A 124,834-nucleotide genomic window follows, 5' to 3' on the forward strand; every position below is an offset into this window, starting at 1 on the left:
CATGGGTTCAATGCAATAAAAGACAACTTACTATCAGCTGCTGCAGATGTATTGGGCTGGTATCAACATTGCAACGTTGGTCCTGTCATGCCTTCACTCTGAACCAAGCAGCCTTGGCACTGCACATCTCGTCATGACACACCCACCCAGACCACCCAAGTGATGAAGCACACATTGATTTTGCCAGGTCATTTCATATAGCTGTGTGTGGGGTGGTTATCATTGAAGTGCAGCTACTCACAGAGATCCAATGTGGGCTGTAATTATCATACGGCAGCAAAACTTGGTAAATATGCTAATGCATTAACATGGAATGGATTTTTGCTGAAAAAAAAAAAAAGAGTTCCAGTTTTGGCCACCAGGCAAATCTGGCACTGTACATGGTATGTGTGTTGTATGACATCCAAGCTGTCATTTGACAACCCATAATGTGAATGAATAGTATGGCTACCTAGAAGAGAGGCAGTGGACTGATAGGGAAACTTTTTTATGTCAACAGCAGCAATTACAGAGCTGCATTGAGAGAGCATCACTCTACTGAAAGGTCTGACTAGAGTCTGATGTCATTAAATGGTTTAAAGAAGATTTGAAAAGTTGCTGTTGCTCTGACTGAACATGCAGTATGTGCCACAGGTAGTGCTACTTCTATTTCTCATGCAGTGTCATGGGAACTGTCGATCCCATGGTCAACAGTAGGGAAAGTGTTGTGGTCTGTATTACAGTGGTACATGTACAAGAAATCAACGGTGCAGCTACTGAAACCCCATAATTTGCAGCAATGTTCTGAATTCGCTCTTTGGTTACTGGCACAGATCAAAGTTGATCACATGTGGCCCAGTGATTTGGGATAATGTTAAACCGTGTGTTGTGCGCAAATAACCATTTCAATCACCATCTGTGACTGTGTGGTGTGGATTCATAAGCACCTTTTTTCCTCAGTCCATTCTTCTTTGTAGAGAACACACCCAGAAGGTCTGTCAGGTATATTGTGATGTCTGCATGTTATCGAGTCTTCATTGTACAACATGTGATTCCTGCTTTGGAAGAGGGCTACGGTGTGTTTCATGCAAGACAAGGCAACACCTCATACTGCTCACCCAATGAAAGATCCTGCTTAATACAAGCTTCCACGAATGTATTGTCTCCAGAGGTTTTCCAGATGCATGTCTTGCAAGATCATCTGATCTGAATCCATATGACTTTTGACTCTGGGAATACCCTAAAGTTCACATTTACCAGGGACACATTTGGTCTCTACCTGATTTGAAGGACAGCCAGTATACAGGAACACATTGATCAGATTCCACTGAAACTGATAAGGGCAACTGTTGATCATGTTGTTTTGTGAATGTGTCGTTTATTGATGCCCCGGTTCTCATACCAAACAAATTGTGTAAGCAACAGTTAATAATAAAATTAACATTATACCCTTCTCATTTGTTTCATCTTTCCTGCTCACATTCCATTCCTAATCCATTACATATGGCAACATTTCTATACGTTTTCCGTGCATTCACAGCACCATGTTTGCACTTGCTGGCCAAGACTGAACTAACTTTTTTTGCAATATAAATCGGTTCTGCATTTAGGGGGGACAGGCATGAACACGACCAGAACTATGAAATTTTTTTTAGAAGCTGTTCATTTACTACGAGGCATTGAAATTTCACTCCTAAGTGTGATAAAAAGAATAACTGGCAAAAGATTGCATGGGACTGCACCCCTTTCTTGTTCTGTATTTCTTCATATTATTTATTGCTATGGTGTTTTCTTCCAATTTTATGCAATCACTATGTGAGGAATATTTAGATGTTTAGCAGATCCAGAATTTCTACAAAAGTGTGTGCATGGAAAAACTCAAAATCCTAACTAAAATTACAGATCTCTGACATGTAAACCATGCCAAAAAACATTTGTTTCCACAGCTGCTGTTGAAATTGCAGCATTTGATACTTGTTTAGTTTTTAACTGTGAACTCTGCAGTGGTTTGTATTTGATCCAGGAGCTTTCACACTGTCGATATTAAAGGAAATCAATAACAGGAGACTTGCTGCAGCTGACATTAATGCTACACAGTTTGTGCTGCAGCTGGCATTAATACTACCCAGTCTGAAAATCAGGTTAACCAAAGAAGACAAGCAAAGAAAAGACCACATGAGGATGAAGAGGATTACGCATACAATTTGCACCAGTTCACCCAGATAATGTAGGGCATATACAAATGCTGTCGAACATTTGATTTAGGTTTCCTGTAACTTACATGCTGGGAACTGTATGTGCCTTTATGTAAATGAACTACATTTATGCAACTGAAGTTAGGGTACTTAAATTTGACAGGCAACTAGTCAGTACTATAGTGAAATATGCTGTGAAAGAAATTTTCACTTAACACAATAATCAAGCATTTATGTAAGAGAAAAGCCCTAAAATTTGGTGATTTTTTCACAGATATTTGGGGAACTGTAAAAATTTAGCAAAAGAAGATATCAGAATTCTATTCTACACTATAAACGGTATATCAGACTCTGTTCAAAAATGCAATAATTTTGTTCTGAAAGATTTTTAAAAAAATGAGCATTTGTGCTCACCCCATAGAAAAAATTTCTATTGTTTGTAATTAAAAACATATAACGTTGATGAGTACAAAACTTTACATGTGTATGTCTATAACATTTCTTAACAACTAGCCTCAACAGTCAGAGACAGTGGTCATGTTTGTGTGAGTTGCATTCGTGTGAATGTGTGTGTATGTCGTCTAATTCAGGAGGAGGTATTTTGGCTGATGGATTTTTTTTGTTTAGCAGTTTTTTTGCTGTGACTATCTGCAACTCAGTATCTCCACTACATGGTGAGTAGCAATCTATCCTTCTCATAATAGTATCATTTCTTAACAACTGTGCCAAATTTAGTTACATTGTCTTGAAAATTTTGGCTTTTATAAGGTTTATTTCAAAGACCACAATTTCACATGCATTCTCTCCCTAATGCATTAGAATGTCTACCAAGTTTCACTGTCATATGATAATGACAGCCCACACTGGACCTCCGTGAGCAGCTGGGGGAAAAAAAAGAGCTGTATTGTATTATAGCTGCCCAATAGATGCTTGTGGTGGATGCTCTCTCCAACATCCCTTTTTTGCAATGAAGGGAGTGGAACACACAGTAGTGTCAGACAGTAGTCCTTAGTTTATGTCATCACAGTTCATGGCCTTCTGTTGCTGTGACAGCATTAACACCTGACCACCACCATTTTTAAACTAAGAAGTTGAGTGGATGGTCAGGACATTCAATACATAAATGCACAAAGCCTTGGTGATGACATCGATTGAGGAAGGACTACATAGTTACTTCACCATGTTAACAGAACAATTCTGGCTGAAATATTGCACTGGGGCTGGTATTGAACCCTGCTAGCTCTCCATGCAGCTTCTCCAGACCAAGGACAATTACACATATGCTAAGGTACCTGCATCTGGGTTCGTGCATTTGGCTGGTACCTAGGGTGGACCTAAGGGCACCATGGAAGGTGTCAGCTGTTTGACATTGTGAATGGCCACAAGACTATGACCCACCACTAAAACCAGCTCCAGCCACGACTGCATTCACTAACAGTTGCACCCCCCCCCCCCCCCCCCCCTTCCCACTTCTGACAAAGGGACATGACACCCACGTAACACCTATTGCGCTGCCAACTGCAGTCCTATGCTGCCTCCACCATCTACTCCCTTGTTCCCTTGTAAGCCCATAGATTAGTGGGCTAAGTTATTGGAAACCATAGGTAGAGAATCACTCCCACCACTCTGGATCATTCTAGCCCGTTGTACCATTCCAGCTGTTTGTGTCTGAGACATTGCCGCAACATCTGCAAATGCAAGATCATCTATCTCTAGTTTGCCTAATGGGACTGGTGGGTTAAGGTTGAGAAAGTATTAGGTAACAAATACTGGAGAAACTCTGTTTCTTGTCTTACTTTTAGAGTATCAAATTATGGTTTGTAATCAATGGAGTCATATGCCTTTCTAGTCCCAACAGATTCATTCTTTTTCCCCATTAATTGATGTGCCATTTTCTGTAGAACTCATCACAGAGGAGAATTATCAGTGATCTGGAATGTGTCAAGGTATACATCAATGAAAGACAAGTGAATCACAGGAGCCCAATCTTTATGTGGTGCTAACAATAAGCTGCAGTGTGTACCATGTCATAAGATGACTCCTCAGATAAAGAGATACCATTAGTGAAGCATGAGGTTGCAACTTCCCAATTTTACAACTATTCGACCAATAATCTAAAATTAGTGCATTATTCAAAACAGTAAAGCTATGTAAAAGAAATTAACTGAGACAAGTGGGAATACAGTCATATTTTAATTGTGTAGTCATCCAGAACAATCTTCATTGTTTGAATTCCATTATAATCCTTTATTGGATCAATGTCCCACAGTATTAAAATGATCCACTAGTCCTTGCTATTTAAAAGAATAATTTCCTCCTAACACATTTTTTGGCTTAAAGTCACTTTTTGTCAAATTTGATTGTTATATGTATGATTCGGTATACTGATGACCATTCTCCACATTACATCTGCTCTCCATGAACTCCTGCACACCTCCCTCTCGATTTGAGCAAATCTACTTTACAAAGCTCACATCAACCTCTTTGCAAAGTATGGATGTAAGCATACATGCAAATTGGTGGTAATGAACCACTTGTAGGGCTGTTCTGCTCTCACCTGAGTTGTGTCTAGCAAAGTTGAATTTGTACACTTTTTTAGTATGCTTGTGTCATCAGCAAACATTACAGTTTCTGAGCAGCTTTTGAACTTCTTGGAAAACCATTTATGTAGTTTAAGGACAAGGGTGTTTCCAATAACAATCACATATGTTATTTACCCCTATTCTGAGGTTAGGTTCATGCCTGTGACACTGTCTTGTCAACTGAAGTGTTGCTGCTTCTCTGTAATAATGAGCAACAGCTCTGTGGTGTTGACATAATTTCAAATTTTAGTTACAGGTTGGAAGCTCAGGTTTATGCTGAGTCGCAGATGGGCACAACAAGAAGACTGTCACAAAATAAGCTTTCAGCCAACAAGACCTTTGTCACACACACACACACACACACACACACACACGCACGCACGCACGCACGCACGCGTGACTGTAGTCTCTGGCAGCTGAAGCCGAACTGCAAACAGCAGCAGCAGCGCGTAATGGTAGAGGCAACTGGATAGGGGTAAGGGGGAGCTGGAGGAGGGGGGGGGGGGGGGGGCAGTAGCAGGGGTATGGGTAGGGGACAGTGAAGTGCTGCTGGGGAACATGCAGGGACCAGATGGAGAGAGGGTAGGGCAGCTATGTGCAGCCAAGAGGTTAGACAGGGGGCTGGGGAGAGGTGGTTGTGGAAAAGAGAGAAGTAAAAAGATTGTGTGCGTTGGTGGAATAGAGGGCTGCGTAGTGCTGGAATAGGAACATGGAATGAGGTGGATTGGCAATAACAATGACTAATGAAGGTTGAAGGTTGAGGCCGGGAGGGTAATGGGAACATAGGATATATTGCAAGGAGGGCTCCTACCTGGACAATTCAGAAAAGCTGGCATTGATGGGAAGGATCCAGATGGCACAGGCTGTGAAGCAGTCATTGAAATGAAGAATCTCATTTTTGGTAATATACTCAGCAAGTTTGTCGAATGCCATTCATGCGGACTGACAGCTTGTTGGTTGTCATGGCCACAAAGAATGCAGCACTGTTTTTGATGGGATACGTGATGTTTGTGACATGACTGGAGTGGGTGGTGGTGGTGGTAGGATGTATGGACAGGTCTTGCATCTAGGTCTATCACAGGTGTGTAACAATATTAGAGAAGGAAAGTTGCTACTCACCATTTAGCGGACATGCTGAATTGCGATAGACACAACAACAAGATTCACACAATTATAGCTTTTGGCCATTAAGTCCTTTGTCAGCAATACACACACACACACACACACACACACACACACACACACACACACACGTCTGCAGTGTCCAATAACTGAAACACTGCGAACAGCAGCACCAGTGCATGATGGGAGTGGTGACTGGTTGGGGGTAAGGAGGAGTGTGGTGCAGAGAGGGGGAGGGATAGTATGGTGGACTGCAGATTAGACGGAGGGCAGGGTAGAAGGTGGGGAGGGGAGGAGAAAGTAGCAGAAAGGAGAGAAATAAAAAGAAATTAAAAGACTGGGTGTGGCGGTGAAATGACGGCTGTGTAGTGCTGCAATGGGAAGAGGGATGGGGCTGGATGTCTGAGCACAGTGACTAACAAAGGTTGAGACCAGGAGAGTTACGGGAACGTATAATCTACTGCAGGGAAAGCTGGTGTTGGTGGGAAGGAACCACATGGCACAGGCTGTGAAGCAGTCATTGAGATGAGGGATATCATTTTTGACAGTGTGTTAAACAACAGGGTGTTCCACTTGCTTTTTGGCCACAGTTTGTCGGTGGCCATTCATGCGGACAGACAGCTTCTTGGTTCTGATGCCTACATAGAATGCAGCACAGTGCTTGCAGCTTAGCTTCTAAATCACATGACTGGTTTCCCACGTAGCCCTGCCTTTGATGGGATAGGTGATGTTAGTGACTGGACTGGAGTAGGTGGTGATAGGAGGATGTATGGGACAGGTCTTGCGTCTAGGCCTATTACAGGGGTATGAGCCATGAGGTACGGGATTGGGAGCAGGGGTTGTGTAAAGTTGTTGTTGTCTTCAGTCCTGAGACTGATTTGATGCACCTCTCCATGCTACTCTATCCTTTGCAAGCTTCATCTCCCAATACATACTGCAGCCTACATCCTTCTGAATCTGTTTAGTGTATTCATATCTTGGTCTCCCTCTACAATTTTTACCCTCCAATTCTAAATTGGTGATCCCTTGATGCCTCAGAACATGTCCTACCAACCTATCCCGTCTTCTTGTCAAGTTGTGCCACAAACTTCTCTTCTCCCCAATCCTATTCAATACTTCCTCATTAGTTACTTGATCTACCCACCTAATCTTCAGCATTCTTCTGTAGCACCACATTTCAAAGGCTTCTATTCTCTTTTTGTCTAAACTCTCTATGGTCCACATTTCACTTCCACACATGGCTACACTCCATACAAATACTTTCAGAAACGACTTCCTGACGCTTAAATCTATAATCGATGTTAACAAATTTCTCTTCTTCAGAAACACTTTCCTTGCCATTGCCAGTCTACATTTGATATCCTCTCTACTTCGAACATCATCAGTTACTTTGATCCCCAAATAGCAAAACTCCTTTACTACTTCACGTGTCACCTGACTTAATTTGACTACATTCCATTATTCTCACTTTGCTTTTGTTGATGTTAATCTTATATCCTCCTTTCAAGAAACTGTCCATACCGTTCAACTGCTCTTCTAAGTCCTTTGCTGTCTCTTACAGAATTACAATGCAATTGGCGAACCTTAAAGTTTTTATTTCTTTTCCATGGATTTTAATACCTACTCCGAATTTTTCTTTTGTTTCCTTTACTGCTTGCTCAGTATACAGATTGAATAACATCGGGGAGAGACACACGCGAGACAGATCTCCCTTCCCAACCACTGCTTCCCTTTCATGTCCCTCGACTCTTATAACTGCCATCTGGTTTCTATACAAATTGTAAATAGCCTTTTTCTCCTTGTATTTTACCCCTGCCACCTGCAGAATTTGAAAGAGATTATTCCAGTCAACATTGTCAAAAGCTTTCTCCAAGTGTGTAAGGACGGACGAGTATTTGTAAAGGTTCAGTGGACGGGGGAATACCACTGTAGGAGGGGTGGGAAGGATAGTGGGCTGGACATTTCTCATTTCAGGACATGACAAGAGGTATTCAAAACCCTGGCAGAGAATGTAATTCAGTTGCTCCAGTCCCGGATGGTACTGAGTTACGAGAGGAATGCTCCTCTGTGGCTGGATTGTGGTAGTTTGGGAGGTGGTGGGAGACTGGAAAGATAAGGCACAGGAGATTTGTTTTTGTACGAGTTTGGGAGGATAATTATGGTCAGTGAAGGCTTCAGTGAGACCCTTGGTATATTTTGAGAGCGACTGCTCGTCACTGGACATGCGATGACCACGGGTGGCTAGGCTGTACGGGACTTCTAGGTAGGAATGGGTGGCAGCTGTCGAAGTGGAGGTATTGCTGGTGGTTAGTAGATTTGATATGGACGGAGGTACGGATGTGGGCATCTGTGAGGTGGAGATCAACATCTAGGAAGGTGGCTTGTTGGGTTGAGTAGGACCAGGTGAAGAAAATGGGGGAGAAGTTGTTGAGGTTCTGGTGGAATGTGGATAGGTGTCCTCACCTTCAATCCATATAGCAAAGATGTCATCAATGAATCTGAACCAGGTGAGGGGTTTAGGATTATGGGTTTTTAGGAAGGATTCCTCTAGATGGCCCATGAATATGTTGGCACCATGTGGGTGCCCATAGCCTTACCCCGGATTTGTTTGTAGGTAATGCTTTCAAAGGAGAAGTAATTGTGGGTGAGGATATAGTTGGTCACGGAGACTAGGAAGGAGTTTGTTGGTTTGGAATCCATAGGGCATCTGGAAAGGTAGTGTTCGACAGCAGTAAGGCCATGGGCATTAGGAACATTGGTGTACAGGAAGGTGCCATCAAGAGTGATGAGCAGAGCACCATGTGGTAAAGGAACAGGAACTGTGGAGAGTTGGTGGAGGAAATGGTTATTATTTTTATATAGGAGGATAGGTTACGAGTAATAGTTTGAAGGAGTTGGTCTACGAGAGCAGAGATTCTCTCAGTTGGGGCACAGTAACTGGCCACAATGGGTCGTTCTGGGGGGTTGGGTTTATGGATTTTAGGAAGCATGTAGAAGGTGGGGGTGCGGGGAGTGGTAGGGGTACGTAGAGAGATGGACTCCCGGGAGAGGTTCCGGGATGGGCCTAAGGATTTGAGTAGTGGCTGGAGATCCTGCTGGATTACCGGAATGGGGTTACTGTGGCAAGTTTTGTAGGTGGAAGTATCTGACAGCTGACGGAGTCCTTCCGCCAGGTAATCCTTGCGGTTCAAACCATCAGTGGTGGAGCCTTTGTCTGCAGGTAGGATCATAAGGTCGGGATCAGGGTGTAGATGGTGGACTGCATTTCTTTCTGCAGATGTAAGGTTAGTTTGCATATTGAGGGATTTGGGGAATGATGGTGAGGCAAGGTTCGAGGTTAAACTCTGGAAAGTCTTGTAAATAATAGATTTCAGCTAGAAACTAGCCATCCTCAATGCACTATCATTTTTGATCAATGCATGTAATGCCTGTTGGTCGGGCTTCATCACAGTTTATTGAACTGACTGTGATGAAGCCCGACCAACAGGCATTACATGCATTGATCAAAAATGATAGTGCATTGAGGATGGCTAGTTTCTAGCTGAAATCTAGATCTGCCAATAAAATTTCAAAAGGACGACTGATAGCTGAAATCTATTATTTACAAGTCAATATAAAAGTCGCTGGGTGCAACAGCCTCTGAATGGAAGGTAACCTGATGAAACACTGGAAAGTTAACAGGGGGTGGTTTGGAGGTACTGGAGGTGGATCACAGTTAGATAGAGGAGTTAACTGAGTTAAGCAAAGGTCAATATTGGTCATTGGTTGAGTCTGGCTATTCTGGTTGGTGGCAAAAAAGTGTTTCCACTGTAGGGACCGGGAGAAGGTCTTTAACAAGTCCTGCATGATTAAATTTGGGAGTGGGACAAAAGGTGAGGCCTTTGGAAAGGACTGATATTTCTGTGGACTAAGGCTTCTGGAGAAAAGGTTCATGACTGTGTTGTGGGTCTGTTTAGGTTCTAGGTTCTGTGTAGTGGTGGGAGTGAGTTTTGGAGGGTGGGGTAAGTGTAGTAGGTATGCAAGACAGGGTTTTGTCAGCTATGGGGGATGTGGGGGAGGTTTGAGGGTTGTTGTAGAGGCGGTGGACAGTGGTACTCTGAGGCGGGAATAGGAAGAGAGCAGGATGGAGAGCTTTTTGTGGTGGCATTGTGCATGTTGCTCAAGTTCCTGCAGGGCAAGAGTTTCAATGTGTGTTACGCATTCCAGGAATTTGGGATTACACAGCAGGATAATTTTGCAGATGGAGAGAAGGTGCTGCAAGGTGGATTGGGCGTGGTTGATATGGTTTTGCAGGACTATGTTGGTGAGAGCTAAGGATTGGCGGAATCTGAACAAGTGGAGGTCATTGTGAAAGGAGGGGTGGCAACCAGAGATGGGTAACTTGGTGGTAAGGCCATTAGGGGGGATTTCATGAGCCAAGCAACAAAGCAGGAACATTATGTGGAACTGGGATCTGGCTATGGAAAGGAAACTTTTCTGTGTTGACGCAGATGGAAGGAGCAAGAATCCATGGTGGTGAAAAAAATGCGAAAAATTACGTAAAAAAGAAGAATTACGACCGAAAAATTACGCAAAAATACACCCAAATACATGTGAAAAATCACAGAAAAGACGAAATGGATGCACAAGGGGAAAAAATGAAATGAAATCTGATGAGGGCGACGATAGCGGAAGGTGACAACTCACTAAAATTGGCGAGAAGTCACAAGGATCAAAACAGAGAACAATTAATAAGTATATGAATATTACTGGGGGTAGCAGGTAAGGAGGGCTACAGATGTGACTGGATGAGGTGGATTTAGTGAGTGCAAACAGGGATAGAACGGAGAAAATGTGGGGGGTGAGGAGGGTTTCGTACGTAGAAATACAAGATCGTGTGGCACTGGAAAGTTTTGGAGATAACATGCAAAAATACTGCAACTGACGCAGGGAGAGTGATTAGTTTGAAAGTATAGGATTAATTATATCGGTGGGAGTAATGTGGGACAAAAGATGCTGTATGAGGCTATAAGTTACACGCGGCCGTGACGGTTGATACAGTGTGGTTCATAAGTAGAGCGTGCAGTGCGGTTTGGTCATTGGTTGAGTCTGGCTATTTGGGTTGCGGTATGAAATGGCAGTTGTCACTCACCATACAACGGAGACGCTGAATCGCAGATAGGCACAACAAGAAGACTGTCACAAATAAAGCTTTTGGCCCGTAAGGCCTTTGTCAAAAATAGATCCCCCCCCCACATGCACAATTGCAGTCTCCGGCAACTGTAGCCACACTACGAGCAGCAGCACCAATACATGATGGGCGTGGCAATTCAGTGGGGGTAAGGAGGAGGCTGGCACAGAAGGGGGAGGGATAGTATGGTGGGAATGGCAGACAGTGAAGTGCTGCAGTTTAGACGGAGGGCAGGAGAGAAGGTGCGGTGGGGAGGGGGGAGGAAGTAGCAGAAAGGAGAGAAATAAAAAGAAATTAAAAGACTCGGTGTGGCAATGAAACAACGTCTGTGTAGTGCTGTAATGGGAACAGGGATGGGGCTGGATGGGTGAGGATAGTGACTAACGAAGGTTGGAACCAGGAGGGTTATGGGAACATAGGATGTATTGCAGGGGAAGTTCCCACCGGGACAATTCAGAGAAGCTGGTGTTGATGGGAAGGATTCACACAGCACAGGCTGTGAAGCAGTCATTAAAATGAAGGATATCATTTTTGGCAGCATGTTAAGCAACTGGGTGGTCCACTTGCTCCTTGACCACAGTTTGTCTGTGGCCATTCATATGGACAGACAGCTTGTTGGTCGTGATGCCCACATAGAATGCACTTAGCTTGCAGACCATATGACTGGTTTCACAGGTAGCCCTGCCTTTGATGGGATAGGCGACGTTAATTGACTGGACTGGAGTAGGTGGTGGTGGGAGGATATGTGGGACAGGTCTTGCACTGAGGTCTACTAGAGGGGTACGGGCCATGAGGTAAGGGATTGGGAGCAGGGGTTGTGTAAGGATGGAGAAGTATATTGTGTAGGTTCAGTGGATGGCGGGATACTACTGCCCTCCATCTAACTTGCAGCACTTCACTGTTCGCCCCCCCCCCCCCTCCCCACACAAGCTTCCTCCTTACCCCCACCCAGTCACCACTCTCATCATGCACTGGTGCTGCTGCTCTCAGTGTGGTTTCAGTTGCGTGAATTTGCAGTTGTATGTGTGAGTTGCGTTTGTGTGTGTGTGTGTGTGTGTGTGTGTGTGTGTGTGTGTGTGTGTGTGTGTGCGTGTGTGTGTGTGTGTGCGCGCGCAACTTTCCTTCTTGTAATGTTGTTACTTAGGAAAAAGCAAGACTGAAAATGATATAAGAAAATGTTTAAGAAAGAGCTAAATTTTCATCTACAAAGTGTACTTTATAAGTTTCTCTATAAATACCATGTTTGAATAAATGTTTATATTCAGCGATACAAAACTTTTCCTTGATGATATGCCCTAACTGATAAATATATTTTATTAACATTGAATAAGTTATCGAATGTTGTTTCTACAACTAAAATGCTGCAGGTTGTTGAGTCTCAAAATATTGTCATTAGGAACTGTACTGTGGAAAAAAATCCGAAACTAGACATCAACTAAGTACTTGCAATCAGCACTTTGACAGAAAATCAACATTAAAGTATTCTCAGGCAATTATTTCCCAGTAAAATCTGCAGATCTTTATTGAAATTGTCTCTACCTGCTTTATGAAGTTAAAGAGACTTTCTGTTGGTGGCCTAGTTTTGAAGCATAGGTTCTTTGATCATCAAAAAGTAGTTTCGGTTTCTGAATTTGCTCTTGTAAATATCAGTTTGGTGAAAAATATATAGTCAAGTCATATTATAAGCATAAAGGTAATTCACTTCAGTCACGCCCCAACAGCAAATATTAGTGCAAGTATGTGGTGCTTGTTGCATCAGGCATGCTGTCTGATGAATTTACTCATTCCAAAAGTATACGTTTTGATGGTAGAGAAGTTCTAGAGGCATCAGTTTTTTCTACAGCGTGTTGAGATGTTTTGTGTGTAATTTTGGTATAGAACCTTTTTTTCACTTCTGACCGTTCAAACCAATTTCTAAGTCAACTGGAGCAATGATTAATACATTAAATAGTATTCAGGAAGAGTAGGATTTAAATTACTATTAAGCTGTTCTCAATTAGTTTTACCATTATTTCCATATATCAATACAGGAGAATACCAGAGGGATTTTTGAAACACTATTTTGTTTATCATCCACATTTAATTTAAATTTCTACTTCGATTCTATTGGCCTAATAGTATGTTTAGGAGTGCCTTGTCTTTCTCCTGAAAAGCATCACATGTTTTCATAATAGTTGATGTGTTTGATTTTGTTGGTTTATATATACCGTATTTACTTGAATCTAACCCACATTTTTTTTCCAGTTTTTGTAATCCAAAAAACTGCCTGCGGCTTAGAATCTAGTGCAAAGTAAGAGGAAGTTCTGTAAAATGTTGGTAGGTGCCACCACAATTAACTTCTGCCGTCTAATATATGTAGCGCTAAAGAGGCATGCTTTGCCGGCATTCAGATAAATACTGGCGCCGAAACCTCTGCGTCAGTAAATAAATTAAAAAAAGAAAATGGTGGAAGACGAGATTTTTTTTTCCGCCCCCAGTTTCGACCACTTTCATACATTATCCAATGAAGTAAATACAAATTCCGTATTGTTCATCTTCGAATGTAGCAGCCTTTCAATGTACTACGAAAATCCGACTGGCAGGACTGTTTGGGATGTTTGTCAATAATGCCAACTCTATGTTCTGAATTTTTTCCTACCTGTGACAAGAGACAATTGCTAATAGGAACTTTTATGAATTGTGAATCACATGCAGTATTCACTTCACCATAAGAATAACATGAATATAAACATTTTGCCATGTATTCTTTTGTGTTTGCTGCCATCTCATTTAAATCCTGTCTGCCTACTAAACTACGAAACTAGAGTGAGACAACAGCAAATGCGGAAGAATATACATATCATGCCATGTTTATATTCGCATTATTCTTACGCCAAATAGTGATACAGTCATGAATGAAGCACGACAACTGGCTAGATTTTTAAATCTCAGATGACTCTACTTTCTGTGCAGAATGTAATGTACTAAAGAGGCACCTGCAAAGATTTTCAAACGCAGAAAATTTTTCACTAAACTCTCCTTCACAACATCATCTATCACATGCAGTCTATTATCTGGTTCTTGTAGATTATGATCAAAGAAAGCAGCAGTGTAAGTAACAACAAATAGCAGTCTCTTGTCATTGTTCTGCCAATGAGACGATTCCCCCCCCCCCCCCCCCCCCCCCCTCCTTCTTATATATATTAAAAACAAAGATTCCAAGACTTACCAAGTGTGAAAGCGCCGGCAGACAGGCACAATGAACAAAACACACACACAGAATTACTAGCTTTCGCAACCGATGGTTGCTTCTTCAGGAAGCAACCTTCTTCCTGAAGAAGCAACCATCGGTTGCGAAAGCTAGTAATTCTGTGTGTGTGTGTTTGTGTGTTTTGTTCATTGTGCCTCTGTGCCGGCGCTTTCCCGCTTGCTAAGTCTTGGAATCTTTGTTTTTAATATATTTTTCCCATGTGAAAGTTTCTTTCTATTTTATTTAAAAATATGTCTGCTTGTGTCTGTGTATGTGCGGATGGATGTGTGTGTGTGTGTGTGTGTGTGTGTGTGTGTGTGTGTGTGAGTGTGTGCGCGCGAGTGTACACCTGTCCTTTTTTTCCCCCCTAAGGGATGTCTTTCCGCTCCCGGGATTGGAATGACTCCTTACCCTCTCCCTTAAAACCCACATCCTTTCGTCTTTCCCTCTCCTTCCTGAAGAAGTAACCATCGGTTGCAAAAGCTAGTAATTCTGTGTGTGTGTTTTGTTCATTGAGCCTGTCTGCCGGCGCTTTCCCGCTTGGTAAGTCTTGGAATCTTTGTTTTTAATATATATAAAATAATTGGAAGCGGCGGTAGCACGCACAAAAGCAAGCCATGTAGTGAGCGGCGACAGCATTTTCAGCTTGGAGTGACGTAAACATCTATAACAAAGAGAACGGCACTTATCAGATCAAAGAAAAGTAAGCAGTCAATTCAAACCAGATGAAGCACGTAAAAAAGGAAGGGTACCCGTATAAATACTGACAGAGCGCCCGATGCATAGCAATGGCTACCTGGTAAAGCTTAAGTGCTAAGCTTACGACTCGAACCAAACTACTGTAGCTGTATCGTCATTCATTCGGCCTAAATTGTGTCTCCTATTACAATGGACTAACTTTGTTTTGATTTGGAGGTGCAGCCTAAAACTTTTCTCTCCCCTTGAATTTCGAGTCTCCAATTTCAGGCATGGCTTAGATTCGGGAAAAATTTTTTTCCTTAGTTTCGAGTCCCATTTTTCAGGTGCGGCTTAGATTTTAGTGTGGCTTAGATTCAAGTAAATACGGTCAATGTAAAACATTTCTTAACAGAAATACAGTGTCATTTTAAGTACAGTGAAGCAACCAGCAATAATAATTTAATATTTAGTGAAGGGTTGTAAGTGTTAACTTGATAATGTTAGAAAAGTTTTGTGTATGCTAGCAAAATAGAGATTATTTGCATACGGAGACTAGGCTCTGTCTGCGGAATTGTTCGAGAAATTCAATGCACTTATTTTATTAACAATTCAACATTACACATTTTTCAAAAGAGAAACTATGTTTTAACCTTCTTATAACACATTTATAGTTCTTCAAATGACAAATTATATTTTAACCTTTTTATAATACATTTATATTGCACAATTACAGCAAATTAATGCCTTACACCATACAAATTCGAATTTGATTGTACTTTATACAAGAGCCACACACCAAGTTTACAATTATAAAACTAATTCAAACTTTTAGGCAAGCTGCCACTGGAATGTATTTTTAAGACTAAATCTTAAACTATACAAAAATATGTATTGCATGATAATAACAATAATGAGCAATAATGAGAGCCAAGTGATTGGAATAAGAGCCATAGATTTCATAATACGACAAACTGTTGAGGACTGATGACCTGAGAAACACTTCTGCAAAATATTAACCTTACATGTTTAAAACTCTGGAACACTTCATGTAATTCCTAAAACTAGATTCAATATGTCTGAAAAATGTGAATTCAGTAACAAAACCTGTACAATGCATATTTTCCATTATTATCAGTCAACTTGTATAAAGCAGTCTGTATATATTAGTTGTGGATTTAAAACAACAGAGTACCAAGATTGCAGAATTTGATAAAAATAGTACATCTAAAGTGAATCTCTGTAACTTCTGGTATATTTGAAAGTCTCCTTTTTGAAATAACAAAGGAATGCGGATTAAAATGATCAGTTCTACCTGTTTTTGTCAATAATATTATACATAGTTTGGAAGTGGTAAAATACTGTTTTCACGTATTTACACAGCAGTAGTTTACATTGAGATTCTGATGTCATTTTATTATGAGTGGATTTGTTGATCCATAATTTTATTGTATTATACCATTTTTGTTAAAAACCATTTTCAAAGATATGCTGTACTATGAATAGTGTTACATGCAGACATTACAACAGCGAGCTGAGACTTACATTTATTTACACACTCTGAAGACTCCATCTTAGACTGTGTAACATAAGATCTCTGATAAAACAATATAAACAGAATGAATTGTGGAATATGAACAAACCAGCTGTTTAGTTACACATACAAACAGTTTCTTTCTTTTGCCCATTCTTGATTCTGAAAGGTGATAACAAGCTGTTGGGTTAAGAAACGCAATATATGCTTACTTAAGGTACAAAACAGTATTCTGCAAAAAATGGGATGTACAAATAACATCTGAAATTCATCAGATGTAGTTGGATGAAGTTTTCCACTTTTAACTACCTAATTTTTGCAATATCTGCTACTGTCTTCTACGGCATGTATTGACAACTGACTTTGCTAGCTTGTAGGTTATTGCACATTCTGTTAAATAATATTGTGCATTTACATCTCACATTAGCATCTGTACAAAGCAAATACTGTTGTTTAGTACATAGAAATAAAAGTACCGTAACTAAATCAATTTAGAAAATTTTAGACACAAATTGGCTTATACTTTACATTACAGCTAGTAACAACCACTTAATGCAGCCCTAGACAGGCATTGTTGTGACATTACACATGTGCATTTTCATTAAGGACAAATCAGACTTTAAGATTTAATACAAGACAAAGATTCCCTGTGTGACTGTACAAAAACGACAATAATATTAAGGTTGTTACAATTCTTTCAAATGAAGAGAGGAAATGAAATTAAAGGCACAGATGACATTTAGAGCCTTGGAATGGATTGGCTGTATAGTAAACACCACCTATAATCAAAATATATGGTGGCTGACAATACTTAGTGCTCCTTATTTTGTTCGTTAGGAAGCTTTGTTTGCAAGACCTTTTTTTTTTTTTTAAGACTTGAATTTTTATGTTTTATCAAAGAAAATATGTTTTGGAATGTGCCAATTGCACTTGCACAGTGTGCTGTGCTTCATTTCCTCCGTATTATCACATATTAGGGATTTTTTGCTATTTTCCTTTTCCATCATTCTGCAATACTATTTACTATATAACAGCATATTTATCTTGTGAAGCAAATCAGTTAATCCTAGTACTGTATCATCATACTTGCAGAAAGGTTCTTTTAGGTTACTGTGCTTTTTTTTTTTTTTTTCATCAATAAACACTCACAGGAAACATCTTAACTGCACGTAAATTAAAAAAATGCAATATGATATGTCCAGTAGGAAGACTTAAATTTAGCATTTACAAAAATATTAAATCAGAGCTCCTGTATCATTTTGCTATGTGTGTGTGTGGTTTTTTTTATTTTTGTTTTTGATTTTAAAGAAAATGCCTTCCAATTACCAAGTCACAAATATTTTTTTTTTTTATTCTGGCTTCCAAAAAATATAGCAGTGTCTGCAATCTAAGCCAATGTGTTACAATTTAGAACTGGTGAGTGCAAACAGAGAATACGGAACTAAAATCGTACAGCAGAAAATTATGCTGTCCCGTAATTTTTAAAAATTGCATGAGTTTATATAACTAATCTGTTATCGTACTGTAAACTTGTTTTATGAGTAACTCTTCTGTCACATATAAAGGAACATCTTAGCAGTATTCTAGACTTATTCTTAATACACAACGACAGTCTCTTCAGGTTTGGTAGTTTTCTATGGTCATCTGTGACTCAATACATATCTACTAAATGCAGCTTATTCTTGTATTTATTTTCTGTTAGAAAACTTTTACATTACAACAAATCTTAAACACAAACACTGTTGGCCTCTAACAGCAATTATTCACTTTCTCTACTCTATAAGAAAATATTTTTAAAAAAATTGGGATGCATTGCAATTTAAACTCTTAACAACTAGTAACAGTATTACTATTTGCTGAAAAAATAAATTTTGCAAGCTCATTTTTCTGTAATGGGATAATGTTATTTAGAACCAGCAGTGTTCTCTTTTCCACAAGATTAAGAGGAAATAGCTGCTTGCAATCACTTTTTTATTGTTTGCAAAATGTATTCCATGATCTGAAATCCCCTTTCCTGCATACTATTTTACTATCAAAAGTAATAAGTTACTTCTAAAATGGACTATCATTTTTGCACACTATAATATTCCATAAGGCAATCTTTTAATGTTATGTAAATGGATCCTATAATAGAAAATTTCGCTCCAGTTCTAAATCAGATTTCAATTATGACTGGTTATGCTATTTAGGATCTGTGTCACTGTTACTGGAGACAGAGATCAGTAGGTGCATTTCGACTGCAAGGAACTCTACAGAAAAACTTGGTTGCATCTATATCACCTCCACCACTGACAAGACAAAGCTCACCCTTGTCCGAATGCTAAACTTCTCGATCATGACAAATGCAGCAGAAACTTGGATGATGATGATGGCAGATTGCTGCAAGACTGATACTCTGGAAATGTAGTGCTACAGAAGATTACTTCAAATAACATTGATAGCACATTGTATTAATGAATTGATCCTGAGGTAGTTCAGCATCAAAACAAGACTGTTGACCCTTGTCAACCAAAACAAACTGAAATATTTTGGTCAATCGCCAGAAGGGAACAGTCAATAGAATAATGATAGACGTAACAGTCGACAGCTGAAGACTCTGAGGAAGTGCACTATTAAGGTGGATAGGTCATATTAAAATCTTGACCAGGATGGGCTTGCAGCAAGCAGGTCACCTTGCCAAGACAGACCTTCATGTAGATGGGTCATCAGGTTGCTTACCATGTAATGGCACTACACCCTTCCACAGGGTTAGACCAGAGAGATTGAAAGACATGCTGTCATCTCAGATCTAATTTGTAACTAACCTCCATGATCTGCTCGCTTCTCTTGTTCTGCCTCAAATATTTAGTTTACAAGTGCAACAGAAGGTTTATACATTACATTGACTGATCATCTTTACATGTTAAGATACCACAAGTACTGACTGCATCTCATATGAAATGCTCCAACAGTAACAACAAAGCAGTAACATTTAAATAAGACAGTAATGGCTGAATATAAATCAGTATTTGAACATCTGGAATGAGAATGGTGAGGATTCAATATTGTATTACAAGTCTGGAATCTGCACAAGGAATGTACACTTGTCAGTGTGCTATTACAAGTGTTTACAATGCAGTTGGGGACACTTTCTGGAGGAAAACATATAGGTTGCATTAGTGCTGAGGCTTATCAGCTTAGTTTTGGGCAGTGCTCATCAAATAAGAAATGCCAATTTAGACTGGGACAATTTCTTGAAATACTTCACACAAAAATCTCTGATTGGGAGCAGCTTTTCTTTTGAAAAAACATACTACATTAAGTTTGCACTGTAATAGACCACTAGTGCAACTCCTATATTCCAATTGCACTTTTTTAATGTGAGAGTCATACATTCTTAAGAAAGTGTCCAAAATATTTTTCCGATGTCTTGAACAGGAACTGTATATATATTTTTTAAAATGTCTAGACTGAAGGATCTGAGTTTTTCTTTTTTGTTACAAATCCTACCACTGCTTTTCCTTTGCAGGTATCATCATCTGCAGAATATAAACTAAAACAGTGAAGTGAAATAACAACTACAAACAAGAAAACCAAATGACATACACATGTGTGTAGTGAAAAATCAAAAATCAATCATGTCCAAATCAACAGTAACAATGAGTACATTGCTTTCAAGCCTGCGTTTACTTTCTTAACGGGATCGGTGACTAACATGAAGCAGACAGACAATAAAAAAGGTACAAACAGGCAATAGATCTATGAAAAGAATGTAAATGTAAATCTGTATGTGTAAACATCCAACTTTCTTAGTTTAATATTAATTTCATTATTTAACCACAGCACTTACAACATTTGCTAAATGTGCCACAAAAACGAAATATTTTGTGTTTGATGTTCCAATTTTGACCAGGCATCAATGTTCTGTGAAATACAGCTGTGGCCAGCAGAACATAAATTATATGAGGAAAAAAGAAAAAAAAAGTTAGTGTATAATACAAGATATTTAAATTATTCAATAAAAATGCATGTTTTCTGTAATCACTGCCCAGGTCTTACACTGTATGTGCCATAATTTATCATTAAATACTGTTTTTCTTTAATAATACTGTATGCAGTACAAATAAAACATTTAAGTGGAATGTTTATATAAAATCACAGTTTGGACAGTGTTATTTTGTATTAGAAGAAATGAAACCCATTCCATACAAATAAAGGCAAATAATTAACACACATGCAGTCTTCCTGAAATATTATTTCATCTTCAGTTTAAAGTGTGTCAACACACCACACACACACACACACACACACACACACACACACACACACACACACACACACACACACTCCTCTCCCTTTTTGTTGTGTTGCTTCTATTCAAAGGAGTCAATTACTACGTATGATATACATATGATGTATGATATAATAAAAAAAAATTAAATTAGGCCTGTAACATTTATGCATCTTCTATATAGATCTCCGTTAACATCAGTTCTTTACTTAGGCCTTCAGACCTTGAAAAATATAAAAAATAAATAAGTAAAAATAGCCACAACTTTATCCAGTCACAGTAAGTACAATCCACAACCAATAGTACAAATTAGAAAACAATAGTAATAAGTACACAAAATCTTGTATAAAAATATTATCTAGCTGTTCCATGAATCTAACACTCAAAACTATAAGAGATAAACAGTCAACTTTATAACAAGCTATACATTCGTTTCAACTGTGACCAAGTCACAAACAATTCTCTCGGAACTGTAGCATGGACACATCAAAAGCATTTGCTCTGCAATGTTACAGCAATCAAATATTGTGGTTTTCAAGGAGGTAAACATCTTTTTGAAGTTCAGACTACAAACTGGTATTAAGGCAAAGAAGTCACACAGCACTGAGTCTCTAACAAACTACATGCTTCCACACAAACTGTCTAAACCTTTCAGAAGATTCAATTTTGTCATTATATTCTTCTCTCCCAAGCTAGATCTATACATTTCTCTTGTGAGTCATAAAATGAGTTAGCCTTACTTATTTCTGTATTCCTCCAATCACAGAAATTAATGGAGTACTTTGAAATTTCAAAGAAACATGTTTATCAACCTGATAATTATTTTAACTTTTCATTAACATGATGACATTTGTGTATAGTATTGATAACTGTGAGTTCTATGCCATAATTTTCTTCCATTTGCCCTCAATAAAATACGATCTATGCCTAAAAAGTACCCGACCTTCGATTTTCCCAAGCAAAATAGACGACAGCACAGCACCACTGTACACAGTAAAAGAAGATACCTTTATGCGAATGCGTGAATTTTGTCCTTGCCTTCCAGTGCATCAGTCGCTGCCTATCGGTCGCTGAGTGAGGTGCTACACAACATATTCGTCAGATTACCGATTCTCTCAAGATGACTGAATGTGTTGAGCAAAGATACTGCATCAAATTTTGTCAAAAGCTTGGTGATTCTCAAAGCAAAACTATTCGTAAGATTCAGCAGGTGTTTGGAGAAGATGCGATGGGTGTAACACAAATTAAGGAGTGGTTCAACCAATTCAAAAATTGCTGCACGTCAGCGGAAAGTGACCAGCATTCTGGCAGGCCCCAAACTGCTCGGAGTGCAGCTGTTGCTGAGGAAGTGCAAAATTTGGTGATGGTAGATCGTTGTTTGACTGTGTGGGAGGTTGCCCAATAGGTTGGAGTGAATAAAGATTCTGCATATGCAATTTTTTGTGACGATTTGAACTTGCTCCGACTGGCTGTGAAATTTGTGCCCAAGTTGGTGTTGCCAGAACAAAAATACCTCTGTTTTGACACTGCACAGGACCTCCTGGGCACCACCAACACTGATCCTTGGTTTCTGAACACTGATAACTGGAGATGAGTCATAGGTGTACGGGTACTACCCAGAAACAGAAAGATAGTCATCACAATGAAAGCATCCCGAGTCACCAAGCCCGAAAAAAGGGTGGCTGGTGCGAAGCAAAATCAAGGTGATGCTGACTGTCTTCTTATGTCCGTGGACTTGTGCGTTACGAATATGCACTGGAAGGACAAACAGTGACAAATGAGTATTATAAAGATGTTCTCTGTCGACTCCGTGACGCTGTTCAGCACAAAAGATCAGACACGTAGACAGTGAAAAACTGGCAACTGCATCAAAACAACGCCCCCGCACATTCATCCCACTTGATCCTAAATTTCTTGGCCAAACATGGAATTACAGCAATTTGCCAATCTCCCTACTCTTCAGACATGGCTCCTTGCAACTTCTGGTTGTTTCCAAAATTGAAGACGCCACTGAAAGGATCCCATTTTGAGAGCAGAGAAGAGATAATGCAGAACACGACGACAGAGCTGAACACCATTCCAAAGGAAGACTTCCAGAGGTGTATCAGGCAGTGGAAGGATTGCTGAGCTAAGTGTGTGCAAGCACAAGGGGCCTACTTTGAAGGCGATTAGGATCCCAACCACGTCATGTTCTCGAAATATTTTTTTAGCCAAAGGTCAGATACTTTTTAGACAGGCCTCATTTGTGCATATTTATAGACATGTTATTGCATAGTTATTAATACTTCTGAGAATGACTCATGTATTTTAAACAAAAAACCTCAAAATGATTAAAAATAAGAAAGAACAGGCAGGTCTGTCAACACACAACGAACAAAGGGCTCTTATTTTGACTATTAAGAATTTTGTTTGTAATTAATGATTTAATGATAAACTGTGCTTGCCCATGAAAACAATGATATTAGTTATGGGAGCGGAACATATGCATACACACGAATTTGGTTTTAATGTACTTACTGTACTTAATGATACGTAAGTCACGAATTTGGTTTTAATGTACTGTACTTAATGAAACGTAAGTCAGCTAATGAGAAATTTCTCTTAGGCGGATGAAACAACCAATGAAAGAGAATTTACATACCAGGGACTGCCGAAAATAAATTTCAACGCATCTCCACAACTTCCTACCTCATTATTTAAAAGTTCCATTACTTTATCTCCTCACTATAACACCAGTTTAGCTTCAATTAAATACAGAAAGAGAACATAACTGTTTAGAGTAGCAATAGAGAAACTGAGTGGTTCTTTTCCAGGGGGAGGAAGAAAGATTAGGGATCAACATCCATCAATGACAGTCGTCACAGATGAAGCATTAGGTCTGACTGGACAAGAATGAAGAAGGAAATCAACTAGGGCCTTTACAAAAGAACCATAATTGACTTCACCTTACATGATTTACAAAAACCAAAGAAAACCTAAATTTTGTGTGATCTGATTTCTGCTTCTCCCGAATGGGAATCAGGGCCTTATAACCACTGCACCACTTTCATTTGTGCTCAATTTGATTAAAAGAGAAAGGTTGCTATTTATGTCCAGTTTTTTTGACTGTAAATAATATTACCAAATGTCTGTATAATTTAATAGTTAAAGGTTCTATATCCAAATAAAACTGGATTGAATTTAACATACTAGGAACAAAACATAGTGCCAAAAATTGTGTTAAAACTTTGCATAAATGTGATATATTAGACAGATAGATATAATTAATATAACAGTTATACCTTATTATGCATTACAAAAATATGTTATTCTTCCTTCATAACTTCTTTCTATTAACATCTGACGTTCTATGGAATGTGAGCGTAGCTCAGCGAAAACCGTGCAAGGAAACACAGCTTGAAAAAAAATCTTATCTGCAACCATGTGTTAGACTTCTGCAGTAACATGTAACTGTTTATGAAGACTGTCTTGCAAATTTTTCTCTGTGGTTACAGATCTCGAAATTATAAAGTACCCTCACCAAGATAGATATCACATTCATTTCATTTCTCAGATTAGTACTAGAAATAGGCAATGGAACCTGCTTAAAATGTTAAAAACACTAACAGCTTAATGCCAATACCTTGAAATTAACCATGAAATTTCTTATGTAAAAAATTGTCTGATCTTTTTATGAAAGTTTGCGACAGATTATAATTGTGTGCCAGACTGAGTATGGAACTCAAATTTTTATTTTTTATAAGCCTAATGTACTTATGACACACCATACTCTACAATGCAGCTTTGATCTGCATTGTTCATGATGTTGACTTAAACGTGACAAAACAAGTATCCTTAGTTTAACCCCTATGCACTGAAAACCACTACACCACCTGTACAAAACAGTCTATGAGAACTAAATCTTTCATTCTACAGTAAGGAATGCTGTCATACTTATTCCTGATAGGTTAAAATTGTGTACTGCACTTTAACTTTAATCTGTTCCTCTTGCCCTTGACACAGCTCTTACTGAGTGAGCTATTTAGACATCTCTCATGGCCCACAACACAGGAAAAATGTTCAAATCTTGATTGTGATCTAGTTTTCACAACAGTGTACACAAAGTGAAAATTCACATGCCAGTAATATATTTCCTTAGTCTAATGACTATGCACTGAAAACGACTACACCCCATCATGAAATTACCAAGACAAAAGTTTCCACAAGATTGCAGAAAAAATGACTAACTTAAGCAGAAAGAAATAGAAAAATTTTTCTCTGAAAAATTCCTTATTTTAAATAGAGGAAACAGGCAGGCATATTTCTATTACGGTAAGTTGTTCAAAATATTTTGCCACCTAGAAATTATCTTAAGAAACTTTGGAATTATATGGGCATGAAGTTAAAAGTCATTTAATGGTGTGATATCCAGCTATTTCACTGTGAATTTAAAAGCCAGAAATAAATCAATGTAAAAGATAAGATATTTAGAATCCCTTCCTCTCATGTACATCATCATCTCTAGCTAAGGCAATGAACACGGTTGTATGTTTGTTCTCTATCTACATAAGTCATTAATTAAAGTGTGTGTGTGTGTGTGTGTGTGTGTGTGTGTGTGTGTGTGTGTGTGTGTGTGTGTGTGTGTTCACTAACACAATATTTACTCCCAGCCTCATTGTGACCCTTTGACATCCTGCATATAAGATCTCAGTATTTCCAACTGTATGTCTTAGAGAGGTCATACCACATTCACAAGGATGGCAACAAATTTCAGATTTTTGTAAACCCAAGTGAGTCTTCCTTCTCATTCTGTGTGGTACGTCTCCCCTGACCCATGGTTCTGGGTGACTTTTACCAAAATCTACCCCTTTTCCTAGACCTCTCCAGTCCTTTTCCTTCTCCCCTCTTCCTTCCCCTTCAACCCTTCTGCCTGAAGGCGGAGCCACCAGCTCCAAAAGCCTTCCAATCACAACTGTTTCTTATGTGTGTGTTCTGCCACCGCTTGGTGAGTAGATTTTTTATCTATCCAGTTAAATTATTTTGACAATAATTGATTGTTTTCGTTGTTATATTGGAATTTATTAAATTTTTTTGTGAATTTGGCATAATCTATGTCAAAGAGAAAACTAGGTGATGAAGAAGACAACAAAGACACATGAGCCTCATAGTGTCTAGCAAATAGGCTGTAGCACAGCACTGCCTTCAACTATAACATGAGATGAAGGAAGGAAAATTAGTCTTAATCTCCTATTAGCAGCAGTCATCAGAGACAGAACATGAGACAAGTTATAACGAGACTCAAATTTTGGCTCACATCTGACAGTTATAAGATAATGTAATAAGGGATACCATAGAATAAAAACTGATAGAAAAGCTTCTTAATAGAGCGGCTGGACACCAACTCTGTACAACCTGCCAGCAGACACATAGCCCAGTAGGATAGCAGTTGTGGCAGGTTTTAGGTTGAACAATAAGTCAATCAATGCAAAAGAGACCAGCTGTTTTAATTATAACAACAGAAGCATAAATTAAGATCAATATGGATAAGCATTTAATGCCAGTTCCAACACTCAGGAGCACACTGAGAATTTTAACATTCTCAACTCCTGGCACTTTGAATCAGACTAGACTATGCACAGACTGCCGTTATACTACCTACACTCCCTACATTTGCAGTGCGAGCAGTCTTCATATAGAAACAAGAAGATATCTAAATCAGACTGAAAAATGAATGCCTGGAATCTTACCACCAGCTATAGGAGTGAAATGTTTACTGAAGACCTGGATGAGAAGGTAGGAAACAAACAGTGCACACCATTGATTGATTGATTGATTGATTGATTGATTGATTCATTCATTCATTCATTCATTCATTCGTCATGTTCTGTCCATCTAATCAAGAAGGAAAACCTTCAGGAATGTAGAACGACTTGAGGTATACATTAAAAAAATATGTTAATGGACCATAAGAGGTGTATTTGCAGACAACAAGAATTGTACAGATTATCAAACGCAGTACAAGGGAGGGGCTAACTACACTGTGAATATATGGGGCACTTTCTTGTTATCTCGGTACTACTTGATGATGGCAACAAACTAAATAACACAAATATTGCCAATAAGATATTTGCACATGGCCCTGAGTCCAAGGCCTGGTTCTGCAGGAAAACTTGAAAATTAATATTTCTATCTGCAGATAATTACATCCATCATTTTTGGTACCTTAAACATACTGTTTACAAAGATCAAAAATAATTTTCTCCTACTAATGCATACAGTTATTTCTACTCTGAAAAGTATAGCTGAAAGTCACTTAAGATATTTTGCACTCTTGTATGTTCTAATTAATTAATTAATGGTCATCATTTACTCGATCATGATTTTGTTACTGAGAAAGGGCAAACGGGTTTCAAGAGATGAGATGACATAAAGTGAATGAAAGATGTGAATTCCTAAAGAACATACATCATGTGTTCTTGCATCCCTATTTCACATGTACAAAAATCAGTAACCTCTTATAACACATTCTTCTTCCATGTAAAAATTACTTCCTTAAACAGGTAAACATGAATGTGTTCAAGAACAACAGTAAATACACACGGAACAGCTAGATTAACATCATACCATGACAAGTATTCAACTTTTGTGTATAATTTCTTATAACAGTAATATAAATAACATTTAAAAAAATAGATGTTGGTTTTGAATTACATCAATACAGCTGCATATGAACACAACATTCAGATATTTCTGCATCACAATGCAATCACAATTTCACAATCTCTCTCTCTCTCTCTCTCTCTCTCTCTGCTGCCTAAACGCACAAGGTCATTCCTTACGAGATGATGCAGCAACGGCGGGTACGTGGATCACCAACAATTTCACTAGTGTTACCAGTGAAACGCCTCACAGGTGGTGAGGCAGAGCTGTCAGTCAGTAGCATGTCAGATCCTGTCACTGATGCAGGAGATAGTAACAGTGGTGCAGAACCACCAGTCACTTCTGTTGGACTGCTGTTTCTAATCTGTGCTCGTTGTTTCTTTAAGTCAGCCAATGTTCCTGCATTGATTGTCACTGTGACGTTTATGTTTATTTTACCATTTCCTTCAGTCACATAACTAGTTTCTGCAGGTATTTCTGAAAATAAATTGTAGCACACTTATGTAATTTATCCTTTGTAATAATAGTTTTATTTCTGTTTTCTCAAAGATAATGCAACAAATACAATACATTGCGATTATGAAATATTTTGGCACTTGCAGTTTATGCACTAGTAATAAAATGTATTCAAGTAATCCATACAAACAGAAGCAAACATAGAGGCATGAACTATATATTTTGAACATTCAGAAGCTCTAAATACAGCATGACCTACAGGAAACAGCCGGTTTTCAAATGAACTGCAGTATGCCAATTTTTAAGTAAAAAATTATTTACCCAAAATCATGGGTTAATATCTTCTATTTTGTTTACAGGGTCACTTACGAAAGATCATATCAACCAAGTGATGGCCATTCTCTTGAATGCAATTTGAGCTCTCTACTACAAGTTACTCACAATTCAGAGAAGCTTGCAATTGTCAATCAAACCTATCTATTCTGTGATGGCAGCTTTCAATTCTATTAAATTTTAGGCTTTGTCAACAAAGACAAACTCTTTCACCCTCACAACACAAATCTGATGACTTTGGTGACCAGGGCACATTACTGAAATGATGCATCCAGATAGTGTTCCACACAAGTGCCATGCATGTATTTTCAGTGTGAAATGTTGCATTACCCTGTTGAAAATAAACACTGCTCATGTTCATCCTTAGCTTTCACAAATCTGGCACAGGCCATGTGTACTGCATGCAACACAGTCACAAATGGAGAGAGATGAGGCTATTAAGTAGCCTGAAAATAGTAGTTCTTTTGTTAACAGATCCTTTTAAGTGAAAATGTGCTCTTAGAAGCAGTATTGCATTTGGACTGGCTTTAAAGATCAACTGCATATGCACAGAAAAGTCTTCGTATTGTTGGAAGTATTACTTCAATCTGCTGGAAATCCAGTATTTTATATGCACAGAGTTTCAAAACCAAACTTAACTTTCTTATCACTTATTCATGGCTCATCTGTAGACAGTGTGCATGATGATGGCAAATCATCTCTGGCCTCTTGACAGCTCTTTCACAGGGGCAACATTTTCATGTGCCCTCATTTTTTATCGGGTCCTGAGAACTGCTTCTTAAGAATGTTTCCTGTTGTTCTGAAAACTGTACCGATACGTGTAGTTGTGCAATTACATTAGTGATGAAATGCCTGCCCTGTTGTATACCACATTCAGCAATTACAATAAAGATATTGAACAAGAAAACACAATGCTCTGTTGTTCCATTGCTGCTGAAATGGTGGACAATCCTGCAGTGAATCACATATGTGACAGCTACCTTCCACCACCGACAGTGGTGTAGTAGCCAAACAAAAATGTTGTTTCCCACTGGTCCCACATTATCATTTATTATGGAAAAATGATTCTAGCACATCATAAATTTTTAATAGGTACAACAGCTGAACAGTGCACACACAATTTCAAAGAGACAGTATGGTTGGCTAGTGCAACTTTTGGAGTTGAAATCCCAATCTGCTGACAGCCAAGTTTAAAGGTATAAAAAAAACTATCCTATTTTTGGAAATCAATTCCTTCTCGGGGAGGTTATAAAAGATGGACAGATCACTCAGTCCCCATGATGAGAGAGGCCCACTTGCTGTGGGGACGAGGGAAGGCAAAGTGTCTGGCCAACTTCTCCTTTCTAGCCTTCCTCAATACACCTCTCTTCTCCTTCTAAGGAAGGAAATAATAGTTGGGAAAGCAAAGGTAGTTTTTGTACTTTTATGTGTGTTTATTGGGATCACTGAAGGTAGGTTCTGGCCAGGTATTCTGTCTATTTGTAATTATGACAGTAAAGCACAATATCAGAGCACTACCTACGTTACTGGATTCCATATAAACTGTCTTAATTTTCACCCAGCAAAGAATACACATTAAATACCTTTAATCTACAAAGGGCTTTCAATAAGTAATGCAATGCATTTTTTTCTGAAAGCAGGTTGATTTTATTCAAGATTCCAAAACATCATTCTCCACTCTTATGGCTACAAAACCCTATTTTTCAACAGAATATAGACAGATGTTTTCCCTCATTCTATTTGTGAGTGGAATAAGAAAGCATATGACTAGTAGTGGTATGGGACACCCTCCACGACATGCCATAAGGTGGAATGTGGTGTATCAATGTAGATGTAGATAATCTCTGTTCAATGTGATGCCTTGTATGCCCGCATGGTACCAGTCTACTGATTGACATCAGGTCCAACATCTTACTGCTTCAATAACTTCCCCATCATCCATGTACTTCTCCCCATTGAGTGCAGCCATCATTGGGCAAAACAGATGGAAGTCAGATGGTGCAAGATCCGGGCCGTAGGGCGAATGAGGAAGAATAGTCCAATGAAGTTTTGTGAGCTCCTCTCGGATGTGCTGTCTTCTGTGTGGACTGATGTTGTCATGGAGAAGGAGAAGCTCATTTACATTTTTGTGGTGACTAACATGTTGAAGTTGTTTCTTCAATTTCCTGAAGGTAGCACAATACACCTTAGAGTTTATTGTAGCACCATGAAGGAGAACATCAAATAGAATAGTCCCTTCAGAGTCCCAGAAGACCATGGGCAGGACTTTACCAGCTGATAATATGGCTTTGACCTCTTTCTGCAGAGGAGAGGTGGTGTGGCATCATACTATAGATTGTGATTTTGGTTCCAATTTGAAACTATGAAACCATGTTTCACCACCTGTGATGACGTTCAACAAAGAATTGTCCCGATCAGCCTTGTAACATGCAAGCAATTCTGCACAGATGGTCCTTCATTGCTCTTTATGATTTTCTGTTAGGAACCCAGTGGAACACACTTTTGAGGTCCACGACTGGTGGACAAGTTTGTCAGTACTACCAACAGGAACGTCCAGCAGTGCAGTAAGATGTTTGTGATCCACCAGTCATCTCAAATGAGTGTGTCTGTCTGCACATTCCAACATTGCAGGAGTTACAGCTGTTGTGACCAGCTGGCACACAGGAGACCGGACAGATTTGCACAACCTTGTTGCGATGATGATAGATGGCTCACATAGCAACTCACCACGCTTTTGTTCACTGCCAGGTCTCCACAGACAAACTGCAAATCCCTATGAATATCTGAGACGCTCTGGTTTTCTCCCAAAAGGAACTCAATGACGGCTCTCTGCTTGGAATACACCTCCATTACAGACACTATTTTGAAGGCTATGTGTAGTGCTGCCACCTATCAAAACTTCCTGAAACTATTGGGATTGAAGTGGGAATATTCCACTATGTCCCACAAAAAAATTCCACACTTTTTCGAAATTGGCTGGAAAAAAAAGTGTTGCATTACTTACTGAATGCCCCTCATAAATGACCCATGTTTATAGAATCTTGCTGAACGCCTACAAAGGACCACAGAGGACAAGCAATTGGCTACACCGATGGAAAGAACAGAAACAACAAATACAAAAAATTATTATATGTAGTTTACTCTCCTGCTAAAATTAGATTTCAGCACACTGCACAGCTGCTTGTGAAGACTGAGCCCTATGTAATCATAAAAAACATCCATGTGCATGTTATCTGCATTTGGAGGTGAAAATTGTGGTCTGATGACTTATAATTGACACTGTGAATCAGTATTCATACCAATTTCCTCTCATTAAGTAATTTTAACATGAAGTAACTGACAAAATATTAATGTACTGATTTGCATTTAACTACTAAAACTGATTTAGCCCAACGTAGTATTAAAAGAAGCCAATAAATGACATACAAGTCCACAGTAATTTAAAATTTTAATTGTTAATTCTTTAGTCCAAGGAACATGATGTACATAGAATTCTCTATTAATGGAAATTTTATAAACATTTCAAAACGCATAGGTAAACAGAGAAATTCAAACCTAGAGCTGATGGAGGACCTTTCACATCTTGGGCTTCTACAACAGCAGTCATTCCACTAGAATCATCCTTGCCATCAGGTGCATGTCGAGCAGCATTTGGCACAACTTCTTGTCCCGGGCGTGCTACATTGCCATTGACAAAGTTTTCTGTTGATACGTCAGAAGCTGCACGTGAGTCCCCATCATCCGGTTGAGGAGCAAACACCTATACAACCAGATCATTGCAGAAATAAGCTGAATTTTTTACCAAACAAAATCAACTGAAAAGTGAACTAGCAGATATTTTTTCCTCTCTACTCAATTGGATTAATAAGCAACAGTAATATGATCATTGTACTTACTTCCCGGGCTTGCAACCTCAACCTAGCTTCTTCAACAGCGTCTTTCTTTGTGGTAAGAACTTTATCACGGATGGATGTTCTTCTCACAGACTGTGTACGCGTATTTGACTGTGAACGTTTTACACGACCCTTCTTTGCTTCTTGCATTCGTTTTGTTTCTTGTTCAGTACGTAACTGAAGGATGCGTTCTCGGAGTTCTGGGTCTTCACAGATATCTAGAGAGACAATTAACTGTTTAGATTTGCAGTAATTCAGAATGATGTACGAGAGTAACTCAATTTTTAACTGAATTGTTTTTGAAATACTTATTGGTACAGATAAAATTACAAATGTAATATGTTATTTCTGTATGTAGTTTCCTTTGAGAAAAGTACATTTTTCCCTTATTGCAATGAAAGAAATAACAGCTGAAAGTTCAATGCACATTCAATACATAACAGACTACACAAGGGGTGGGGTGTGTGTGGAGGGGGGGGGGGGAGGGGGAGAGAGAAATACATTTCTCACATCAGACTGGTGATTTCCAGCTCTTTCTTTGGATGCAGAGGATTAAGAATATTTAAAATGGGTTCATATAATATATATTTATTTAGTGTTACACTATTGATAATATCTGCTGGAGAACTGATATTCCAATGAAAATCTAAGTTTGCTATAGTATTCTTATGAACAACTGGACAGGTTCATTGTTGCTGAAGTTAACTGAGCTAAAGATCAACAGTAATGGTAATTCTTGGGTGGAGTCATGAAGTCAAACCTTAATACATCGGATCTATAAGGAAGGCAGAATTCATTCTATATATCGAGAGTTCGACATAAAGAGGTTTCCAGGTGGAAGGGGAGGGGAGGAGGAGGGGGAGAGGGTGGTGGTGGAGAATTTGTTTACAACCCATGATTTTCTTTTATTACTGTGCTGCTGTACTGTGATCTGACTTTTTTTTTTTAATGTGTGATGCAAGCCTAGATTTAGTTCTGACAACACAAAGAAGAAATCGAGATATATTGTTATGCATTTTTTTTTCTTTTGAAACAGAAAACAATTTATAAGTTTTAAATAAAATATTTATCATAAATAAATTAAATTCAGTAGCAGAATACACTGTACATAAATAAAAATTTCCAGAAGTTAAAAGTAATCCATAATTTTGGCCTGCTTTAAGCTTTTGGTCACCTGTGAGCCAATTTCACTGTCTATGAATAAGACGGTTCAAAACACATTATCCTCTACCTCCTACTTCTCCACAAACACGTTGGTTGTGTTGAAGGCCAGTTTGATCTGCCTGGCCATCGTTGCCAGTGCTTTCTTCAACATCTCCCTCACTCTCTTCCCCTTCCTCTTCATGATCATAGCCACCTTCTTTTTCGTTCACTGTCTTCACAGAATCAACAATCTCAGCTTCTGTTAGTGACCCTGCTACTGTGACATCACTGTCCACATCCAAGAAATCTTCAAAACAAACATGAATGGTGTTAAAGTGAGTCACCACTTTCGCCCATTTGGACCCTAGGATACTGACAGGGTGTCTCCTGTAAATACTGTAAAAATAAAAGCTTTAATCAAAATCCCCATAAACCAGTGGCAGAATCAAACTAAGATTTTACATGCTCAAGTATTAAACCCACCAGCTACTAATTTTCATCTCTTGTCGAAAATCCACATGTTCAGAAACAACTGATGACTCTTTGCCCCTCCATCATGTTTCTCCACACTTTATATAGCTTTCTCACCGCATCTAAAATATTTATACTTTTAAGGTTGTCATCGTCAATATTGTGGATTGTCATTTGAGCTGCTTCATACCTGCAGTTTTCTCTGGCATTTTTGATTATTCCTTGATCCAAGGGCTACAATTTCTACATATGTGTCAAAAATTGTACTGCCAGAGATTTTAATGGAGAGATAGCATTGTGCACACTGCAATTGCCCACAAACAAGACAACTTGTTGATTTTCTTAAGCGATTTTCCTATTAAAAATATTTAACTAGTTGGAAAACACTTTCGAAGTCATCTAGGCTTTTTTGTTCACAGTGTACAGTACTCCACACGGAGAACAACTTACACCTGGAAAAACATTGTGGTTTCTTAGGTGGCTTGAGTTTTTATGTGCTGGTCACATTTTCTGTTAAAAGAATGGTGACATGGTCTTTGTTCAGCTTCTCCCATGACATTTTTCTCCTCGAAAGTCAAAGTTTTGTCTGGAAGGCATTTGTAAAAAAGTCCAAGTTTGTCTGCATTAAAATCATCATCCAGTTTGTAATCCTGAAGGATCCTCGGCAATTATAATTTTCACTCATCACGAATTTTGCTATATACACTGGCACTTTCCCCACTCGCTTTGTGGAAGACAGTACCATGTCTTTTCCTGAAATTTTCTAACTATGTGTTACTCTCACAAAATGTATTGTACCCAACACTGCTGCAAAATAATCTGACTTTTCTTTCAAAATAACTCCACCAATGTTCACATCATTGGTCCTCTGTTGTTGGGACCACTGTATTAAATACTCTTCTAAATCTGGAAATCACCCTTCTTTCATTGTTTCTGATCTGTCCCTTCATCTGTGGTAACCATGCAGTCTCCATTCTCGATTACTGTCGACAGTGTACTTGTCGGAATCCCAAACTCTGCAGCTGTGTCTTTTAATTGATTGCTTGATTGAGAGATTATGGGACCAAATGGCGAGGTCATCAGTCTTGCGATTCCAAAGGGGGTTACATAATAAAGAGTCTGCTAAAAGTGTACATATTCAGTCAGAGGAGTCACATTATAAAAGAATGAACATTAAACACACAAAGTGAAAGCATAAAAGGTGAGACAAAATAAAAAAAAATTGGAAATAGAGGGCGTGGTCATGGCGTCACAGACCGTGATGACTGCAAAAGGAGTCCTAATCACAACCAACCTGCCCCTGCTTCAAGACGAAAGGAGAACCTTATATCTGGAAATAAAAACCACTTTCACGGAGGAAACCAAGGACCAGGACCACCACTCGTGGACAGTACGCTACTATTAAATTTAAGGAAACAGGAAGACTACACTTTGCTTGAAGGGTCGAAAGAAGGGGACATGCCACCAATATGTGAGATATCGTCAGTCTGGCACCACAATCACATTGTCGGGAGGGGTCGTTACATAGGAGGAAACAATGGGTGAGCTGGGTATAGCCACTACATAAATGACATAAAACCGTGGACTCCTTCAAGGAGGGGCGGAAAGAAGTGCCCCAAACTCCAGTAGATTCCTCGACTGTGCGGAGTTTATTACTATGAGCAGTAGTGCTCCAGATGGCATTCGACTGCTGGGCAAGGAGAGATTTGACGTAAATCCGCATATCTGCAGCTGGAATCGTTAAAGGAAAAGGGGGTAAGTATCTGCTTCTCTAGCCAAACGGTCAGCCAATTCATTCCCTAGGATTCCCACAAGACTCGGGACCCCAGAGAAAGATGACTGAACAGGCGGCATGCTTGAGAGCAGAGAAAAGGACATGGATGGCAGAGACCAGAGGATGACGAGATTAGCATCCATCGATAGCCTGAAGGATGTTCTTGGAGTCAGAACAAATTAAAACACTATGGAGAGAGTCCTCTGAGAAACAAATAGGAGGGCCCTGTAATTGGCTAGAAGGCTCTGCTGTAAATACACTACATGATCCAGTCAACAAATGATACTCAAAGCTGGAAGGAGATGTGAAAGCGTATCCCACCTTATCAGTAGTCTTAGGACAATCAGTGTAAAGGATGGTGGCACCCTGGAACTCTGCAAGGATGGCACATACAAGATGCCAGTAAATCATAGGAGCAACAGAGACCTTAGGACCCTGGAAGAGAGCGATCCTAATCCGTGGTCTAGGCACCATCCGAGGAGGAGGGGGGGGGGGGGGGGTGTATGGGAGGAAAGACACAGGGTGCAGTCCAGTGAGTGCAGATGGAGATTCCGGCAGAGGGTAGTGAGACACATGCCAACCGGCAATCCCACCCATGGGTGGGTGTTAGGAGGGTGACATCCCTCATTGGCAAAGAGCACAGGGTATACAGGATGGTCAAGGAATTGGGAAATGGCTACTGCGTAAGAAACAAGGAGTTGGCTCCATCGGATGTGTAGAGGTGGAACCCTGCTTCTGTGAGGAGACTATCAACAGGACTAGTGCGAAAGGCACCAATAGCCAGATGCACCCCACAATGATGGACAGGGTCAAGGAGTTTTAAAGTGGTAGGAGCTGTTGAGCCATAAACGTGACTACCATAATCGAGTCTGTACAAAACCAGAGCATGGTAAAGATGGAGAAGAGTGGAACAGTGTGCACCCAAAGATGTGTGGGCTAGGAGACGGAGAGCATTAAGCTTCCGCATGCATGTAGTCTTTAAGTGATGAATGTAGGGCTGCCATGTCAACTTGTTATCAAAAATAAGGCCCAAGAAACATAACTCTGTTACAACATCAAGGAGCTGGTTGCCTAAATAAAGTTCTGGATCAGGATGTACTGTGGGTTGACAACAAAAAAGCAGAACCTGCGTTTTGGAGGAGGAAAACTGGAAGCCATGGGTGGTGGCCCACGTAGAGGCTCGTCGGGTGGCGCCTTGGAGCTGGCACTCAGCAGACGCCACCGACTGGGAGCTGCACCAGATGCAAAAACTGTCAACGTTCAATGCTAGGATAACCAGAGGTCGCAAGCCCATTTATGGCAATGAGGAAAAGTGTGACACATAGCACTGAACCCTGGGGGATTTCGTTCTCCTGAATCTGAGGGGTGCTGAGTGAAGTGCCAACTCGAACACGGAAGAGCTGATAAGATAAAAACTCGCAAATAAAAATCGGAGGCGGACCACAGAAGCCCCAGTCATGGAGGGCAACTAAAATGTGATGGTGCCAAGCCATGTCATGTCATACATCTTATGTAGATCAAAGAACACTGTGAAATGGTGGCGGCAGTGAGTGAAAGCCTGTCGGATGGCTGGTTCCAATCAGAGTAAAGGGGCAGTTGGAGATTGCCCTGCCCAGAAACCACACTGACATGGTGATAAAAGGACCCGAGATTCGAGTACCCAACAAAATCTCGAGTTGACCATCCTTTCAAGCAGTTTACAAAGCACATTTGTAAGGCTAACAGGGCGGTAGCTGTCAAGAGACGTTGGGATAATTATACTGTCTCGCCATTGTGACAAAAAACACCCGTGAGCCAGATGTGATTGAAGACCCAGAGGGGCTGTTGCCTCTGGGAAATGTTAAAGTGTTGAATCATCTGATTGTGAATGGAGTCTGCCCTGTGGCTGCGTCTCGTGAAGAGCTAAGTGCCTGCACCAATTTCCATTCAGTGAAAGGAGCATTGTAGGGCTCAACGTAGTGCAGGATGACATGGAGGGTGGCCTGTTCAACTCTGTGCTTCTGCTGGCAAAAAGCAGGATGATAGGAAGCAGACGACTATGCCATCACAAAGTGTGTCGCAAGGTGTTCTGCGAGGACCAATGGATCAGTGCACAGAGCTCCTTGGATGTTCAGAACCCGGACAATGGACTGTTGCTGGCGGCTCAAAACGCTACAGACCTTTGACCAAACCTGAGATAAAGAGGCATATGTCCCCAAAAGTTCTCCCAACATTCCTTTTTATTCTGCTTAATAATGTAATGAGCCTTAGCACAAGATGCTTAAAAATGAGGAGGTTGGTCTGGGAGGGGTGTGGCTTAAATCGTTGCAGCGCCCGTCAGTGGTCCTGGGCAGCTACTGCAACATCCTTGGTCCACCACGATACCGGACGATGACGAGGGGTATCTGTGGATAGGGAGACAGGGTTGCCAGCAGAATGAAGAAGAACAGCAGAGATGCCTTGCATGGCTACATCAATGGAATTCAAGAGGGAGGTGTCAAAGCGGACAGCAGACATGTATAGAGGCCAGCTGGCCCTGCAGAATGCCCAACATGGGGAGCTGTCTACTTGACGGCAGCAGGGGAACAATGGTGTCACTGGGAAGTGGTCACTGTTACGGTCATCTTGGGATGACCAATATAGGGAAGCTACGAGGGCAGGGGAGGGGATTGCGAGATCGATACCAGAGAAGGTGCCATGAGCAGCACTGAAGTGGGTAGGGGAACCATTGTTGAGGAGAGACAAATCGAAGTCTGTGATAAGTTGGTCGATTAGGATACCCCGAGCTGTTGATGTAACACCCCCCCACAGTGGATGGTGGGCATTGAAATACGCAAGGAGAGAAACGGGGTGAGGAGTTGCTGAAGTAAGGTAGATAGTGCAACATAAGCAAGTAGCCCATCTGGAGGGAGGTAGACATTGCAAATGGTGATTGCCGGAGTCGTTTGCATTCTAAACGCTATCACTTCCAAGGTGATACATAGGGGGATCCAGTCACTAAGGACATTGGATCGAACCAAAGAACAGATCCCACCAGATGCTATCCCAGGGTCAGCACGGTTCCGACAGAACGCTCGATAACCACGTAAAGTGGAAGAGTGGTCATCACGAAATGCATTTTTTGGAGAAGACAGAATGCAGATTAAGAGAGAGACAAGATGTTGCATTTCTGGTAGGTGACAATAGCAGCCGTTGTAGTTGCACTGGATGATCATGTGGCGTGAGTCCAAGGTACCAGCTGTGTATCTTTTTCTTCATCCCCCCTTTCACTTTGTCACTTAAGTTTTGCTTTTCGGCGATTGTCAGACATTTCCACTTAGAGCCCATGGCTGATACTCACAGCTCACTCTCAATCAAAATAAACACCACCTAAAATCGTACCTGCTTGGAGGGCATGGGAACTGCAATGCGACACAGATTTCATTGACGTATCGATGCAGCGAAGGGAGGGACTGGGATTCCCCTACTTGTGCACATTTCGGTATATAGGGGTACCATATGAAAGACTTCGATAAATATGGTGACTTCTATATAAAGAGTTTCTGTCCATTGAACTTCGAGGCACAGGGGTAAAATCAGTCCTTCTCAGGCATTCCAGAAACTTTGACATAATGACAGGTTTTCTTTGAAAAATCACGGTTCTGGGCTTCCAAGGGAAATGAAGAAAAAATTCAATACAGACATGTCTTCGATATATTTAGGGTCAATATATCAAAGTTTGACTGTACATAAAATAAGGGAAAGGCAACCACTCCCCTCTAGCAGATCGATGCGTGGAGCACAGACACACAAGTAATACAAAACAGCATTCACACTAGTTTTTGAGCTCTTGCTCTTTTTCTGTATAAAGTACAGACATTCACACACGTAACTACATAGACATCCAAACGCGCACTTGCTATGATCACGGCAAATAACTCCATTGAGGTCTATTTGACGTGACAATGGCGTGCTGCTCTCACTATCTGCCTCCAGTAGTTTTTGTCTTGCAGCACTTTCTTTATCACTTACTGCTTTTGTAAATTTCTGCTGATTATAACTGTCTGTTACACAGCGTTGTTTCATGGGCAACTAATGCTCCTGTAGTTTTAAATTAATTAGTCTCTAAACTTTAATTGTACCAAAGCACAGTGTTTTACTGGTCAATGGCCCTGGCTGTAAAATGGACAACTCCATATTTTAAAATAATCTTTCTTCTACTTTATCCATTTGAGAAGGATATATCACATGTCAGGAGCCTTGATTTCTAGGGCTCATTTGATTAAGAGATAGAAGATATTACGAAACTACTATATTGTTTTAGTGCTTTCGGTTAGTTTCAGACCTATTGCATATTGTTTACAACATAAGCCATTTTATCTACTACAGAAAGTATTCTCTTCCCCATGCACAAATATGAGAACATGAAGAGTATGCATAAGTAATCTTTTCATACCTGCAGGAGTTTCATCATGGTGTGTTTTCGCATTCAGATCAGCGCCATTCTGTACCAGCATTTCCAAAACCTCCAGCTGAAATTAAAAGCACATTCTAGCCATTTTCCTTTATTCATCATAACTTCTACACTTAACATATAACATGGCAGCTGAGGGACAGAGTTAAATACACCATTAACACTGAGATCGAGAAGTAATTCATTGAGATAAGGTGGGACAGTCATTTGACCATCATTTTATGGAAGGAGTTACAATGGTATTCACTTGATGTCATTTCGGGGTGCCTGATGGTTTGAATTTCATTTGTTCCAAATATGGTTCTGTGTTGTAACCACTGTGCTATTTCATATGATAGTACATATGATGAACTGAGGACATCTAAGACAGAGGGCTAGCAAATATCGTCCATTGCAGATGTACTGTAAGAACTGACAAACTGCCTATTGGCTTCTGTCAGCCAGACTGCAAGCAGCAGCATGTGAGTGGAGAAGCAATCTGGGTGGTGGTGGTGGTGGTGGTGGTGGTGGTGGTTGTGGTAAGAAAGAGACTGCAGCGGGGAGGGAGAGGAATAACAGGATAGGGGTGGGGGACAGCAAAGTGCTGCTTGTGGGAGCATACAGGGATGAGGTGGAGAAATGACAGGGTAGTTAAGTTCAATCAGGAAGTTAGACAGAGGGCAGAGGGATGGGAAGCGGACAAAGAGAAAAGTACTAAAACAGTGGGTGCATTGGTGGAACAGAGGGCTGCATAGTACTGGAATCGGAACAAGGAAGAGGGTAGGTGGTAATGGACAGTGACTAAGAAAGGTTGAGGCCAGGAGGGTTACGGGAATGTAGGATATACTGCAGGGAGAGTTCCCACCCGCACAATTCACAAAAGCTGGTGTTGGTAGGAAGGATTTAGATGGCACAGGATGTGAAGCAGTAATAAAAATGAAGAATGTGTTGGGGAGCATGCTCAGCAACTGAGTGGTCCAGCTGTTTCTTGACCACAACTTGTCAGTGGTCATTCATGCAGACAGCTTGTTGTTTATCATACGCTCATAGAACACAGCACAGTGGTTGCAGGTAAGCTTGTAGATCACATAACTGGTTTCATAGGTAGACCTGCCTCCAATGGGAGGAGGGAAGCTTGTGACTGGACTGGAGTATGTGGTGGTGGTAGGATGTACGGGATAGGTCTTGCATATAGTCTATTACACGGATATGAGCCGTGAAGCAAGGAGTTTGGAGAAGGAGTTGCGTAGAGATGAACGAGGATATTGTGTTGTGTAGGTTTGATAGGCAGCGGAATGTCACTGTGGGAGGGGTGGGAAGGATAGTGGTAGGACATTCCTCATTTCAGGGCACAATGAGAGGTAGTCAAAAGCCTGGCAGAGAATGTGATACATTTGCTACAAGTCCTGGTGGCACTAAGTCACAAGGGGAATGCTCCTCTGTGGCCGGACAGTGGGACTTTGGGAAGTGGCAAGTGACTGGAAAGATAAGCCAAGAGGGATCTGTTTCTGTACAAGGTTGAGAGAGTAATTACAGTCCATGAAGACCTCAACTCTTGGTATATTTCAAGAGGGACTGCTCATCACTACAGATGCACCAGCCATACATGGCTAGGTTGTATAGAATGGGGGACAGCTGTCAAAGAGGAGATATTATATGTTTGATACGGACAGAGGTACTGATGTAGTAACCATCTCTGAGCTGAAGGTCAACACGGAGAAAGCTGGCTAGTTGGGGTGAGGAGCACCAAGTCAAGCAAATGGGGGAGAAGGTGTTGAAGTTCTGGAGGAATGTGGATAGGTTGTCCTCACCCTTGATCTAGATCACGAAGATGTCATCAGTGAATCTGAAACAGGTGAGGGGTTTGGGATTCTGGGTGCTGCCCACTGCTACACCCCGGATTTGTTTGTAGGTGATGCCTTCAAAAGGGAAGTAATTGTGACTGAGGATATAGTTGGTCATGGTGACTAGGAGGGAATCTGTGGTGTGCGTACTGCAAGACCTTCGGTACACACACCAACAGATTATTTGACTTGTCGTTCAAATGAAGTAGGCGAGTGTCAGAAATATGTCTCGTGGTCTTATCGTGGCATGTTTATCTTCTGCCATTAGGTCAGATGATAGAAATGCCACTTGCACGCTTAGAATAGCAGATTGCCGGTGACCAACTTTAAACAGAACTTGATTAATTTTCACACATTTATTAAAATAATAAAAAGCATAGAAATTACTTAACTTTATTCTGGATGCTGTTTACAATTGACAATCTGAAGTTCCTTTGGTCTTGATACGTTAATCTTATTCTCACATATCTCTGATACTTGACAAAGTGCCTATACATTTATCTTCATGGGTATGTACAGGAATATGATAATCTTATTAGGCGCAGACTGAAACTTAACAATAGACTAATGCAGACTGACTAATCGGAGGTCTGTACACTTGTTATAACACCTCGTGCGTTCAGGTATCACTGTGCGAGTGTGATCCGCGAGGAGAAAAGGTTCTACGTTAGCAGCGGCTGCGTTACATATTAATAAGCGGATCAGCAGAAGCAGAAATTGGTCCGCCTCTAAGACAGAGCCATCTCGTAGTGCGGAGACGGACGAGCGCTGCGCCTGCGCTGTTGTACTTAGCAGGGCGCGTTCTAGTGGGAAAGTTGTGTATGCGCTGACTACACGGAACTATGTACACAACAAAATCGATAAGGCATTGGGAAAGGTAGTATTCAGAAGAAGCAAGGCCATGGGCATTAGGTAGGTTAGAGTAAACGGAGGTGCATCAGTAGTGACGAGCAGGGTACCACGTGGTAAATAAAGAGGAACAGTGGAGCGTCAATGGAGAAAATGGTTGATATCTTTTATACAGGAGTGTAGGTTGCGGGTAACAAGCTGAAGGTGTTGGTCTAAGAGAGCAGAGATTCTCTCATTGGGGGCACAGTACGGGGCATCCTGGGTAGTTAGGTTTATGCACTTTAGGAAGCATGTAGAAGGTGGGGAGAAGTAGGGTTGCGGAGAGAGATGGACACTGGGGAGAGGTTCTGGGATGGGCCTAATTGCTAGAGTCATTCTGCCAGGTAATACTTATGGTTCAAAACAACAGCGGCAGAGCATTTGCCAGCAAGTAGGATTATAAGGCCGAGATCAGTTTTTAGGTAGTGGATTGTAGTTCTTTCTGCGAATGTAAGGTCAGCTTGCATGTTCAGGGATTTGGAGGGTGTTGGTGAGGCAAGGTTCAACATCAAGAAATTCTGGAAAGTTAACAGGGGGTATTTTGGGGGCAGTGGGGATGGATATGGTTGGAAGGAGGAGTGAAGTGAGTCAGGCAGGATTCAACAATGGTCTTTAGTTGAGTCCGACTGGTAGGGTTGATGGTGAAAAAGTGTTTCCACTGTAGGGACCAGGAGAAGGAGAGGTGGTCTTGAATGAGTCCTGCATGACTGAATTTGGGAATGGGAAAGGACTGATACTTCTGTGGGGGCTAAGGCATTTGAAGGAAAAGTTCATAACTGTGTTGCATGTCTGTTTAGGTTCTGGATTCTGTATGGTAATGGGTGGGAGTGTATGAGAGTGGGGTAAATGTAGTAGGACTGCAAGGCAAGGTTTGTCAGCTATACTGGGGGAGATTTGCAGGTTGTTGTAGAGGTGGTGGATAGTGGTAGTTCAAGGCTGTAGTAGGAAGTGGACAGGTTGGAGAGTTTTTTTGAGGTGGCATTGTATACGCTGCTCTAGTTCCTGCAGGGCAAGAGTTTCAATCTGTGATATGGTATCCAGGACTGCATAGCAGGAGAATTTTACAGACAGAGGGGACATATTTTAAGGAGGTTTAGGCCTCACTGACATGGTTTTGCAGGACTATGTTGGTGAGGGTGAATGACTGGTGGAATCTGAACGGAACAGAAGTCATTGTGAAAGGAGGAATTGCAGGCTGTGATGGGTAATTTGATGGTAAGGCCATTGGGGAGCGGGGGGGAGGGGGGGGGGGGAGGGGGGGTCAAATGAGCCAAGCAACACTGCAGGAACAGTATGTGGGACTGGGTTCCAGTTATCGACAAGGAAACTTTTTCTGTATTGACGCAGATGGAAGGAGCAAAGATTCATGGTGGAGGACACAAACACGACAGCACCTAGCTGCCCTACCCTCTCTCCAACTTGAACCTGTATGCTCCCACAAGCAGTTACCATGCCCCACCCCTACCCTGCTACCCCTCCCCTCCTTGCTGAAGCCCCTTCCTTACGCCCACCACGCAGACTGCTTCTCCCATCACGTGCTGCAGCTCCTCGCAGTCTGGCCTCTGCAGCCAGAGATTGTGGTCATCTATATGTGAGTTGTATTTTGTGTGTGTGTGTGTGTGTGTGTGTGTGTGTGTGTGTGGAGGAGGGTGGAGGGGTCTAATTCCAATGAAGGCCTTCTTGTCCGAAAGCTTACTTGTTTGACAATCTTTTTGGTTGTGCCCATTGCAACTAAGCAACTCTGCTATATAGTGAGTAGCAATCTGTGCTTTTCCTAATACTGTCATTATTCCACCCTGGATTTTTCATTGGGAGAGGAAAATAGCAAATATGAATATGAAAAGTCTGATTATTTTGTGTGAACAGTGCTTTCCTAAGAAGTTCAGCAATATTGGATTATGGTATGTAACTCTGCGATGGAGAAGTGGGAGCTGTCTAGCTTTGTATTATAATAGAAAGCAGCAACAGTGGACATCACCACCTGAAGAGAAGAGGATCTAGTGCACTTATATTCTTTTTGTAACACATACTTCTTTCCCAGAGGCAGGCTATGACAATGAGGGCCGCTTTAGCATGGTAAGAGGTTCTAGCGTATGCACTTTTACATCTAGGCACTTCTTAGACTGGCTTGTCCAGGTTCAGCTATAAAATCAACATGGCCCGTGGCCTACTGTCACATTATGTAGGCTTTCAGCCTATACCTTCAGATGTGTACCACGTCTCTGGAGCTATGGCCTCTGTTGAGTGCAATACTGAGCCACCAAAAGCAGCCAACTGCAGCTCTCTAGTGTGGTAGGAGTTGGAATCTACCTCACCTTACTTGTGGCTGTTGTTGTTGTCTGCTAATTTTGTTTGATTTACAGAGTCTTATTTTGGTCAGATTTTTTATTTATTCTTTTTCTGTAGGGTCTACCAAGCAAATACGAAAGTCTATTTATACTACTTGCTACATTCTCAGTGAATTGTTAAAGTCTTGTGACATTGGGGAAGAGCTTACCATTCCTATTGAGTAGATTTTGAAATGAGATTAATATTGTATTCTAACAAGTTTATAGACCTAGGATACAGACAGCCATAAAAGTAGTTGTGGCTAGTCACTTTGGCATTTATTATGCGACAATGGAACTATGTTATGATTAGATACAAAATATGAACTGAATGAGGAAAAAAAATTTCAAATGAATGGTATGAGAGAAAATATCTATTTGTTAATAGACCACCTGAGCTAGTAGTCAGCTCATTGAAGATCTCTGAGTGGCCATCTCAATAAATTACTGAGCATGTACTATTGACCGCCAAAATAGCAAAAGAGACTCTTCACATCAAAATCAGTAACACTTTATTTAAATACAAAGAGAGTTGGTTATGACAAATGTCAGATTGATGAGTTTTAGATGGAAACTAGAACATGCAACAGTCAAAAACAATTATGTAACTAATAAACAATGGAATGCAACAACTACTCTAACTGTAAGCACACTAGCATCATAGAATCCAGTGCTTCTGGCAGCTGATGCAGATGCATTTTTACAGTGTTAAAAAATTACGCTTGAAAACCACATAAGCTGTAGTGCCACTTCCATCTGCTACATCAGCCCTCACAGGGAAAGAAGAGCAGTGTCCAAAAACCTTGTAGGGAAATGGAGTCATTGACCTGATTGTGTCGTGTGTCCAGGAGGTTTCTTTGTGTTGACGGTTGTCGGAACCGGCAGTGACGAGGCAGTGGGAACTGGGTCAGGACTGTACTGTGTTGTCCTCGTTGGAATTTCTTCTTCAAAGAGGTAGCAGGTTTCATGTGGTCCAATGTCACAGTAGTGGTTTTGCCATTAAATTTAACATCGAAGGTGTGATTTCCTTGTGCAAAACTTTATGCGCTCATGAGTAAGGCGATAGTAACGGGGGTTTGAAGCCATCAAAGCATGGCGTTATATGTGTGCACTTGTGAATGTCTTGATGTACATACATAGCCCCAGTCCTATAACTGGATGGTTGCCAGGGCTGGATGTGGGAGATATGTTCTCTCAACGGGCAAATAAAATGACAAGTGAAGTTGGGTAGCTGAAAGGACTGCGGATCCCCAAACTCCCCTGGTAGGCATAACTTTTCACAGCACACAAGTTCGGCAGCTGAAGCATCCAAATTCAGCATGTAAGTGTTCCTCAGATCAAGCAAACCAATTGGCAGGGCTGTTCTCCAACTTGCATCATGGTACATCAAGGACTGCTTTCAGTGATACATGCCAGCATTGTATCATCCCACTGCTGGTGGGGTGATAGCTTACCGTTCTATGATGCACAGTACCACAATACTTAGTCAGCTATGCAAACAGGTTGCACTGAATTTGATAGCACTCAGATTTTTGGGGAAAATTTAAGTGTATATTGAAAGGAGAGGGAAATCGGAAATGGGGTGGTGCATTTGTGGCAGTATACAAGAAACTCAAATCCACTGACACAGAAATTGAAGCTGCATGTGCGATTTGTTTGGTCAAGACTCAGTATCAGAGGTGGGCATAAAATGGCAATCAGATATTTCTATCGCCCACCAGACTAATCCCCTAATGTAATCAAAAATTTTACAGAGAGAACCTCAGTTCACTTGTATATAAGTTCCCCAATAACACTGTAATCATTGTTGGAACTTTAAGACTTTAATCATCCGGCAATCAACTGGGAAAATTACACTTTTGTTAGGCAGAATAAGACATCCTGTGAAACAGTAACAAATGTCTTCTCTGAAAACTACCTAGAACAGATAGATCAGAATCCCACTCATGACAGAAATATATTGGATCTAATGGCAACAAATAGACCTGACCTCTTTGAGGATGTCCATGTCGGAACAGATATCAGTGGCAAAACAAGCAGAAAGATAAGTACGTTCAGCAACTTTGATAAAAAAATCATTAGTGTCATCTCTCAATGAGGAACCTGAAACTTTCATCACAGGGCAGGAGCATGCAGAGCAGTGGTTCCAACCTTTCTGAGACCATTATCCCTTAGAGCAATCACATATTACCTAGTACCCCCTACTCATCCCCACTGCTCACCCACCTCCACCGCTATCAACAACCAACATAAGCACCTAACTAATCTTCCTTTAAACAGTTCCATATCTAAATGACGAAAGATAAATGATATTTAGTGTTTGTAGCTGTTTCATTAAACCATGAACTAATGAGTCAATAAGACAATTGGTACTTCTTATTTATAACACCGCTATTTTATAGAATACTGAAGGAATTTTCAGTGCATTGCAATTGCTACCTACAACTCCACCTCGGAAAAGAAAGCTACTAGTCCACATTGAGGGTAGACACTTGTTATAAAACTTGCTTGCTGTGCACTACATCTCTCTCTAGCAACACTTGCTTCACCCACAACATGCTGCAACCCCATATAAAGCCAAACAAATTAAAATTCATGTGCTAAATTTATTGCTTGAAAATCACTTGATTGCTAAACCCCCTACTTCTGAATTGGCAGAAAATGGACAACTTCAGGCTGTGAGTGCTTTGTGACTGAAGATCGCCACTAATAATAATAATAATAATAATAATAATAATACTGTGTAAGCACTACAGCAGTGAAGTGCATAGTGCTTCCTTTTCAGTCTGGCTTTATCTGGCCTGATCTTCATCTATTTAAGCCTTGGAAGCAGAGGCGGTGGTTTTTTCTGCTCCATCTGAATACTTGAGACACAATACCATATGAAGGTGCAATTCCATATGAAGATGCAGTAATTTAGTTTCCTCGGTAAATTTTTTCTTGGGCTTAAAAAATGCCACTCTTGTTGCTTGGTCTCTGTATACTGTCTTCTTTTCGTTTTGAGTTGATTCAACAGTCCGAAAATTACAACAAATCCTTTGATGAATTTGTTGTTGTAATTTACTTGTCCAATGGAAGATTCATGTTCCTGAATATTCTTTGGATGAGGCAGCTTTTTCACTGCTTTCACACTTGCTTCAGATGGTTGGATTCCACGTGCAACAATGATGTGACCTAGGTATTCTACTTTGTTTTTAAAGAATTCACATTTCTTTCTATTACATCTGAGTCAATTTCCTTCCATTTGCATGAAAAGCATGGCCAAATTCTTCACAAGCTCATCCACATTTGTGGCTTTGACAATTATATTGTTCAAGTAATTGGCAAATCCAGGTTTGGTACTTGTGATTTGTTCCACAAACTGAGGGTACACTGCAAGAACACTTGCTATACCAAGTGGTAACCTCTGGTATTCCAACAGTCCAATTGGAGAATAGACAGCTGTCATTATCTTGGATTCTTTGACCAGTTCCAACTGGATATATGCATCTGATAAGTGATTTCTGTGAACAACTTTCAATCTGATCATCTGAAAGAGCTCCTCAATGCCTTGGAATTGGGTACTGATGTATTTTCAGCTGTAGATTTACAGTCAATATGAAATCTCCGCATTTCCTTACCAATTCATTTGGTTCTGATGCAGTCACAACTCGTGCAGTCCATTCGCTGGGCTTCCAGATTGTGTCTTTGGTCAATTCTTCAATTTCTTATTTAATGGTATCCATCACAGCAAAATGTAATTGTCTGGACCTGAAAAAATTTTGATTTGTCTCTCGACTTTAATTTCAGGACTGCTTTGTAGCTATTTCCCTTGCCTAAGCCAGGCTAGAAAAGAGATTCATGATCCTGCCATAGTTGCTTCTTGGCTTTTATTTTGATCCACCATGTTTGCAATCATTGACTTATTTTCACTAATATTGAAACTGAAGGTACAAAACCAGTTCATGTCAAAGAGACTGGCTGTTTTTTATGAGCTGACCGTCTTCAATGGATGCATTTTGGTTGTTCCATTGTAATTTACCACTTCCATAATTTTTCCCTTTAAGTTAATCTGGGCTCGAATGAATGTTTTCAGTGTTGAACTTGAACTGAAGTATCTGCTGATCCCAACTATTCACAAGCATCCACGTTTAGTGAGCAAACTGTACGATTATCCAAAAGGTTTTTCACTTCCAGCAATATATAAATTTTTCTTGCATCTTCACTACTGCTGTTTCATTACAGCTAATTTCTTCAGCTGATACAGCTTCATTCTGTGTTTCACTGGTCCATTAGTTTTAATGTTGATGCTTCTTGTCAGTGGAAGAATTCCCTGCACGGAGATGGTGGATATGTGGTCTGTCTTCTAGCACATATTGCACACCACATTTCTGAATATGCTACCATACTTCGGCCAAGACTTATGTTTATCCTGATTAGGGTTCATTTCTTTTGAAGAGTTTCCTGATTATGTCCTCCTCTATTCATAGTGGCAGGTCATTTGAAAAACTTCCAGTGACACTCCAGTATTTTCACACTTGTTTGTTTTCACAGTACAATGAACAGATTCGTATGCTTCATCAATTTTCGAAACATCAAGTGAAGAACTGGTGTATTGCAGAGCTGCATTCCACGTGGTATTATGAGGGGTATGCAGTATAATGACAACTGTGACTGATCTGCCAGTATAAGTAATCTCTTGGCAGTCATGTTCAAATATGCCCCCACGCAAACCAGTCGTCCACTCTGAATATGTCTGCATAGGTTTCTTTTTTGTTTTAAAATGGGCTGATGATTCTTTAACGAGCTTGGTATATTTTTCCTTACTGACATCATTTTCTCAAAAGAGTTTTGTCAGCAGGCCGAACATATCATTGACGGCCCATGGCAGGACGTACACCTGTTTCTGGCCGTGATTAGTTAATAGGTGTGCCTCAAAATGTTGATCTAGATGGCCCATATGTGGGTCCCTTCGTTCCTTTCTTCTTTCTAATGTGGGAAATGCTGGTGCACTTTATTTTTGATCTAACGATGTAATGCTGCATTTTTTCAGCAGTTTTTACAAACCATGTCATTATTTTGATGTTTCCTGTCATTGTTCCAGAAACTACTGCTCTTGGAGCATCAACACCTTAATCAGTTCCGTGAGTTTTGCCGTTGCTCTTCTGGATCATCATAATGATTCTTTGAATTCTCGTTGCCAGGTAATATGTTATTTGGTTAGTAATTCTTAAAATAGCTGGTATATAAAAATACACAACACAAAGCAGAAATCTTGTACAATAATAGTTTAACATACATGAATGTAACACATAAACAACTGAGCACAGAACTGAATTATGGCACTTCTATATACACATGAAAATTCTATTAAAATGTAGAAATGTTCAAACATAAAAGTCAGTAAAGTTAATACGAATCTTTCACAGTGTCAGGGCAAGAAGTAGATGGGTTGGATAAACTTTTTTGGGCCTCATGGAGAAAAGCTAATGTTAACCTTAATAAAGAATGATGACACCACTCCTTTTGGCCCTCAATCAAGCCTTTCTGCAGGTGGTGTCCTGGGATGGGTGGTGGGGTGGGGACTACTTTCTATCTTTATTTGGTTTTAACTCCCTCAATTTCTAATTTTCTTTTCCTTGTATCATAGGTATTATGCTAGTTTATTAACTTTCTCTCCCTTTCACAAATCTCTTACACTACTGGCCATTAAAATTGCTACACCAGGAAGATGACGTGCTACAGACGCGAAATTTAACTGAGAGGAAGAAGATGCTGTGATATGCAAATGATTAGCTTTTCAGAGCATTCACACAAGGTTGGCGCTAGTGGTGACACCTACAACGTGCTGACAGTAGGAAAGTTTCCAACCGATTTCTCATACACAAACAGCAGTTGACCGGCGTTGCCTGGTGAAACATTGTTGTGATGCCTTGTGTAAGGAGAAGAAATGCGAACCATCACTTTCCGACTTTGATAAAGGTCGGATTGTAGCCTATCGTGATTGCGGTGTATCTTTTCGCGACATTGATGCTCGCGTTGGTCGAGATCCAATGACTGCTAGTAGAATATGGAATCAGTGGGTTCAGGAGGGTAACATGGAACGCCGTGCTGGATCCCAATGGCCTCGTATCATTAGCAGTTGAGATGACAGGCATCTTATCTGCATGGCTGTAAAGGATAGTGCAGCCACGTCTTGATCCCTGAGTCAACAGATGGGGACCTATGCAGGACAGCAACCATCTGCACTAACAGTTCGACGACGTTTGCAGCAGCCTGGACTATCATGAAACTGGGTGCACGAATGGCAAAACATTATCTTTTTGGATGAATCCAGGTTCTGTTTACAGCATCATCATGGTCACATCCGTGTTTGGCGACATTGCGGTGAACGCCATACTGGCGTGTCACCCGGCGTGATGGTATGGGGTGCCACTGGTTACACGTCTCAGTCACCTCTTGTTCACCTTGATGGCACTTTGAACAGTAGACGTTACATTTCAGATGTGGTACAACCTGTGGCTCTACCCTTCATTCGATCCCTGCAAAACCTTAAATTTCAGCAGGATAATGCATGACCGTATGTCGCAGGTCCTGTACGGGTCCGAATTTCGGAAAAATTTCGAAAAACTATGTGTAAATGTATTACATTACATAAATGTATTACATTTCAAATTTCTCCATCCTTTAACGTATTTTGGCAGCAACACAACCACCTAACCTTTATGCACATCGTTGTGTACCAACCCAAGTTCACCAGAGGATCAACATAGCCCAGCTTTAACAAACACTTTTTTGCCTTTTTTCACACCAGACCACCAGTTGCTTTCTAGTTCACCTTTATCTCTCCCCATATATTTCTATTTTCATTTTAGCCTCATTTTACACAACGATCCCATTAAGTTTTATTTACATTCCCTCCGCAAACATGCCTTCGCTCAAGCCAGATTACGCTCTCATATTTCATTTTCTCAGGCTTGTCTGACATTTGGTATTGCCCCCAAAGGCCTCACACTTAAAGTTCCCATCTCTGGTTACAACCCTTCTTTCCATCAGTCCCTATACCAGTTCCAAACTGAACAATCCATTGCCATCATCCACCTAATCCTTCACCTACACATCAACTCAGCCAATGAACACAGCCGTCAACTCCTATCCTTAATAAAAGTCCTCAATCTTTCCTCTCCCACATCCACACCGGCTGTTCAGAGCATTCTCCTACAGGCCAACAGCAAATTAGAACAGCATGCCACCCTCCACCTCAAAAAACTATCCAATCTCCTGGTTTCCCACCTCCGGAAAGGCAACTCACTCACCCTTCACAACCTTTCCAGCAACCCTCAACCTCCTCTCATTGCACACAAACCCAGTCTCTCCCATCTACTCAATGTCCCACTTCCAGCTCCACTCCCTCAATAACCTCAAAATTCCAATCAACACAATCTGGAACCACAAAACCCTAATGCAGTAGTTAACCTTTCCTCCAAACCTCTCTCCCAATCCGAAACCTCTGTCCTATCCAAAGGCCTCACCTTCAGCCCCACTCCCAAATTCAACCAAACCGCCCTCGTCAAAGATTTACTGTCCTACACTCGTACTCTCTGCTGGAAATATCACTTTGCCAAGAAGAGAAATGATCCTAATCCTATTCCTAATGATCCAACTTCCCAAGACACTATCCAAATTGAACCCTACCTGGTACAGTTCCATCCCCCGTCACAGTGGGACCCACCTCCTCTTCCTCAAAATCACTCTCTCCAAACCTTCTGGGAATTTCTGACTTCCAGCCTTGCCTCTCAATCCTTCTTAAAAAACCTTAATCCTACTCCCAACATCACCTATGCTGAAGCCCAAACTATCCATGATCTGAAGGCTGACCGATCCATCGTCATTCTTCCAGCGGACAACGGTTCCACGACCGTGGTACTTGATCGTCGGGAGTATGTGGCTGAGGGACTGTGCCAGCTTTCAGACAACACCACATACAAAGTTTGCCAAGGTAATCCCATTCCTAATGTCCAGGCAGAGCTTCAAGGAATCCTCACAACCTTAGGCCCCCTAAAAAACCTTTCACCTGACTCCATCAACCTCCTGACCCCACCGACACCCCGTACCCCTACCTTCTTCCTAAAATTCACAAACCCAATCATCCCGGCCGCCCCACTGTAGCTGGTTACCAAGCCTCCACAGAACATATCTCTGCCTACCTAGATCAACACCTTCAACCCATTACATGCAGTCTCCCATCCTTCATCAAAGTCACCAACCACTTCCTCGAACGCCTGGAATCCTTACCCAATCTGTTACCCCCGGAAACCATCCTTGTTACCATTGATGCTATTTCCTTATACACAAATATCCCACACGTCCAAGGCCTCGCTGCGATGGAGCACTTCCTTTCACGCCGATCACCTGCCACCCTACCTAAAACCTCTTTCCTCATTACCTTAGCCAGCTTCATCCTGACCCACAACTTCTTCACTTTTGAAGGCCAGACATACCAACAATTAAAGGGAACAGCCATGGGTACCAGGATGGCCCCCTCGTACGCCAACCTATTCATGGGTCGCTTAGAGGAAGCCTTCTTGGTTACCCAGGCCTGCCAACCCAAAGATTGGTACAGATTTATTGATGACATCTTCATGATCTGGACTCACAGTGAAGAACAACTCCAGAATTTCCTCTCCAACCTCAACTCCTTTGGTTCCATAAGATTCACCTGGTCCTACTCCAAAACCCATGCCACTTACCTTTACGTCGACCTCCATCAGTCCAATGGCCAGCTTCACACGTCCGTCCACATCAAACCCACCAACAAGCAACAGTACCTCCATTATGACAGCTGTAACCCATTCCACATCAAACGGTCCCTTCCCTTCAGCCTAGGTCTTCATGGCAAACGAATCTGCTCCAGTCCGGAATCCTTGAACCATTACACCAACAACCTGAAAACAGCTTTCGCATCCCGCAACTACCCTCCCGACCTGGTACAGAAGCAAATAACCAGAGCCACTTCCTCATCCCCTCAAACCCAGAACCTCCCAAAGTCCCCACTTGTGACAGGATACTTTCCGGGACTGGATCAGACTCTGAATGTGGCTCTCCAGCAGGGACACAACTTCCTCAAATCCTGCCCTGAAATGACATCCATCCTTCATGAAATCCTCCCCCCCCCCCCCCCCAACAGTGTCTTTCTGCCATCCAATTACCTTCGTAACCTCTTGGTTCATCCCTATGAAATCCCCCAAACCACCTTCCCAACCCTCTGGCTCCTAACCTTGTAACTGCCCCCGATGTAAAACCTGTCCCATGCACCGTCCCACCACCACCTACTCCAGTCCTGTAACCCGGAAGGTGTACACGATCAAAGGCAGAGCCATGTGTGAAAGCACTCACGTGATTTACCAACTGACCTGCCTACACTGTGACGATTTCTATGTGGGAATGACCAGCAACAAACTGTCCATCCACATGAAAGGACACAGGCAGACAGTGTTTGTTGGTAATGAGGATCACCCTGTGGCTAAACATGCCTTTGTGCACAGCCAGCACATCTGGATACTTCCCACTAACACCAACCTGTCAGAGCTCCGGAGATGGTAACTTGCCCTTCAGTACATCCTCTGTTCTCAATATCCACCAGGCCTCAACCTCCGCTAATTTCAAGTTGCCGCTGCTCATACCTCACCTGTCTTTCAACTACTTCTTTGCCTCTGTACTTCCGCCTCGACTGACATCTCTGCCCAAACTCTTTGCCTTTACAAATGTCTGCTTGTTTCTGTGTATGTGCGGATATATATATATATATATATATATATATATATATATATATATATATATATATATATATATATATATATATGTGTGTGTGTGTGTGTGTGTACGCGAGTATATACCTATCCTTTTTCCCCCTAAGTAAGTCTTTCCGCTCCCGGGATTGGAATGACTCCTTACCCTCTCCCTTAAAACCCACATCCTTTCATATTTCCCTCTCCTTCCCTCTTTCCTGACGAAGCAACCGCCGGTTGCGAAAGTTCGAAATTTTTTGTGTGTGTTTGTGTGTTTTTTTATTGTGCCTATCTACCGGCGCTTCCCACTTGGTAAGTCATGGAATAAGAGACATGCATTCAGAATCAACAGGAATTAGTAAATTAGTATAGAGTGAAATTCAACAATGTACACACAACATATAATGTTCTACTTAAGTACCCAACACCACTTGTCAGGAGGAACTTACATGACCCCAGCAGGCTGCTGCATGGACAGGCTGCCACCCATCATTGTCTCTGACTTCTGTTGAAACGTGTTGATCTAGGAGATATTCCACCACTCTTAGATATCCATTGGCCGCAGCAATGTGTAGCTGTAACAAAAGTTTCTATGTCTATAAAACAAAAATCTCTGTAAAGTAGTAATATATTAAACATTTATTTGAAAGGCAATGCCAATAAAGATTAAAAACAGACATGCAAAATTTAGTATCTGAAAGTAACGTAGACAACCTGCCAAGCCTTACCAGGGTGTATACGTGAACAAGGAAAAAAAAATTCCCGGATTTCTTCTGGATTTCCCGGTTAAAAATACACTTTCTCCCGGATGAAAACACACTTTTTCCGTGTTAAGTGATAGTACACTTTTCCTCGGAACTGTAAAATTTATCAATTTATAGAGATTGCAACGCGCTTTTGTAAGCCAGTGGTAGTTCATGTCATGTGATCTCACCAGCCGTGAAAGCAAAGGACACGTCATGTCGTCAGCCAATAGCATTATCACTGTTAAGTAGCGCGTACACACAAACAGGAAAAGTAAATGGTTTAAATTAATATACGTAGTGCTACTACAAGAAAAGCAAAGCTTTCACATACAATATTGGTATCAACGATTAATAAGCAGCAACAGAAGCTTAACTTTCACGTATAACGTTGATCTTCTTTGCGCGTGTTACACTTTAAGATACATCACACAAATGTGCCAGTAAAATTTTTAATAACGGGCTCATAATTTTTCTAAATGGTCATCCTCAAAGAGTTGATTTTTAAATGAGAGTCAAATGCTCTGTTATTAAAGAAATTCACCACATAGTTCATCTTGGGTAAAAGGAAGTTTACTTTGAAAGTAACGCTTTTCAGTCAATCATTCGCAATATTTTCCCGCGATCTGTTAGAAAGAGGTTCGTTTCAGCAGTTGCCAGAGAGTGCCAATTACAGACGTCACACTGCTTGCGCAGCTACGATGATGCAGGAAGCCCGTATGTTCGTACATGTAAAACATTAAAAGATCTTACGTTATGTCATAAAAGAAACAAGACATCGGAATTTCGTGAACCATAATAACATGCATAATTCGGTTTGAAATGCACATTCGTACGTCCAGATTCGGTTGAAAATTTTCTTGGAATACCAGTACTGTATTATTTCATTTTTGGTTCTTTATTATGGCATAATGCCATACTTACAAGAAGACGAAAACATGCTCTTTTGAAATGCAGAGAACAGTTGAAACTAGCCAATATTGTGGAATTAAGCATTTCGTTACAAATAAATTGACTGCTTCAGCAGAAAAGATCAATAAAAAACAATTTTCTTTAGCAAACAGGCAAAAATAACGTCATTGTCGTGCAAGGCGATTAATGCCTGACTGAAGTTGCCGTCCGGGTCAGATACCCTGATTCGCTCCTAGTGAATATGGCAGCTTGCGCGAGACAGTAAAATTTTTCCCAATAGCATCTTGATCTTGCTGCTACTGCTTATATAGCTAACAGACACACTTTAGTAGCCAGAAGTGGGAGTAGGTACTACACACACGCGACGCAACTGCGCATGCGCATGGGGCTGCACGCAACTGCTCACACGAATCTAATGTAAACAGTTGCGACGTCACGCTCATTGGAGGCAATTTATTGTTATGAAGCATTGCATAGTCTTCCCAAAGCCTTTGACATTTTGCTGCTGGCAGATGCTTGTATCAGCACTGTGTTTTGCTGTTGTACATGGCACATTTCCTTTGGAACTTAAGTTTTATTTTAGTTTTTTTTTTCTCTCGTTCATGTTTTATTGCTGCAGTATTATTCTGCAGTAGCGGGATACAGTAATATCCTTTGTATGAATATTATTTCTTACCAGTCAAAATGACAAATTTAACTTAAAACTAAAACAAAATAAATCCTGGAATTCTAAAAAATTCCCGGGTTTTTCCTGTTTTTTTTTCCCCAGATGAAAAAATTTCCGGGTTTTTCCCAGATCTCCCGGGTTGTATACACCATGCTTACGATTTAGAGGAAAAGTCAAAAGATACCCATGCTTTGTAACTTGGTCGCAGCTCACTCCCACTGGGGACGCTGTCACTACGGGCATGTCATGTGCGCCCACCCACTGACATGAGTACCAGAATACACTGTGGCCCCGCACTTGTCTTTAAATTCCTCATTATTCCCTGAAGCCTTTGGTACATGTCATTGATAGTAGAGGGAGTGACCTTGCTTGTGTTTATGTTTTTGATTTGGATTGCTCCCTGAACTGTCTGTGCATGCTTACAATTGCTTTTGCTATTCTATGAACTTTGCTTCTAGCTAGTAATTTGCTTTGAAAACTCCATCGTCATCAACAACAGGAACCACCTTTTGTTTCACAACTCCATGTCACTGCCGTTGTTTCTAGCTAGTCATTTGCTTCATAAACTCCATTGTCATTGACGACAGGAACCACCTTTTGCTCCAAGTCCCCATGTCACTGCCAGTGCGAATGCTCATAAATTGTGTTTCACATATGCTGAGTAGCATGGAAAAGTTATGACTATTCACTGTGAAGGATGGATTCCGATTTCCTAAAGTTGTGGCAGCAGCTGCCACAGAAGCGGTGAGATTGCCTACAGCAATAGCAGAAACTGCCATTATAACTACCGCAAAATGACACTCAGTCTGCAGAAGCAGTATGATCAAGTGCGCGGGGTACAGCCAGCTGCAGATTGTTGCACATGTCGGCACCAACGATGCCTGTCGTCGGGGTTCTGAGGAAATCCTTGGGTCTTTTCGATGGCTGGCTACATTGGCAAAGGCGGGCTCCATCTCTCGAGGAGTGGAAGCCAAGCTGACGATCTTCAGCATTGTACCCAGGGTGGACCGGGGTCCTCTCGTTTGTAGTCGAGCGGGAAATCTAAACCAGAGGCTACATTGACTCTGTGATGAAAATGATTGTAGATTCCTCGACATACGCCATGGGGTGGAAGGTTACAGGACACCCCTCGATGGATCAGGAGTGCACTACACACAGGAAGCAGATACATAGGTAGCACAGTACTTGTGGCATGCACATGTTTTTTATATATTAGGTTCCTCCCCACACGAAACAAACCATTGTCCTGAAAAATTACCAGTTCATGTCACTGATGTGGGTGTGTCAACAGTAAAAATTGTTAGTTTTCCTAAACAGGTCATTCCAAAGGATTTAAATATGCGCAATCTCATGTTAGTAAATTGTCGAAGTGGCTGTAGCAAGATCCCTGAGTTACTCTCCAAAATAAACAGTAGCAATGCCAATATTGTATTAGGTACTGAAAGCTGGTTGAAACCAGACATAAAAAGCAGTGAAATTTTAAACTCGGATTGGACAATGTTTAGGAAGGATAGGACTGATACTATGGGAGGTGGTGTGTTCATTGCAGTTAAGCGCTGTTTAAACGCAGTTGTAATCGATACTGGGTCGAACTGTGAAACAGTCTGGATAAAGCTGTCAATCAGACAAGGATTGACCATTGCATTAGGATGTTTTTATAGACCACCAACGTCCGCAACAAACATCACAGGACATTTCAGGGATGGTCTTCAGTACATAGGAAGTAAATATCCAAATTATCCATTAGTTATAGGTGGAGACTTTAACCTGGCATCCATTGACTGGGAAAATTACATGTTTCTCACAAGGGGCAGAAGCAAAGATTCGTATGAAGTTATTTTAGGAATGCTCTCAACATACAACCTTGAGCAATTGGTTAGAAAACCAACTTGAGATGGGAACATATTAGAAATCTTGGCAACAAACAGAACTGATCTTTTTGAGAAAGTTAATCTAGAAGAAGGTATTAGCGACCATAATGTCTTTGTGGCTTCTATGTCAGTGGAAGTTGCAAAAAAAAAACCAAAGAAACAGCGTAGAGTTTTCTTGTTTGGGAAAGCAAATAAAAGTGTAATTAATGAATATCTTCATAGTCAGCTCCAAGCATTCACCACACGACACAAATATACTGAGAATCTTTGGTCGGAATTTAAAGGTATTGTCTACCATTTGCTAGAGAAGTATGTGCCTAGCTAAAATGTAGGGGAGGGAAAGGATCCACCTTGGTACAACAAACATATTAGGAAGTTGCTGAGAAAGTAGAGAATTTTGCACAGTCATTTTAAACATAGTCACTGCCCCACTGGCAAACAGATTCTTTTAACGAATTTGAAAGCAATATTTTATCTGCAGATTCTAAAAATAACCCCAAAAAAATTTGGCTGTACGTAAAATCTATGAACACTACAAATAATTCAATACCTTTTCTTGCTTACAGTATGGGTAATGTAACTGACAAACAGAAGGCCGAAATTCTAAAACTAGCTTTCAAAAACTTGTTTACGGTAGAGGACTGCAGCACCATTCCCCCTTTCAATTATCGAGCAAACGCATGGGCGGCTGACATAGTGTTTGGTGTATCTGGGATTGTAAAAAAGTTAAGATCTTTAGATGCTAAGAAGGCATCTTGCCCAGACGGTTTCCCAGTAAGATTTTCTGTTGACTATGCTACAAATATAGCACCACTCTTATCCATAATCTATTAGAGATCATTGGAACAGCAGAAAGTTCCATGGGATTGGAAGAAGGCCCAGTTCATAGCAATCTATAAAAATGGTAGAAAATCGGATGCACATAATTACTGGCCAATTTCACTGACATCAATTTGTTGTACAATCATGGAACATATTTTGTGTTCAGACATAATGACCTTCATAGACACTGAGAAGCTCATCTGCAGAAACCAGCAAGGTTTTGGGAAACAGTGGCCATGCAAGACACAGCCGGCCCTCTTTGTGCATGATATACAACACGCTCTAGGTACCGGCTCCCATGTTGATGCCATATTTCTCGACTTTCGAAAGGCGCTAGACTCAGTTCTGCACTGCCGCTTGCTCCAAAAAGTGCACACTTATAGTCTATCTGATGACATATGTGGTTGGATACAAAGTTTTCTAACAGACAAGGAGCAGTATGTTATCCTGAAAGGGGTGACTTGAACAGAAACAAGTGTAACTTCAGGTGTGTCTTAGGGCAGCATAATGGGTCCACTGCTTTTTACGATTTACATGAACAATCTGGTTGATGGTATTGACAGCGGCATTAGATTGTTTGCCGATAATGCTGTAGTCTACAGGAAAGTAGTAGCACACAGAAGTTGTGAACAAATCAATGCGGGTTGTAATGACTGTCAGTTATCTTTCAATATCAGTAAGTGTAACCTACTGCGTATAACAAGGCAAAAATCCCCATTAATGTACAAGCACAAAATAAATGACCAGTCTTTGGAAGCGGTAACATCTATCAAGTATCTGGGTGTGACTATTCGAAATTATCTCAAATAGAATGATCAGATTGCACAAGTAACAGGTAAGGCGATCTCTAGATTGTGGTCTATTGGTAGAATCCTGAAGCGATTCAGTCCTTCAACAAAGGAAATAGCTTACAATAAGTTAGTTCGTCCATTCTTAGAGTACTGTTTGTCTGTATGGGACCTTTACCAGTTGAGTCTGATTCAAGAGATTGAGAAAGTCCAAAGAAGAGCGGCAAGATTCATGACTGGTACGTTTAGCCATCGCGAGAGCGTTACAAATCTCATACAAAGTTTGAAGCAGGATGGATTGTAGATAGACGGCGCGCTAAAGGGAAGGGGCTGCTCACTAAATTCCATAATCCGATCCTCACTGAGGATTTAGATGCACATATTATTACCTCCAACTTTCAAAACGTGCAATGATCACCATTCAAAGATAAGGGAAATTAGAGCTGATACTGAGGCGTTCAGACAGTCGTTTTTCCCTCGCGCGATCTGCGAGTGGAACAGAGGGGGAGAAATATGACTTTGGCACGAATTGTGCCCTTCGCCACACACCGCTTGGTGGCTAGCAGAGTATATATGTAGATGTAGATCACTTTGCCCTCAGTCAATCACCTGCTTTGACAAGACAAACAAGAGTTGGGAAGTACATTTACATTGTTTTGTTCTTCACTACAAGGTGAATCAAATAACAAAGCTTTAACATCAACGTGCACTTTTACTGTCTTCTGGTGATAAATTGTATGAAGTGATGCAAAAGCTACATGTATTCTTCCACTCTTGGACCCCAGTAGTTTGAGCTTTCTTGACGTTTGTATTTTGCTGACTGACTATTGCAGTCACCAAACTCTAAGCTTAAATTTAACCGATGTGTTAAGCAATGTAAGCAAACATGTGCAGCAAGCACTGCTGAATTTGCAGGGCTTAACAAACAAGTGAGATTTTACTGTAAACAGTATGACACATTGTAAATGGACTCATTAATTTGTTACGTTATTATACATCTAGCTCCCGATAGATAACTTAGTGAGATTGTATCATGTGATACAATCCTTAGCTATGTGCTAAACCTGCCAAAGCTCTTGAAGTAACAGCATTAATGCAAGCTATGTTTAATGATATTACTGGTGTTGACTTCCTTCTTAGCAGTAATCACCACTGTGATATACAATATCAAGCACTCAATCGTCTATTAGTCTGACGAGATGGGATTCAGTAATTAGAGCACCAGTTAAGCAGTAAGCAACCTATACCCCTTATCGTTGGTAGATGCACACATACAGATGCACTTTGTTTGCTGTTAGCATGTTCCAAAGGGTGTAGAAGGTCATATTTAAGTTCCCTCCATATCACTTTCTAAGAGTCTCAGAAAAGTTAGTGAAACAAATCATGTACAGATTGTGGTCCAATGCATCAACAATGTCACTGCCTTTTCCATGACATTACCTCTTTTTCATGCCACAAACTGGAGCATATAGCAAGTGTCTGCCTTGGCCAGTGAGCAACAACAACAGCCACCAGCTTGCTGCACTCTTATCTTGCCGATACCAACAGCAGCAGAAGACATGCTGGAGAAACTATCTGCAACTGGAAATTAGGGGAGAAATGGCACAATTCCAGTTTGATACTGCAATCACATCTGATTAATGTAGACATTTACCAAAGCATCAGCTCATCACAGCTGTGGTATCCTCAGTACAGAGTGGGGACGTACAACAAACAGTCAGTCTATCCCACTGTGGAGTTGGCCCATAGTCCAAGTTCAGTATAAAGATTTAACTAGGCAACTAAACCTGTTAGAAATAATCTTGGACAAGAACTAAAATTTTTGGCTCGGATATTTTGGGGCATTTTCGTTTCCAAATTCAAGCACAAATGGGTCTAGCTTCAACCAGGATTCCATTGAAAGAACTTGATAGTTATATGCACAGCACAATCAACTGTTTGAACCTACATTAGGTTCTGAAACGGTTTCAAACCCACATATTTTTAAATAAATCAGCAGTACCTAAATTTTGTAGAGTACACCCAGTGTCTTTCACTGTGCATGATTAAGCAAAAGGAGAAATGGATAGCTCAGAACGTGTGGGAGTAAAATCCCCAGTACCATCTAGCCAGTGAGGACTAGATGCATTGTTAGCTACAACAGTAGGGTGTATATGCAAAAAAAAAAAAAAAAGTCCTGGATTTTTCCCAGATCTCCCAGTTAAAAATACCCTTTCTCCCGGGTGAAAACACACTTTTTCCAGTATATTTTCCCTAAGTGCAAAACTTATCAATCTTTTGAATGGTTATGGTTTTATACACGGGCGTAGAATTTCCCGGCACTTAGAAACATAGGGAAAAAAGACATGTTTAGGAAATATCTTTGATGTGCAGCAACATGCACGCTGTGTATTTTCGTATTACGAAAGTATACATTGGAATTCCACCAAACACAGTATGTTACTTTCCGAATCATTGAAATCAAGATTGTGATGCACTGTTGTAAGCCAGTCATAGCTCATGTCGCGTGATCTTGCCAGTTGATGACAGCGGATATTCAGAGCATAGGACAAGTGATGTAGTCAGCTAACAGCAACATCACTGTTAAGTAGCACAAACACACAAACAGGGAAAGTTAATAGTTTAAATTAATATACATAGTGTTGTTACAAGAAAAGTAAAGCTTTCACATTTAAAATTGGTCTCTAAGGTTAATAAGCTGCAAGAGAAGCTAAGCTTTTACATATAATGTTAATTTTTTTTGCGTGTGTTACACTTTAAGATATATCACACAAATGTGCCAGTAAAATTTTTAATAATGACATAAATGTCTGATCTCCAGGGTTCAAAATTCTTCTAAATGGCTCGTCATCAAAGAGTTGATTTTTTAAATGAGAGTCAAACGCTCTTTGATTTAAGAAATTCATGGTACAATCTCACACAAAGTTCAACTTACGTAAAAGGATATTAACTTTGGAAGTAACACTTTTCAAACTACCATTCGCAGTATTTTCCCGCGACCTGTTAGGAATACGTTCGTTTCAGCAGTTGCTAGAAAGTGCAGATAACAGGTGACACTGTGCTTGCGCAGCTACCATGACGTAGGAAGCCCGTATGTACGTACATGTAAAACAATGAAAGATCATACATTATGTCATAAAAGAAAGAAGACATCAGAGGATACTGCAAGAGCATCGGAATTTCGTGAACAATACCAAAATGTGCACATTTAAAGTGCATACTTAAAGTGCATATTCATATGTCCAGGTTCCCAATGAAGTAGACCTCAACCTGATATTAAGCTTTTCAGTGCGGTTTTCAGGATGTAAATTTTCTTGGAGCACCAGTACTGTATTCTATCATGTTTGGTTCTTTATTGTGGCATAATGCCATATGTGCTAGAAGATGAAAACATGCACTTGAAATGCAACAAACAGTTGAAACTAGCCAGTACTGTGGAACTGAACATTTTGTTTCAAATACATTGACTGCCTCTGTGGAAAAGGTTAATTAAAGTCAAATTTCTTTAGCAAACAGACAAACATAGCTTCATTGTTGTACAAGGCAGTTAATGCTTGACTGTCAGAAAGGTGGAAATAAAATAAAATCAGGAACTAACATATTTTAGACTTCTGTAATTATGTGAATGTATTTTAATTCACTTGATAGCTCCTGGCCACAGATATCAATTTTGTTTTCATTTGACGCAAGAGTAAACGAAGAGGAAACAGCAGAATCACGAAATGTAAACACGGGTCTCGTGGAGACTACCCACTATAACTTAGACTGCTCTGTGCATCAGCCCCATATCTACAATATTTGCGAACCGGGTCAAAACTAAAAAAAGAATTTTCAAAAATATGTTCATCTTGTAGCGCAAATCTTTCTGAAAATTCTAAAACATATGTGTTCGAGGAAATGTAAGAAATGTTATTTGGTCTTAAGCGTGCCAAAGTGCAGTGCCACACCTCTTCATACGGTGTTGTTCTATAGCACATCACTGTATTTCACTCTGTGGAATTGAAACATGTATATTTTGTCATGGAGGCCATCAAACCTACACAGGACAGTGGAAATTGAAATGTCCTGTGGTGCCTACCCTGCTCTCAGTCAGCCCGTTTGACAGCCTGCCCCTCTCCTCTCTCTCTCTATTTTTTTTATTTTATTTTAAAGACCCTTGCAATTAATAGCGAATGGGATTATTTGTAATCAGGAGAACAAGAACTCTTCAGAAAATTTGCACTCTTTATTGTCTATTAGCTAATAACTTGCTGTTTTGTGTGACAAAATTAAATATAGGATACGTAAAACCAATAAAGACAAGAGGCAAGCAAGAAAGTACTCATTTGTTCAATCCTTAGCTCCTAGATTTTTTTCTATCTAATCTTGCTACAGCTTTACATGGTGTGCTTTCCTTTCTGCAAAAGAATCTATTACCTCATCAAAGTTCATCAAACGTTTTGCTACATGAAAAATCGAAATGTCGTTATTCAAGACTGAAAAAGCTGTTAATACATAATATACCCAAGACTGGTGTGGTTTCTCATTTTGATTACATCTATTTTGTCACTGTCTGCTAGATAAAACAAAATAGGCCTTTCTAATATTGCAGCAATTTTGTAACACACACCAAATAAACGAGACTGTTTTGGCACAAATGGTCATTTTTATAAAACGACAGAATATAATTCACGGAGTACCAATATCAAATGCCTATACGGCCTACTACAAGCAAAAAGCTTTATGTTAGGAAGTACTGTCACATTTCATTCATACACATCAGTTTCTTAAGCACGAGACCGAAAAGTAGTGTTTCGAAATTTTTATCTGAATTTGTAATCGTCTTATTCTTCCATAATTTGTGTGATGTTGTCATTTCCTCTTCGTCCTAGTTCTAACAATCTTGCCATCAAGAATTCTGTAGCTGTTTCCTGCCATTGTCAAAGTTTATTCGCCGATTAACTTCACAAACCCTGTCAGAATCATAGGTTTAGTTACCCAGCGATTATCCTCCGATTAGGTGTTGTTACATATTCATACCAAACGTTTTGCGCATTACTTCCAGAATAGAACTTAAGTGGCTGCTAGCCGGGGAGTGTACAACTGGTCCTTACTAGTGTAGCGATATGGCCAAAAAATTTGTCAAAATTTCAATTTCTTGGATACACCGAGAAGATAATACATAATCTTTCTCACCTGTTATTTCTGTTACTCATTTAATTCCACTCTGGTAGTCTGAATCTATGGATTTCACTAGTAATTATAACAACGCTGAACATTTGCAAACCCAATCAACCAGATAATCAGACAGCGATTGGCGTTCATCCGCTCAGCTCGTATGGCCCCGCCCCTTTTTTATGCAAAAAGTTTATTTCTAGATGTGACGTGGACTCTCCTGACAGAGAGATCACGTACACTATGCATGCATTCAAAAATCAACTTAAAATGTGTTCAAAAACCTACAGGGATGCATTTCAAAATCATATGAATAATCTGAATAATCAATAGACCAACGTGCGCTGGATGCTAGGTGCTTTGTGAAACAAGGTATTTCCCCCCCCACAAGAATATGAATTTGGCGCCCTCTTTTTCCCTGCAGCATCTAGCTGCTTGCTGTGACTGCTTGCACAGCCAAGAACCACATTCCTGTAGCCAGAAGCAGGAGAATATACTGCTCAAATGCAACTCAACTGCGCATGTGCATGAGCCCGTTTGAACTGCTAAAACGAATCTAATGTAAACAGTTGTCACTTCACATTCATCGGAGGCAGTTTGTTACTATGAAGCACTGCATAGTCTTCCTAAAGCCTTTGACACATTTTGCTGTTGGCACACACTTGCATGAACACTGTGTCTTTGTTGTATATGGCACATTTCCTTTGCAATTTAAGTTATTTTTGTTTTTTTCTCTCGTTTACGTTTTATTGTTGAAGTGTTATTCTGCAGAAGCAGGATACAGTAATATCCTTTGTTAGAGTATCTGTTTTTACAAGTCGAAGTTACAAAAATTTAACAGAAAACTAAAACACTGAAAAATTCCCAGAATTCTAAATATTCCCGGGTTTTTCCCAGTTTTCTCCCAGATGAAAAAATTCCCGGGTTTTCCCCGGATCTCCTGGGATCGTATACACTCTGTATATTTTACTGCATACTCTAAGCCAAAATCACAAAAAACAGCTGGTGATCATGTATGCATCTCTGCTTGATCATCATCAGGTGGCATGTAAACAACACTGACCATTCCTATCCTGTATTGTTACTGGTAATGAAAAATGGTGTCTTTATGCTAGCATACCAAAAATAATGGAATGATTGAGCCCAAACAAAGCAGCAACACCCCATACTATGACCTGTGTGCATCCACAGAAGATAATGCTATGCATCTAGTGGAACAGCAGTGGTGTTGTGTACAACGAATTGCTTCCTGAGATGTAACCATCACTGTTGACATTTATTGTCAACAACTGAGACATCTTGCAGATGCAGTCCAAGAACAATGACCAGGAAGACAGCATGAAGTGATGCTACTCCACGATAACGACTGCCCGCTTTCTGCAAAACTGACAAAAAACACAATACAGAAGATGGTACGGAAAGTCACTCTGCACCTATATTATTCACCTGATCTTGTGCTCTCCGATTTTCATCTTTTCTACTCTCTTCTGAATGACCTTCAACAGGCTTGCTTTCTAGATGAAAACATGCTCTGAACAGGACTCTAGTTCTTCACCTCAAAATCACACAATTTCTACAGTAAATTGAAAAATTACCCCAGCATTGGCAGATTGATGTAAATAGTGAAGGGGAATATATTATTGATGACTGAAGTCTCTGTTATACGTATCTGTTGTGTTTATTAAATGTATGGAAAAATGCTACGAACTTATGCACCAACATAATACATGGTTGTTGATAAGCAGTTTGATTTTGTTAATTCAGAACATATATTGGCGTTTGTAGATATTTTTTTATTAAACAAACACAACACATGTTTCTTTTCAAATTGATAAAGAAAATTAGTAACTTTCTGGTCAGCCCAATCTTCTTCTTTTCCCTCATTATGCTCAATATCATTTCATCCATATTAATCAATATTTTATAAAGCAAGTAGCAATTCAAGAACCTTATCATGAAGCAAATGTGGTACAGAATTTACATAGACAGAAAACTGGGAGCTGAAATTCAGCAACCAAATCTACATTTCCACAATTTTAATTGGTGTCTTTACTTGACCAACACAGAAAACAAGGTTTAGTAGCCAATGTAACAATGTAATCATAGTCTCTCTCTCTCTCTCTCTCTCTCTCTCTCTCTCTCTCTCTCTCTCTCTCTCTCTCTCTGTCCGTCCGTCTGTCAGCAGCATTCAATATTGATTTACAAATGAGAGGTTGAGTTCCATCACTTTTTATTTTTTGTCTCCATATTGAAATCAGTTGTTTGTAACTGCTTTTTATAAATCATTTGTAAGCAAAGCTCATCAAGTACACCACGTGAGCTAGAAAGTGTAGGGCAGAAAATGTTATGCGACTAAAAGATTACTGTATTACGATCAAAGCTTTGAGTGAAAACCTTTTTCCATATTAGTAAGATTTCAGGACTTATCTTCTGTTAAACTTACAGGTGTGGCTCCCTGCTGATCAGCGGCTTCAATATCCAGATCAAGGGCAACAGCTTCCTGCAGATCTTGTAGCATTTGAGTTTCAGTGGAAGCACGTGTTTCATCAATAAGTTCTTGCGTAACACCTCTTCGTGCCATCTCACTCTCTATATAGTCCAGTGCAGCTTCATCTTCACAAATGTCATATGGCATATTTCCATCTGCATTGACAGCCAGTAAATTGGCACCCCTGAAAAGTAATACCTTTATCTTTGACAATACCTCAAGAGATTGTTACTAAAAATTGCAAGCACGTAAATGTTCTTGAATTACACTGTCAGCTCTGATAGATTTCATTTTATCATTACTGTATATATTTACTACACAAAACTGCATACTGCATACTACACCTCTTTTGACCTCCTTCAAATTTCCCCACATCCTTAGTAGGTCGGATTCTTAGAAATGTATCCAAATCCGATCTACCATAAAAGTTGAAGACAGGAAGTAAATTATCTCTAAAAATCAGATTCTACAGCAATAAAACATTGTTAACTGCAGTCTTAGTTGGACTATGAAGGACACGCTTCTGCTAAATTTTATAAGGTTGGAGATTTCAGTTGTCAAAAGAAAAGTGGGTAATAACAATACTGTGTGTACATTATAGTAGCCATTATTGTTTGTAGTGAAGGGCTTTGTGTGCTGTCTAGACTGGCAGTGGGCCACACAACAAAACCAATAGCCTGAAATTTTATGACTACCAGTAAGCTCTACTGATTCAGAACTAGGAAGTGCTTGTGCCAAGGAAAAGGATGCCAACTATTAATTCTTAAGATTTCATGACTCTTTGTGTTAGGAGTGCCTCCTGTTGCATCGAAATTATTATCTAAGTTAAGATCTTGGATTTCAATGGGTGATACTTTCACTATAGATGGCAACAATGCTTCATATCAAGCATGCAATACAAAAATCAGGTACGCTGTGCAGTCCCAATGTTTGCACTGTATGAGGCCTCTTTTCTTTTGTATTCTTTTTTTAAAAAATGTCTAGTGGGTCATGATATGGAAACCACTGTGAAAATAAAATAAAAATGTTTTAAATGCAACACATAGCTACACCTTACAGTGACTACTCTACACAGTTGGCACTTCAACTTTAACACATTTGTCAAAGGGTGGTAGCAACTTTCCTACCCTCATCATCGAAGGTGGCTGCCTGTTAACTGTCTGTGTCAATTGTTTGTGTCAATATTTTGTGCTCCTAACCAGCATTTTGTGTGAGCAAAGAGATGAAAATCAGAGGGAGCAAAATCTGGAGTAGATGGTGGATAAACAAATACTTCCCACTGAAAATGCTGCGGGAGCATCTTTGTTGCAGCTTGCACAGCTGGGCATTGTCATGAAGAAGGACAATACCTGATGACAACATTCAACTTTGTTTGTTCTGAATTGTCCTTTGTAGACACTGAAGAGTTGCACATGTTTGAGGCTGCAGTGATGGTTGTACCAGGTTCCATGAATTCCAACAACAAAATGCCCTTTTGGTCCCAGGTAGCCATACACTTTTTGATTGAGAAGGTTTGCTTGCATTTCTTTGCTTTACTCATGGAATGAGATCGCATCCATTGTTTGGATTGCACTTCTGTTTCTTCATTTTTAAATGGACTTATGTTTTGTTCCACGTGACAATTTTGTTCAAAAAAATCTTCTTCTCCATCATGGTGCTGGAGAAACATTAAGCTTGCACCCATTCACTGTGCTTTGTGTCAACAGACAGCATCCCGTAAACCCACCTCATAAGGAGTTTGTGCTACTGTAGTCTCTCACTCATGATAGTATAGAGCACTGGCCTTGAAATGTTAGGAAACAAATCAGTCAACACAGAAATTGTGAACAGATAATTTTCTCAAATCATACGATTGGCTTGCTGAACAAGATCATCGGTTGACAATTCACGGCTGGTGGAAAGATTATTGTTCTACACATGTTTATGTGCTCACTGCATGCCCAGAAAAGACATGTGCAAGGTGATGTGACTGACGGGCATACCACAGACACTAAGCAACACACTGACACAAATCTCCATTGGATTTCACTGTGGTTTCAATTTCATGACCAATCGGAACTTTTGGGAGCGAAGCTGGAGGTGAAAAGCGGGAGGGGGATTCCTCTTGATACATGTATTGATGAGCACACAAAGAACATAGCAGTGCAATCTTTTAAGAAACAAATGTTATTGACACAAATGCAAAATTGCAAACTCAGCAGATGAATTTTTTCCAAGATATATGCTCTGCTGTACTTGCTGAGAACATCTTATGGCATAAACTTCAAGTGCCTGAAGATTGTGCATTTCCACTAGAGTACTGCGGGCAACAAATTCCTGATGAATCGGCATGAAGGAAAAAATTTATGAGATTTTTAGTACCAGGAGGCCCTGAAAAGCGTGCGGCAGTATATATGAACCACTATGTAAGATATCCGTCAATGAGACAAAGGCCATATATGGATATTTCACTGGCAATCTAAAGTGTTGGAATCTTGATGGAGAAAACCCCTCAAAGCCAATATTGATTCCTTGCAAAGTGTTGGAACACATACATCATTCAAAAGTGGCTTGTTTTGTGAATGATAGTCTTAAAGCCCGAGAGAATTCAAGAAGAGTAAGTTCCTATCGTGCATTTGGATCCTTTGGCCTACATGCTGAAGGCAGCATCTGCCCTAGACTTAAATCCACTTCACCTCTCTTGCTCATGCACAGCAACATATTGCAAAGATGTGTGCAGCAGCTACCAAGGATTAAACAAAATTCTTTCCAACACCAAGATTATGTTTCTCAAAGTTCCACATTGTGTGTTGCTTTATAGAGAACTGTGACCTCAAATCATAGAATAAAGGCATCAGTATCAATGTGATTGTCCTTACGGCCTTTCTGAACACATCAAACAAATTTAATGCCCTGCCGTTCTAGACTGACCTGGAGTCCCTCATCAGTTTTAAGGACGAGGCCCCTATGAAAAATGACTCCCCGAGGAGTAACGGACACCATTAGGTTGCCAAGACAGTTACAGGTACGTGTGGCTGCAGTAGAAGTTTTGATCGACAGTAAACCTGACTGCATCTCATTCAGAATGTCTATTTAGTCAAACTTGTCTTCAATAGTTTCCACAAAAAATAGCAGCTTGGTGGCACTGAAAGTGTCCACATCAGTCCTGGTGTGGACAAGGTAGCAGGGAAAGGGTTTCACACCAAGCCAGCATGCCTGGCCCTGCTCCCAGGGTGTAGCCAGGTAAGGGAAGGTCACCGGCTTATAAGAAGCAGCATTAAAAGGCCCATTCCCAACTAAAGAGACGGCCATAGAGGAATGGCCAGCTTGAATCTTATTGTGTTTAATATGCAAAGTGCCTTCCTTGATAACACTTACTCTGATCAGGGGTTCTCCCTCTAGATGTCACCCAGCCACAACAAAGGTCATCTGGCACGGGGCCACTGCTGGGAATTCTGATGCTTCAGACTGATAAGCAACCACTTCTAGGCATACATTGGGAGGTATCAGCTCAGGTATCATAAGTGTGATCTCTGTGTTATCAGGAGGCTCAATCAAAAGGGTACATAATGACCCCATTACACCGAATGACTATCATGTTGGCTATAAAGTGTTAAAAGACAATGGTGCTGAGGAGAATATGGAAGAGGCAGTAAGGACACACGCTAATGGTGCTTCATTGGCTCTCGTCACAGAGAAAGTTTAGTAGGGGAGTTCAAACTCCAAAGGGGGGCCAAAAATGCCAAAAAGGGAACGTGAAAGCAAAATAGCAAGAAAAAAAAAACTGTAAGGAATGCCAGAAACCAGGAGGATTGCTGGGCCGACGTAAACAGGGACACGGAGAGGGGAAGGAGGGGGCAGAGGAGAAGGACATAGGATAGGGAGGGAAGGGCATGGGGAAGGGAATGCAGGTCTGGAAGGGAACAAGGGCCACAATAACTCGAGACTCCATGTGCAGCATGCACACAATTTTGAAAGAGCCATGAGCCCCATGGGTGGGGAAGAAACTTAAGATGAAGATTTACACATCCAGTAATAATGAATTGGCTTATGATGTCCATTCTACCATTCTTGGATTTCTTGAACACCACCTTTCCACACAAACAACATTAAGAGGATCACTAATGACTTTTGTAGTTAACTAGTGGCAATCACATACCAGAAAGTGTAAATCATACTAGATGAATTACAAAGGTCATTTTCACATCAAAGGCCAATTTCAGCTATCTCAAGTGGAGAAGAACTCTTTACGAAGAAAATGTTTATTTCTTGCTTGACTGTACTTAGAAGCTGGGCTTCTGGCATAAAAAGCAGTTAAATCATCTTACTCTAGTTTCCGGTTCATGAGTCAACTGATAAATTATCAGAATGTTCCTGCAAATCTGTAAGACTGCTGTGGGGAAGGAAGAAAAAACCTTCCCAGCCATCTCTAGTATGTCCCTGAAACTGTGACATTTATGTTCCAACAGCAGTCAAGGCAAACATAGCACAAGTTATGGTGCAAGCAGACAAAGGTGAAGAAGAATGAGAAAAAATGTAAACTGAAGATGCACAATATTAGTACAAGTGATTCTTTTTGTCTTTTGTTCGGGTAAAGCAACTTTCTACAGCAGATTTTTTATCATCATCTACTTCTTTGACAAGGAATTTAAAAGAGTCAGAAAATGGTAGCGTGTAGAGATTGGTATCAAACTCATCCACAGGTATCACAGAAGATCAAACTGTAGCGACCGCAGTGAGCAGTGCAGTGCAATGCAATGCAGTTCAGTTCATGAGTGCATCACCCATTTGTCACATCTCAAGTATTTTATTTTGCATGGATAAATTAGTTTTGCACCGGCCACCAGGAGCGCTGTGTTGTGCCCATTACTCTGTGCCATTTATTCTTAGTAAATAGTTTTTTTTCCATGTTCTTGTTTTCTACATGTTAATTCTTAAGAACTTCTTCATACTTGGTTCTTTAGTAATCAGCCAACAAGTCACTTGTTCGTTTTTATGCGAGTCTTACCTTGACGTAAAAGATCTTGTCATCTCAGCATTGGAGATAACGTTGTGCATTATTGATTGCAAACTAGCAAGCTAACCAGTCAGACAGACCAGTACCTAGCCCTATGGCCAAACTGGTGACCCCGACATGACTTATCGCCTGCGTTATGCACAAAATAAAGTGATACTGTAAGATGACGGAAAATCTGACCGCGACCAACCCTGCTGTGTCCAGACTCACCGTTAAGACTACCACCCTTTTGGCCTCAGAATCCAGTGCTGTGGTTTGTGCAAGTTGAAGCTAGTTTTTTTTCATCAGGAATAACCTCTGATGCTGGCAAGTTTGCACTAGTCATGAGCCAGCTCGATCGTCAGTTTGCAGTGGGAGTGCAAGACATGATTTCTGCGCCGCCAGAGACTAATACCTACGACCGGCTCAAGGCAGAACTTATCCGCAGAGAATCAGCTTCGCAAGAAGAACAACTCCACCAAGTTCTGACACAGGAGGACATTGGAGATCGTAAACTGCCACAGTACTTCCACCACCTACGAAGTAAGATCAACGCTGGTACTATGGTAGCCTGCTGAGAACTACCTGGAGCTGTGGGTCGCCTCCTGCCATCAAAGCGATAATAGTGTTGCAGTCGGAAATGCCTTCAGACACAGTGGCAGAGCTAGTAGACAAGGTACAGGACGCTATCGCACCTGCACCTATTAGTGCAGCAACTGTGCAATGCGTGAGCACGTCAGCCACAGTTTCGTGCACCGACTACGATGCTCTGACAGCAAAGGTTGATATGTTGACACAACAGATCAGCCAACTGATGTCTCGGTGTAATACCAACAGTGATTGTGGCAGATCATCAATGGCCTCATCTATGCCTGTGACTGAAACACAGCAGGAGATATGCTGGTATCACAGAAGATTTGGTGATCAAACTCATCACTGTACCAAACTCTGCACAAACCCAAATGTCACTGGGTGTAGACACTTCATCTGATTGCCAGTCTGTGGCACAGCATCTGTTTGTGAGTGATTAGCACACAGGCAAGAAATATTTGATTGACACTGGCTCTGTGTATTTTCCTGCGAACAATGTTACAATGGTATAGGCCTCTTACATCATTTTGTCTAGCTGCTGCAAACAATTCTTATATTGTAACCTATGGTACACATCATTTAGAAATAGATTTAGGCCTATTCCGAGCATTTGCATGGGACTTCATGATCGTGGACATCGCCGAGCCAATAATAGGAGTGGAGTTCCTGGCTCATTACAACCTTATGCTTGACATTGCCAACAAACACCTGGTCGACCAAACCACTGGACTGATGGCTGCAGGATTCCGGTGCCACGCAACCATCCAATCTGCCAAGCTGACTGAAGCAGCAGACAGTGTGTACACCGCCTTACTTCGGGATTTTCCAGTGCTGACAAAACCTCCAGGTATGCCTAAAGTAGTGAAGCATAGCACAGTGCACTATATAATGGCCACTATTATCCTGTGGAATTTAAAAGTTAGCCCCGGATCGGTTAGCTATCGCCAAGACCGAGTTTGATAGTACAATTTGAGAGGGTGTCATGTGACCCTCCAGTAGTCCTTGGTCATCACCGTTATATCTGGTGCCTAAGAAGTGTGGTGCATGGCGTCCATGTGGGGACTATAGAGCACTTAATGTCTGTACGGTACCTGATTGTTACCCAGTTCCGTTGCTCTGCGATTATAACTACGCGTTGAGCGGTGCCCGCCTTTACAGCGTGTTGGACTGTGCCAAGGCATACACACTGATACCTGTCACCGAAGAAGACGCCATACAGGCTATTTGAAAGTAAATTCATGACTTTTGGCCTCAGAAATGGTGCACACACATGCCAGAGATTTATTGACTCACTGCTGCATGGTCTGCCATTCAGTTTTGCCTACCTTGATGACATATTGGCATTTCCAGTCTCGCCAGAAGAACATTGCCAGCATCTCGTGCAAGTTTTTATATGGCTAGATGAATAAGGCATCATTCTCAACACAGCAAAATTTATTTTTGGTCAACCAAAAGTAGATTTCCTTGGCCACCGAATCTATCTGTCTGGCTCACTACCATTACCTGACAAAGTGGAAGCCATCCTACAGATCTCACATCCATCCACAGTTAGGGACCTGTGGCAATTTTTTGGGGATGTGGAATTTTTACTGCAGACATTTACCTCATGCAGCGGATATTCAGGAACAACAATGGCACGTGATAACCTGTAGCCTTCTTTTCAAAGAAATTGTCGCCAGCTCAATGTAAGTTGAGCACCTATGATCAAGAACTCTTAGCGAAATACGAGGCAATCAAATACTTCCGTTCTCAGCTGGAGGCCCGTGAGTTCGCCATATTCACAGATCATAAGCTGCTGACATACCCCTTTTGATAGAACAATAGTAACTGTTCACCAAGGCAGCACAAACAATTACTGTATATCGCATAATTCAGCATGAACATCCAGCATATACCCGGGATCGAGAATGTATTAGCTGATTGTCTCGCCCTTGTCAGCAGTGTCCCCATCATGGACTGCATGGAACTTGCAGAAGCACAACTTACAGATCCGGAAATACAAGAGCTGTTGCAGGAAAACAAGTCTACATTGGATCTGCAGTTAGTCAATGTTCCTGGCACAGGCATCAAGTTGCACTGTGCCACGTCCACAGCCAAACCATAAACATTTTTACCCGCAAGATTCAGGAAAAACACATTTACATTTTTGCATAGCCTGTGCCATCCTGGAGCACAAACTACAATACACCCAATCTCAGATCACTTCGTGTGGCCAGGGATAAAGAAAGACTGCCGTTGAGTCTGCCCGATGTTGTATACAATGTCAGTGCTGGAAACTCAGCCGGCATGTGCATGCGCCTATCGGAAACTTTCCTGAAACCACCACCCGTTTTACGCACGTACACATCAGTGTCATGGAACCGTTACCACCTTCAAATGGCCATCAATCTTTGCTGACAATTATCGACTGATTCACACGTTGGCCAGAAGTGGCCCCAGTGGCCAATGTCTCAGCAGAAACCTTCGAGTATGCCTTCATATTAAACTGTGTGTCATGATTTGGCTGTACTTTGTCCATCAGCACATATTGTGGTAAACAATTTGAATCTGATTTGTTCACAAAGCTAACAGCATTCTGTGGGATGATCCACCACAACACTACCAGCTACCACCCAGCCAGTAATGGCATGACAGAGCATTGGCACCGCACTTTGAAAGCAGCCCTGATGTGCCACGATACCAGGTGGACAGAAGCTCTCCTGATGGTCCTGCTTGGCTTACGAAAATTATACAAGCCTGATCTAGACAGTTCCCCTGCAGAACTAGAGTAAGGAGAGTCATTACGACTTCCTGGTGAGTTTGTAGATATGACTCCACAGCCTAATATAGACCTGTCTACCTTCGTCAGTTACCTTCGTGATCATGTCAGAAAAATTCGATCTCGGCAACCGTCCAGGCATAGAACTGTTGGTACCTTTAAGACACGAGGACATGCACTCATGTTATGTTATGAACTAATGGCATCAAACAGGCCCTCCCAGCACCTTACACCAGGCCACATCGAATCATCACTAGGGGAGATTTCACCCTGTATGTTCTTGTGAATGGAAAATGAGTCACTATCACAACTGACACGGTCAAACCAGCTTACATCTTCAACGAGCCATCCCCCACTGAGACTCGGCAAACACAGTTTTGCCCAGAGCTTGGTCCGGCAACACTGGCTCCAGCACCACCACCGACCAGGATGTCAGCTCCAGGGGACCAGCACACCACAGCTCCAGGGGACCAGCACACCACAAGGTCTGGTCGGCGCGTCCAATTCCTGGCGCACTTACTGGATGGCACCCCGAAGGGGCTGTTGTAGCTACCACAATTAGCAGTGCAGTGCAGATCGGTTCATGAGTGCATCACCCATTGTCACATAGCAAGTATTTTATTTTGCACGGATAAATCAGTTTCACGCGGGCCGCCAGGAGCACTATGTTGTGTCCGTTACTTTGTGCCATTTATTTTTAGTATACAGTTTTTTTCCATGTTCTTGTTTTCTCCATGTTAATTCTGAAGTACTTTTTTATACTTAGTTCTTTAGTAACCAGCAAAGAAGTCACTTGTTCATTTTTGCACGAACCTTGCCTTGTCGCACACTTAGTCTAAAAGATGTCCTGCATTAATTGCCGAACGGGTGAATAAATATAGTGTCATCTCAGCATTGACGATATCGTTGTGCATTATTTATAGCAAACTAGCAGGCTAACTGGTCGGACGGGCCAGAACCTAGCCCTACGGCCAAAAAATTGAAGAACAAGTTGTTTGATCGATTTTTGCTAGAGAAAGAAAAACACAGTTGCTATCAAATCCTTACTTAGATACTATAATGTCATTTTCTGTTGTTAACACCGTGTTTTGTTTCAACAGAAACTGTAAATAAAAATTCATCTTTCTTATACAAGTTGTGTTGATTATAAACAAAACATTTATTTTCTCGAACTTTTTAGAATTTTATGAAAATAACTACTGAAAAATTATACTGAGTTTTTTAAGAGCTGTGGTGTGGTTTACATTTCCCAAAACATTTCCCTTAGAACAAAAAAGAGAATGGCAGAGATTAAACACGGATGCCACCTTGCAGTTCTCTAATTGAGTAGTAATTATTCACAGACCCTTCTTTTTTAATGACTGGAACAGCAAACAGCATTATGGGGTGGACTTGCACCCCTCCTTGCAGATGTATAGGCACGTGTATGCGTGTGCGTGTATAAAAGGTAACACCAAAATGTAGCAAATTTTCTCTCCTCTGTGTGAGCCTATCGACAACTCAACATTTCTGCTTTTCGGTGAGCGGTCTCCTTTATTCCTTAAGTATTTAAATTCCAGAGAGAAGAATCTAAAATAATAAATCAAGAAAACATGGCTGCCCGATCTTTTTTAAAAAAGGATGAACCAATTACTCTGCAGCAAGACATTACAATAATAATCAGCAAAAAGCCTCTGACTGAAATCTGGACAATACACAAAACTTTAAAAGTGTTATCACACACTCACTCATCAAGTGAAATTAAGAGTAGTCCCCCACTTAAACTTTCTTCTGCTCTCATGAAAACATAAAGCACACACTGTGAAAATGTGACACACTGTGAGCACAATAAAGTAAGGATCCTTCTGCCGGAGAAGAAGGCATGCATAAATGGACAGCATCCAATTCAGATGATGGTCAGGTCAACTTCGCTCCTCTGGAGTGACCAGTAAGAGGCATGTTGCTGCTGGAAGCTGGCTTCACCAACCAAAGATTCTTGTCCTCCAGTGCCAATCCCCATTATACAGATGCTCAGCTCTTTGATTCAACGGCAAGTGTGATACAATATGTGGCATTAATATTCCTGTAAGCTTTCTCGCCTACTGCTTCCTCATACAACTTTGCACTATATAAAATCAATTCAGTGGAAGGTAAATCCTGATATTTGGGTGTGGGGGTGGGGGCGAGGGGTCCATTACAAACCCGGTTACTGTCTAAAATATCATGGAATATTTATGTTGTGTATGAAGCAATTGGTGTACAACAAAAACTGCCACCATGCAGGCACAACCGATCACCGGGCGCCTCTCGGTCCTGTGCACAGACTCAAGATGGCACTCACAAGCTTGTACCTCTTTCTGCTTCACACCACTTCTTACAGCGCATTTTACTCATCCGCCGATAGAGTGAACAGCAGCCAATAGTGAACGCTGTTAGCTGTGGACTATTTTGCTTCCGCTTTGTACAAGTGGACATGGTTATTCTTCTGCCAACAGGCACAAAACACGAGGCACCATGGATGCTCAGACAGTTACATACCAGCAGTCATTTTACTTCAGTGCCTGCAGATAGCTCAGTACAGTTCCCCGATGACTTTTGTGAGTACGAGGATGCACTGCCACATTTACCCTGGCCACCACAGTCACCAGATTCCTATAGTGTTGAACATTTGCGGCATACTCTGGAGAAAAGGGTGCATGATCGCTATCCACATCCACCATCATTATCTGAACTTGTCACTGTTTTGCAAGAATGGTAAAAGATTCCCTTGAAAACCATACATGACATGTATTTACCCATTCTGATACAGCTCTAGTTTGTTTTGAATGACAGTGGTTTTCTTACAAATTTGTTGCATTTTTTGGTGTTCCTTATTTTTGTCCACCTCTTCAATTCTGGTCTTGTAAATTGTTCAAGTGGTCATCTGCTTCAAGCTTGGTGTAAAACATTAACATAAACTACATCTTCGTTAAAAGGTAATATTCTCACAGATATTTCAAAAGGTAACATTGCTTGCAGATTATTATTAAAAATTCATTTCATTGGTGGATGCGCAATAGTATTATTTGCAGATGTTGGAGGTGTGGGTAGTATTTAATAAGCTTGCAAGGTCATGATGAAACATTTCCTGTTGTTGAGTGGCAGCTCACCAGTCTCCCTGCTGGGAACAAGGTTGATCTTGCGAGTCCCAGAGGACAGCCTAATTTCCTCATGCCATATTCAAAGTTTCTAAATAGGGAGGTCTGGTGGACCCATAGGTCATATATCTATAAAAACCAGAGATCACACACAATCTTTATGAAATTGGAGCAGCTGCCATGTGTCTGGTCATCAAATACGAGGGTTGGAACTTAAATAGTGGCAACTATTTATTCACAACCGATACAAAAGAGTTACATGTTTGCAACTGTTACTGTCCTTCAAAGTAGTCACCAGCATTGTGTAGAACCCTTTACCAGTGATGTGGAAGGTGTAGTATACCATTAGTAGAGCCTGTACTGTTGAAGGTGCAAATGGAGCAGACTAAAGTTACGGTGATTCTCGTGTATGACAGTGATGGTGTTATCCTAACGCATTATGTTCCTCCACATCAGATCGTCAATGCACTGTATTACTGTGGTTTTTGGAGCATCATCTGCGACTAGGTTTGCGAAAGAAGCTGCGACACTTTTCTGCACAACCCACCCATCATTTTGCAGGACAACGCGCACGCGCATACAGCGCACGCTGTGGCTACTCTGTTCGGTTGATGGGGCTGGTAAGTACTGTGCCATACTCCCCAGACTTAAGTCCTTGTAACTTTGATTTGATTCCAAAGATGAAGGAACCACTTCGTGACATTCGCTTCAGAACTGTTCCACAGATTCATTAGGCAGCAGACTGCTCTATTCGCACCATCATCAGAACAGGCACAGCTAACATTGTACTACACCTTCCACATTGCTGGCAATGGGTTCTACACATGGCTGGTGACTACTTTGAAGGACAGTACCAGGTGCAAACATATAACTCTTTTGTATTGGTTGTGAATAAATAATTGACACTATTTACATTCCAACCCTTGTATTACTCACATTTTGAAAATATTTACAGATTTTACAAACAATGTTTTCAAGTCCCTAAAACACAGCAAACAGATAACATTAAAATCAAATAAAAACATCCTGGAAACCCACAATTTCTTTGAAATGTCGAACAATGCCTACTATTCTCAGTGCAGACAACTCAAACAAGGGAAAGGAGGTGGGAGGGGGGGGGGGGGAGGAATGAATTCTGTTGGAAAGACATACCTATGTACAGGACTCAAAATGTCTGTTCTCAGTCTATTCTTCCAGCAATCCATCTGTCAAGTACCAACTGACATATTGTTGTTGCACGGATGGAGGAAGATCAGCAAATGGAGAAATCAGCTCCAAATAAAGAACAGTGAACAGAACTACTAAATGTGGAGGTTTTGCTGTTCATGTTGTTGTTGTGGTCTTCAGTCCTGAGACTGGTTTGGTGCAGCTCTTCATGCTACTCTATCCTATGCAAGCTGCTTCATCTCCCAGTACCTACTGCAAGAGACATCCCTCTGAATCTGCTTAGTGTATTCATCTTTTGGTCTCCCTCTACGATTTTTACCCTCCACGCTTCCTGTTCATAGGAATATCAAATACAGTCTCGCTTCAACCACTATCTTTGATCTCTCGTTCAAAGCAATCAGACATGATATTGCTATTTTGATATTTGAAATATAATATGGTAGGGGAGAACCTATCAAGATTGAAAAAGTCCTTGGAAGACCCATTCATGGAGCTGCCAAAGATATTATGCTTCCAAGTAGTAGATACACATTCATAACGTAAAAAACAAATACTTATGAGGTGATGCCTGTACAGAAAAGTCAGTTGTACAGCTACCTCCAACAGGATCAGGTTATCAATGGAGGAGTCAAAGTCCCTCAAGCCAACCTGAAAGCGATTACGTCTACATCCACACCTATATATACATATACATATAAACTCTGCCGGCCGTTGTACAGTGTGTGGCAGAGGGTACCCTGTACCACTACTAATCACTTCCACTCGCAAAGCGAGGCACAAAAGACTGTCTGGATGCCGAGGGAGGGAGAGAGAAAGATTGGATTTAATGGAAAGAAGGAAGGAAGATTAGGTTGAATGTTCCATCAACTATATGCCTCTATATGAGCCCTAATTTTTCGTATCTTATCTTGATGGTCCTTACGCAAAATGTATATTGACAGCAATAGGATCATTCTACAGCAAGTTTCAAGTGCCAATCCTCTAAATATTCTCAATTGTGTTCCTTGAAAAGAATGTTAAGATCCCTCCAGGGATTTCCATTTGAGTTCCCGAAGCATCTCTGTAATACTTGTGTGCCATTCGAACCTACCAATAACAAATCTAGCCGCCCACCTCTGAATTGCTTTTATGTTTTCCTTTAATCCAACCTCATGCAGATCCCAAACATTTGAACAGGACTCAAGAATAGGTTCCACTAGTGTCCTACATGCGGTCTCCTTAGACCACACAATCCCAAAATTATCCCAATAAACTAAAGTTGACCATTCGCCTTCCCCACCGCAATCCTCACATTCTCGTTCCATTTCAAATCACTTTGCTACATTACGCCAGGTATTTAAATGACCTGACTGTGTCAAGCAGGACACTACCAATGCTGTATCTGAACATTACGGGTTTGTTTTCCCTACTCATTCACATTTTTCTACAACTGGGGATACCTGCCATAGAAATTTTGTCTAAGTCATCTTGTATGCTCCTTCTGTCATCCAACTTCGACACCTTTCCACACAGCACAACATCATCCCAAACAACTGCAGATTGCTGCCATCCTGTCTACCAGATCGTTCATGTATACAGAAAATAACATTGGTCCTATCAGATTTCCCTTAAGCACTCATCACGATACCCTTATCTCTGACGAACATGAACACTCGCTGTCGGGAGCAACATACTGAGTTCTATTATTTAAGAAGTCTTCGAGAGACTAGCCTATCTGGGAATCTATTGTTTATGCTGTTATCTTCGTTAACAGTCTGCAGTGGAGTATTGTATCAAATGGTTTTTGGAAATATAGAAATATGGAATCTGCCTTTCATCCATAGTTCACAGTATATCATGTGAGAAAAGGGCAAGCAGATTTCACATGAGTGATGCTTTCTAAAACTGTGCTAATTCACGGATATAAGCTTTTCAGTCTCTAGGAAACTCATTATGTTCCAACTCAGAATATGTTCCAGAATTCTACAGCACACCAATGTTGAGGACATTGGTGTGTAATTTTGTCAGTCCATTCTTTTACACTTTATATGTACAGGAGTCACCTGCACTTTTTTCTAGTCACTTAGACCTTTGTGCTAGGCAAAAGATTCACAATAAATGCAAGCTACGTAAGAGACCAATGCCACAGACAATCTTTGTAAAACCGAATTGGGATTTTATCCAGATCTGGTTACTTCTTTGTTTTCAACTCTTTCAGTTGTTTCTCTATGCCTAGTGTGCTTATTACTATATCACCCATAAAGGACTGTGCGATGGTCAAATGACGGTACGTTGGAATGATTCTTCTGTTTGAATGATTTCTTACACATGGAATTTAAAACTTCAGCTTTTGTTTTGCTATCTTCAACTGTCATACCAGACTAGTCAATGTGTGACATGGGAGGGAAGCCTTAGACCCATTTAGCAATTTTACATAGGCCCCGAATTTTCTTGGATTCTTAGCCAGAAATTTCTCTATGGTATGACGGTGGTAGCTGTTGGATGCTTGGCACATAGATGTATTCACAGTTGCATGAATCTCTTAACTTTTGCCTGTTGTCATTTTTTCTGTTCTTAATCTATATACTAGGCACATACATGTCTAAGGCATGATTTATAATCTGTTTAAACTCTGCCCACAATTCCTCTATGTCTATCATCATGGAAGTAAATGACTGCAGTTCATCGTCTAACTGAGATACTAACAACTGCTAATCTGCTCTTTCAAGCAGAAACACTCTCCTAGCCTTCTTGACAGATTTATTAACTTTCGTAGCCATAGTCACTATGGTGACATGATGATCACTAATCTCCCTTCCCTATAATGGTGCTATCGATATTGTCTAGACTGTTTGTAGCTATAAGGTCTAAGTTATTTCCATTGCATCTGGGCTGTCGATCTAGCTGCTCAAGACAGTTTTCAGAAAACGTGTTCAAGAGGAGTTGATGATCTTCACAGGTATGCAGCAGCTGGATTTCATCATCCTGAAGAAACAATACTTTGATGGTCCAACTAGCTGCCATCTTCAGGTGAGATGCAGGTGCACAATCGCACTGGAACTGAGATAACATCAGATATGCCGGCTACTTTATACCCCGGGAATCAGCCGTTGCACATGCGTGAGAAGCAGAAGGTCTGCCCTCTGATTTAAGTACAAATCCCACTAACATGAAGCTGGAACAATAATTAATTCATCTTTAAAAGACATTGAGACTATGATGGCGACGGCATGGAAGGCAGTATCTTCAAAACCTTCCATGAAAAGATCGGCAGCAACAGGAAGATTTTGAAGGTATCACTTTCATGACTACTACTCTTAAATTCAAATGTTTTTTGAGATTGGTAATGCCATTTTTATCATTTGGAAACAAGGAATGTACGCTCCTCATAGGTATTTAGATTAACTGCCTTCATCCACACACAATGGAAATTGTAAAAGATGGCAAATTAATTAAATTTTTTGGAGGTTTTAGGACACAAAAAAAGCAAATGTGACTTTGGGATACAATGAATCCCCTAAACCAATGCATACAGACTGCTATCTCCATGCTACTGTCATCCACCATATCAACGCATGGGAGGTTTACGTACACTGGTCAAGAGAGCTTATGCTGTTTCAGATTCTGATAATTTAATGGATATACTAATCACCAAACTGTTCAAGCATTCCAATTTGGACCACCATGCGGAAAAAAAAGTGAGCACTTTTAAGTCAGTTGCTTTTTTATTCCCTGCAGGCAGTATTTCTTCAAAAATTTCAAAACCCCCCGGAAAATACAACATTAAAAGTGTCCTTTTGCCTTCGGCCAAAATTAGAGCCTTTCTTGGATGTCTTAAAGACAATCTGGGATTGAGGAAGCCTGGAGTGTATAAAATTCCGTGTCACTGCAGAAAGGTTTATACAGGACAGATTATTTATACGATTTATGGTTGATGTGCAGAACATCAATGACACATGTTTGCTCCAGGCTGAAGAAAATCTGCCATTTCTGAACACTATCTCAATGAAGGGCATAATATGTTATTTAAAGAGATGCAAATTATTGCTCTGGCTTTCCATTACTAGGATTGTGTACTTCAGGAAGCCATCAAAATATGATTATCCGAAGACATATTAGTAGAGATACAGATATCCCTTTAAACAAAATGTGGAATCCTATTTTATTAGATAGAAAACAAAAATGGCCTGGTTTTCGACTGGCTGCATCTTAATTTGCAATTCATCACTTTTGTTAGTTTCTCCTTCACCAGTACTGCAATTCTTCGCTTTACAGAAAGCAGCCCTTCCTCTTCTCATGCAGGCGCTGAGCCTGTTCCGAGAATATAAAGGAGCTACCATTATCTGATGTTACCTTAGTTCTGGTGTGAGTGTGCACCTGCAGTCTCACCTGCCAGTTGGACCATTCAAATATTGTGTTATAAGGGTGATGAAATCCAGCTGCACACCCATGAAGAGCATCAACATTTATTACACCAGGAAAATATACATACTCAAACACTCAAATGTCTATCTACGTTCCCTTCAATTGTTGACTATCCACTCCATATCATCCATATGCAAGTGAAAAGAGCAAAACTATAACAGCTATGAGCATCTCTACACTAATCTCAGCTTTGAAGAGGAGTATTGAAATTGCTTTCCTCCTTTAGGCAGGAATTATTTCACCACCCATATAAATTTAAAAAGTGTGGAGCAGAATTCTGTACTTCTCCCTCTGAGGTGGACAACACGCTGCAATGTATGTTATCAAAACCTACACTCATGTTCAGAAAAAACAGAACACCTTGAATGACTAGAGATAGGGTGCGCATATTCACATGACATGTACATTAATATGTTCTGTAGAAATGATTAGCATTTCAGTCACCTCAGTCCAGCATGTGTCCTGCTGCCTAGTGGGCACAGGGTTCGCCAAGGGCCCTGATAACTTGTTCTATGCGTGACGACATCAATGCATATAAAGTGCGAATGGCATCCCGTGGTACAGCCATCCAGGCTGCATTCACCTGGTTCCAAAATTCATCTGTCATAGTTGGCAATGGGTCACTGTACTGCACCCATCGTTTCACCATACCCCACACATTTTCAATTGGTGTCAAGTCTGGTGATCTGGCGGGCCAGGGGAAAAGGCTGACATCCTGCAACACCAATAAGCAAGTGTTCGTGCAGAACGTGGTTGTGCATTGTCTTAATGAAAAATGGCATCTGGGATGTTGTGCAGAAAGGGTATGGCTAAAGTGTCGCAGGATGTCATTCACATAGGTCAAACTGGTCACAGTGCCCTGGACAAGTAAAAAAAAAAATGTGATTTGTGGTTTTACCAAACAGCGCCCCACAACATAAGACCTTGAAGTGGCATTGTATGTACTGTACAAATGTAATCACTGAGATGTCGCTCCCCTGTCTGTGGCAAACCAAAATGCGGCCACCATTTTCAAACAAACAGAATGTGGATTCATCTGAAAGCACTATCTGATGTCATTCCTGACCCCAGTGACATCATCCGAAAAACCATTGCCATCTAGCCTGTTTCTACACACTTATCAAAGGTAGACGGAGAAGTGGACGATGCACATACAGCTCATGCAGTAAGAAATGGTGATGGAAAGTCACCCCTGATGTGTACAATGTGTTCCATTGTTGCACCAGAGATGACGAGGACACAGATCTGTCCTGCAATGTCATTCATATGAGCTGCGGATATCCTTGAGAGTGGCGGGTCTCGGTGGTGCAACCTGACCCATCTCATTGTGTTCTACGGCCTACCATAAACCACTCTACACACACACCCATTGCACTGCCGAAACACAACGTCCCACATGGGCAGAAATTTCCTGGATGGATCCAGCACTTTCTCTCATGCCAATAATGCACCTTCTTTCAAACTCTTTGATTTGATAGTATGTTTCGTGCATATGCCACACTGATCCATAACCTTCAGTTTACAGAAACAGGCACATTTTATTGGATGGCAGTGTTGCATTGCAATGTCAATGCTGATCTTGAACCTGCAGGCCGATATGGCTCAAATGCTAATCATTTCGGCAGAACATACTAATGTACATGTCCTCCGAATATGAACATTCTATCTCTAGTCATTCAAGGTGTTCGGTTTTTCTGAACGTGAGTATAAATGTGAGATGGGCTCCAGATCTTGCAGACCCAGTTTCCACATGGACAAAGGGCACCTGTATACATCAGCACTGGTGGAGCTAAAGCCCCAACTGCATCTCTCAGTGGCAACTTTGTAATACTAGAACACTATACTCCAACTGCTGAAATGATCTGCTATCATATCAACTATGTCTCTTGCAGTGGTCTGCAGGCTTATACTGAATTTAACATTTCCGCAGAAACTGGGCACCTTCCACTTCTCTCATGTATTCCCATGACTGTTTCCCAAACAACTGTACATGTTACGAAATCTTAGTTTTTGAAGGCCTACCGAAATCTAATCTCCTAACAATAACGCTGAATGTCGTGGAAAACTCGAGATTAACTAATCCGCCACAGCAAGAATCTGTGAAGCATTTATTCAATACCACAATGTAGGAGAATAGTTTATTGTGTTCACAAATTGTTGCCACTATTTTATTTTGCTTTACTTGGTAATTAGATAACTGATGCACTGATAAAGCAACTGATTTGAGCTGGTGATGAGGGATTCGCAAGGAGTGGCACACACAATTAAACAAGAATAGTCTCTTCTCATTTATATGCATGAACTTACTCTATGTTAGACGTTTCAGTTAGTCCACTTGTGACTTGACCTTGGTGATTGTCCACTGTAATATGGATACTACCTGTAGTTAGTGGAAAGGTGTTTGTTTTTCTACCCTCATGTCTTCACGTTTAGTTAGGGAGTGAACCTACCCTTTACGCTCACAAACTGTCAGCAAGCACCCCAGAAAAAAATGGCAAATCCTGCTCAAGTGGGATGGCATGAATGAATCTGGACTGCAAGCTATTGGGAGGTGATATTGCTACAGCCAACTTTCTCATGCATGTAAACTGTATGTACTCCTGTCAACTGCGTGAAAATTTAATATATATTTCCAAAGTGAACTATTTTTGGAGTTGTGTATGTAATTACCCCAAGTCATTTTCTATTTGTCACCAGTCCCAGTCAGTAATGTATTATAAATTAACCTTTACTATTCTTGAAAACAGTGATTTAGAACTGGCAATTCAGAAACTAAATTAACTTTCATTTGCCTACCTTAATGCCTGAATCCTGCACCACACAGAAGTAACTTTTTCTAAATGATTTTCTCTTGATTAATTGAAAACTGTGATCTACAAGCTAAGCTGCAACCAATGTGCTGCATTCTATGTGGGCTTGACAACCAACAAACTGTCTTGTCCACGTGAATGGCCCCCAACAAACTGTGGCCAAGAAACAAGTGGACCACCTGGTTGCTGAGCACGCTGCCAACCTTAATTTCAATGACTGCTTCACAGCCTGTGCCATATAGATCCTTCCCAAAACATCAGCTTTTCTGAACTGCGCAGATGGGAACTTTCCATGTAATAATTCAATATATCCTATGTTTCCATAACCTGCCTGGCCTAAACCTTCATTAGTCATTGTCCTCACCCATCCAGCCTCCCTGTCCGTATTCCAGCACCATACAGTCCTCATTCCACCAATGCACCCAGTCTTTTTACTTATCTCATTATCCGCTTCCCCCCCCCCCCCCCCCCCACCTCTCCCCTGCCATCCGCCTAACCTCCTGACTGCACATAGTTGGCCTACCCTCTCTCCACCTCATCCCTGCATGCTCTCCAGCAGCACTACACTGTCTGGCACCCCTACCCTACTACCTATCCCCCTCCAGACCCCAGCCTCTTCCTTACCCCACCAAGTCATCACTCCCATCATGTACTGTTGCTGCTGCTGCTCGCAGTGTGGCTACAGTTGCCGGAGACTGCAGTCGTGTGTGTGTGTGTGTGTGTGTGTGTGTGTGTGTGTGTGTGTGTGTGTGTGTGTGTGTGATCTAATTTTGATAAAGGCCTTATGGGCTAAAAGCTTCTTGTTGTGCCTATCTGTGACTCAGCATCTCTGTTGTATGATGAGTGACAACTGCCTTTTCTTAATGTTGTTACATTCCATCCTGGATTTTCTATTGTTTGATTTCATTATTTTTTCAGTGTTATTTTCCATATCTTTCTACAAGACAGATTGCCACTACATATGCTGCAGACCAGCACTGTGAAACGTGTACCATTAATAGCGATCATTAGCAAATGTGAGACTCAATAAGTGAAAATCTACAGTGAACTTTTTAACAGATTTAGTGTACATTGTTTCAATTTGTAATCACTTTGATAGTAGCGAGCTTTATTAACAAAACAAAGAAATATGACTGTCCTAATTTCCAGTTTTACTCAATCATGTCCAATGGCCTTACCTGACTCATATGCAGTGTAATTTTTCTATGAGACCACAGCTTAAACTAATTATGACTAGTTCCAGAAAATTTCTGTAATAACAGTGCATGCATTTCTGACTCCTACTTATGTCTAGATAGTATGCTGACATTTACCACTTCAAACATTTTAACTTTAACAGAACACTGAATGAAAATTGTATTTGGATTTGTTTTGCTTATGAGGTGACGGTAAGAGGAGGCAGTGGAAAAATTCCTCGACTATATTATAAAATATACTCTCTGCAGCCAAGCCTATGCATCCCAGAATTTTGTGTACACAGGAAACAATGCACATTTCTCGTGATCTATATCTCAAATTTTGATGAAACAAAAGATTAAATTTGTACAATTGACCAAGGTGACAAGATATCACTCAAGTACCAAAGTAACATACATATACTGCTAAACATAAAGTGTCTTGTACAGTTTAAAATATTCTGATCATAATCAATATCCAAAATTAAAGACACAAACTTACCTACTAATGAGATATCTAACAAGATGTAAGTGGCCACAAGTAGCTGCGGCATGAAGAGGAGTCCATTTTTCACTATCTTCTGCATTCACATTTGCTCCATACTCTATAAGCAGTTTCATCATTTCCTCATTGTCATCTATGCAGCACTAAAATAGAAATGAACTTATTCCAGTATAACATTTTATATCAATAAGTAAAAGAGTAACTAACATAATTTTTTCTTATTTCAAATGTTTTTGTTAAGCAACTCACTGTGAAGTAGTGACATGAAAAATGTACTAACTACAGGCAACTTAATCAGTAAAATGACAAATCTAACAACAGAGAACTGAAAGCAAAAGTCCACAGCTTAATCCAGACTGAATTATTCACTCTGCAGTGGAGTATGCACTGCTATGAAACTTCCTGGCATATTAAAACTGTGTGCTAGACTGAGACTTGAACTTGAAACCTTTGCCAAACTGAGCTACCCAAGCACAACTCATGACCCATCCTCACAGCTTTACTTCCATCAGTACCTCGTCTCCACTCCAGTCTGAAAAATTCATTTTGGAAACATTCCCCATGGTATGGCCAAGTCATGTGTCCGCAATATCTTTTCTTCCAAGAGTGCTAGTCTTGACAATTTTTCGGGAGAACTTCTATGACGTTTGGAAGATAGAAGATGAAGTACGGGTGGAAATACAGCTGTGAAGATGGGTTGTGACATGTGCTTGGGCAGCTCAGTCTGTAAAGCACTTGCCTCTGAAAGGCAAAGGTCTCAAGTTTGAGTCTCAGTCTGGCACACAGTTTTAATCTGGCAGGAAGTTTCATATGCAGCTTAATATTCCCTTACGGACAGGCTCAGATTCAGTCCATCGCGTAACTCACAGACCAGTAAGCAATAAGCCTGGATGGTTTTCTGGTAGCTTCCCACATACATTTCACAAAATTCAGGGCTCTTTACTATGTCTACTTATTGTATTACTATTTGTCATGTTTTCGCTTTTACCCAAGTGATTTAATTTGTAAAATTCATTACTACTTCTCTCAAAGCATTGTTTTCACCTACGAGGTGCATACAAGTGTCGTTTTTTAAAAATTCTATTTTGGCATGATAATGTTAAAGGAAATATTAGAGAGAGCAAATACTCAAGATGTTGCAATAGTGCCTGAAGCTCTTTTTCATGCTACTGATGCAGAGAAAAATTTTAAGGGTGATCTAATCACTGATCAAAGACCTGCTCCCAGATACAAGGAAATAAGCTAGTGGCATTGAGAAAAGTGATACAGAAAAAGATGAAGAAATGAAAGAAGATGATAAATTGAACAAAACAACTTACAAAGCTTGTAAAAATGTGGAAAAGGAGAGTCACTGATACCTTACAATGGAAGAGGATACTGCTGCATGCAACAAGAAAGAAAAAAGCTTAGCAAAAACATCATCCTGGTGTGAAAGGTTAGCTAAAGATGTAGAAACAGTCCTTGCTACTTGGCATTGTCTTGTGAATGAGTCAGTGCTCAACAGACTAGTAACAATCACTGCTCAATTTGTCAATTTTCTAAAAGAGCAATTTTCTAGGTCCCAAAATGTTCTTCCTACTGACCACATTGAGATCTAAGCATTTATCGGTCTCTTGTGTCTGGCCTTTTGAAGATCTTGGATGAATTCACATGATATATGAGACACCAGCAGAAATGAGGTTGGGAAATACTCAGGCTAACAATGTGCCTGAAGCACCTGAGGATTATGAGAGGTACATCAGATTTAATGACAAAGAGAGCCAATCTCAATAGAAGAAATCTGATAATCTGGCAGCTGTCCAGGACCACCAGAGCTGCTATTCTCGAACAACTGACAAAAAGCTCGAGTTTTGTGGAAAATGTTCCTTTCACCAATATACCCCTTCCAAAACTGTGAAATGTGGTGTTAAAATATTTGCCTTGGTGTTTGTCAAACTTTCTTATACCCATAACTTAGAAGTTTATACAGGGTGTTACAAAAAGGTACGGCCAAACTTTCAGGAAACATTCCTCACACACAAATAAAGAAAAGATTTTATGTGGACATGTGTCGGGAAACGCTTAATTTCCATGTTAGAGCTCATTTTAGTTTCGTCAGTATGTACTGTACTTCGTCGATTCACTGCCAGTTGGCCCAATTGAAGGAAGGTAATGTTGACTTCGGTGCTTGTGTTGACATGCGACTCATTGCTCTACAGTATTAGCATCAAGCACATCAGTATGTAGCATTAACAGGTTAGTGTTCATCACAAACGTGGTCTGGCAGTCAGTGCAATGTTTACAAATGCGGAGTTGGCAGATGCCCATTTGATGTATGGATTAGCACGGGGCAATAGCCGTGGCGCGGTACGTTTGTATCGAGACAGATTTCCAGAATGAAGGTGTCCCGACAGGAAGACATTCGAAGCAATTGATCGGCATCTTAGGGAGCATGGAACATTCCAGCCTATGACTCGCAATTGGGGAAAACCTAGAACGACGATGACATCTGCAATGGACGAGGCAATTCTTCTTGCAGTTGACGATAACCCTAATGTCAGTGTCAGAGAAGTTGCTGCTGCACAAGGTAATGTTGTCCACGTCACTATATGGAGAGTGCTACGGGAGATCCAGTTGTTTCCGTACCATGTACAGTGTGTGCAAGCACTATCAGCAGCTGATTGACCTCCACAGGTACACTTCTGCGAATGGTTCATCCAACAATGTGTCAATCCTCATTTCAGTGCAAATGTTCTCTTTACAGATGAGGCTTCGTTCCAAAGTGATCAAATTGTAAATTTTCACAATAAACATGTGTGGGCTGACGAGAATCCGCACGCAATAGTGCAATCACGTCATCAACACAGATTTTCTGTGAATGTTTGGGCAGGCATTGTTGGTGATGTCTTGATTGGGCCCCATGTTCTTCCACCTACGCTTAATGGAGCACGTTATCATGATTTCATATGGGATACTCTACCTGTGCTGCTAGAACATGTGCCTTTACAAGTACAACACAACATGTGGTTCATGCATGTTGGAGCTCCTGCACATTTCATTCTAAGTGTTCGTTCGCTTCTCAACAACAGATTCGGTGACCGATGGATTGGTAGAGGCAGACCAATTCCTTGGCCTCCATGCTCTCCTGACCTCAACCCTCTTGACTTTCATTTATGGGGGCACTCGAAAGCTGTCTACGGAACCCCGGTACCAATTGTAGAGACTCTTCATGCTCGTATTGTGGACAGCTGTGATACAATACGCCATTCTCCAGGGCATCAGGGATTCCATGCGATGGAGGGCAGATGCATGTATCCTCACTAACAGAGGACATTTTGAACATTTCCTGTAACTAAGTGTTTGAAGTCACGCTGGTACATTCTGTTGCTGTGTGTTTCCATTCCATGATTAATGTGATTTGAGGAGAAGTAATAAAATGAGCTCTAACATGTAAAGTAAGTGTTTCCAGACACATGTCCACATAACATATTTTCTTGCTTTGTGTGTGAAGAATGTTTCCTGAAAGTTTGGCTGTACCTGTATTGGTAAGCAACCAGAAAGACCTTTTGTTGTTACTAAAAGAACATTGACAATGTAAGGTGGTTCTCTGCACCAATATTCAACACAGGGCATCATCTTACATTGGACAATTGGTTCTATAATGTGGGCCAAGAAAAACAAATTTGCTGATACCCACAGAGTGGAAATAGGTGGGCTAGCAAGAAGAAGAAGCATTTTCGGCTTCACAAAGGAAGATACATTGTTGGCCCACATTCTTAAAAATAAGACAAACAAAGTATGCATTTCAATGATCAGAGTGTCACTAGAATTGGAGAAGCAAAGAAGCCAGAAATTGTGACTTTTACAATCAAATTAAAGAACAGATTGACACTGCCAGAAGCTTTGTGCTACAAGCCTGGAGGACACAACACTACCCAATTGGAGTTCGCTTCTGTGGGATTAACGTGGATGGCATAAAAAACAAATACTTTTTGCTGGTAAGAATGACACAGTAAAAAGTAATCTGTGTCCTTTCATTGGCTTGCAATGCAGATTATCAATCTTTCACAATACAACAAGGGCATTTATGTGATGTTTAAGTCATGTTCCAAAAATTCTGCCTGTTGTTCAGAAGTTTCTGATGAATTCTGGTGCAGTTAATATGCATGCTCTGCCCATGTTTATATCACTCGCAAATGTGTTACTAATTATGAACTTGTCTGGATTATACTTTTGTTATTGTACATTGAGAAATTGTTCAAAAACAAAATAAAATACACAAAATAAATGATTTTTCCATTATACTTTTTTTAAAAAATAGTTAAAAATAGAAAGGGGAAAAAACCAGATAAGATGGAAAAATTGAGTATTCACCTGTCAGGTTCAAATGATGGATTAATTTCATCCACTCTCAACTGAAGTGTCATCTTTCAATATAACCTAGATCTCAGGATATGCAACAGATGTTGACTTTGCTAACTTACAACCCAACTGTCACCTTCCAACCTACCCTAACATACACTTCACTACAGATAAACTGTTCACCACAACTTACGTTTCAAAAAACAATATACACGCAAAAGAAATATTATGTTTTCTATTCTCTCTCCGTTTGAGTGCTTATAACTTTACATGTTTAGTTTCATTACCCATTTACATCGTGAGGTGCATGGCAGAGGTTATGTCCCATTGTACCAGCGATTAGGGTTTCTTCCTGTTCCATTCATGTTTGGAGTGTGGAAAGAGTGGTTGACTGAATTCCTCTAAGCATGCAGTAATTAATCTACTCTTATCCTCATGACCCCTAAGTGAGTGATATGTAGGGCATTTTAGTGTATTCCTAGAGTTATCATTTAAAGCCAGTTCTTGAGACTCTGTTGACACACTTTCTCAGGATGGTAAACATCTCTCTTCAAGAGTCTTCCAGTTCAGTTCCTTCAGTATCTCTGTGATACTCTCCCACAGATCAAACAAACCTGTGACCATTCATGCTGCCCTTCTCTGTATATGTTCAATATCCCCTGTTATTCCAATTTGGTGCAGATACTACACACTTGAGCAATATTCTAGAACCAGTCACACAAGTGATCTGTGAGCAATCTCAGGTCGACCGAAGCGTCCGATCCCACCCGTCAGCTTTGACCCGTGACGTAAGGCTGTTGTGGTGTGTGAAGTCACGACGGCACGGAATTTAGTTTGTAAGAGTGACGTGTTTGTAGGTGTCATTTTGATGCTATCAGTGGTGCTCTCTGGTGGTGTGTTAGGTGATGTTTTCGGTTTAGTTTGCAAGTGTGGTCTCGTGTGTGAATTTTGGTAAATTGCTTTTTTTATGTCTTTGGTAGGTATGGATATGACTGACAGGGTCAACAGTTTTTGTTTGTCGTCTATGATGGGGGACAGTGCGTTGTTTCTAATAAAATTTCTTCAGCTATTCGGATTTTTGGATGAAGTCGTGAAATGTTTAGTATGTTGTGAAGAAATAAGGCTTACTTAAAGTTCCGGTGTCTCGGACAAGGGACGGCTGTATGTGGAGATGTCGTAAGGATAACAGGTCAAGGGAAGTGTTCAATCCCAATTTATGAGATTGGGAGCTGCTGTTGAGCTATATAGGTTCAAGGGAAGTGTCCGATTTCAGATGATATTGTGTTTAGTGGTATTTGGGGAGTTTTGTGATGTTGGTTTTTTTCGTTGTTATGCGTGGTTTTGTATGGGGGTGGGTGTTTAAATTTGTTTATATTTAGCTTGTCCCCACCCAAAAACCCCCTATTTCCCGCACTTGTCCCGTTAGTGTCATTAGGCTTTTTGTGGAACGTGTGTGTATTTGTTATTTGATGTATTTTCGTCCTCAATGTGTATGTAACGACTTTATAGGCGCTGTATTGGAATCATAGTTTATGGTCGTTTCCGCCATATTTGTGATGTCATGGGTCATAGCAGTTAGGCGGGATCAGACGCTTTCGTATCTCCGCCATGTCCTTTGTAGACTTACTCCACTTCCCCAGTATTCTACCAATAAACAGAAGTCTACCACATGCTTCACCCACAACTAAGACTAAGTGACCACTACATTCATACAGTACAAGTAGTTTCAAATGACCCTTATATTCTTGTGAAGAAGCCTCATCAGCCAAGCCCCAAATAATTTATCTAAATATTTGTATTTGGGGGGAGTACGGCGGGTGAAGAATGTAAATTTCAGTTAACACTAGTGTTCATATTTAACAGTGTTTTTAATTTTACAGGCCACAGACAGTAGACAGCAGTCTCTGAAATTAGTAAAGTTATACAAGTGTGTAGTATGAAATAGTAGATGAAAACAGCAGCTGAGAAGTGTCAAATACAAAGCAGTGACATATTTATCTCATTTTTTTCTTTTTCTTTTTCAAAGTAGCTCCTTTTCTCTTAACAAAGTAATTCCAACAATTATTAGTGTGATAGGTTAACGCGAGTCTTAATTTGATGTATTTTACTTGTGTTTTCTAAAGTGGCATGTTAATGTATAGTGTGTCGTGATGAGATTATGGAGCACAATAAGTGAATGCCCACACCATCTACTGCAATGCACAATTCCTTAAACTTGCTGTTAAGAATTTTGTCATGAGGGAAGAAGAAAATAAATTCTAAGACCACTGGAGGAAAGTGTGTTAAACATACATGTTGCATGGGTTTAGTTACTAAGTGACAGCAGTAACAACAGATGTCTCCTTAGTACTGCAGTACAAACACAAGTTGTATCAATATTGGGAGCTTGCTGACTTCACATAACCTTTCTGAAATGATTTTAAAAAATGCAGAATGAGCCCAGAAAACACCTTTATCAGAACGTATGCTGGAAGAAAAAGCTACTTCCAAGTCATTTAATAGGTTCTGTCTGGCCATGACATGTTTTTGTAATTAATTTGAGGTAAATGCCAAGATGGATCCTCCAACAAGACCATCACAGACCGCACTTGTTCTACCCTCATGAAAGATCAATATATATTTTTATTAAGATGATAAATTCTGTGTCTCGGTGAGAATGGCCCAAAGGCTATTAAATTACTATAGTATACTATGCTAAACTACCAGTCATGACCAGAGAGTGGATTTAATCTTCATCTAATTTGTCCGCCGGAGCTTGATATGAAGCACTTTGTTCACTCACTCACATAATGTAGACCAACAATGTACAAAATAGATGTAAAATACTGGGCAAATGAGGACATGGTTAATTACCTGATGCAAAGCAGTAAGGCCATCTTCATTTGTTGAGTCAGGACTAACACCTTTCATTAAAAGTCTTCTCACTGCAAAACAAATGATCACATTACCTCAAATTCAACTGGTAAGAATTTTTGTGCTAAGGAGTATCATACCATCAAGTCAAAATGAAGTCGCAAGCTGTCCTTTATACATTGTAGTATAGTATCCTGCTTTACATGAATTATCTAGTTTTCTGACAGATTAATGACCCCCGAGTTTTCAGATATTGACAGCTAAAGCTATTTACAATATAATTCTCCAATGACAGTACAATTTGGATATACTATAACAGATGCTGGATCATTTGATTTGCCTACTTCGTTCGAACGAAGTAATTTTGGATTAAAAAGTAGAATTGAAACAGACATGTCTTCATCTACAATGTTTGATATGGTATACCTTCATCTATATCATTTCTGGCTGCTGCTTCTAGCAGCATTACACTGTCACTAAAATATATATGCCGCTTTGATGACTTGCTGATTTCTCTGGAGTTTCCCCTGTGCCTCATCCATTCTTTCTCTCGCTGGCTCCATAGTTTCAGCTGTTGTAGCCTACGCCGACGGGCCAGATGGAGGCGTTCTTGAGTGCTCAAGTGCTCCACATGAGCCATTTCGGCAACAAGATCTGCATGCTCCATCTTTCTAAAAACCATATAAACACAAGCGAATGCGATGAAAAAATCTTGACTTATCAAACTCTAAAATATAACAAGTATACAAACCAAAACAATACCTGTATCTGGGAGTTCACTGCAATTGTTGAACGTTACTTAAATCAAATTTGTTGTCATTTGAGATCCACGAAATGTATGGGCGCTTCTGCCCATATAAAGCATAGGCCTTTTTATGTCAGGTACACATTGCTGTTATTAGGCCGACTTATCTGGTCATTCTTTCGTGGCTTATGCTTCCTACCTGTTGTTCCTGGGAAACAATGATAAGATACCGCTTCCCATTTTAATTTCTTGTCGTTGTGAATGAAAAGTATATTTTGACTACGCACGACTTTGTTCGACTTAGCTTCCACATCACGTATTCCTGTCACTTGAAGTTTATTTTGCGAAAGTTATGGAATTATCGCGACTTCTACAAGTGTTACATCTTCCACGCACGGCAGTCTGCATAATGTAGGTCACTGCTGGGAGTGGGAGCTCGGCGAAACGATGTTTTTTAGTTGCAGAAACGCAGCGGCATGCTAGTTAATCGAAAATAACAGTCTGATTCTCTAGAAAATTTCAGCAACACGCGAAAAATTACTTTGAAAATTGTTTCACTGTTTTTTTTTCATTTAGGTTGTATCAACGGATTAAAAAAACTGCACTTTCAAAGAACTTCCATGTAACCTTGTTGATGTGACAGGTAAACTGTCTGCCAGCAGTGTGAGTGCAGTCAGCTCATCAGCTGCTTTCCGCAAAGTGGAATACAGAAAGGAGGTGGCAGGAGAGATAAGAAATGTATGTCCGTGGCTCGCAGATGATGAAGTTACGGTAGCGAGACAACTGTTGTGGCCGTCTCCGATCTAGCATTAAAGCAGATAGCTTTGTAAAATGCTACGCGATCGTGAAAGCGTTTTTTATGCAGTATGTTCTGGCTGCTGTGCTTGTGCAGCCAGTCTATTTGGAAAATTGGCCGGGAAGGAAGACCTAGACTCGATGGTTTGCCTCATTTTGAAGTTTTGGTTGTGTGTAAACTTAATAATTGTTTTCAAAGGTTCCTGAAAATACGTTAGGAACACACTTGTAGTTTGAACAAATTTTCGATCAAGAATGTAAATTCGTATGTACATTTTGATGTTACAATTACATGTTTTTATAGTGACCGATAGCAAAGTTGATATACTCTGCATTATGAACCTGCAAAGTAACCATAAACGCTTGTGTGATATATGTGCGTCATTAAAGACATGACGCACATGTACCTTATTGAAATACAATGCCAGATTGAACCCACGTTTTATTATCTCCACTGGCAATGTATTTACAAATTGGTATGTATTGTATAGTAGACCCTACCATTCCATATTTATGACAGACATTGAATAACAAATTGCTACATAAACAAATTTCCTGCTCCTGGTGTACGATTTTATTTACAAATAAAGGAGAAGAATGAAGTACATGATCACGTTCAGTACTTGAGTAACCAGAATCCCCCCCACCCAGATTCGTTTCATATGGGAATCACAAACAGTTTCCTTTTTGCCAACTGTAAGTTGTTAGACGTTGTCAAAAAAGTTGAATAGCCCCAAGAAAAGGTTTCATGTGGTCTTAAGTCAAGAAGCATTTCATGAAATAAAAAATAAAAAAAACAAATAAATCAGAAAGCTACACTGTGAAAGGAAGCCTGTAGCAGCTGTTTAGGGTACAGCACCTATAAGAAGTCATAACCATAAATAACCACCCTGGAAAAATTTTGTTTGCTAAGAGCTCTTCAGTTACACAACTAGTCTGATATTTCGTAGGCTCATACTTTGTTTCCTAGGCTGCAGTACGAAACTGTATCAAATGTTTTCTGGAAGTCAAGGAACATGGTGTCATGCTGAGCACCAATATCTTCTTATGTATGAATCGAGAGAACTGGGTTTCATACAGTCATTGTAGAATTCTTGTTGTTCCCCACAGAAAATATTTTCAATCTCCAGAGATGTCATAATATGCAAATGTAAAAGATGTTGCAAAATTCTGCAACAAAATGAACAGGCATATCATTTTGTGTTGGACTATCTTTTCTTGAAAACGGGAATGTCTTGTGCTTTTAGGAATGCTTGAGTCCGCTGATTGCCTGTAGTACACTGGTGATAGAGGAGGAGCTAATTCACAAACTCTTTAGAGACTCTTAATGGTATTGTTTCACCAGATCCCACAGTCTTTCCTCTGTTGAGCAATTTCAGTTGATTTTCTGTGCTGTTTTCACTTATTTTGATATTTCATTTTGACGTTTGAGCAACAATTTAAAGGAAGCTGCACAGTACAATCTTCCTCAGTAAAACAGTTGTAGAAAAATGAGTCTTAGTATTCTGACCTCTTGTCATCCTTGTTTTGATGCCATTATGGTCGCTGAGAGTCCGGACGCATGGATTTGATTTTTTTACTAATTTAACATAAGATCAAAACTTCTGAATATTTTCTGTCAGGTCAGTATGTAGAATTTTACTTTCAGATTCGTTGAATGCTTCTCCCATAGCTCTCCTTACACCATTTTGTCTCTTTCTGTTTTTGTTTGTAAGAATTTGGCTGCACTTAAATTTGCAGTGAAGCTTTTTTTGCTTTCGGAATGGCTTTCTAACATAGCTGTCAAACTGTGGCAGAGCTTCCCCACCCCTCAAACTCGGCTCATTACATACCTGTCTAAGGCATATCATATAGTACCGTTGAGCACTGTTCATTTATGATCAGCATTTGCAGTTCTGGAGATTTATATTTCATGTTGATTGCTCAGGTAATATGATATCCATTTGTTGTTTGCATTTGCAAAGAAGAAATACCTTCCTGTCTTTCTTTACTTTTCTATTTACAGCTGTGTTTGATGGTGCTATAACAACCTTATGATCATTGATTCCCTGTTCTGTGCCAACTGAGTCGAGAAGTTTGGAAACTGAGTCAAAAAGTTAGGGCCTTTTGTTCATCAAGATATATGAGATGTTACCTTCATGGGATGGTTTTCAGATTGAGTGCTTAAGCTAATTTTCACGTAGAACTATTTGTACAATTCCTTGTTTCCATGACTCACCCATATCACTTGTGCCTTCCAGGCTGTAGCTGGTAGATTTAAATCTCCACCTAATACTTTAATATGACCAGGAAATGTATGTGAAATCTTCTCCAAGCCTTTCCTCAAATGTTTGACCTCTGGTGCTCCTGAGGCATGGGATCTAGAAAGGCATCCAATTACCATTTTTCATGCACCTTTAATTTATAATCACCCAAATTATTTTGCATTTGTAATCTGTACTAACATCACTGCAACTATTGTATTTTCTTACAGTTATAAACATGCCTCCACTACCAGCATTCAACTCATGTTTGTGATATAAATTCCAGTTGGAGTTCAGAATTTCATTGCTAGTACATCTGGTTTCAGCCAGCTTTCTGCCTATGGTACTATGTGGGCATTACCGAGCGAGGTGGCGCTGTGGTTAGCACACTGGACTCGCATTCGGGAGGACGACGGTTCAATCCCGTCTCTGGCCATCCTGATTTAGGTTTTCCATGATTTCCCTAAATCGTTTCAGGCAAATGCCGGGATGGTTCCTTTGAAAGGGCACGGCCGATTTCCTACCCAATCCTTCCCTAATCCGAGCTTGCGCTCCGTCTCTAGTGACCTCGTTGTCGACGGGACGTTAAACACTAACCACCACCACCATATGTGGGCATTATTACCATTTATAAATGAACTAATAGTCAGACCAGTTCATGGATGCTTGTACAGTTAATTAATACCATATTAACATTTTTGTTCTGTGATTATAAGTCCTTTGCTTTAATCATTTCAGTCAGTTCCAAAACAGAGGACTGTGATTGGTTATGGGAACAATGTTCCTTCCAACTTCCTCTGCATGTAGCAACCGAGGATGGAAACAGGCATTTGCACTGACATGAGCCACAGTGTGCAGTGACATGCATGCAATGTTCTCAATTGCTGCTTCTCCACATGTGATGCCTCTAACCCCCCCTCCTCCTCCTGCCCTGGTATATACCTTGCATATAAAGTATTTTTAACTAAAATGTAACTTGACAAGAAGTACACAATTCTGTCATGGCTGAAAATAGAGATTAAAATATGATCATAAAATACTTCAGTTGGGCTTGTAGATTAAAGATTTAACTCTGAAGTATGAAACCGCAAGCCGTATTGGAAGTCACAATAGGCTATAGTGCACAAGTGAGGTTACTCAGCTCTTAAATTCTTGGGATTACACCTTGACAATAAATTTAGTTGGGAGTAGCATACGAGAACTGCTGAAGTGCCTAAACAAATCTTCATATTTAAAATGTGTATCGTGTCAGATAACTGTGATTAAAAAAAGGCTAGTGTGTTTCCTTACTTTCATTAATTTTTCAGGGTAACTCATTGAATCAAGCTAAATTTTTCAGAATACATAAGCATGGAATACAAATTATTTGTGGTGTGAACTCCTGAACGTCCTGCAAAGACATTTTCAAAGAAAATGAAAATATATTTCAGGTTTTTTTTTGACATAATCTATATTCCCAAGAACCAATTCACTTAGGACATATGGAAGAAACAGTAGTATATCTCTTCATTTTAAAAATATGTTCAGTTTAGTATTATGTATTATTTATCGAGAACATGTTCTTCATCCTTTAGGATCTTCTCGTTGTGGATATCTAGAACAAATAGTATCTAATGTAATCGTACCAGTTCATTGTGTCTTGCTTTTATGCTCTGTAACTCAAATCTCAGTCATTACTTTTCACTTACTGGATACCTCGCTTGACCTGGACACCTGTAGTTGAGAAAGTGTAATATGGTCTCTGACAGCTCACAGTGCTTTTCTCAGCTTTCAGTGGCTACAAGCAAAAACAGTAGCAATCTACAGAGCTGTGACAACAATGAGGTATTGCCATAGACATGTTTATAAAATCATATTGTGTTGTTATTGAGTTAGATGGATGAAGCTGTCGTGTCAAGCCCATGGTAACTGTCAGGGATCAGCTTAGACTATTTCAACTATAGTGTCTTTTCTCTCTGTGCTATACTTGTTTATCATTCACATATGTTTCATTTTGCTTCTTACTCTTTTATTTCTTTTGGAAGAACCAACAGCTTTCAAAGTCTGAGTTTCAACATCAGTTCTGTTGTGGTTTTACAAGCAATCTCCCGATTTTAGAAATTCCATGGCAATTAAGCTTTCAAGTAAAACTTGTGAAGTAAATGTAAGTAATTTTAGTAGAGCATTGTTTACTAACCAAGGTGTGATCTGAACCAAGTCATGCGAAAAAAATTAGGTAGCCTTTTAAATGCATCAATTATAGAAGAAGGAAAAAAATAACACACAGCCAGAACTTACGTGCCTTAACCTTCCAGCAGTCTCATCAGGTTAATTCATGGACTCAAAATATCCTAAGCGAAACAGTTAAGAATGGGTCTATTCTTCCAGAGCCATCAGATACTTTTTCAGGTGCAGCTTTGAATTTTCATCAAATACCAGAGTATTTACAATCTTTTATCAAAATATAATAGGCCTTGCAAGTAAAGTAAAGGAAATGAAATTTCTGTTCTCTTAGAGAATCTACCATGATGTTTTATGCTGCTCAGAAAATTTTGTTGCAACTGTCACCAGCTCCCACCAGACTCACCAACTAACTACCTAGTAAAATGATCATGGTGTTTTGACAATACTAGCGTTCAACACCTCTTCAAATAGTTTTGGAAACAACAATAAGAAATGAAATCAGTCTATAATTACTCACATTTGAGTTATCATCATTTTTCAACATCTCTGTGAAAACCTTTGTGTACATGATAATGGTATAAGTCAGTTTGCTACATATTTTGCTACCACAGGGTTTCAGTTGTATGCTTTAGAGATTGTCAAAACATATTTAAGTTTATTTTTTAGCAAAACAATGGTGATTGTAAGTTTCATGGTTATGAGAGATGACATCACTTCACCAAAAGTATTTGGAAATTGCTGTACAAGAATATTCATTGCCTCACGCAGATCTTACCTATAGCCTTTAAGCTCAGGGACACTTAGGAAGCATCCACCATAGATCTTGACAGTTTTCCACTTATCACTAACTTCACTATTTTTGTGGTTAAGAACAATAAATGAAGTTTTGAGGAAAACAACACCTGTCTCACTTTTTATAACATTCCACATACATTTTATTTTTTTGCCAGAATTATTGATTTTGTCCTAGTAGTAGTTTTTCTTTTTTTTCACTCGCTTTGTTTGGAATTTTACTGTACATTTTGTGTAAGTTCTGTTTAGCAAGGTTTTTGAAGATTAGTGTTCTACAACTAGATCTCATTCAATTTTTAAAGGATATTTTGATGCTCCAAGTGTTCTGTGGCTTCTTCACCAGTTATGTGGGCACCTTGTGGGTTATTTTTAGGAATATGTTTTCAAACTGTAATGCATTTCATCAGAAAACATATTAAATTTAGTGATGGCTTTAGGCTCTCGATAAATAGGCTCCCAATCAACTTCCTGAATGCAGTTTTTAAATTTCTGAATTGCAAAATTTTTTTATGAGCCTGCTTGTCCTCCAGCAGGGTTCAGCTGTTTCCTGCTATGCACGGTGGGTTTGTCCATCACTGTCAGAAAGGCCATCTTTGACTTGCCTGACACAAGTGTTGTCGGTTTAGTCACTGTCCACAAAGATATTGTCAATTAGTGTGCTAACACATAACAGTGGAAATTAACTACTCATACTAGATTAAAGGAATGTATCACCTGTTCGAGTACAGTTTTGTGACACGAGTCATATTAAAAATGAGTGTAAGGAGAGCAATGAGAGAAGCATTAATCACTTTCAGAGTAAAATTTTGTCAACTGATCTGAACAAAAACTCTAAGAGGTTTTGGTCTTATGCAAAATCAGTAAGTAGTTCAAAATCATGTATCAGTGACCATACTGGCACTGAAACAGAAGATAACAGAGAATGCTGAAATACTGAATTCGGTCTTGCAAAACTGATTCACCACAGAAGATCATTACATGGTTCCTCGTTTCAATCATCATATGAATGCCAAAATGGCAGATACTGAGATAACCAATTGTAGTATAGAGAAGCAACTAAAACTGCTTAGTACTGGAAAGACATCAGGACCAAGTGAGATACCTAAAAGTTTCAGCAAAGACTATGCGAAATAACTTGATCCTTTCTAGTAGCAGTTTACTGTAGATTGCTGGAGCAATTAAAGGCACCTAGCGACTGGAAAAAAGCACGGACCATTCTCGTTTTTAAGAAAGGCTATAGGACAGAAGCACACAATTATACACCTACATTGTTGATGTCAGTCGGTTGGAGAATTAGGGAACGTATGTTATGCTCAAGAATTATGATACATTTGGAGAACAGAAATCTCTTCTATAAAATTCATCATGGATTTCATGAAAAGAGATCTTGCAAAAAACTGTTCCTCCATGAGATCCAAAGCACTGTAGACAATGGCACTAAGATTAATGCCATGTTCCTTGGCTTTAAAAAGGAATCTGACACTGCACCGCACTGCCAGTTAGTGAAAAAATTAAGAGTTTATTGATCATAGGACCAGATTTGCAAATGGATTCACAACTTCCTTGCAGACAGAATTCAACACATTGCTCTTCATGGAACAAAATCGACATATGTAAATGTAAATTCTGGAGTACAGCAAGAAAGTGTGATAGGACTGTTACTGTTTACGGTGTGTATAAATAACTTGGTAGAAAGCGTTGGATGCTCTTTAAGACTGTCCACAGATTATGCGCTTGTGCATAAGAAAGCAGCTATGCCGGAAGACAGTATTAATCTGCAGAACTGATGAATGGTGCAGGCTCTGGCAGTTGACCCTGAATGTAAATAAATGTAACATACTGTACATATACAGGAAAAGAAATCCACTATGTACAACTACATTATTGATGACAAACTACTGGAAACAATAACTACCATCAAATATCTAGAAATAACTACCCAGAGGAACCTTAAGTGGAACAGCAGACTCCAGACTGAGATTCATAGGAAGAATCTTCAGGAAATTTAACTCACCCACAAAGGAAGTGGCTTATAAGGTGCCTGTTCGATCTATTGTTGAGTATTGTCCATCAATATGGGATCTTTACCAGGTATGACTGATAATATAGAGAGATTGAGAGAGAGAGAGAGAGAGAGAGAGAGATTGGCAGACATTACAAGAGAGACATTGTGCTTCTTGGGGAGGTTTACTATTGAAACTTGGAGAGAGTGCTTCTCTGGAACAGTAGGACAATGTATTACATCTCATGTAATGACCACAATGAGAAAATTCCAGGAATTAAAGCCAACACTGAGTGTTACCGAAGATCATTCTTCCCACATACCGTTCCCAAGAGAAACAGGGTAGGGGGATCAGTTAGTGGTACCAGAAGTACTTCTTCCACACCCCATTAGGTGGCTTGTTGAGTATGTTGTAGATATGGAAGTAAAATCACTTAGAACTATTATATCCTTTAATTTTCCTGTACGATGCTGCAGCAAATGCTCAAACTGTTTGATAAAGTACCTGAAATCGCTAATATTTCTGAATTGCAAGTGCTTTGAAAGGGCACTTGATATTTACAAATACTCCTATTTGCCCTCCCCCTCCCTCCCCCACAAAAAAAAAAAAATAAATAAAATTATACAGTATGAGGCTACTACCCTATACCATATGGTTTACAATTTGGTGGGAGCTGCTGACGGTTGCAACAAAATGTTCTGAGCAGCATAAAACATCATGGTAGATCCTCTAAGAGAACAGAAATTTCATTTCCTTTACTTGCAAGGCCTATTATATTTTGATAAAAGATTGTAAATACTCTGGTATTTGATGAAAATTCAAAGCTGCACCTGAAAAAGTGTCTGATGGCTCTGGAAGAATAGACTCATTGTTAACTGTTTCGCTTAGGATATTTTGAGTCTGTGAATTAACCTTAGGAGACTGCCAGAGCCATTTAAGGCAAATAATTTCTGCCTGTGTGTTATTTTTTTCCGTCTTCTATAATTGCTGCATTTAAAAGGCTACCTAATGTTTTTCGCATGACTTGTTTCAGATCACGCCTTGGTTAGTAAACAATGCTTTACTAAAATTACTTACATTTACATCACAAGTTTTACTTGAAAGCTTAACTGCCATGGGATTTCTAAGATTCAAAATTTAAAATAAAAGATGGTCTGGATTTCAAAAGAATTATTGACTGAACAGGCGATCTTCACCTTTGTGGAAGACATCCTGTTGTCTCTAAACAACAATCAGTGTCTTCTGTGATATTACTAAAGCCTTCAGTTGTGTGGATCATCAACTACTATTTGAGAAAGCCAGGTAGTATGGCATAGAAAACCCAGCAGCAAGGCATCAGGGCCCATTAGGTAACCCGCCACAATCCTATCTTACCAACATGAAGCAGAAAGCAAGTTTGGAAGCTGTCAATCAAAAATCTGCAGTAACATTCATCATCAAGTCCTAGAAGACTCTGCCATGAGTCCTTTATTGATTCTGATTTACGTTAATGATCTCCCTGCAGCTGTGAATAGCGCTGTGTGCAAATTTACCATGTTTGCAAATGACACCAGCATTGTAACAGAAAATCTGTCAAACATTCACCAATGACATTTATATCAAAGTCTTTCTGCAAACAAAACGAAGTGTTTTTTTTTTTTTTTCAATTTATATAGTCACAAAAACCTAGAGGAATATTCAGTGACTCTCAACAACCACAAATGTGACAGTACAAATTTCCTGGGCATTTGCAGAGACTACAAAACTAAACTGGGAATACCACTTTTTTCATCAAACTGCAAAGACATTGAACTCGGCATCTTTTGCATTATGAATTACTGTCTCGTGCTGGGGACCAAATGCTCATAAAGGCTGCTTATGTGCACTCCATTGTGTGTTATGGAAATATCTTCTAAGGGAACTGTCATCTTACTCAAAAAATGTCCATTACTTGGAAGAGAGAGATTATTCAGATGTAGAGTAACTCCAAGAATGTCCTGTTGCAAATTACTTAACCAGCAGGGGCTACTTACCAATGCTTCTCAATACATTTTTTTTTCCTCTTATGTGCTTTGTGATAAAGCACCCCCATTCTCTTTGTAAACAGCTCAGCAGTTCACATGCATGACACTATACACAACAGTGGCATTCACTATCAGTAAAAAAATGTCACTAGTAAAGAGAGAGGTGCAGAGTATGCTGGTGTAAATATTTGACACCATCTTCCCACTGAGCTTAAAAAGTTAAGGAAGAGTGAATCCCCTTTCAAAAGTATAGTAGACTAGGTTCTCTTGAGTCACTCATGCTTCACTGTTCAGGAATTTGTGAAAGAGAGCTTACCTAAGAATGACATAACCAAACAGTTTTGTGATTGTCAAATGTTGTAAAGTATTTGATGTAGATTAAACAGTGAAAACTCCAGATTGGAATATCAACAATATTAAGAAAATCATACTCACTGTAAAGACAACCTGTTGATTTGCAGACAGGCATAACAAAAATACTATTATGCATTACAGGTTTTGGCCCAAGGCTTCTTCAGCAAAGAAAACACATACAAATTCAACCAAGCAAGCACTTATACACACATGACCACTACAGCCAGCAGTCCCGACCAGATTGTGGCCACCGTGTGAATAGCAATATGGAGTGAGGCAGAAAAGGGGCAGGAATAGCTGGGTACAGGTGATGGGAGAGAAGAGCACTGTCTGATGCGGGATGTAGGGACTGGACACAACATGACGAGACTGCCACATGCCGTATCAGGAGGTGTGGTGTGTGTGGGGGGGGGGGGGGGGGGGGAGCAGGATCAGAAAAGGAGAGGATCAGTGAAGGACTAAGAACAGGTGGTTGCGTGAGAGTAGGGGATGTGAAAAGGAAGATGTTGATAGGACAGAAGGGACAGGAACAGTTGGGTGGAGGGTATGGGGACATAGATTACTATAGGTTGAGACTGGGATAATTTTAGGAGTGGAGAATGTTTTGCAAGGATAACTCCTACCTGTGCAATTCAGAAAAACTGGCGATGGAGTGGAAGTTCCATATGACCCAGGGTGTGTTGATTTCAATATCAAACATGTTATATTCAGCTGCATGTTGTGCCACAGAGGTAAATTTAGCTCTTGGCCACAGTTTAGCAGTGGCTGTTCATTCTGGTTGACAGCTGGTTGGTAATAATATGATATAAAAAGCTCTGCAATGGTTGCAGCGGAGCTGGTGCACAACATGGCTACTTTTGCAGTTGCTCAGCTTTTGAGGGGGTAAGATCAGCCTGTTACAGTACTGGAATAGTAAGTGCTGGGTGGGTGGATTGGGAAGGTCTTGCATCAGAGTCTTCCACAGGAGTATGGTCCTGTGGCAAGGCATTGGGATTGGGAGTGGCAGAGGGGTGGGCTGGGATGTTGTGGAGGTTGGGTGGGTGACAGAACACCACTTTAAGAGGGTGTGGGAAGGATCTTAGATAGGATGTCCCTCATCTCACAGAATGATGATAGTTAATCAAAGCCCTGATGAAGGATGTGGTTCAGTTGTTCCAGTTCAGGGTGATGAAGGGGGGACTCCTTTGTAGCTGTTCTTGGGGGTGATTTGGGGGGGGGGGGGGTGGCAGGGGAATTCTGTTTGCAGACTGGGTCCAGGGGATATTGCCTGTCTTTGAAGGCCTTGGTGAAATTTTTAGCATACTGGGAAAGGAGTTCTTGTCACTGCAGATATGCTGTCCCTGGGTAGCCAGGCTGTATGGGAGGGATTTTTTGGTGTGAAAGGCATGACAGCTGTCAAAATGCAGGTATTGTTGTTGGTTGGTGTATTTAATGTGGACAGAATTGTGGATGGAGCCATGAGTGAGGAGGTGGCACACTGGGCTTAGGAGGACCAGATAAAGTGATGGGAAATATGTTGAGGTTGTGAAGGAATAAGGCTAGGGTGCCTTGGCCCTGAACCCAGATCATGAAGATATCATCAGTCTACCTGATCCATACAAGGGGTTTGGGGTTTTGGGAGGCTAGGAAGATTTCTTCTAGATGCCTGATAAACAGGATAGTATAGGAGGGAGCCAAACCTAACAATCCTGGGTGCACCATTGCAGCCAGTTATTGTGCCCACACTGAAAAGATTTTGGCCTCATTGACCAACCCCTCCAGCCACATGCCCATAATCTAGCCCTCCACATCAAAGATATTGACCACTTCCTTCACTGACTCATCCCAAACCTTTTTCCTCCTGGTTCTGTACTGCTCACTGTTAATTCTACTTCCCTGTATGTCACCATCCCTCATATTCATGGCTCACCACAATTAAAACTATCTGTTCGCGCATCCTTCATACTCCAAACCCACTGCCTCATTCCACATACACCTAACTAACTTCATCCTAACACAAAACTTCTCCAAGCGGGAAAGCGCCGGCAGACAGGCACAATGAACAAAACACACAAACACACACACAGAATTACTAGCTTTCGCAACCGATGGTTGCTTCTTCAGGAAGGAGAGGGAAAGACGAAAGGATGTGGGTTTTAAGGGAGAGGGTAAGGAGTCATTCCAATCCCGGGAGCGGAAAGACTTCCCTTAGGGGGAAAAAAAGGACAGGTGTACACTCGCACACCCCCTAAGGGAAGTCTTTCCGCTCCCGGGATTGGAATAACTCCTTACCCTCTCCCTTAAAACCCACATCTCTTCATCTTTCCCTCTCCTTCCTGAAGAAGCAACCATCGGTTGCGAAATCTAGTAATTCTGTGTGTGTGTTTGTGTGTTTTGTTCATTGTGCCTGTCTGCCGGCGCTTTCCCGCTTGGTAAGTCTTGGAATCTTTGTTTTTAATATATTTTTCCCATGTGGAAGTTTCTTTATATTATATATACATTAAAAACAAAGATTCCAAAACTTACCAAGCTTGGTAAGTCTTGGAATCTTTCTTTTTAATATATTTTTTCCCATGTGGAAGTTTCTTTCTATTATATATATATTAAAAACAAAGATTCCAAGACTTACCAAGCTTGGTAAGTCTTGGAATCTTTGTTTTTAATATATTTTTCCCATGTGGAAGTTCAGCACAACCATGTGCACCTGCATGCCAAACTGTTTAGAAAACATTCCTAGCCTCACAGAACACCAAAACTCTGGTCTGGGACATATTCATTGATGATATTTTCTTCCACTTCTCGTGGTTCTTCTCAGCCCGTTATGCTACCTTCCTAGATATGACCACCTATTCTCTGATGGCTCCATCCACACCTCTGTCCACATTAAATCCACCAACTACCAAGAGTACCTGCATTTTGACAGCTGCCATCCCTTCCACACCAAAAAATCCCTCCCATACAGCCTGGCCACTTGGGGATGGCATATGTGCAGCAATATGGTCTCCCTTTCCCATTTTGCTGAAAGTCTTACAAAGGCCTTCACAGACAGGTTCTATCCCTCAGACCTAATCCACAACATTGTGCCATTTCCCCACACACCCACAACCCTCCCATAACCTCTAATAAGAGACAGCTGCAAAAGTGTGTCCCATTCATCACCCAGTGCCATCCTGAACTGGAACAACTGAACCACATCCTTCATCAAGTGTTTGATTATCTATCATCATTCCCTAGAATGAGATATATCCTACCCAAGATCCTCCACATCCCCTCCTAAAGTAGTGTTTTGTCACCCACTCAACATCCCAGTCCACCCATCTGTCACTCCCAATCCTAATGCCTTGTCAGAGGGATCATATTCCTGTGGAAGATTCTGGTGCAACATCTTCCCAATCCACCCACCCAGCACTTCCTTTTCCAGTTCTGTCACAAGCTTATCTTATCCCATCAAAGGCTGGGTCATCTGTAAAGCATCCATTAGTATACTAGCTCTGCTGAATCCATTGCTCAACTTTTTTTATTGATATGACTATCAACCAGCTGTTCACCAGGATGAATAGCCACTGCCAAACAGTGGCCAAGAGCAAAGTAGACCACCCTGTGGCACAACAGGCAGCTGGAAATAACATGTTTGATTTCAGTGGCTGCTTCAAAACCCGGGACATGTGAGCCCTCCCCTCCACCACCAACTTTCCAAACTGTGCAGATAGGAGTTATCCATACAACACATTCTCCTCTCCTGTGATTATCGTGGCGTCAATCTACAGTAACTTACTGTCCCCACACCCTCTACCCAACAGTTTCTGCCTCGATCTGTGCTATTTATTGCCTCCTCCTTTTTCATGTCCCTACTCTGTGTGTGCTGCTCCTTTTCCACTCCCCCTTCCCCCCCCTCCCCTTCAGCCCCCTCCCCATCAAACCCTACCTCCTAATACTGCACATGGCAGTCTCATCAGCCCAGGATCTAGTCCTTCCATGCCCACCAGACAACACATCCCTCTGCCCCCACCTGTATTCTGCTATGCCCTTCACCCATTCCCCACTCCCCTCCAGATCGCAATTTATGTAACAGTTGCATTCTGGTCGGAACTGCTGGTGGTTATGCTCATGCGTGTTGAGGTTTTGGATGAAAGCTATAATGTGTAACACTCTTTTTGTTGTTCCTGTCTGCAACTCAACAGGTCATCTTTACAGCGAGTAGCAATCTATCCATTTCAAATCTGTTGATTTTTCATGTAAATTTGGTTACTTCACTCAATCATTATGTAGTGTGGATATGTATTTTATTATAATGCGTTGCTGAACTGACGAGCCAATAACTGTCAAATGTTAATATCATTAGGTTATGTAGATATCGTAATTTTCATTCAGGCAATCTGTAATGTGTACATGTATTTTTACTGTAATTGTATTGCTGGACTGATTGCCCAGTAGTATGACAACAAATGTGTGTTAAATTGTTATAAACATGCTGATGATGGTGATTGAAGGTTATAACGATTTATTGTTTTATTAGTAATACTTTAATATCCGTTAAATTGTGAATTATAATTAATATACATATAAATATATGTAATCTTAATTGTCTCTCACTCCACATCATCATAGTTGGTTATGCATTTATTATTATTATTTTCCAAATTATTCTCATATGTTTGTTCTGAATGAATTACTGTCATGTAGTTATTATCTTCACAATTGACCTTTATTGTGCTATAGGATACATTGTATTTACAGGTTTCTGTAGTTACAGCAACAGTGTTTATGGTTTTAATGATTGTGACTAATGCTGCAGTATGGACATTTTTTGTGAAAGCCCTCCGTTCTTCAGATACATCATTGTTTCCTACTGTGGCAAGTTCAGCAACAAATTACATATGTTCTGTAAGTCATTTCACAGTTCTCACAGAGAAAATGTACAGAAATGTGCATTCTTCTTGTTATATTAATGCTTCATTTTATTCTCTTCATAGGCCATGGCAGGATTCTGGTTCTTTGGTGAAATTACCTCATTAATGTGGTGGACAGGTACATTTCTTGTTCTGGTGGGCTTGTTGCTCATATGCCAGTATGAAAGTAACGAGAAGTTGCAGAGTAAACTAAAATAATAACTTGTCAGAGAAATTTATGTCTTTCATTTTTGTAATATGAGAATGAAAGTTTTCCTTAAGTGGTTATTAAGTAACTCATTAATTGTGTGAAATGACTGAAATCAGGATATGCTAATACTTTGTAATTCTAGTAATCGCACATGCCCTGTAGTGTTGAGAGTTGTCAGATGAAAACAGATTTTTCATGAAAAAGATGTACAGCATTCCAGAGGATTTTTAAAGTCCAAAAAAATGATTGTACTTGTTTCATATGTACCTCCACATTACCACTTCATGGTTTCACCATGTACCTCATGATCTGACATAAAATTCTCCCAAATTGATATACATTTAGTAACTGAATCTTGTTTTCTTGAGAGTAAATATTTTTTTCCACTTCAGGTGCATATTAACTAGTGTAATGATTTGATACTATCATATTTTGAATTAGCAGCACAGTTTTACAATTTTTTTTACATCTTGTTAAATCCAAGCAGGATATACTTTGAAAGTAGTTCAACACTTTGTATCATTGCTAACTTTGGGTTTATTGTTTGCATATGTACCTCTTCAATGAAATTACAAAGTTGTCAAAATTGCACAAAAGTTTTCTTTTATTTAAATGGTGACCAGTTCCAGACCTTACTCTATTATTAATCTGTCCTGTCAAACAGAATTATCGTATTGCAATTAACATATACAATATATACGGTCAATAAATGTACAAATAAGTTTGACAAAATGATTCCATACCACAAGAGTTTAATCATAACACTATAATGTGTGTATACTGGCCACTTTGCTTGTAATAGTGGCTAAGTGCAAGGTTCTATTTGCATATGACAATGTAGTGCTGTGTGCAGCAAAACAATGTTGTGTGAGCATTAAACGTCGTTATAGTAACCTGAGGTAGCGGGTGCTGTAGGGAGTGGATCATGGACAGGTTGTTTGTGTGTGTGTGTGTGTGTGTGTGTGTGTGTGTGTGTGTGTGTGTGTGTGTGTGTGTGTGTGTGTGTGTGTTTTTCCCTCCTTTTTTTATGAAATTACAGAATAACGATTACATATGACTGTAGATAGATAATATCTATTTTAGCTTGATGTTAAAACATAATCACAGTATAAAACATGCGTGTACAAAAAAATCTTGCAAACACATAAGCAGCATGCTATGCTACTAACAATCTCCCAACCATTGTCAAAAATAAAATAGGCCAGAACAAGTATTAAAAATGTATGAAGAATGCCTTGGAGTCCATTAACCATAAACAGTATGCTCCCTCTGTGCACGGACTCCCACTGTGTACGTTTTTAATATGTGGCGTGGCCTATTCTATTTTTGACAATGGTTGTAAGGTCAAGAGTGGGGTACTACTAGTGAGATGTTTCTGTTCTGTGTGAATGAACTTCCTAAGTGTGATGTTACACATTTTATTGGTATAATGCCATAAATGATGTAATAAATGTGACCTATTATGCATTTATTAGTTTAGATTTGTATGGTAGTGCATGCATTGCAGTGTGTCTTATTGTCAATTATTGCTATAATGCCATAAATGATGTAATAAATGTGTTCTATTATGCATTTATTAGTTTAGGTTTGTATGGTAGTGCATGCAATGCAGTGTGTCTTATTGTCAATAAAAAAATGTTCGTGGAGCTTTGCTATGCTGTTGCTTAACTGGTCTTAAAAATTTTTGCTTATGCGACTACATAATTTTGTCTTTGTATCATCATGTATGTTGCATTTATTTATTGTTATACTGACTGGCCACTTGTGGCACTATGAAGTATGGCAAGGAATTGTTCGTAAAATTGTTTTTGGTCTTGCTACCTTTCATATTGTGACTTAAATATTTAGTTTTTGTATAAAAATGTGAATTGTGTACTATTATGTAAGCTGCAGTCCTTTTAGTGCTATATTGACTGGCCACTGGTGGCGCTGTGAGGTGTGATGCTGACGTGTTTACTAGATTTCTTTTGTACATGTATCATTTATTTTGTGACTGTGTTTAACATCAAGCTAAAAGGGACATTATGTATGGTCATACATAACCATTATCCTTCAACTTCGTAAAATAAAACGAACAACCTCCCTGTGGCACACTCCCTTCAGCACCCCCACCTCGGCTCATCTAATGATGTTCTATGTTCACTCAACATCATATTGATGCATGCAGCACTGGACTGTCATATGCAAGTAGTATCTTGCATTTAGCCACTCATACAAACAATGTGGCCAGCATACTCACATATAGTTCTATGGGAGGACTTACATGGTATGTAATCATCTTGTCAAATGTCCTTGTACTTTGGTTGTAACATGAGACTATCAGTCCTGCAGGAAGACGTGACTGTGGAGTTATATCCAACACTGGTCACCATATAAGTATAAACAAACTCCTGTGCAACTCTGATAGTTTTTGTAATTCCGTGGAATCATAGTAAGATGCCGCATATTGCCATCTGGCATACTAGAAATCAGTCAATATGTATCTTTCATTTGATTTTTGATTTTTTTCCTGTGGGTACAGCTGCACAAAGATATCATAATATACAATAATTAAAATATGAAAACACAAGCAGTTGCCTACCCTCTTTTACCTCCTGACACAGTTAGTAGTTGAATAAAAGCCCCTGGTACATACTGGGAGTTTGTACATGCATGCTTTTACAAGTAATGTGGTGAATTACTACAATGTACAATCTCATTCATTGTCCCCACTGGCCTCGCCCTCTCTGTTTCTTGCCCGCACCACCTATCATCCACACTCTATAATCTCCAGTCTTAAAAAGAAAACATTTCAGTACATGACCAATATTCCAAATAACATTGTTAGGACTATCAAACAACTAGCCAATAGATAACTTCTGTAAAGTATACTAACCACCAATTGTGAGATGGTGTGGGACCACCATTGGATTGCAGTCAGAGTTCAAATGCTCCACCGGGCTGCCATCCAAGGATTTTTTTAAAGCGAGATCAGGAAGTTTGGCACCCTGTAATGAAAACTGACAGGATGGACTTACCCAATGTCACTTGTTTATTGGGGGACATTGCAAATTTAGCCCACCAATGACAAGACTGTGACAGACAGGAGGGGGCATGAAGAACAAAACTGCTGGGCAGTAACATGCATGGGTTCTTTCTGAAGACTTCATCCACGATTCTTTCAGAGGACAGGTTCAGTTGATAGGAGATTGACTAATTCACATGCTTTTTTGTACAGAGCATTCAGACTTTTCATTCTAGAGACATGTCAGTCTGTCCTCAACTCGGTTTTCAGACCGAGTCTAATACCATATTCATCCAGATGTCTGTTTTTATGTTATCACATACTCAGTTTCCATTCTGTCAGAAGGTCTTTGTTTTGGTTCAGTGTTCGAATACATGGACATTGACTTTGTTCCCACCACCTGATCTACATCTCCAAATGCAAGTTAGGTGAAAGGCAAAAATGATAAATAATTAACCAGTTAGGTAAACAACAATAATTACAAGACGACAATGCACCAAAGTGACAAAAATCATGAGATAGCAATATGCACATATACAGATTGTGGTAGTATCGCATATACAAGGTATAAAAGGGCAGTGCATTGGTTGAGCTGTCATTTGCACTTGGGTGATTCATGTGGAAAGGTACCTGGCGTGATTATGGCCACAGAATGCGAATTAACAGACTTTGAATGCAGAATGGTAATTGGAGCTAGACACTTGGGACATTCCATTTCAGAAATCATTCGGGAATTCAGTATTCCGAGAGCCAATGGCCTTCACTTAACTATTGAGGGTAATGATGTTAGCATCGAGTTGTCCTTACTAACAGACAAGCAACACTGCATGAAATTACCACAAAAATCAATGTGAGGCAATGAGCATATTTCACTACGGCAATTAGGTGAAATTTGGTGTTAATGGGCTATGGCAGCACACAATGGGTGCAGTTCCCTTTGCTAGCAGCATGACTGCCCGCAGTGCCTTTCTTGAGACTGTGACCATGGTGGTTGGACCCTAGATGACTGGAACACTTTGGCCTTTGGTTGTGGCTTAGTAGTGGTATGGACTATGTTTATGTGGAATGAACTGGGTCCTCTGTCCCAACAGAACTGATCATTGACTGGAAATGGTTATGTTCGGCTACTTGGAGATCATTTGCAGCTCTTCATGTTCCCAAACAATAATGGAATTTTATGGATGACAGTGTTCCTTGTGACTGTACCACAATTACTTGCAATTCATTTAAAGAACAGTCTGGACAAGTTGGGTGAATGATTTGCCCACTCAGACTGCCCCATATGAATCCCATGAAAAATGTACGGGATATAATCAAGAGATTAATTTGTGCACAAAATTGTGCAGAGGCAGCACTTTTGCAATTATGGATGGCTATAGAGGCAGAATGGCTCAATATATCCTCAGGAAACTTCCAACAACTTGTTGAGTTCATGCCATGTTGGATTGGTGCACTACACAGTTCAAAAGGAGGTCCGACATTATGTTAGGAAGTATCCCATGAATTCTGTAACCTCGTTGTATAAAATAGATATATAGCCTGAATTAAGATTATTTATAGTTAATTTTCATCAGAAATGTAGATAAATTGTGTCCACACTAGGAATGCATGAGCAGAGAAAAAATTCTTTACCTTTCATACATTTTGCAAATGCTACTTTTAAATTTATTTATTGGCACCTTGTAGGCACTATCAGTCAATGTGTTGAAGTAAACAAGACCAAGATATTCCTAGCTGTTATATGTCTTTGGTGCTTTGCATGTGGTGTACTAATTGGATGTCCACTTCTTTAGTTACAGTCAAGGATCAGTACTGTTAGCTCCTTTTACTTAAGTTTTCTCTAACAAACACAAGGAAGTTATAGATATACAGGGAAGGTCCTATCATTATATTAAGTAATTTGAAATAATCTCTACATTATTCACGTGGGCTATGTCCTACAGTGCAGCTGGTATCTTTCTTTTGCCACTTGAACAGTAGTGTTGAGCATACGAAATTACCCCATAGTAGTTTTTGTTTAGTCAGAAGTTAGTGAAAGAATGCAAGATGTGCATATAATAAGGGTTGTGCATTGACATAGCTTGCATGGCAGGACCAAACAAAGTGGGACAGTGGTTAGCATATTTGACTCTCATTTGGGAGGATGGCTGTTCAACTCTCCATACAGGCATCCTGATCCTTTTTCTGTGATTTTCCAAAATTTTTTTAAGGTAAGTACTTGGATGGTTCTTTGAAAACACATGGCCGATTTTCTTCCCCATTCTTTTATAATTTGAGCTTGTGCTCCATTGCTGTGGACTTCATTGTTGATGGGACAATAAAATTTAATTTCCTTCGTTCGTTCTTTCTTTCTTTCCTTCCTTCCTTCCTTCCTTCCTTCCTTACTTCCTTCCTTCCTTCCTCCCTCCCTCCCTCCCTCCCTCCCTTCCCCTGTAAAATGGATAGATGATACATGCTAGTCTGCTATATAATTTTCCTGTGTGAGTATCCCAGCTAAGTTTTCTGTTTACTGGAAATCCTAATAATTTGTTTATTATTGCAACAGAAAGAATTCATACCACATATAAGCTCTACAGTTTTGGTGGATTTTCCTGTAAAACATTTGCCTGAGAGATCAAGTATTACATCTCTCCATAGCTACCATCAAACTAAGTTAGTTATTTCCATGATCCATGGATCATAATTATAAGATCTCACATGAACATATCAGTTTTACAATTGTAGTAAACTTCCTACGTCTATACTCTACAAGCCTTCTTATAATGTATTTGGGGGGGGGGGGGGGGGTACTTCTGGTACCACTACTTACTCCCTCTTCCCTCTACCATCCAAGAGTGGTGTATGGTAAGACTGATTGTCAGTAAAGTTCCATATGAACTCCAAATTTTTATTTTCTCATTGTGTTCATGTTGTGAGACATTTGGGAGGGGGGGGGGGGGGGGGGAAGTAATATGTTGCCTGACTCTTACTGGAATGTTCACTTTCAGAATTTCAGCACTAAACCTATCCAAGATACACAATGCCTCTCTTGCAGCATCTACCAGTGAAGTTCATTGAGTATCTTTAACACTCTCGCACTTATTAAAGAATCCCACGATGAAACATGCTTCTCTTTGTATGATCTTCTCTACGTTGTCTATTAATTTGGTCTGGTAATGATCCCAGAATGAAGAGTAATCTTCAGGAGTTGGTTTTACAAGTATTACATTTCTTCCAGTGAAACTCCATCAGCATCTGCCTGTGTTTCCTATGATTAGTTTTATGTGGTCGTTCCAGTAGATTATGATTCCACTTAAATCTATAATTGAGATCTCTGGTTTTTTTAGTGACTTTCTAGCATGGCTATTGAACTACACACAGTCTTTCCATGTACCTCACAATGTTCTTTGGCACATACTATATTAAGGTGAATTGCACAATGCTTTTGGATTTTATCCATTTTGGGCTCCAAATCATCTCCAGAGTTGAATATCTGATGTTTACTGACCACATTTCCTCCATTTTGTTTCTTGTTGCTCTTACTAAGCATATATGGTTTCCTACCTTTCTCAACATTACTTTTTATACCACTGAGTACTGATGCTGTAACTACCTTGTCGTCACAGATTACCTTCTCTGTGAAATGTTTTGTAAAGTTCTGGCCTGTTTGTTACTAGGTCTAAGGCACTTAGAGATCACTTAAAGAATTTTTTAGAAAAATTATTGATAACGTCTTCCTCGAATTCATGGCATTTCCACTCATTGAGATTATTTTACATTCAGAACATGTAATAACTACACTAGATGTTACTGAGTTCCTTATGGTGACGAATATGTTAACTTCATTAGCATCCCCTCCACTCCCCGAGGGCGCATGGTTCTTTTGTGAGTTTGTGCATGGTGTACACAGGGTCCCAAGCTATTGCAGCCCATGCTTCCTTCCCTGGCTGCATTTCCTTCACCCTGCCCTCCCTCCCTCCCTCCCTCTTATCACTCCTTTCCTGTTGCCCCCTCCTTTCCCTCTCTCGACGTTCTGATTTATGTCTACCTGGCTATGCACCTGATTTCCTGTATTGGTTACAATTTTGTTCCTTTTCCATGTTCTTTCATCCTTTTTTAACGTTTAAGTCCCTGCTTGAGGTTTGACCTCCACTTCAAAATTTCCTGTTTTTAGTCTGAGCCATTTGGAGAAGAACTCCCTCCCTAGCATCTACATTGTGGATTCCTTTTCCCCCTTCCTTCTCCTCTCCCTTCCCCATTGTAGCCCCCTTCAACCCTGCTATGTCACCAGCACATTTAGTCAGTCTGTGTGGTGGGGCTGTTATGCACCCATATGGTGAGCCCCCTGACAACACATGGATTACGCTACTGATACCTAAGCTGTTCTCTCCCCATGAATGCCAAGGAGTGGTCGCTTATCTTCTTGGAGCATTGGAACTCATGGGAATGGGCGCTGTGCCAGACAGCCCTTGCTGTGGCTGGCTGGTGCCCATGAGTAGAGCCCCTGGTCAGAGTGAGTGGTATCACGGCAGATGCTTGGTGCATGAAGCGTATCAAGCTGCAAAAATTTCACTGTTCTCAAACATCCGTCTCTTCAAATGGTGAAGGATCATTGAATGCTGATTTGTAAGACCTGGCAACCTTCCCTTCCCTGGCTACACCATGGAAGGAGGGCCAGGCTCACCATCTTGGGATGAAACCCTTTCCCCGTTACCTTGTCTGTACTGGACAGATGGAGACACATTCACCCTCACAAAGCCATTGTTTTTTTGTGGAGAAGATCGAGGACAAGTTTGGAAAATGGAGCCTCTTAGTAAGATGCGATCAGCCTCCCTTTTGATCAAATCTTCTCCTGCCACCCAATCCATAGCTCTTTGGGCCTGTGAAGTCGTGGCAATGTCCCCGTGTCTGTTATGCATCACTGATCTTATTTTTCATGGGGACCTCATCCTGCAAACAGGTGAGGAAATCCTGGTGGCTTTCAAGGGGGATACCATCCCATAGAAGGTCAAGGTTATGTGCTATGGATGTGACATGAAGCGGTGCTTTCGGTGCTTGTGTTTTTGGCATATGTCTTCCTGCTGTATGCCAGACCCTCTGTGTGTTGACTGGCCACCCCTGTGTTTCACCACCTATTTGTGTCAATTGTGCTGACTGCATTTCCTGTTGCACGCCAGATTGCCCAGCTTACAAAAGAGAAAGAATATCCAAGTATACAAGTCCCTAGGTCATCTGTCTTATGCTAAGGCTCACCAAAAGTATGAGAGACTCCATCCAGTGTAACTGTCTTCAACTTTTGTCTCTGTTACTTCATTTCGTCGTCCTACCTCTTCCTTACCTCAGCCCCATCCCCCCCTCTCCTCCCCCTTCCCTACAGTTCCCACGACCTCCTGTCCAGGAGCTGCTCACCCTCCCCGGCCGAAGAAGTGCCCCCCTTCTTCAGCACCTGCCAGTGATTGGGCTCCCTCCCAGGACCCCTCTCCCCAGTGTCTCTCAGGCTGGAAGACTCTTACCACCATGCTGCCACGAGACACACTGTCTGTGCATCCTAAGGTCGCCCGCTCTCCTTCGGTTCCAGATCTTGCAGAAGCCTGTACTCCCCCTGTGCCCTGCTCTCCTCCACCTCTGAAAGAGAAGAAGAAGAAGGAACATAAATCATAAGACAAGCCCCCCCCCCCCTCCTCCCCTTCCCCTGGTGCCCCCGGAGGTGCCATCTCACCCTTGCAACCTGAGCCTGACATCTTATTTATGGATTTCATGCCACCCTTGTTGGTGATGACTACTGACTTAGTGATATGACCTCCTCTTGGCTTCTTTATGTCTAATCTAGACTCTCGCCACATGATCATTCTGTGGAATTGCAACAGATACTATCGTCACCTACTAGAAATGCACCGTCTTTTCTCCTCCTATTCTGCATTCTATCTTGTTCTTCAAGAAATGCGTTTCTTGTGACAACCACTCTCCAACATTTTGTGGTTTTTGGGCGTTCTGTCAGAACAATGCTGGCCCCGGGGAGTATTGCTGTGTGGTGTGGGATGCGCATCAGGTGGGACTGATGAATGACATCAAAAAATTTTAAAGAAGGGCAGCTTGTTTTGTGTTATCGCGAAATATGGGAGATAATGCCACAGACAAGATACATTGATTGGAGTGGCAGTCATTAAATCAAAGTTGTTTTTCATTGCGACGGGATCTTCTCATGAAATTTCAATCACCAATTTTCTCCTCTGATTGTGAAAACATACTATTGTCACCCACCTACATAGGGCAAAATTAGAGAAATCAGGGCTCACACAGAAAAATTTAAGTGCTCGTTTTCCCCACGTGCTGTTTGAGAGTGTAATGGTAGAGATACAGCTTGAAGGTGGTCCATTGAACCCTCTGCCAGGCACTTTATTGTGAATAGCACAGTAATCATGTAGATTTAGACGGGTTAGGATCTGGTGGGGTCTGGACTCTGGTTTGCTCCGATGTCTTTAGTGACTGGATCCCCCCTACATACGAACTTGGAAGCAGTAATGGTTAGAGTGCGAATGACCATGGCAATCACCATTTGCAATGTCTACCTCCCTCCAGGCAGGCCACTTCCTTACGTTGCTCTGTCTACTTTAATCCAGCAACTAGCACCCCCCAATTCTGCTCATGGGGCTTCAGTGCCCACCATCCACTGTGATGGAGTGTCACTTCAACATGTAGGGGTATCCTAATTGACCAAATTATCATGGAACTTGATTTGTGTCTCATCAATGATGGTTCTCCTACCCACTTCAGTGCTGCCCATGGCATCTTCTCTGCTTTCAATCTCATGATCTTCTCTCCTGCTCTCTTGGCTTTCCTGCATTGGTCATCCTATGATGACCTTTGTGTCAGTGACAACTTTCCAGTGATTTTATCATTCCCCTGCTGCCACCAGGCATATAGGCCCCCACTTTGGGCATTCCGCAGGTACACTTCGACAACTCCCTCCCGAATTCCATTGATGTAGTCGTGCAAGGCGTCTCTTGCACTATTCTTCATGCTGCTGGCACTGCTGTCCCCCTATACACAGGTTCCCCTTGTCATCGACTGATACCGTGATGGACAAAGGATGTCACACTCGTTGTCCAGGACTGCCGATGGGTGCTGCAGTGATTTAAGCGACACCCTTCATAGACCAACCCCCTCACTTTTAAGCAGCTCTGTGCTAAGGCTCATAATCTTATTAAGCAGAGTAAAAAGAATGCTGGGAGTGCTATGTTTTCTCTGTGGGGATGTATACCTCTTCATCACAGGTTTGCTCCAAGCTCCACAGCCTTCTGAGCCGCCAGCGACAGTCAACTGTCCAGGATCTTAACCTCCAAGGTGCTCTGTGCACTGATCCATTGGTCCTTGCAGAACACCTTGTGACACACTTTCTGACGGCATTGGCTTCCTCTTCCTACCCTACTACATTTCTCAGGCAGAAATGCAGAGTTGAACAGACCCTTCTCTGTTTCATCCTGCAGCACGCTGAGCCCTATAATGAATCCTTCACTGAATGGGAATTGTTACAGGCTCTTAGCTCTTCATGAGACACAGCTCCAGACCCAGATTCCATCCACAAACAGACAATCCTACACTTGGACGTTGTGCAGAGACATCATCTCCTTAGGGTCTTCAAGTGCATGTGGCTCACGGGCGTTTTTCTGTCACAATGGTGAGACAGTAAAGTTATCCCTGTTCTTAAGCCTGGGAAGAACCTATCATCTCTAGACAGCTACTGCCCACTTAGCCTGATGAATGTACTTTGTAAACTGCTCGAAAGGATTTTCAGCTTCAGATTAAGTTGGGTACTTGAATCTCGGCGCCTTTTGTCCCCATATCAGTGTGGCTTCCGGGCAGGATGATCTCCAACTGACTGTGTACGCCGATTGGAATCGGCCATCCGACAGGCTTTTAATCACCACCAGCACCTTGTTGCAGTCTTCTTTGATCAACATACAGTATACGACATGGCTTGGTGTCATCACATTTTAGTTACCCTCCATGACTGGGGCTTCCATGGTCCCCTTGCAATTTTTATCGATGAGTTTTTCTCACACCAGCTCTTCCAGGTTCAAGTTGGCACTTCTCAGTGGCCTACAGATTCAGAAGAACGGTATCCCACAGGGATCTGTGCTAAGTGTCACACACTTCCTCATTGCCATCAATGGGCTTGTGACCTCTGTTAGGCCTCTGGTTACCCCGGAATTTTATGTTGACAATTTTTGCATCTGGTGCAGCTCCTACTCAGTAGCATCTGCTGAGCGCTGCGTCCAAGGTGCCATCACATGGGCCTCTGTGCGGGCCATCTCCAATGGCTTCCAGTTTTCTCCCTCCAAAATGCGGGTTATGCATTTTTGTCATCGACCCACAGTATATCCTGATACACAACTTTATTTAGGTACCCAGCACAGTTGTAGCACAGTCCTGTCTCTTGGGCCTTATTTTTGATAACAAGCTGACAGGGCTGCCCCACATTCACCACCTAAAGACTACATGTATGTGGAAGCTTAATACTCTCTGCCTAGTGGCCCACGCATCTTCTCCATCTTTATCGTGCTGTGGTCTTGTCCAGACTAGATCATGGTAGTCAGGTTTATGGCTCAGCAGCTCCTTCCACTTTAAAACTGCTTGACCCTGTTCACCATTGTGGGGTGTGTCTGGCTTGGCTATTGGTGGCTTTCGCACTAGTCCTGTTGATAGTCTCCTTACAAAAATGGGCATTTCCCCTCTACACACACACAGTGGAGCCAACTCCTGGTTTCTTACATAACTGCCATTCGCCAATTCCCTGTGTCTTCCCTCCTATACCTCCCCTCCCCCCCCCCT

At 40.6% G+C, this 124,834-nt stretch overlaps 2 protein-coding genes across 2 annotated transcripts; one reads left to right on the forward strand and one right to left on the reverse strand.

Moving 5' to 3' along the window:
- Positions 1-15,538: 15,538 nt before the first annotated feature.
- LOC126353753 (protein phosphatase 1 regulatory subunit 16A) lies at positions 15,539-97,998 on the reverse strand. The gene is made up of 10 exons (XM_050002807.1): positions 97,605-97,998; positions 97,269-97,513; positions 96,843-96,913; positions 89,646-89,791; positions 68,103-68,331; positions 55,152-55,277; positions 39,880-39,955; positions 32,081-32,295; positions 31,740-31,944; positions 15,539-27,872 (listed from the first exon to the last, which is right to left on the reverse strand). Exons 2-10 carry the CDS (start codon positions 97,507-97,509, stop codon positions 27,571-27,573), a joined length of 1,611 nt encoding a protein of 536 aa, XP_049858764.1. The 5' UTR covers positions 97,510-97,513; positions 97,605-97,998; the 3' UTR covers positions 15,539-27,570.
- Positions 97,999-98,418: 420 nt separating this feature from the next.
- LOC126353754 (transmembrane protein 42) lies at positions 98,419-115,574 on the forward strand. Its single transcript, XM_050002808.1, has 3 exons — positions 98,419-98,526; positions 112,657-112,803; positions 112,893-115,574. The coding sequence occupies exons 1-3, from the start codon at positions 98,419-98,421 to the stop codon at positions 113,025-113,027; spliced, it is 390 nt and encodes a 129-aa protein (XP_049858765.1). The 3' UTR covers positions 113,028-115,574.
- Positions 115,575-124,834: the final 9,260 nt, after the last annotated feature.

The sequence above is a fragment of the Schistocerca gregaria genome, chromosome 3 (genome assembly GCF_023897955.1).
Source record: "Schistocerca gregaria isolate iqSchGreg1 chromosome 3, iqSchGreg1.2, whole genome shotgun sequence".
NCBI lineage: Eukaryota > Metazoa > Arthropoda > Insecta > Orthoptera > Acrididae > Schistocerca > Schistocerca gregaria.

Coding starts and splice junctions, on each gene's coding strand:
- LOC126353753 (XM_050002807.1), bottom strand. CDS start 97,509: ATGGAGCATGCAGATCTTGTTGCCGAAATGGCTCATGTGGAGCACTTG. Junction 89,792..96,842: donor GCCTTACTGCTTTGCATCAG/GTAATTAACCAT, acceptor TTTCTATTTTAG/TGCTGCATAGATGACAATGA. Junction 55,278..68,102: donor ATCAGCAGGGAGCCACACCT/GTAAGTTTAACA, acceptor CTTTTGTTACAG/CTACACATTGCTGCGGCCAA.
- LOC126353754 (XM_050002808.1), top strand. CDS start 98,419: ATGCTACGCGATCGTGAAAGCGTTTTTTATGCAGTATGTTCTGGCTGC. Junction 98,527..112,656: donor AGGAAGACCTAGACTCGATG/GTTTGCCTCATT, acceptor TTGTATTTACAG/GTTTCTGTAGTTACAGCAAC. Junction 112,804..112,892: donor CAACAAATTACATATGTTCT/GTAAGTCATTTC, acceptor TTCTCTTCATAG/GCCATGGCAGGATTCTGGTT.